General features: G+C 33.2%; 22 protein-coding genes across 25 annotated transcripts; 10 read left to right on the forward strand and 12 right to left on the reverse strand.

Annotated features, from left to right (window-relative positions):
• Positions 1–719: 719 nt before the first annotated feature.
• LOC122585331 (protein MHF1 homolog) lies at positions 720–3,526 on the forward strand. Its single transcript, XM_043757462.1, has 3 exons — positions 720–1,093; positions 1,203–1,274; positions 3,222–3,526. Exons 1-3 carry the CDS (start codon positions 967–969, stop codon positions 3,332–3,334), a joined length of 312 nt encoding a protein of 103 aa, XP_043613397.1. The 5' UTR covers positions 720–966; the 3' UTR covers positions 3,335–3,526.
• Positions 3,527–5,150: 1,624 nt separating this feature from the next.
• On the reverse strand, positions 5,151–7,899 carry LOC122595540 (1-(5-phosphoribosyl)-5-[(5-phosphoribosylamino)methylideneamino] imidazole-4-carboxamide isomerase, chloroplastic-like). The gene is made up of 6 exons (XM_043767920.1): positions 7,848–7,899; positions 6,830–6,846; positions 6,578–6,785; positions 5,976–6,061; positions 5,597–5,672; positions 5,151–5,512 (listed from the first exon to the last, which is right to left on the reverse strand). The coding sequence occupies exons 1-5, from the start codon at positions 7,897–7,899 to the stop codon at positions 5,634–5,636; spliced, it is 402 nt and encodes a 133-aa protein (XP_043623855.1). The 3' UTR covers positions 5,151–5,512; positions 5,597–5,633.
• Positions 7,900–11,238: 3,339 nt separating this feature from the next.
• On the reverse strand, positions 11,239–12,519 carry LOC122583229 (GATA transcription factor 2-like). Its single transcript, XM_043755656.1, has 2 exons — positions 12,346–12,519; positions 11,239–11,954 (listed from the first exon to the last, which is right to left on the reverse strand). The coding sequence occupies exons 1-2, from the start codon at positions 12,451–12,453 to the stop codon at positions 11,397–11,399; spliced, it is 666 nt and encodes a 221-aa protein (XP_043611591.1). The 5' UTR covers positions 12,454–12,519; the 3' UTR covers positions 11,239–11,396.
• A 6,735-nt stretch (positions 12,520–19,254) lies between these two features.
• On the reverse strand, positions 19,255–23,120 carry LOC122578511. The gene is made up of 7 exons (XM_043750489.1): positions 22,698–23,120; positions 21,762–21,816; positions 21,584–21,658; positions 21,385–21,476; positions 20,927–21,008; positions 20,713–20,796; positions 19,255–19,595 (listed from the first exon to the last, which is right to left on the reverse strand). The coding sequence occupies exons 1-7, from the start codon at positions 23,009–23,011 to the stop codon at positions 19,476–19,478; spliced, it is 822 nt and encodes a 273-aa protein (XP_043606424.1). The 5' UTR covers positions 23,012–23,120; the 3' UTR covers positions 19,255–19,475.
• Positions 23,121–23,638: 518 nt separating this feature from the next.
• LOC122578225 (NADPH-dependent aldehyde reductase-like protein, chloroplastic) lies at positions 23,639–24,674 on the reverse strand. The gene has a single exon (XM_043750136.1). The coding sequence runs from the start codon at positions 24,584–24,586 to the stop codon at positions 23,798–23,800; it is 789 nt and encodes a 262-aa protein (XP_043606071.1). The 5' UTR covers positions 24,587–24,674; the 3' UTR covers positions 23,639–23,797.
• Positions 24,675–24,749: 75 nt separating this feature from the next.
• LOC122578214 (NADPH-dependent aldehyde reductase-like protein, chloroplastic) lies at positions 24,750–25,830 on the reverse strand. The gene has a single exon (XM_043750127.1). It carries the CDS (start codon positions 25,764–25,766, stop codon positions 24,954–24,956), a length of 813 nt encoding a protein of 270 aa, XP_043606062.1. The 5' UTR covers positions 25,767–25,830; the 3' UTR covers positions 24,750–24,953.
• Positions 25,831–30,307: 4,477 nt separating this feature from the next.
• LOC122609925 (NADPH-dependent aldehyde reductase-like protein, chloroplastic) lies at positions 30,308–31,636 on the reverse strand. Its single transcript, XM_043782876.1, has 2 exons — positions 31,341–31,636; positions 30,308–31,126 (listed from the first exon to the last, which is right to left on the reverse strand). The coding sequence occupies exons 1-2, from the start codon at positions 31,579–31,581 to the stop codon at positions 30,531–30,533; spliced, it is 837 nt and encodes a 278-aa protein (XP_043638811.1). The 5' UTR covers positions 31,582–31,636; the 3' UTR covers positions 30,308–30,530.
• Positions 31,637–32,329: 693 nt separating this feature from the next.
• LOC122609898 (cellulose synthase-like protein D4) lies at positions 32,330–36,746 on the reverse strand. Of its 2 annotated transcripts, XM_043782857.1 has the most exons (4): positions 36,113–36,746; positions 34,106–36,043; positions 33,380–33,565; positions 32,906–33,227 (listed from the first exon to the last, which is right to left on the reverse strand). In XM_043782857.1, the coding sequence occupies exons 1-4, from the start codon at positions 36,550–36,552 to the stop codon at positions 32,996–32,998; spliced, it is 2,796 nt and encodes a 931-aa protein (XP_043638792.1). In that variant the 5' UTR covers positions 36,553–36,746; the 3' UTR covers positions 32,906–32,995. The 2 variants fall into 2 exon arrangements, with proteins under 2 accessions (XP_043638786.1, XP_043638792.1); XM_043782851.1 differs by having other exon boundaries at positions 32,330–33,565.
• Positions 36,747–36,891: 145 nt separating this feature from the next.
• LOC122609916 (protein NDH-DEPENDENT CYCLIC ELECTRON FLOW 5) lies at positions 36,892–38,818 on the reverse strand. The gene is made up of 3 exons (XM_043782866.1): positions 38,266–38,818; positions 37,389–37,874; positions 36,892–37,176 (listed from the first exon to the last, which is right to left on the reverse strand). The coding sequence occupies exons 1-3, from the start codon at positions 38,785–38,787 to the stop codon at positions 36,982–36,984; spliced, it is 1,203 nt and encodes a 400-aa protein (XP_043638801.1). The 5' UTR covers positions 38,788–38,818; the 3' UTR covers positions 36,892–36,981.
• Positions 38,819–49,120: 10,302 nt separating this feature from the next.
• LOC122602654 (photosynthetic NDH subunit of subcomplex B 2, chloroplastic) lies at positions 49,121–50,965 on the reverse strand. The gene is made up of 3 exons (XM_043775254.1): positions 50,510–50,965; positions 49,649–50,092; positions 49,121–49,484 (listed from the first exon to the last, which is right to left on the reverse strand). Exons 1-3 carry the CDS (start codon positions 50,930–50,932, stop codon positions 49,290–49,292), a joined length of 1,062 nt encoding a protein of 353 aa, XP_043631189.1. The 5' UTR covers positions 50,933–50,965; the 3' UTR covers positions 49,121–49,289.
• Positions 50,966–51,574: 609 nt separating this feature from the next.
• On the forward strand, positions 51,575–58,549 carry LOC122604501 (casein kinase 1-like protein HD16). Its single transcript, XM_043777390.1, has 17 exons — positions 51,575–51,843; positions 52,420–52,899; positions 53,358–53,483; positions 53,574–53,647; positions 53,723–53,792; positions 53,878–53,933; positions 54,014–54,085; positions 54,169–54,263; positions 54,398–54,464; positions 54,549–54,678; positions 54,753–54,971; positions 55,059–55,189; positions 55,847–56,021; positions 56,101–56,191; positions 56,942–57,099; positions 57,246–57,434; positions 58,085–58,549. The coding sequence occupies exons 2-17, from the start codon at positions 52,483–52,485 to the stop codon at positions 58,142–58,144; spliced, it is 2,130 nt and encodes a 709-aa protein (XP_043633325.1). The 5' UTR covers positions 51,575–51,843; positions 52,420–52,482; the 3' UTR covers positions 58,145–58,549.
• A 4,818-nt stretch (positions 58,550–63,367) lies between these two features.
• LOC122585055 (glutamate dehydrogenase 1-like) lies at positions 63,368–66,309 on the reverse strand. The gene is made up of 9 exons (XM_043757154.1): positions 66,199–66,309; positions 65,792–65,905; positions 65,414–65,635; positions 65,241–65,315; positions 65,030–65,146; positions 64,689–64,939; positions 63,819–63,894; positions 63,644–63,730; positions 63,368–63,551 (listed from the first exon to the last, which is right to left on the reverse strand). Exons 1-9 carry the CDS (start codon positions 66,304–66,306, stop codon positions 63,369–63,371), a joined length of 1,233 nt encoding a protein of 410 aa, XP_043613089.1. The 5' UTR covers positions 66,307–66,309; the 3' UTR covers position 63,368.
• A 7,223-nt stretch (positions 66,310–73,532) lies between these two features.
• LOC122585313 lies at positions 73,533–74,184 on the forward strand. The gene is made up of 2 exons (XM_043757441.1): positions 73,533–73,808; positions 73,925–74,184. Exons 1-2 carry the CDS (start codon positions 73,650–73,652, stop codon positions 74,027–74,029), a joined length of 264 nt encoding a protein of 87 aa, XP_043613376.1. The 5' UTR covers positions 73,533–73,649; the 3' UTR covers positions 74,030–74,184.
• A 943-nt stretch (positions 74,185–75,127) lies between these two features.
• LOC122586133 (dnaJ homolog subfamily C member 18) lies at positions 75,128–82,554 on the reverse strand. Its single transcript, XM_043758240.1, has 3 exons — positions 82,215–82,554; positions 76,173–76,241; positions 75,128–75,874 (listed from the first exon to the last, which is right to left on the reverse strand). The coding sequence occupies exons 1-3, from the start codon at positions 82,464–82,466 to the stop codon at positions 75,263–75,265; spliced, it is 933 nt and encodes a 310-aa protein (XP_043614175.1). The 5' UTR covers positions 82,467–82,554; the 3' UTR covers positions 75,128–75,262.
• Positions 82,555–84,436: 1,882 nt separating this feature from the next.
• LOC122579797 (adenylyl-sulfate kinase 3) lies at positions 84,437–88,173 on the forward strand. 3 transcript variants are annotated; one of them, XM_043752035.1, is made up of 8 exons: positions 84,438–84,657; positions 84,769–84,783; positions 84,868–85,035; positions 85,801–85,950; positions 86,259–86,377; positions 86,462–86,546; positions 87,670–87,725; positions 87,819–88,173. In XM_043752035.1, exons 3-8 carry the CDS (start codon positions 84,912–84,914, stop codon positions 87,915–87,917), a joined length of 633 nt encoding a protein of 210 aa, XP_043607970.1. In that variant the 5' UTR covers positions 84,438–84,657; positions 84,769–84,783; positions 84,868–84,911; the 3' UTR covers positions 87,918–88,173. The 3 variants fall into 3 exon arrangements, with proteins under 3 accessions (XP_043607977.1, XP_043607970.1, XP_043607984.1); XM_043752049.1 differs by having other exon boundaries at positions 84,441–84,657; positions 87,679–87,725; XM_043752042.1 differs by lacking the exon at positions 84,769–84,783 and having other exon boundaries at positions 84,437–84,657.
• A 4,707-nt stretch (positions 88,174–92,880) lies between these two features.
• On the forward strand, positions 92,881–93,715 carry LOC122585497 (norbelladine synthase-like). The gene is made up of 2 exons (XM_043757625.1): positions 92,881–93,132; positions 93,214–93,715. Exons 1-2 carry the CDS (start codon positions 92,958–92,960, stop codon positions 93,510–93,512), a joined length of 474 nt encoding a protein of 157 aa, XP_043613560.1. The 5' UTR covers positions 92,881–92,957; the 3' UTR covers positions 93,513–93,715.
• A 618-nt stretch (positions 93,716–94,333) lies between these two features.
• Positions 94,334–95,113, forward strand: LOC122595549 (norbelladine synthase-like). Its single transcript, XM_043767932.1, has 2 exons — positions 94,334–94,508; positions 94,812–95,113. The coding sequence occupies exons 1-2, from the start codon at positions 94,334–94,336 to the stop codon at positions 95,111–95,113; spliced, it is 477 nt and encodes a 158-aa protein (XP_043623867.1).
• Positions 95,114–95,571: 458 nt separating this feature from the next.
• Positions 95,572–96,718, forward strand: LOC122585624 (norbelladine synthase-like). Its single transcript, XM_043757749.1, has 2 exons — positions 95,572–95,866; positions 96,221–96,718. Exons 1-2 carry the CDS (start codon positions 95,692–95,694, stop codon positions 96,529–96,531), a joined length of 486 nt encoding a protein of 161 aa, XP_043613684.1. The 5' UTR covers positions 95,572–95,691; the 3' UTR covers positions 96,532–96,718.
• A 1,609-nt stretch (positions 96,719–98,327) lies between these two features.
• LOC122583044 (norbelladine synthase-like) lies at positions 98,328–99,326 on the forward strand. The gene is made up of 2 exons (XM_043755488.1): positions 98,328–98,546; positions 98,918–99,326. The coding sequence occupies exons 1-2, from the start codon at positions 98,372–98,374 to the stop codon at positions 99,202–99,204; spliced, it is 462 nt and encodes a 153-aa protein (XP_043611423.1). The 5' UTR covers positions 98,328–98,371; the 3' UTR covers positions 99,205–99,326.
• A 1,668-nt stretch (positions 99,327–100,994) lies between these two features.
• LOC122595559 (norbelladine synthase-like) lies at positions 100,995–101,680 on the forward strand. The gene is made up of 2 exons (XM_043767943.1): positions 100,995–101,169; positions 101,394–101,680. The coding sequence occupies exons 1-2, from the start codon at positions 100,995–100,997 to the stop codon at positions 101,678–101,680; spliced, it is 462 nt and encodes a 153-aa protein (XP_043623878.1).
• A 552-nt stretch (positions 101,681–102,232) lies between these two features.
• LOC122607179 (ribosome biogenesis protein NSA2 homolog) lies at positions 102,233–105,742 on the reverse strand. The gene is made up of 10 exons (XM_043780108.1): positions 105,622–105,742; positions 105,097–105,159; positions 104,805–104,924; positions 104,585–104,652; positions 103,864–103,972; positions 103,703–103,771; positions 103,519–103,576; positions 102,687–102,922; positions 102,550–102,601; positions 102,233–102,459 (listed from the first exon to the last, which is right to left on the reverse strand). The coding sequence occupies exons 2-10, from the start codon at positions 105,097–105,099 to the stop codon at positions 102,392–102,394; spliced, it is 783 nt and encodes a 260-aa protein (XP_043636043.1). The 5' UTR covers positions 105,100–105,159; positions 105,622–105,742; the 3' UTR covers positions 102,233–102,391.
• Positions 105,743–108,381: 2,639 nt separating this feature from the next.
• On the forward strand, positions 108,382–112,456 carry LOC122582441. Its single transcript, XM_043754834.1, has 12 exons — positions 108,382–108,699; positions 108,788–108,853; positions 108,929–109,015; positions 109,974–110,072; positions 110,204–110,299; positions 110,394–110,459; positions 110,548–110,638; positions 110,887–110,954; positions 111,386–111,451; positions 111,683–111,733; positions 112,108–112,172; positions 112,257–112,456. Exons 1-12 carry the CDS (start codon positions 108,466–108,468, stop codon positions 112,312–112,314), a joined length of 1,047 nt encoding a protein of 348 aa, XP_043610769.1. The 5' UTR covers positions 108,382–108,465; the 3' UTR covers positions 112,315–112,456.
• Positions 112,457–118,910: the final 6,454 nt, after the last annotated feature.

The following is a 118,910-nucleotide window of genomic DNA, read 5'->3' on the forward strand; positions in this document are numbered from 1 at the left end:
GTTTATGTAATATTTAAAGCGTTCATATAACGCATAATAATATTTACCAATTTTTATTTCTCCCTAAGGTTTCTATCTTTTAACTTTTGTCTCACATCAAAGTTTTCGTTTCATTTCTTGACACTTAACTTTGGGTTCTCATGTTTTTATCAAACAACTTTTACACAGTTACGGTTCTACCTTTAAACATTTGATTTTTTATATTTTCATCCGTCTTTATATATATAATACATTCATGTAACATTTAAAACATTAATATAATTATTGTTTATATTTTTATATATCTTATTATTAATTTTTAAATTTTTTTTATTGTTATTGCTATATATTTAGTTGTCATTTTTAAATTTTGGTTTAAATATTTGACATAAATTCGGGTCTAAAATATTGTCGTGTAAAAGTGTATCCCGCAGTAACGCGCGGGTTAAAAAACTAGTAAAATTATGTTTATCAATTTACTTTTACTGTTTTTCATATCACAATATAATATAGTTCTCTATGCCTATGTTTCAACTTTCAACGATAAACATTCATTTGCAAACTCTTTTTTTTTTTTAAATCAAAAAACTAATCCTAGCCATTCATCCATCATGATCTATGGTCCAGATTGAAAGGTGATCCCTACATACAATTTTAGACACGGAGGGGTATATCCGTCTTTTTACCATGTGAACAAAACCCCAAACACATTCCCTGCTTCTCATTCTTGCAGATCTAAATTCCTTTCAACCTAAATTCTCTCCCTCGCTCTCTTTCCTCTCCTCCCTCCCTTTCTTCTCCGGCTTTCTTCTTTTCTCCGGTTGCCGTCTATTATCTCGCTGAATTCGCGCTTAATAATGTTTAATCGTTTCTTATCTCCGGCCGCCGTTTCTTTTCACGCAAAATCCACTATTTCAATCAAATCAAAACCTAGGGTTTACTATCACATTTCTTAGAACCCTAAAATATCAGCAAAAATTGAATCGAATGAATCCAATCGAAGACAGCGGTTACATTGGAAGCGAATACGACAGAGCAGAAGAAGATGAAGAAACCACTAATCATCTCCGTGGTCGTTTTCGCCTTTCCACTATCTCTATTGCTCAATCTGAAGGTATGTATATATATAGTATATTATTTTGTTTATATTTAGTTGAATACATTTTGTTTATCTTTGAATAAAGTAATGATTACTAATTGTGCGTGTGTGTGCTTGGATACAGCTAAACAAAATAGCATGGCAATATCACAATCGGTTTTCGTTTGCGTATCGGATTTAGCCTTCAAGTATGCCGGTATTGCTTCCTTTCGATCTTTTTTGTTTAATCAGACGCGTTACTTGTTGAAATGAGTTTGTATGAGCTATCATTAGTTATGTGAAATGCAGTTTGTATGCATAGTTAGGAACAAAACTGTTTAGTGTTGTTATTGTAATAACTATATTAATTTGAGGTTGATCGGTGATGGATTTAGTGGCAATTGTTAATGCTAATTGATCATTTCTTTGAAGATCAGAAATAGTATTAAATTAGTGGAATTTGGGGGTTATCAGTTTTGGAAGCTGCAAGAGAAATGAACATGTCAAATAATTATACTTTGCTCATTTTTTTGTACATATGTTGGTTGATTTGTAATGAGGTTTTAAAAAAAATGAGATGACTCATAAAAACTGAAAATAGATATCTGCCAAGTTATCCTTTTTTAGTGACTTAATTGTCTTCTTTCTGTAGCAGTACTACTTTATAGCATTAGCAGTGTAGTTTCAGTTCGACTAATGAAGTATGAACAATCAATCATGGATATGGAATAACTGTCATTCATGAACACTCTCCGATAGTCTACTCATGACCAGAACTTGTTTCTAAATTTAGTTGTCAGGTTAATTAGTGTGTGGCAACAACTACTAAATCATACAGTAGTCGGTTTACTCTTTCTCAATGTAAATTGATAACTTGTCGACTTGGCTGCTGGATATAAAACCTTTTTGTTTTTGTTTTCTTTTGTATTGTACTCTCTGTCAGGATCAACAGAACTCCATGACTTTTATAAGGATTTTTTTTTAATGTGTTCTGTTTATTTATTGTTTTTCTTCTTATTAATATTTTAGTACCAACTTAAATTTGGGGAAATGAGAACCTAAGACTAGTTATTCTCAACCTTTTTAAATAGCATAAAATTATTGAAACAAACGAAATGATAAGATGAAGAATAATTTTTTGAACATAAGTAGTAGTCTCATGACCACACAGGTAACAAAAAAGTACATGTCCATTTTGGTATTTTTTGAAAACCAACAAACTTAAATGATTTTGGTACAGGAGTAGTTTAATGACCATATAGTGATATAGGTAACAAAATGCGCATTGCTCATTTCAATAGCTTTTGAAAACTAAGTTCCTATTTAAAAGTTAATGAAATTGTAGCTTATCAGGTGATGGTGCAAACATTTTTCAAAGAAATAGCATTAAGTCCTAGGATCAAACCCGTGCATCCTTAATTTCTTATAGCCACAACAATTAAGTGATCGAGTTCAAGTATGGTTCCTTACAGCCACAACTATTAAGCGATCGAGTTCACGTATGACCCCATTAATAGACAGCTGATTGTGGTCCGGTTAGGATTGTCATCTATCAACCTTTTTGCCTCAAAACTTACCCCTGTTTGATGGCTTAATTAAAGCTATTTCTATACTTATGGTTTGACTTATGACTTATGAGCTAGACCTATGGTTTTTAGGTAGAATATGTTTTTCCACAGTTGGTATTGTAATATATATGATAAGTCCTTTTTTCATCATCAGTTTATAATCATCAAGTTCTTGAAGGTTTACATTACTTTGAGAAGGACGAAAACATTGTCATCTTTAGGGAGTAATGACCAGAAAAGTAAGTTTTATAGTTGATGTGATGATGTCAGATTTTTTACAAACAAGTACAAAAAATTAGCTTTACACATCTATTTGCTACAAGCCTACAATCCTTCAAAAGTATCATGCTCACAAATACATTTTAGATAATCTAAATGGAGCCGTGGTTAGAAAAATCTATAGAGCCGAGAACCAAACCCGATATAGCTTGTACCAGTTCGTTTTAAGCTCAATCTCGGGTCAACTTAGTTTGTTGTTTTAGACTACTTTTGCCACTCCCCCGTACTTCAAATTATAGTTTGGTTGTGCTACTTCTGTAGTTTAAGCTGGAAACATAGAACAGATCTAATTTTTTTTATTATTTAAAATTTTGCAGTTACTTATGCAGGGGATGGGTCAAGACAACCATCTGAGCTCGAGTTGCAGCAAGCTTTCCATCAGGGTAAGCATATTGCTGCCGTCGCCAAGAAACTCAAGGGAAGCCCGTGATGTCCATTTAACTTACTGAAACAATGTCAAGATAGATACAATTAGGTTACCTATTACTAACTTGTGGTTGTATGGAAACACATTGTTTTGATATATAGTACGGTGATTTAGAAAATTGTTGGATTTCATGGTTTTAAATTGGTTGTTTGCAGATTTTCTAGTAATGGATACTTTCTTTAAGTTTTTCTTTCATATGTCAACTTCTGCCTCATTAGCAATACTACTGGAAACTGCAGCACAATGTGTTTTCGATTTGAAGCATCTTGTGTATGGCCATTTATGAATTCTCGAAACCAAAACACAATGTGTTTTGGACTTAAAGCATCTTGTGTATGGCCATTTATGAATTCTCGAAAGCAAAACACAATGTGTTTTCGATTTGAAGCATCTTGTGTATGGCCATTTATGAATTCTCGAAACCAAAACACAATGTGTTTTGGACTTGAAGCATCTTGTGTATGGCCATTGCAGGAACCCTGAACCAAAACACAATGTGTTTTTAAACTTGAAACATCTTGTGTATGGCCAATGAAGGAACTACCTGAACTGAAACACAATGTGTTTCGTATTAAAAACACCTTGCGTATTAATTGGGCCTTTGGCCCATATATTTTAGCATTTAGGATTTTAGAATGCAACTTTCCCCTCGTGTTTTACTGGGTAGCTTAGGGTTTAGGGTTTGAAGCTGTAGGGTAACCCTACAGCTTCAAACCCTAAACCCTTAAGTATACCGTATACATCTGTCCCCGTCCTGTAGGCTTTTAGCATTTTAGGGTTTAGATTTTAGGGTTTTAGAATGCCCTCGGGTTTTACTGGGTAGCTTAGGGTTTAGGGTTTGAAACTGTTTCAAACCCTAAACCCTTAAGCGTACCGTATACATCCGTCCCCCTCCTGTAGGCTTTTAGCATTTTAGGGTTTAGATTTTAGGGTTTTAGAATGCCCTCAGGTTTTACTGGTAGCTTAGGGTTTAGGGTTTGAAGCTGTAAGGTTAGCCGCTTCAAACCCTAAACCCTTAAGCGTACCGTATACATTTGTCCCCCTCCTGTAGGCTTTTAGCATATTAGGGTTTAGATTTTAGGGTTTTAGAATGCCCTCGGGTTTGGGTAACTTAGGGTTTAGGGTTTGAAGCTAACCCTACGGCTTCAAACCCTAAACCCCTAAGCGTACCGTATACATCTGTCCCCCTCCTGTAGGCTTTTAGCATATTAGGGTTTATATTTTAGGGTTTTAGAATGCCTCGAGTTTTACTGGGTAGCTTAGGTTTTAGAATGCCCTCGGGTTTTACTGGGTAGCTTAGGTTTTGAGGGTTTGAAGCTGTAGGGTTTAGGCTAACCTTCGGGCTTCAAACCCTAAACCCTAGAGCGGGAACCCTCATTCTTTTTAGGTTTTTAGAATGCAGCCTTCCGCTCGGATTAGCAATTAAGCTTTATTGTATGGCCATTTTATGAATTCTCGAAACCAAAACACAATGTGTTTTGTATTTGAAACATCTTGTGTATGGCCATTTGATGAATTCTCAAAACCAGAACACAATGTGTTTTGAATTTAAAACATCTTGTGTATGACCATTTTATGAATTCTCAAAACCAAAAACAATGTGTTTTGGATTTGAAACATCTTGCGTGTGACCATTTTATGAATTCTAGAAACCAAAACTTTAGTGGCTGCCCAGCCACCCTACCATCAACTGATATGTACACTTGGACAGCTGCACAACCACTTTCGAAAAAGACTTAAGCCTATCATGTCTATCTAGTAGAAATGTTGTGTAACTTGCGATTTAAACAAAGATAATAAGTAAACTAGATATTTCATGTACTTCAAAAATCAACAATCAAAATACTTTTTCATATGAAAAGGTGCAATGCACATAGATCCAACATAATAAGCCTAACCAAACTATAAGCTTCACCAAAAACTAAAGTTTACATAGATACATCTTTTAAGGACATGGAATTGACTCAATATAGAGACCAATAATATATTTTAAACTTTCATTGAAGATATCTCATCGAGCAAGAACTTGGATTCTGCTGCAAAATCAACTGGAGCAACAGATTTGACTGTAATCCTTTGTTTCTTCTCGTTATTGTATTCTCGTGGTGCAACCATTACACGAAAAAGATGAGGCACCCATGTTGCCTTTTTAAGTTGTGTTTGGAATTTTGTCAAGTCATTCTGCAAGTACCAAAGAAACAATAAGTCTTAAAATTTATCAAAAGTTTCTGGGTATAATTTGTGTATGCAGATTATGGTTTTTACCTGTGACTTCAACTTTTGAGAATCCGGGGAATCTGGATTAAGTTCTACAATACTTTTTTTCAAGCAAGTCTAACACCTGCCCTTGAAATTCAATAGATCAAATTAAATTAAAATATTACTCATAGATAAAGCTAACACATGTCACAAATTAATGTGTTACATAAGTTTTAAAAACAGATATAAACAAAGGAATTTGTGAAGTTTGATTAATTACCATTTTACATATAGCTATATAATTCATGATCCAGTCTCCAAGAGAAGAGGCAGATCATTTTAGTAGTGAAAAAGGACATACAACTCAATATTTAGTGGCTCCTTGTCAAAGAATCTGATATACATATGTAAAAAGGATATGGAGAGAAAAAAAAAATGAACATACTGATGTGATAATGACATGGCTAGCTCCTTCTTCAATGTAACTCACAGCGTTTGGTGAATTAATACCACCTCCAACTTGCAGACCACCTAAATGATATGGTCCTCGCAGTAAGTTCAACGAAGGAAAATTTCTGTAAGTTCATACTATCAAAAATCAAAGATGGACAACTATGTGATACACAATATGTTTGCGATCACTTTTAACCGAAAGTAAGATATTAGTGATACAGCTTAGGAGTCTCCATTAACTGAAAAGGTACCAGAGAAAAATATCACCTAGTTCATTATCTTTAAAGTTCAAAATTATGTGAGACTTAATAGAGGCAATGACACAATTAGGTTGGTGTCAAACCAGAAACTACTAAACAATCTTTAAAGTTCAAAATTATGTGAGACTTAATAGAGGCAATGACACTATTAGGTTGGTGTCAAACCAGAAACTACTAAACAAAACACTCAAACATACCAAAAATTGGGACAAGAAAATAGACTATACCCAGCCATCTTTGCTTATTAAAAATATGTATCACTTGAACTATTTTTCCTCAAGATTCTGTTTATAAACAAAAAAGAGAGAACTTGGTAATGTAAACAAAAGCCTACCAGGATAAGCATGCAGGGCGCCGATTGCAGATTTGTTACTTAAAGGATCCGCTCCAAGCATGATAACATGACCACCTACAAGACCATCTTCTTTATACATAGTGGCATACTCTGCAGCCGATTTATCAGACTCAAAATTTGTCACAAGGGTTGACCCACTTTCCTTTATATCCGAAAGGGTAGATCCAACAATCTGCTTTACTTTCCCCTGAAAGACAAAAACGACTTCATATCTCCAAAATAGTTTCCTACCTCTTCCAACCTTACCCCTGAAATGGTTTACATTATTGTTGTGTTTAACACAAACATTGATCGGGGTGTTTGCATTTGAGCTAGCATAAGCGCATATTCAAAATGAAGGTCTTCACAAAAAGTTGTACTTTTTCTCGAATAAAACATAGCTAATAGTAAGTTTTATACTATAATATATTTCCACACACTCAAACATAGTCTTAAGACTATTTCATGTTATTGGGGCCAATTGAATTTTTCAAAAAGCCAGTAAGCTCATATTTTCGCTCGTACAGCCTTATCAACTTGACTGTTCCAACTCAAACATGTAATAAACTAAATTCAATAAACCATAAGTCGGCCGTAAAAATACCCTATCGACTTTCTAAAACTTCAATTACCCGAAAAGCCAAAAGAATGAACTATTCCAAAACAGAAAAACGAACCTTATGTATATCAATACAGGGGCAAAACTTAACTCCACATCTAATTGATAAACCTTGAGACCCTTTCACGTTAAATTAATTTCAAGATTCATTTTCTTTACTAAATCACAATCTTTTTAAGTTTCTTTAAGGTACACTGCGCACTTTGTAATAACCTAGTTTCTATAATACCAAGAAATATATTCATTATTCATAAATGATTTTGGATCAACTGGATCCAATCCGATCAATTACAAACCTACAACTTATTTTCTCTCAGGCATTTGATCAAACAGTTCATGAGCAACCACGGATTAAGCAATTAAATACGATTTTTAAGCAATAATATTGCGATTCCATACAATCCTACTATCAATCCTACCTTCAACGAATAAGTTAAGCTACGCAAACACCTTGTGTTTCACATTCTAAGCATGTTGATTATCAACTAGTTTGATTCAAACCTAACAATAATAACCTGATTCCATAAAATCCAACTATCATTAAGCAATGGAAACACCTACTGATTCAGATTAATCAACAATTATGTGACTGTAACCTTAAACACCTTGTGTTTTAGATGAATTGTTTGTTGTAGTTTTAGATTCACATACCTTTTATTATTTGTTCGATTTCTTCATCGATCATCACATCTTCTTCCTCCATTGATTAACAATACGAAATCAATTACTGTTTTAATTCACGGCGGCGATGTTAATTAAAGTTGAATTCCGGCAGCGATGAACAAGACGAATCGGACAAAATAGATCGAAGGAAGATGAAGATGACGGCGGGGAGAGTGTTTGACGTTGATTACCGACTGCGAGGAACAGATTTGGATGATGAAGAGGATTACCGGCGGTGGTTTGTGGCGGTCTAGGGTTTTGGATCGCCGGAGGAAACGGGAATGAAGGAGGAGGACGTGTGTTTTTTCAGTTTATATAGTTCGTGCATAATTATCATTTTGCCCCTCCGTGTTTTTTTTTTAAATGATCCTGACCTTAGATTAGATCTGATCCAACGGTTCAGATTTGTTTTCTGGTTTTCAGAAAAAACCTTGTTTTTTAATGAATACATCTCATGTTTCAACTTTATATCCGAATACTTTGATTTATATTAGTAGACTCGTAGTTATCAAAAGGAAAGTGATATTCGTATCAAAATAATTAATAATCTTATCACATGTGTTTTACTGATTTGTATTGTATGTTATAAAAGTTGTACAGTGTAGTAAATAAGTCACTATCTGTGGTACTAATATCACTTCCCAAAAAATAACGGTATTTGGCCTTTTGACAAGGGAAATGATATCCGTATAACAACAAATGATAAATCTATCACATATACGCATTCCTGGCTTATACTGTGTATTGTAAAACTTGTACATTGTGATAAGTTAATTAAAATTAGTACTAATGTTATCATTTCCCATTTTGAAAACTTCTCTGTGCAATTGTTATGTCTTCTGTGCTTTTGATATCTGTAATGATGGTCTCAACACTCAAGTTTTTACCAACATCCTTTTCTTTAGCTATTGTACACTATGCAATCAGTGATTGTACAGTAGGTATATGCTTGCATGAGTCATTAATTATTTATATGGTACATGTCGTACTATCGTGTAAACAATTTTGTATATAATTTCACAATAGCTTTTAATCAAATTAATTGAAAACCGAATATCCAATGCAAAACGTTGATACTGTTAGAAATTTGATTTTGTAAATGCAGAAAATTAGAAAAACAACATATAAATAAACAAACGTGATAATCACTATTCTTAAGGAATATTAGCCTCCACTATAAAAATACTTGTGTATTCACACTAGTTTCCTCTCAGGATTCACCCCAAAACAGAAAGATTAAACAACGTTTTTTAATCTATCTCTATGAACACTGTGTTTTATCAGAGAAAAAAAAAGATATAAGAAAAGAAGATAAATAAATGCACGTCTATCCTTCTTATTATATAGACTTTTCACAGTTTTAAAATTGTCAAAAGAACCCGTCCAAAACTGTTTTTGGATAACCACCAAAAACATAAAATAAATTTATATATATACAAAATATAAAAACGGGTATTTTATATACAAATCAAAAGATGTAAAGGTGCAAAGTGCTAAGTCAAGAACTCAAGATTATATATATTTTAAAAACGAGTTTTTAAAACGAATTTATGTATATACAAAATATACAAACAGATACTTTAAGTTTGACTATATCTCATCAAATCGAACATGAGAGAGTTTTCAAGGTTTAAATTTGAATTTGGAGAAGTACACTATAGAGGGAGGGTGACACATTCAACTTATATATGCTAGAAAAGAAATCTACTTTTAAATTTGAAAAGTTAATCATAAGCTTTTTGTTATTCTCACAATCTCACATTACATTACAAGAATATATCATGCCTTAATTTGTGGGGGCAATTTTTGTCTAAAGAAAAAGATGAAAGCAACGATTCACTTGTTTGTTCTTTAACAATACAAGTCGTTTTCCTACTATTTCATTGTTTTTTTCAAAAGGTTTAGATTAATTTACACAAAAGTGAGCTATATTGGATTTTACTTTAACAATCGAATAAGTAAAATAGTCAAACTTACCTAAAGATATCAAATGAACATAAAACACACCGAAATTCGAATGTACAAACTATTGTGGCCACATATGCTTTTCCGCGCATAACCTATAGTATTCACAATTAACATATGAATAAGAGTAATACATTTCTAATATGTTTTTCTTAACGACAATAGAATATATTTATTAAAATTAAACAAAATTTCAAGCAAGAAGCTAGAATAAAATACAAATACAAAGTACAACATATAAGAGATTTATCTAGATAGAAAATCAACAAGTACATATTCTAGAACTTAGTCGGGTTCTTTAACTCTAAAGAGTAAAGTGATAAGAAAAACTCATGGCACTTATAAAAACTGGACATGAAAAAAAAAATCTCCACCAAAAAAGATCGCATCACGAGCTTTCATTTTATGGTGTTTTTGATGTAATCTCATACAAGACTCAAGGCATCCAAAAACAAAGACTTAAATATGAACAGCAATACAACCTCAACCATCAATGGGTTCACGATCTATTTTTAACAAGTTACAAATTTGCTTTTTCCCGTATAAAATATATAAACAGTTAATTTAAGCTCGCTTATGAATTAAACAAGTAACTTTTGTGGTTCTGTAGTTTTTATTTATTTATGTTCTATTCGAGTCTTGATAGGTTATGTCGACAACCTTTTTGTTGTTTCATAATTAATATATGATTTTGTTATTTTGTCTCTACTCTACATGTCGACCTATACATATGTGCTTTGGACCCGCCAAAATCACACACGATATTGACACTTCACTCAAACTTCACATAAGCAGATTACAGATTTATAGGTGCCTTGACATTTTGATATACGCATAACGCATGTTTTCTTATATAATTTTTTGTTTCTGAAAGAAAATTATGTACTAAAACAACGTTGAATGTTATTAACCCGAGATTTTACCTTTAAAGTGATTGGAATGACAATTCTATAGCAATTAAAGATAAAAATGACAATTCTATAGCAATTAAAGATAAAAAATCGTTAAACTAAAAGTAAAGTAATTCACAATATCGTTTCTCACGAGTTATGAGTTCTAATACCATATTTAACGTTGTATGAGAGATATTAAGATGTAAACATTAAACAAGCTTAACCTTATTTATGGAAAAAAGACTATTTCTGATTATACCTAAAATACAAAACTAGAAAACGAACTTCTGGCTTTGCAATAAGTAAAATTCAAACTTTTGACTTATGTTTTTAAAGACAATGATGTTAAATAAGGAAAAACATTGTGGATAATAATGGGTTGGGATCGTTTGAAATGAACTTTATAGATAAAGTTGAGAATTTTAATAGCTGAATTAAAATCAATAGTCAAGATTAAAAAGTCACTTTTAAATTTTAACCTTTAGCTTTAGAGAATCTCCATCAAATCATAATTAAGATAATTTTGAAGAAAAATCAAGTAATTACTAATCCCATTAACTAAAGAAATTAATACTTCTAAAACATAAATCCCATCAACGCTAATTTGTACATATGGTTTAAGATGGAACAAAAATACTACTATTGTACTAACGAACTAGCATAAAGTAGAATTACTACATTATAGGATAATAGACATTCTCATTTCCAACACTTTCTTGTGAGAATTAGAATGTTTATGATTCACAAAGGTAGGACTTTTGGCTGGTCTATATTCGGGCAGCAGCCTGCCCGACTTATATCTCACTCCACATGCATTACACAATGTTTTTGGTCCTTTTGGCCCTGCCCTCCACTGTGGGGTTCTTTGTGAGAGACAATGTGTACATTTCCTTCCTTGCCCCTGCCCGGAACTACTACTACTAGTGCCAAATCCAATGCTGTTATGAGTTGTACATTTTTTTGGGTCACTTTCAGCTAACCAATAATGTTGATGCAGCATTTTGGGCTTAGACCAACATTTTGGGCTTCTTTTTATTTTGCTCCTTGCCTTGCTAGGTACAACTATTTTAAGCATCGAATTAGTTTCTTTTACTTTTGCTTGTTCTGGTGTGGTACCTTCTGCTTTAAAAGTTGTACTCTGGGGGGGTTTTAGTGGTGGCGGGATACAATTTCCACTGCTTGATAAACAATCTTCCACAAATATTGATAGCCATTCCATGTTAACATCAACTTCTTCCTATATTCAGAATACAACATTAGATGTAGGATGTACAAGTCACTATTGCATAGGATAAATTAAAATGTGAAACTAAAATCAAAGATACGTGAGGATTTTCCGCAAGTTGGGTGACAACCCATTCTCACTTTTCTCTAATTAAATTGTAATTTACAATTATTTAATTAGGTTTAAGTTTTGCCGTTGGCTAGATGTACAAAAGTACGAGTCCAAAAAGAACTTTCACATTTCATATAAAAGAAAAAACACACATGACACAAAATAAGAATTCTTAAGAAGATGATTTTAAGAATTGCAATATTATTTGTATGGTTATCGTATATGTAAGGAAAAGGGGATATAAAAACTTGTATTTAAAAAGGTACTAGTGCAAGAAGCACAAGAAGTGTACCACGGAATGGCCGGAAAGGAGGTCATCAAGGCTGCAAAGAACATGTTGCTCCGGCGGATAGTTGGCCGGAAGACTGCCGGAAAGAGAGATATTGTGGCAGAAAGCCATAAAGCTAGGTACTCTTGGAAACAAAGAAAAGGAGTTGAGAAATATACACACTATAGCAAAAACTGTAACACGAATATGTTATTTATGGAGAGACATTTGAAGCAAAGTCACCTTTTTAATTTTATTTTTACTTTTATGTGTCGGCAGATAAAATACAAAAAGAAATTTAAATTGGTTGAACCCCACATGATGTCTCTCTCTGCCTCTCACATGCATGCGCATACATACACACATTGATATACATATTACATACATATATTTCGTGTTGTATAATACATCATCAAATTTTGACATGTAAAGAATAAACACTGTGTTTTCGGACTGTTATTCTTTGGATTCTATTGCATTGTAATGTAAGGTTATCTTTAATCCTTGATTATCCTTTTTTTTCCTTGTAAAGTGTGTTTAGGTATTCGTGTAATGCTTTATACTTGCATGGTATTTGTACAACGCTGTGGTGTTCGTGACGGCAACAATGTGGTGGTGGGGGATGACTGTTGGTGGTAATGCGATGTCATGTGTGTAGATGTGTAGATAATTAATGTAAAAGTAATTGATATAAAACGTTAATGAAGATATTTTAAACAAATAAAGGACCGATAGTTTAATGTAATCATTAAGGGTATTTTAGATATTTCCTCCCATGTGACTTTCAACATAGGGGTTATTCTTTTTATAAGATAGTATAGATTAAATAAGGATGTGTAAGGATGTTTGTATAATTGAAAGTAAATTTAAAGAATATTAAGGATTATTATTTGACAATTAAAAGACGTTTAAAAACGTAGTTAGCATTGGAGATAGCCTAATTATATTGTCTTCCTACCAATAACCTCTCCGTCTAAATAGCTAGAGACTTAGAATTGAGATATAATTTCAACAAATTATTAAATTAAGGTTAAAAATCTTGGTTACTAGGTAATAAATTCATAACATAATTTTGTCATATACAACAAATACAAATAACTTACTGTTTAAAGCAAAAATTGTTGTAAATGATAAAAATATGTTGTAGATTTATCATTTACCCACAATTTTACACGAAAAAATTAAGATTTTATGTCATTAAGGTGAATTAAATTGTATTTTTATTATAAGTTCAGGGTCAAGGGTGACCTTTATTATGAAAAATACAATTTTGTTATGCATACTAGCAACGGATCTTAACGTTGTAGTTAGTATTTTTGTTTTTCTTTCCGTGTAAGTTGAGAAGAGAAAATCAAGTCATGTAATGACACGACTATGACATTCCAAAGATTAGTACGACATATTTTAGTGACAACATACACATAAATAAGCCAAACATGTTTATATGTGTAAAAAATTTGTATACAAACTTTAGACATGACTACATAAAGGCATAAAGCTTCAATACAAGCTTTGAAGTCTAGACTCTAGACACAAGTTTTACTCTTAATCTTGGAATATAGATAAAGGACTAGAAAAGGCAATTTCAAGGATGGTTTTCGGTACCGAACCGTACCGAAACCGAAAACAACCAAAAGTGAGAACCGAATACCGTATCGATTACATAGGTGCGGTACTGGTACCGGTTTTTCAGTATCAAAACCGAGTGGTACCGAAAGTAAAAAAAAACATTGACAAAAATGGTGTTGAATGTGTCAATGATTAGAGAACCATAACTAGCGAAATCTTAACTAGATTTATGAATGTAACTCACAAACAAAATATTGTTTACCCCACAATTTTTTATATGTTAGTGATAAGAGAATCAAGGTAAGCAAAATCGTTCATACTACTGTATATTATTTCTACCAAAATAGGTTATTACAACCTACAAAAGAGAAGCAAGCAAGAAAAAAAATATTAGCAATTTAATTAACAAGATAACGTATATGAACAAAAGGCAATCACGATTTCTCATATGACATTAATGGCAAGATAACACACTTAAGTTCATTTCTCCAATCTTGTTTCTTAGGATTATTAGGTATAGTCTAAGGGCGTTGGCATCGGACGCAATATGAATACATGGTGAATGTGGCACCACCACTCAACATCGTCGCCGACATACGAAAAATAAGTGGTGGTATGAAATGCGTGGTGTGACCATGCGGTCGACCATCCATTTGAGCAATGATTGATTCTTTGTGATATACCCTTTTCTATTTATTTTAAGTTTATTTTTTTTTAAATAGTAGTGAATAATGAAGTGAGTGGTCGGATGCCAACAAAATTTATATGAGTGGTGACTGGTGAGTGAGTGGTGTAGTTGAGGTGAAATAAAGTGATTGATTATAAGTAAGTGGTGAAAAAGAAAATGGGAGATGGGATGCCCTTTAAGTATACCCAAATTACATATTTTACCTCTGAATACTTAAGTAACGCATATATCCTAACTACTCGTACAAATTTAGCTCTAAACACTTAACATTACTCATTAATTGAAAAATATGATACAAATGTATCGTATGGAGTATGTATACAACTGATTTGATACCTTATAAAAACTTTTTATACATTTTTCAAAAATCGGTTTCCTTGTTCGGTTTACCGGTACTGAAACGAACAATACCGCAACCAAAATCGTCCCAAATCAAGAAACGATACCGAAACCAAATCCTTGTCGGTACCGATATCCGGTATCGGTACAGAAGCCGATACCAATTCGGTTTCGGTTTTTTAGGATTTTTGCTCATGGCTAGGCAACTCCATAATATAAACTTCAATACAAGCTTTGAAGTCTAGACTTTAGACGGTAAAAAGTTTACCATCAATGATCGATGATGATGATCAATGGAATGAATTTTCTCTTCTTTAATGTTATATATTTGTTAAGTTAGTTTTATTTGTATGGTTTTTACTAGCATCTTGTTAGTTTATTAATGAAATATCACCTCTCTAAAGAATAGAAAGAAAAAAAAAAGGCAACTCTATAATATGAAATTTTGTTTTGGAGCGGTGGAACCACAATTAATATGAAATTACTCAATATGCGGAAAAATTCAAAGGTATGCAGCAGAAATTCAAACCCATCAGATTTTCTTGATTTCAACAAAAGTTCAAACTATGTTTTTTTCCCTCCTGTATAGTCCATGTCAATACTATGCAGTAATAAGTTAGTATACGGTTGATAAACACTTACGTTTGGTTGTGAAATGTCTCACTACTTTGATTTCTTAAACCATAAAAACACAAGGGGTCAATCATTTATATATATAAATATATATATATAGAGAAGGAGAGAAAAAAAATGATTATGGGGCTATTATGCATCTAACTTGGGTGGAAAACCCCTACATACCAATATTTTAAGGGAAAATGATTTATGATGTTAACATCATATATTTTTAGACGATGTTGCTCTCACAAACTTACTTAAATCAATTTCTACATATGTCAAAAAGCCCCCCATGATTTTAATGGTTTGTGAGAGCAACATCATCCAACCAAAATAATGTTAACATCATCCAAGTTATCCCCATATTTTAATATTTTGAATAAATGTTTGGCCCCCCATGATTTTTATAGTTTAAAAAAGGTATGTAAGGGGTTTTTCCACTCAACTTAGGTGCCTAACATCCTCATATTTCCCCTATATATATATGGGAAATGAATGTGTGGGACAACACCACCCAACTTGGGTGAAAACCTCTCACATCTTATTTTTTATTCCATAAAAATTAGGGGGCCCATCATTTATTCATTAATATTAAAATGTTAATATGTAAGAGATTTTTTACCCAACTTAAGTGTGTGACAACCAAACACTCACTTTTTCCATATATATATATAGTGAAGGGATCAGATGAGAACCAACATATATGGTGAGAACCGTAAGAAACATTGAAAAATCATCTCTAAGGGCTACGCCCGTACCGTAACAACCGTCAACATCTCTTGGATCACCGCCCATAAAATTCATACCATTCCCATATGTGTTCGGTGACAACCCCTTTAGAATGCATGTAGGCCAACGCCCGTATCCATTCGTTTTTTCCTAACACGTAACCCATAATTTTTTACAAAAATATTTTCATTATTTTTTTTGAATGGGTTTTTGTTAAAAGAAAATAAAAAACAAAAAAGAAATTCAAAAAATGAAAAAAATAAAATAAAAAAACCACACAAAAAAAAAAGAAAGAGGGAGGGAAAGTAGTGGTTCTCACGGTTCTCTTCATACTTGTGGTTCTCACATTAACCCTACCATATATATATATATATATATATATGGGGGAAGTAAGTATAGAGTTGTCCCTCATATAAGCTTAGATGAGGAACCCTTCACAATTTGGTTTTTTAATCCATAAATATCATGGGGGCCCCATCTAAGCTTAGATGGGGAACAACCCCCTACTCACTTTTCCCTATATATATATATATATATATATGAGAAAAGTGAATATGGGGTTGTTCCCCATCTAAGCTTAGATAGGAAATAGATGGGGAACACATCACAATCAAATATTTTAATATTTTTTTTGTAATTTAAACAAATGATGGGGCCCCCATGAATTTTATAATTAAAAAAAAATCAAATGTGAGGTGTTCTCCATCTAAGCTTAGATGAGGGCAACCCCATACTCACTCCCCTATATATATATATATATATATATATAAGTTTTAGGTAAAACAAAACAACTATTAAAGTAAAACAAATAAAACAATATGTTTTTCTTCAGTGATAATCACCGTGCATCATGAAAATCATCGTACATCAATTGTTTCGTGAATCTTCATGCATCAATTGTTTCGTGAATCTTCATGCATCAATTTAACCATGATCTAAGAGTCAAGATCTTGTGTTATTTGTTTTACTTTAATACTTGTTTTACAATACCCAATCCCTATATATATATATAAATTAGTATGTGAAAGGTACATCCACCTACTCAATTTTTTCATATGGATAATATAATAGTAGTGGCGGCCCTGAGAAATCAAATGCTCAGTTCGAACCGAGAAAAAAATGCCTCTAACTCTAAGGAATCCAACTATATAAGCAAAATTTTTTTATATAATTGAGACATTATAACATTAACAAAATGATAGACATTATAATATTATACTTTTACATATATTGTTTATTTGTTTTACTCTAATAGTTGTTTTATTTTACCTAAAACCTTTACATATATAATATAATATATAAAATTTTTAAAATTTTTGTGCACTCAAAATTATGCCCCAAACAAATGTCTTGCTTGCACCCCTCCGGACCTCCCATGTTAATAATACCCCGCAATTACAATATAGTTTCGCCTTTAGGGTTCTTGTCAAAATTTGATATAGTGCTTGAGGCAATAATGATTAAATTTAAAACTCATCAAATCAATTCAACTCAACGCTACTAGGCCAATATAGATATTAGCTTTTCTCGAAAAAATTTGGTCTTTACTCATTTGAAAATGTATATTTTGCAATACCATATCTTTTAACATATTTAAATGATTTATCATAGATAAAGGAATCTTTTGGTTTTGATAAATGTAGAAAGTAAGAAAAAAAAGTGTGTTTGGGAAATATATTTTTGAAATTTAAGTAGTACATTTTTTTTTTTTTTGCTCCTTAAAAATAATTGCAACGGGACAGACTTTCTTCGACTGTTACTTCCAGCAATAATTGCTTTTGATGAAGGAAAGTGGAAGGCCAAATGATAATTAAATTCACTATTCAAATTCTTCTTTTTGCATGTACTGTATTAAATTTTGTAGTCGTAATTCATATGTTGTACATGCTGATAATTCTGTTTCTAGCACTGGAAATCACATTTATGATGCAACAACTCGTAAGTTATGCATTAAACTTGTAAAGTGTACTACTAAATGCTAGTTGATTGATGTATATGATAACTAATTCTTTGTTAGCGGTGTCAACCCGTAGTGAACCTTTTCGACAATTCCGTTCCCTAAGGATTTAAATTAAGGACATTCATGTTAGATATATATGTGGATCATCAGATCAAAATTGTATTAACAACTTCAACTCACTTATATTTTATGGTTGTGTCGTGTTGAGTTTTGTTTAAAGCCAAATGATTCCAGCCGGTGAAAAGAAAATGAAAAAAATAGATTAAAAGGAAACAACATGTCAAATGGAAACCGTGACAAAAGTAGTGTTTTTCTGACTTTTTCGTAAATATGAGTTGTGCAAAATGTGTTTTAGTTTTTCATTTTAAATTTTTACAAAATGAAAAGACTTCGTAATTTCTAAAACCAAATGAAAATTTTTCTAAAAAATTATTTTCAAATTTTCTAAAATATATATATATATATAATATATATATATATTTTAATAGTTTTCTTGGAAAACTATTATTGAAAGGTGTCTATTTTTTTTTATGTTTCTTAAAAAATTAAACTGAAAAATAAAAAACGTTTTTCACAACCAAATGCATTCTTAAGTTTCATCTTAAGAGTATTGTTTTTGTAATCATGTTTAAGGTATGGGGAAATATGTAATTGATTTTGGCTTATAGTTTTAGGTTTTCTTTCATCTTTTGAGTTAACTTTTTGAAGCAAGATCTATACCTAGCTTAGACCATTTTTAAAGGTAAGTTATAGTGGGTTATAGAGGTATAAATTTAAGTAAATATGAGGTTTAATTTGAAGGTGATGGTAGAGTAGAGGGGTTAAGTGATAAAAAAAAGAAAAGAAAAGTGGGGATTGGTTTATGTCAATCGGTATCAATTACGAAAACTTAAATTGGACAAAGAAAGTGATTGTGAAGGCAACCAGTTTTTGCCCCTAACTTAAAATTAGATGTTTGTTCCCGTGTCCCGGCCATTTTGCTACCCATCAAGATGTTGGTATCGATGTAAATTTCAAGGTAAAGTAGTCATAATAAAAAAGCATATACATACATTCGTTTATTAACATGCGGTTTGAGTTATACAAATGTCGATAGATATGTAAGTTTAATATTATACTAGATAATATACATAGCATATAAGATTTAAGTTCATATATACACAATACAAAATATACAATGAAATTATTTATTGAAGATGCTTTATGGTTTGGTTGAATCATGAACATATACAAATTACAACCAAACTGATGTCAAGGAGATGGGCCTCCCAAGTACTGAAGCCACTCTTCAGGGGTCCCCTTTCGCATTTTCAACATCTTTATGGCGTTGTTTGTTAAGGGTATGGCAATTATATCATAGTCTTTAGGAGCCTGCAAGAAGACCAAAGTAATAACATATCATTACTATTTGGGTGGATAATAAAGAGATGACATCAAAGATATCTAAATGCCCAATTTTGTTAAAAAGTTGCATAAAACATAACAATGACACTTGGCTATGTGATCATACAAACCCAATGACAATGTGAACGTAAAATACAGAGAATATAGAACACACATGATATCGAAGTTCATATCAGCACTAATGAGTCTTATATAAGGATATACAATTACTTTGTAGCAACAACTCGACTAAGGGGGACCAATTAGCCACCACAGCTTAACACAACTACCCAATGAACAAATGTAATTGCAATGAAAATTCTGACTCATTTTCAGGGAACTTCTTATCGGGTCGAAAGGGATAAAGGGAAAAATGCAGAAGATAGTAACTTTTTTTAGAACTTAATGAAAAAAGAAGTGTTTGAAATCAATTTAACCTAACTGTGCCCATTATAACTTCTACCAGAAATTTGTTTTATGTGTGACCCATTCCAACTCGCTAGACCAGCCCATGTTATCACCCCTAACATAAGTTTAACATGCAAATACAATTGCTAGAGAACAACCAAGTGGCGGGACTTGAGCATATGATTTGGGGGGGCCAAAAAATTAAAAAAATGTGAATGTGCATCTTTATATATGAAGCACCATTAATGTAATTATGTTATACGAAATAAAACTAGTTTAATACAATCTAATATAATGTTCTCTGATCAATTCCATTAGTTATAGCATCTATTCTAATAGATATTGCGACTTTAAAGATTTATGTATGAAATCTTTAAAGGGTAACGCTGACAGTAACATGTCTCAGTCCATAACCAATATTCTTGTCCTATCAGACCAGCCAATCCAGCACTAAGCATATTCAGCAATTTCCTTCATAATATATATAACGACTAACAGTTCAGACTTTTGGGGGCCACAACCCCTCCTTGCCCCAACTAAGTTTCGCAAGTAAAGTCATTATAAGGATTGGTAGTTTAACGGGCTGCTTTGCTAGCCTAATAGAATGTGGGCTAAGTTGGTGACAAGTGACAACCTATGGATAAGTGAATTCGTGTGCATTTGAACAGAAGGCTGTAGTAAGGATACAAGAGACTACCTTCGGTGCCTTATGCAGCTTCATATTTGCTTCCTCGGGAGTTTTCTGACCTTTCTTAGAGTTGCAACTTAAACAAGCAGTCACCTTTTAAGAAGAACAACTACATTATCTTTTGTCGGTAGAATTTTTTTTTCAGATAACAATTAGCATAGAACACAATATGAGTTTGGTGTTGTATCGTATGAAGATTAGGTAACGAGTCTTAATGTCTTACCAGATTTTCCCAATTCCATTCTCCACCTCGTGACATAGGTAAAACGTGGTCAATAGTTAAGTTCGTGGTTGAAGAACAGTACCTGTTGATATTATAAATAAGTTGTAAGAGCAGTAGAGCGCATTGTAACTATATTTGCTAGCCACAAACCACAGCCGATACCTATCTAGAGCTTCCTCATAGAAATGAAAGACATTCACTTGGTAAACAAACCACATAAATGACACGGTTTTTTTTAGACCTGTAATGTGGAATTTTGTTACTTTGTAACAAGGAAGGTTGGGTCAATTATTCGATTAAAAGTTTTGTAGTTAAAAATGCTTGGTATTAAACTTAATTAGTCAAGTTATATAACATTAACCATCCAATCTCATATTTCCACTTCTCTCTTGACAACTTCAGGTGAAGAATTTACTAATACTATTTTATAACGTGTATATGTTTAGCAGGGTACTTACTGGCAAGAGAAATTGTCACGGGCCAATATGTTTTTTCGACTAAGCAAACTAACATGTCTTCTTCTCTTGACAACTTGAAGCAAATGTTGAACCTGGAAGACAGTTGAAACATTCAGACATTCCTCAAGTTAGATAGATGAAGGTATTTATCAAAAGTATCACTAAAGTAATACAATAATTAGTATTAATAATGCATTACCCTCAAAACGGCAGGTATATAGAAAGAACCGCTAGGAGAGTTCACAGTTTGATCATAATATTCCAAAACATCAGCCTGCATAACAGATGTTTCAAAATAATTAAAATTCATGAACTGCTGATCCAGAAGCCTAACTGAAGTAACTGCATACATAATTGACGTCAATAAAAACTTTAACCTTTTCCATAAATTCCAAACAAATCGCACGTTTCCAGCAGACTACATTTATAGGCCTATCACAATAATCACAATCAGATCCTGAGATTGCCATCACTATACAGAATGAAGCTAATCATTTCATGAAAAAAGAACACCTTAAACTCCAATCACAAATTTATTGGTGGTAACTCTAGCAAATAGATAGCTGAAAAAAAGTCAGCCCTAAATCAGGAAGGCCCCGCCCCGTAGATGATACATATATGGTAAACAGTAAACAAAACTTACATTAGTTAATTGCTTAGAACACAACACTTTTACATGTTTTTACTGACTATATCCCTATAGGTAATGCAAGATGACATTTATCAATAATTTTGTTACTAACAATAGTGACATGACGTTTAAACTGTGGCTATGCTAACACAATTAATATATTGGTGAAACAATGCAAGGACGGTATTGTTGATGGTAACTTTCATAGTAAGTTGGTAACACCTGGGCGAATCCATCCCATGTCAGGAGAGATCTCATAAAGAAGTCCTGGCCTTACCTGACATGATGCATTTTGGGTCACAAGCACAACAAACCCGTAAATGTGCTTTGGTTACCACCTAGTCGCTATTTTAAGCAGTTAACCTGAACTTAAACAACAATAACAAGGCACTAACAGATATGTAAACTGTAAACTAACGATAAACAAAAAAAAAAAAACTTATAACACCAATTTGGGCTATATATTGTGGAGGATTTGTGCTTTAACGAGCATATACATCTTAACCTATTTTCGATTCTAACTATTTTATGTTGTTAAATTTAAAACCTATCCTAAAATACTTACTTTTTACACATGATAGAAAAAGTCTGATTCGACCCGATAGTGGCTCCGCCAATGATGGGTTTCCAAAATATATACAATTAACATAGTATTTATAGTACATAACTTCGAACAACAAACCTGTAAGATATATCCAAAACTAAACCTCGAAAACAAGACAGATCATCAGTTTCATAATCAGGATCTCCCAACAACTCATCATAAATAGCTTCTTGATCAACAACCATGTTCGTGTCCTCCCCGTTGATTCGCATAGACTTACTTCCTGATGCAAAAACTCTAGTATTCCTAGTACTAGGATCATAATTGTAACTGCTTAACCTCGCGATCTTACGTTTATCACTTATTCTAAATCCTTTTGGGTCGAATCCTAACGACATTTCGTCGGCAACGAATACGGGTTTCAAGGGACGGAGGGCGGTGAACTCTGCCATTAATTGATGAAAGTGGTGGTAAAATTGTGTTTGATTGATTTATTGATCAAAGGATGAATAGAAAAAGAGTTGTGGAAGTTATGTTTAAATCATTTTTGGAGGAAAAATCTGTTACCACATATTTTGTGTATTACCAGCCTACAAATATCTTTCTTTTCTTTGTGTTTTGGAAGTTGTGAAAGTTACTATTTTGTCCCTGGCTTCGAGTGTACAAAATGAACACGTGACGTGGTGAATTATTCTACCATCTCAGGGGTTATAAACTTATAATTCTTGCAAACTTATATAGTAATAAAATTGGAGTAGGTGATCTAAGTAAAAACATCAAATAATATAGTAGCTATGCAGTATGCAATATGAAAGTAAGTTTTATGAATCATGGTCGAATCTGATGGATGTTCATTGAATTACCATGGTCATGTCTGCAACTATTGTACACTCTTCAATACATTCATATGAATCATAATTTTTGACAACTATTTTCTTGAATTGAAATTTTGAAAAAGACAGAATATAACTAATCCTCTTGTCAATTAACTTAATTGTCTCTTAAACAACTTGATTGAAAATTAAAATAATGCCTAATTATTAGCACAAGCTTTTCAAAGCAGGCCATAGTTATAAATATACATAAACATAACATATGATATTGGCAGTTTATAAGTACATACAGTAATATTTATATTGAAATGAAAACAATAGTTTAGGCGACATTCCCATGTAAATCATTTAACTTGAAAACTGATATGAAATGTTGAGATCTATAGTTTAAATGAGATTTTCATGTCAAACAACATAACCACCATTGACACGAATGATCTGACCGTTAATCCATTCACCTGAATCACTAGCCAAGAACCCGATCACAGGAGCCACATCTTCGGGCTGTCCAAGCCTATTCAAAGGATTTAAATTTATGACACCGTTGACCATCTCCTCTGTCTTTCCAGCAAAAAACATCTTGGTCGCAATGGGACCAGGAGCAACACAATTTGCAGTGATCCCGGTCCCTTTTAACTCCTTGGCCAATATTTTTACCATAACTTCCACAGCGGCTTTAGACATAGTGTATGGACCATATCCTGGACTAGGTAAGCCCACTTGGGACGATGTTACACATATTATCCTCCCTCCACTTCCACGTCTCATCCGGTTTGCTGCTTCCCTGCAGCATAGAAATGATCCATTTGTGTTTGTAGACATTACGTGATCAAATATTTCAAGAGAAGTGGTTGAGATTGTAGCAAAAGTAGGATCAGATACACCGGCGCAATTGACTAAAATATGAGGTGGCGTGTTGAAAGTTGTCTCTGCGAAATCAAAGAGTGCTTTGACTTGGGCTGGGTCGGATATATCAGCTTTGAAGACGACGGCTCCTGTTGATGAGAGAGCAGGGGTGAGTTGAGACGTAACTAGGTCTGAAATTACGAGCTTGGCTCCAAGAGAAGCAAGATGTGTGACAACCGCTTGGCCAATACCACCAAAGCCCCCGGTGACAATTGCCACCCGGTCCTTGAGTTGTATGGATGACGACCGGGTAGCAAGTATTGAGGAAGCTGTGATTCCATCAGCCATTAGGATTGGATATTGTGGAATATGAGAGTAGTGGTTGTATAAATCAATAATCTAGGTTGGATGTTTCTTTGTTGTCATATTCGTTGTTATATAGTGTCTTGTAAGTTTTAATATCAATTGTTTAGTGAATAAATACAGAAAAATGTACATTAGCCCATCACTATTGATACACAAAGCTACAAATTTTGAGCTCAATTATATCCTTAAAGTAAAGGATCAAAAGATCAAATCCAGTTATTTTCAACCGAATTGCAAAACATGAAGAAGAAAAAAAAGTATATGACTAAAATGATACAATTATTGTATGGATATGTGATAGGTAAAACACAGCTGCATTCTGAGTTTCTGACCCAACCCCCTGTTTGTATCACACATATCCACCATTAACCCGGATAATCTGACCATTAACCCATTCACCCGCATCACTAGCCAAGAACCCGACCAGCGGAGCAACATCCTCGGGCACCCCGAGCCTACCCAACGGGCTCTCGTCCACTGACCTCTTCACCATCTCCTCACTTTTCCCTTCAAAAAACATATCAGTCGCAATCGGCCCAGGTGCTACACAATTAGCCGTAATCCCAGTCCCTTTCAGTTCTTTCGCCAGAATCTTGATCATAGCTTCAACCGCCGCTTTCGATGCCGCATACGAACCAAACCCGGGTCTCAACGCCACCGCCATCGATGACGTCACACAGATTATCCTCCCTCCGCCCCCTTTTTTCAACCTGTTTGCTGCTTCCTTGCAGCACAAATAAGACCCCCTAGTGTTCACACTAAATGTCTTGTCGAATTCTTCTAAGGAAGAATTCGGTATCGACGAATACGAGGAATCCAAGATTCCTGCGGCGTTAACTAATATGTGTAATGGGGAACCGAAAGCGGTTTCCGCTGCGTCGAATAATGCTTTCACTTGTGCTGGATCAGAAACGTCTGCTTTTACGGATATAGCTTTTCCTATGGAATTGGAATTGATTTGGGAAGTGAGTTGGTCAGCTAGAGTGGAATTGGAATTGTAATTGATGACGACCTTTGCGCCCAGAGATGCCAGGTGAAGGGCGATGGCTTTTCCGATGCCGCGAGAGGCGCCGGTGACGATTGCCACACGGTCTTGGAGTGAAAAAGATTGGGTGGTGGTTTGTGGTGCTGTGACGGTGCTGGTGGCAGTTCCTGTGGCCATTTGGTGTGATGTTTACCCTTGGAATTTGGGTGTTTGGATTATGTGATCTTATTTTAGGATTTTTATATTTTTTCCCGAAGTATTCTAGTAATAGTGAAGCGTTGGGTTTATGACGTCATAATAGAATGACATATCATCATTGCTTAAGTCATATATATAGGAATCGATAAAGATATATAAATAGGAATCGATATAAACTAGAACCCGATACGCACGGGTTTTACTTGAATTATCTAAGTATTTCATTTTTTTATTTGGTCTTTCTTATCTTTTTGGTTAAATATTTTTTTTTAGCTTTTATGAAAAATGGTTCATTTGCACCTAGTGTTTTCTTTTTATTGACATCGATCATAATTTTATTCGTCCACACTTTACCTACTACTTAAGGGGGTGCTTGGTTGAAGGTATTATGGGGTGAGTAATAAAAATGACTGCTATTAATGATGCTTGATTTATTGTACATTGAGTAATCATTACCCATTATTGGGTAGTACACCATTATCTAGTAATTTGGGGGTAATAAGACTAAGTAATGAATAACCCATTAATTAGCCATTTTCATGTAGCTTCCGAAAATTTTTACAGCCTTTTCGTTCAGTTATATACACATATCTTTGATCCATTTCAAATGTTATCTTCTACAAAGCACATCGAATATTTTATAACTTAAATTATAATATACATTTCTCCCGACCAAAATTGCATTCTTAATTTTTATTTTTTTTTAAAATATGTATGGAATATATACTTTGGATATAATATAGTTAGTTATAGTCATAATTAATTAAATATGTTTACTATGATGTCCAAACATTTACGTTAATATTCATAAATTCATAAACACTTTCTTTTAATTTTTTTCAAAAAAACCTTAAATATATTTATATAATCAAGAAAGTATATATATACACCAACATTTCATATATCTTTTTTAATAAAAAAGAAAAGTTAATTTATCTACATTTAATTGATATTTTTATGAACCAAGCACCATCAATGATAAAAGAAATACTATTATATTCCTTAGTATTCCCTTTACCTTACCCATTATCATTGTTTGACATGAACCAAGCACACCCTAAATCACAGACTCACAAGTTATATCTCTAAGTCCTGTTTGATACATATATAATCGTGGCAGCGTCTATTGTACGAGGTTTGATGCGTTTTTTTTTTCTCTCAAAGAATTTTATGATTTAAGTTGTTTTTATTGACCCAAAACAAACTTAGAGTACGTATAGTCAAAAGTATGTCCCTTTAATATAGACCTTTAAGTTGTGAGTAGATAATTTACCTATGCATTAGTCAAAACTATATCCCTTTAGTATACAGTTGTGAGTTGGTTTGTATTTAAACTTTTTTTTATCTACGTTTATAATTAATAGCTAAATAATTTAACGCACTAATTGATGAGTTTTTACGGCTTTAATTAAAAGTCAATTTGATCTAATGGACGACATTTAATCAAAAGTAGACTAACTGCCAACTAATAAATTAATAGCTATATATTATACTTTTTGATGAAGCAAATAATATTAGTTACATGATGATACAACCAATAAAATAAGTTTTTCTTCCATGTAGATTCACAAAATGGACCGTTCTAGTGCTAAAGTAAAGACTCAAGATAGAAGTTTACTTCTTGTAAAAAGTTCATGAAATTTAAAGTTTTAGAATCATATTTTGAGGAATATTATTTAATTTATGGACCGGTAATACTTGCTACAAAGATGACGATGATGACAATTTATTGTATCAATCTATGCATTCTCCTATTAATTTGTTGATCAATTTTTACATCAAGTTAAATTATCGAATATTCATTGAAAGTTATTAGTTAAATAAATTGAACAAAACATGTGTATAAATGTAAGTCTTTATATAATAACAAACACTTGTTAATTGTTAAAATTCACTATTATGAGCCTACAATATACAAAGACAGATAAAAGCTAATCTGCACCATATACATAAACCCTCCAATTTCTCATAACTTCGCCAAAATTAATTTACATAATGCAATGATCTTGAACTACAACTCTACAAGCAACAATAGGTAGCTACTAGATTGCATGAGCATAAAATAAGAAAATGATCTTGAACTACAACTCTACAAGCAACAATAGGTAGCTACTAGCTAGCATGAGCATAAAATAAGAAAAGACATATCAGTTGTGCAAACATCCAAAGAATCACCAATTCACCATAAGTCGTACTATGAGTCGTACAAGCTATTAGCACAAAAACGAACTGGCATATCGATCAATTGTGCTTCATGGAATCATATAATATACAGACTTGTTCTATAACACCGCCAAAATCATATGCTATCAAAGAGCATAAAACTCATACGAAAACCATTAACTGCGAAACAAAATCAAAAACGACTTTTTGCTCCAAACTTTGTATAATTTTTTTAGCAGATACAAGTGTTTGTCGGAATTAGCCTTGGGGCAATCTCTTATTTCATTTTCGGAACGATTTACGTCACATTATATTGCATTGCTAAATTATCTATCCGTTCCTTCAAAGTTTCAGAAAACCGACCCGCCTACTTATTCACTATACCTTGGATGGTGACATAGCATTTGATACATTAGTTGACGATATAACATTTGATTTGTTGGTTGAAGACATTTTTCTTTGCATAGTATTTTGGTGAAAGCTTATGATATAATGGGTAAAATTTTACAAATGAATGTGACATGTATGTGTTTATATATAATGCTACGGTGGTGATCGATCAAATATAATGGATATGAATCTTTTTAGCATATGCAGTTATATATTTATGTAACAAACTAAAGGATAAATATACAGAATTATACAGAATTAAGACAGCTGACTTACATGTTTTTATTAGCACATGCTTTTTTTAAAAAAAAATAACAAACATAAAGATGAAGTCCACTTTAACAGGTATAATTTAAGTGGTCATGATGAAATGAAATTTCAATCGGATGGCTGTGTTTTACTTTCAAGTGTAAGCACTGGAAACAATATATATATATATATATATATAAAATAGGGTTAAGTATCTGGAAGTGTAAATAACTTTTATATTTTTTTAATTGTGTGAATGTAACTTTCATTTGGTTCATTGTATGCAACTAACCCGCTAAATTTGAACGATTAATGTAAAACTTTAAGGTTGACCAATCAAAAACTTCTACATGGCAGCTCATATGGCGTGCCACGTATACACTTTTACATTAATTGTTCAATTTGGCGGGTTGATTACATACAATGAACCAAATGAAAGTTACATTCACACAATAGAAAAAATGTAAAAGTTACTTACATCCCTAGATACTAAACCGTATAAAATACCATGACTTTTGATAACTTTATCATTTTTAGGTTTTTTTCTTGGGTATTACTAATAGTGAAGTATTGAGTTTATGACGTCATAATGAAATGATATATCATCACTGCTTAAGTCATACAAATAGGAATTGATAAGAATATTGTTAGGGGTGTTTATCGGTTCGGTTTTCGGTTATTTGGTCTATTTGGTTTGGATTTTTTATTTTTATTTTTCAAAACCAAAACCGAACCAAAACCTAATTCAAAATATGAAAACCAAACCGAAAACCAAATTAAAACTCGTTTCGGTTTAAAAACGAAAAAACCAAATATGAAAAACACAAATATACCATTTCTTTTTGTCTAAGTTGTGATCAACCAAAATAGGTTTATAATTTCAATTTTCACCAAACTAGTAAATTTAAACCATATGGATAAACAAATAACATAAGTACTGAAACAACTAAACTCTTGTTTGTCATCATTATTAAAAATTATTCATCAAAATTGAATTTATCTAATTTCATAAAAAAGTTAATATGATTAACAAATAGACATATAAAGTAAAAAATACATTAATAATTGTCCATAAAAAAAAGATACGAATTAAATATTTAGTAATACATAATTGTAATATAAGTTATTCGGTTTAACCAAATTAATTATCCTTTGCCCATAACCAAACCAAAATCCGAATATATAATTCGGTTTCGGTTACAAACCAAACCCAAAACCAAATTCAAAAACGGTTTGGTTTTATTCGGTTTTTTAAACGGTTCGGCTTACAGTTTAACCGGGTAAAAACGAAACCGTGAACACCCCTAATAATGGTAGATACTTTTAATAAGTTCTCTTAAAAATCTTGTTAATTAGGTGATTATAACATTTGATAAAATCAAATAATTGAACTAGGAAAAAAATAAATAAATTACACTTGTCATGTTCTAAAATTTTTAAAAAGAATTACGAAGTATTAGACTATATTTTAAAAATATATATTATTTCCCTGTTAATAAAATACCATGACTTTTGATAACTTTATCATTTTTGTGCACTACATTCTTACATGAGATGTGATACCCTTTCAAAACATTGATAATCTTGTTATATCTAACAGTTTATATCAAGTTTTAGATAAACTAACTTTTATTTGATAGATCTTTGTAAGACTCTCAAAAGCCGTCCAATAATCCACTCCTATGTTAGCAAGGATACTCATTGTGATGAGACTTTGATTGGAAACGAAAGATTACGCATTCTAATTAAGTTTTCATTGATCTTTTAATGGAAGTTGGTTCCAACATTGATGTACTGCATTTTTATCATATCTTTCACCTATTATTTGTACAATACTCATACATTGTCAAAAGGAAAATTGAGAAAGGTAAATCTTTTCGGAACACACTCTATAACCATAGGTACGTAATGTGGTGACGAAAAAGAAAACGGGCTTGATTTTTATACCATCCCACCGTTGACCCGAACAATCTGACCGTTAACCCATTCACCGGCATCACTCGCCAAGAACCCAACCAACGGAGCAACATCCTCCGGCTGCCCAAGTCTACCCAATGGAATCTGATCCACTGACATTTTCACCATTGCGTCGGTTTTCCCTTCAAAAAACATGTCAGTTGCTATAGGCCCTGGAGCAACACAGTTAGCGGTGATCTTGGTCCCTTTAAGCTCTTTTGCCAGAATCTTCACCATAGCTTCAACCGCAGCTTTGGACGCTGTATATGCCCCATACCCTGGTCTCAAAGACGCCACTAAAGACGTGGTCAGACAAATGATCCTCCCTCCACCTCCTTGTTTCAGCCGGTTTGCAGCCTCCTTGCAACATAAATAAGCGCCTCTGGTGTTCACTGCAAAGATCCTATCGAATTCGTCTAGAGAAGAGTTGGGGAGTGAGTTGTAGCTAGCGTCCATAACCCCCGCGGCATTCACAAGGACATGTAAAGGAGAGTCAAATGCGGATTCAGCAGCATCAAATAGCCCTTTCACTTGCATCGGGTCAGAAACATCCGCTTTGACCGCAATAGCACGCTGTTGTCCTAATTTTTTATTCGATCAGTAAAACAATAACAAACGATAAGTACGAAGCTTAAAGTTGGTTGTTAAAATCTTGAACACATATAAACTACATTAGGGAAAATAAGTGTATAAATTTGCTATTTTATTTTGATCTCAGCGACTACTGGAAGTATGTCAGTTCTGTTAGCTAGCATAAACATTAACAAGAAAACAAATACTGTATTAGTTGAATACCTGGTTGTTTCCCTTGGCAAAGGGACATAGAATTGATTTCTGAGACGACAAGATCGGCTTGAGTGGAATTGGAATTGTAATTAATGACTAACTTGGCTCCAAGGGATGCGAGGTGAAGTGATATAGCTTTGCCAATGCCTCGAGATCCCCCGGTGACGATGGCAACCCGGTCTTGGAGTTGGAGGGGCTGCTGAGGTTGCGCGGTGTGGAATGATGAAACACTGCTGACTTCGCTTGCCATTGATTAAGATGATTCTACGTTGATGTGAGTGTTATTATCAGAGGTAGAGTATATCTATAGGCGTGTTGTATTTATAATCGGCGTTAGGTCCATATGGTGAGTGGATCACCTTGAGAAATCTTCGTCACTGCTTAAGTCACAATTGAGTTTTATATGTTCATTTTCTTAATTATTTGTGTGTAAGTCTACGTGTCATAGAAAAAGAACTCCGTTAATCACTTGATTAACGTTAACAGTCAACGGCAACTAATTCTAAACTCATCAGACAAAACCATCAAATCTATTAATTCATCATATCTATATAAAATACAATTAGAAAATGCTACTTGAGACTTCATTTAACTTGCATAAAAAGATCATATATTTTCATATTAAAAACGCACCCCTGAATTTTATGGTAAATGTACAACTATCTAATGTATCTTAACAAAATCCATTAAGGCTTCATTTAGCAAAACCCAATACAATTTCAACCTGATAAATAATCTTTCATTGAAACGTTTACATTTATGCTTATCATTACTCATAACTTATTTATGATGTGTTACATTGTTGGATAAGAGAACAGTTACTGTACATATGATTTTAGATGTAAATTAATTAAAAGAAAAATAGGTGGAATCATAAGTGACACATCATATGGATTCTATTTATTCTTTTTCCTCATCTTACCTTTGATCAAGAAATTTTGTTAGGAAAATTAATCATTTTCCAAATTAAAAATCTAACTATATCTAAGATAAAATAATTCTACTGCAATTTCCTTTCATACAACTATCACGAACCACCATACAAAATCGATGGTTGGCAAAATGCCTGTCACCCTATCCACTCTGGAAACACTGAAACATATTCGTTGTGGTGCATCACAAGTAAATTTCTAGTGTTTGCTTACACTAAACTATTAAACCAAAAACAAAAACCTTTGAACTACACATAATTTGAGAAAACTTCGAAAGGCTCTACCTGTAAGAAGCCGAAGGCCAGGCTATAACTTTACAAACAAACATGTTATTCTTTTTAAGGAAACTTAAAATTAGAACCTCCGGCAGCAGCATCACTCGGTCCTGTGCTAGGGTTAATAGCTACCCACAACAATGAAAGTGTGATAGCAATAAGCCCAGACCATACAAATACAATCGTCGGTGTCTTCCCTCTCCTCCCCATCAACCCTTTGAAAAACGGATACAAATGTGCCAAAACCCAAAAACTGAAAAACGCACCACCGATGAACTTGCCCCACTGTGGGTTTATGCTGTAAATCGTCCGGGAGAAAGCAACCACCATCGCGAGAACGTTAAGCATTGCTATAACAATAGGTGGAATCATAAGTGACGTCCATTTCACTAGATATAACTCGGCGTAAACATCATCACTGTCTTCAACGGCTTTTGAGGTTAAAGTAAATGATATCTCAATCCCTGCAATCACCTTCAATAGTCCTTGAACCACGGCTGCTAAATGTGAGCTTGTGCCGGAAATTAGCCAAAACTGCTCGTTCCGCCACCAATCTTCTAAAGACACTTCGGACCATCGCACTTCCAGCACCGCAAGTCCAATCAAGCATAATGTCATCAATAAGAGGTAGATTAAGAAGGTGGCATTGAGATTTTTGACTATGAAATGACCGGATAATAGTGAGAGTGCTGGGAGAAAACAATAAACGATGAGAAAAAGAGATGTGAATGGGTAGAGACCAACATTTAGGTAAGCTAAACGTTGTAGCCATTTGAGGCGTTTGGAAGCTAGAAAAGCATTGTTTCTTGAGAAGAAAATTTCGACGGAACCAGTGGCCCACCTGAGCACTTGGTGGAGTCTATCAGTGAGATTAATAGGTGCAGAGCCACGGAAAGCATCTCGTTTTGTGAGACAGTAGATGGACCGCCACCCACGGTTGTGCATTCGATACCCCGTTACCACATCTTCTGTCACTGATCCATAAATCCATCCCACTCGATCACCCCATTCTGTTTTGTCCTCATACCTGTGTTTAAACCAACATCAACAACAAAATGAGTCTATTGCATTATAGTTCACTGTTAGCAAGTAGCAATATATATGATACGGATCAGGAAGTGGCAGAAGGTTGGGCTGGGCTGGGCTCTTATTAATAAATTACGGTTTATTATTAATGTGTTCTCCAAGTTAGGGTTAGGGTTATGTCCTATTTAAATAAGGCTTGTAGCCACCGTGTTTTAGGTCATTGGAGATTATCATTGTTTTAGTTTACTGTCTTTATCATTCGGAGTTGCTGAGGCTCGAAACTCAGTATCTATCCTTCTTATCTATTAACAGCCAACTCTATTCGGCTTTACTATCTTCTGTTCTTTTAAATATAGTATTGTTGTTGGTTGCTTTACTGGTTGATTCATATCAATATACATATAAAACTAGCATGAAGTTTAGTCAATAAAAATCAAAACTTATTTATGTTTAGTAGAAAACTTTATTTTATTTTCATGTGTTACTGGGTTCATCATGATTGACCCAATGACCATTTTTAATGTCACAAAGTAGGAATTACCAACAAGAGATGACAGAAACAGCTTCAGCAACTGTGGTAGCATCAAGTTGTTCTCGAACATTCCGAAGGATACCAGGAGGTCGACCATACTTGACCGCTGGGTGGTCAGCAATAGGTCGACCTTGAAACTCAGCCACAGGTATCGAATTCGCCAAAAGGGTCGAATTTCCAAATCGTTTTGGTAGTTCATTAACATCAAGATCTGGGTCGAAATCAGTTGCCTTCAATTTTTGTGTCTCGGTGGCTGATTCAGTACCATCACCGCCCTTCTTTTCATGTGCCAGTATCTCAGCTTTTGGTGGGTCAAACCCATACAATGCAAATCGTCTAAACATACACCCTGTTCCCACATAAAAAGGCCCTTGCACTCCATCAAGTGCACGCATGTTCCCATCAAAGAACACCGTATTGTGATTGGCATAACGATCTGAAGGATCAATTCCTTCAAACCGTTGTGGAAATTGAATGTAACAAATATCTTCACCACCACGGTCCATCATAAAACAAATTCCTTCTCGAACCGCCATACGATTGTAAACATAATGATCACAGTCTAAGTTTAAGATGAATGGCCCATTGGACAGGACCGCTGATGAACGCACAAGTGCGTTCATGGCCCCAGCTTTCTTGTTATGGTCATAACCAGGCCGCTTTTCTCGTGACATATACACAAACATCGGTAATCTTATATCGACATCTGAATAGTCAACAAGACTATCTTCCCCCGACCCTTGTAAGGGGTCAGGGGATGGAGGCTTCAACATTACTTGTAAGATACCAGCATGATCACCTTTGGCATGATCAGGGCTCGGGTTAGCCCAAGTACCAGGCCAATGAGTGCCATCGGCCATCCAAGTGGCCCGTTTTACCTTTATTGGCTCAGTCGGGTCAATACCACTCTCCCGAATGGATTTTATAACCTTCATCTCCTCCCTAGCATTAAATGCATCGGATCTTCTCCTTATTGAATCTGGCAAGTTATTTATCCTCACTTTGAATTCATCATATTCCCGTTTCACCCTCCTCCGGTCCTTAACAAAATCCAACCGTTTCTTGTTCTTGGTTGGATCACCTTTTAATGAGAAATATGTATCAGGATTTCGTGGTTCGATGTCGTGTTTCCGGCAAAAAGGTACCCACAAATCAGCAAAGCTGCAAGCTTCCGCCATCGCCTCAAAGGTCAATAATGCACCACCATCATCAGATATGTAGCAAGCAATCTTCTCAACTGGATACTCAACGGCCAGGATAGAGAGGATGGTGTTGGCGGTGACAAGTGGAGGCTCCTTTTCAGGGTCAGCGGTTGAAACAAAGAAATCAACACCAGGGAGATCTGATCGACCCTTGGGATTATTGGTTTTGTCAGCTGTATCAAACTTATCATGAAGCAGTTGGAGATCTACAGACCGATTTATCGGACAAAGTTTTGGTACCTGATCGAGGATCCAAGAAAATGCGAACCAGATCTCGCAGACAATAGACATGAACCACAGCCAAATTGCATCGTTATTCGGGTGTGAAACTCTCCACGTTAAAAAGAAACACAAAACAATAAAACGAACCGCTATCAATAATCTATAAGGACTAATGATACTCGTTGAAATTGGAATTCTCCGTGTGAGTGGTCGCCATGGTTTGTCAGCTGGGTCTCCAAGACCACCACCACCATTCTTCCCATCACTACCATCCGGTGGCCAATACGCATTTCCAACTCCATAAGTACCCGATGTCTCATTAAACAGCCATTTGTTCTGATCGAATTCCCCATTCTGGTTCCTCTTCATCAGCGATGTACGTTTACCATCCTGCCCACGAAGTGACAATGTTCCCATGGGTGAGTCGTCATCACCATCATTTGTTCTATAAGGTTCTTTACATCCCGGACATAATCCAGTCTCTTTTTGTGCATCTAGAAAACAATCTCTACAAATCTTAAACCTGTAAAAGGAACCAAAGAAGGAATTATTGTACTGTTCTAATTACGGAAGTCGTAATACAAAAACGAACCTGCATTCACAAGGATCAATATCAACTCCTCGTTCATCCTTCATGACCTTGCCATCACAAGCCGGCATGGCACATGATGAGCCTTTGGATCCAGCCATTTGCGGATGGCTTACCTCCGAATCAATCACCTTGTCCATGAGATGGGCTCGTGTAACGCTATTGAAACCTCCAGTAAAAAGCGAATTAGAAACGTATTGTTCTTCAGCTTTTGTAGCCACTGATGTCTCTGTTGGTTGATTGTCAGGGGTTGGCGGAATATGAACCGTGTAGTTTGTGTAATCCCCAGATTGCTCATCTGATGTCTGAACATCATCTTTTGATAAGCTGACATAACGTCCACTTGAAGTTCGCCGGGCAAATTTTACAGACTGGCCTGAGGATACACCACTGTTTCCTCCAGTGCTCTTTATTGCCTTCTTAGATGGTTGGGAACTTGCCATTCCCTCACCACCTAGTCTGATCAGATTTCATTTTTATGCCATGTGAATGTTCTCTCTATTTGGTTTTCTCCAGTATTGTCTAGTTTGGTGAATTAATCCGGTAATTGCTACTCAAACAAAGAATGGAAGGGTATTGAGCCCTCGAAATAATAGGAGAAAGTAGTTACTTATTGTTACTTTCCAAAAGAAAAAGTTAATTATATTTTCTATAAATAGTAACTTTCAAGACAAATGTTTTACTCATTCAAACCTAAACTGAAACTTTTTAGGAGCTAAAACGAATGGTTGGAAACATGTCATGATATCTTAAACATATATGCAAAGTTAAGGTAGTGCCAATGATGATCAAAACCAAGTAACTATTCATTTTTGATCATTCATGGTCATAGAAATTTCAAATAACTGACATCAACAAAAATTTACATACAATTAAAGATTTGGGTTGTGCAAGTGTTGCACGCCTCTCCATTCGGATTTGGGACCTATGGTTACTGGTTTGAGCAATGCAGCTTGACCGATACATAGATATGAGTACTTGCCATATGGTTTATGACTTGAACCGGGGCTGAAAAGGTATAACTCGTTAAAGCCTTCTCTACCCACAACAACTGAGTTCCGCTTACCCTGTATGGGACAGTGCATATGAACTAGTTAATAGCTGGGAAATATTCCTATTTAGAAGTATGCTGGTTATTTAAAATGAATTTAACAATTTATATAAGTCGGGTGCCACTCAAAGATTTAACCTATTGATCAGTGAGTCATAGTTCCATAACGGTTAGTCAAACAGTATATGCAAAGACCATAACATTTATAGCATAGTAAATTCAACATACCCTATCCATGATGGTGAAACTTCTCGGAGCACTGGTGTAGATCATGCTCATATTCTCAGTTAAATGCTTATAGTTATCCTCTTCTTCGCCTTCAATCTCTTCATCTTCTTCTTGCCCATATTTTGCAGTTCCATCATTAGAGCCATCATTCGGGATTCCAAGTCCCCAGGCCGATAGCAGTTGCTTGAACCCCACTTGACCCCATGGGCTTCTAACACCCGAATCATTATTGCTGAAATCAGGAGGAACGATACTAAAGTTTGAGAAAACCGGTGGCTTAACAAAGTAATTTGAGCTCTCTAGGCCAACAGCATAAGATGCTTCGGGAGTGCTTACGGCTAAATGCCCAATGATTGATCCCATTAGTTGTAGTGATGAAGATCTCAAGTTGGTGATCACAACCTCTGAGCTGATGGCGTCTTGTTGCAGAGTCACGATGTGTTTGATTTCAATTTTTGCTTCTGAATTGCTACTGATCAGTTCAACCTGGAATATGATCAATCTTGTTAGCTCATTTACATGAGAATATGTCAATTAATTGTAACTCATTTACAAAGCCAAAATAGCCGGAATAGAGAAGTGGCAATTCCACAACTACTTTAAATTGTGTGCTAGATCAAACGGGTCATATTAAGAAGTTCAATGGAAAGTCACCCAAAGCCTTTTCTATACATGCATAAATCTTCCTAATTCTTCATATTCAACGATTTAGATTATCGATTCTCATCATAGTGTTTCTGCTATTACTATTTATTAAGCTCATGGATCGTTTGTTATTTGCTTATATGTTTTTTTTATATATATAAAATACAAATAATAATCAGCCCCAAACACCCCCTAAATTGAAATTCAGACATAGAGAAAGAAACAAACAAACCTGAATAGAGTCATCAGGACTTCCACCAACATTTAAAAGATTCCAAACACTAGGAGACCACTCACTCCCACCATTTTCATCAACAAATTTAAAAACCAATGAAACACCGCCACGTATGACGGCACCTTCACCATCATCATCGTCAGAAACTGAGGTGTGTAACAGCTCAAGCAACCCACCATGCCACATAGGCGCCTTGTATGAGGTAATAAGTCCACTTGGCAGCATTAGGGTTGATACACTTCCATTGTTTAAACTCATCCTTACCACACAGCTTTCACCTAGCGGTGTGAATGACACTCCATGGCCACTGAATTCTGTTTCAAGATAGTTTACATTGATTGGTGGTTGGTATGGGATTGATGATGAAGAATAGACTTTGGGCGGTTGGAGGGTTTTGGGTTTGGGTTTGAAAGTGGTGTGTTTGGTGATTGGATTTGGATTTGGGTTTGGGTTGGGTTGAGGTTGGAAACAGGTGATGGAGTTTGATGAGAAGATGGAAGTGGATACAGCAATAGCCATTGTGTTTCTCTCTCTAGAGTATTTTTTGTTTCTCGAGTTTTTTTTTTAGGAAAAATATCATATTTGCCATTGAAGAGTTTACAAATATCATATTTGCCTGGCTAAACTTCAAAATATCAAAAAAACCATTATTAAATATTTAAAATATCAAAAATACTTAAATTCTTAAATTTAATATTAAAAGCTTTTAAAATTATAAATACTATTATCAATTTACAAATATATCCTTTACTACTAACCTAATTAGATTAGATCTATTCCAGATGATATACGAGTATCTATTATAATTTTCACTCTCCCCAATTTACATTCCCGCCTTCTTCCTCTAATAGATAGATAGGCAGTAGATGATCATGAAATTAGCCCTAATCATAGTGAGCCACTCTAATCGGGTAAATCTATAATTTCTCTCTTTTTTTTTCTTTATTTTTTTTTCAAGATAGATTTCCATATCCATTTATTATATATTATTGTATACTTCAAGTTTTGATCATAATTTGTTTCTTTAACACAGATTCATTATTTTTGATTATTGATCTCCTTGATTCCATTAGAGAAAAGCTCATGAAACGATTTGATAAGAAAAGAAGAATTGTGAAGAAGTGGAACGACACTTTAGTTCCTAAGGCAAAAAAGTATCTCAATAATATCTCCAAGGCAAGTATTTTGATCTGTAACTATTATATCAATTTATACTCTCACAATATACATGTATCTCACTAATGTTTATATTTCTTTTTTCTGTGTAGAACTTGGGTGAATGTGAAGTTTCAAGAACTAGCGATACTCAAGCTGAAGCGACATATAAGACAAAACGTTGGGAGGTTAACCTACTTGAGAGAAAATGCAGTTGTCGGGTTTGGCAAGTTAAGGGTATCCCTTGTGTTCATGCAACGGCTTTCATTGCTTTTACAAGGGATACCAACTGGGACAAATATGTTGATCCATATTTCACTATAGAGAAATTCATAGAAGCATATGCTTTAGAAATTGGTACAATATCCGGGAAGGATCAATGGGTGCATATAGATACAGGAGAGAAGTGTAACACCCGTCGTTTAAAAATAAGGATTTTCAAAAACTTTTGCCTAACGGCGTTAAAAGAAGCGGAATTAACTTTAAAAGTCCAAACCCGTAAAATCTGTTTGGTTTATTCATTAAATGGTGTTACTAGCCATATCATCAAAATAAGTCTAAATGGAAATCCATCGGTTGCCCAACATTAAACAACCGAGTACATTATCAATACAAGTCATTAATATTTAAACATAAAGCAAATGTCTAAAGCGAGCAGCCACTATGGGTAAACTATAGATAGCTTCAAGATCATCTACCCATGCCTCACATCTTCTCACATCTACCTGCTCACTATTGTTGGACCTGAGGGCACAACACATTTAAAAGAGCAAGTGTTAGCTAATGAATTAGCTAAGTAAGATAACACATAAATTATAAAATGTTTGTCCATTTAAAACCTTATATAAAAGTCATATTAAGTCAATAAGGCACATATCCTCAAACATATCATCACACTTACATATCATATCATCAACATCATTCATATTAGGATGGAAAATCCTAAATGTGCCTAGTCATCTTTTGCATCATCACATATCACATTTGAACATCTTTATAATTGTGACAAAAGTCACGAATCTCATATAACATATGCATCTCGTTAAGTGTGACATAAGTCGCACCCGACTAGATGAACCACCATTCAGTAGTACATCAATGTCGTTAAGGAATGACAAGCCAATCCAGGAGTAATCCGTATGTTCAATGACAATGGGGTTGGTAAGACCTCCCGTATTACTCTTCACGTTGTACCATGTTGCAAGGAGCCACCCAAGCAACCACATCAACGCACTTAACCGGGCTAGGGCAAGTACGGGTTAAGCTTAACACTTTCACATCAAATTTACGAGCTCGATTTCACATCACATATAGTTTAGGTGTTTACACAACCTAAACAACCATCACATATACATCTTTTACGTTTGGGCCCTTAAACGTGCACGTGTCATGGCAACTTAATAAGTCTAGTGAACTAGATGAACAAGCCATGTAATCATGCACATTTCACATATCATCATCATACATCACATTTCATAGCGTTTCATTTCATATCATCACATCGCATACATTGTTACATCACGTACATCGTCATATATCATTGCATATCGTATATCATTACAACATTGCATAACATTTATCATCTTAGATCATACATCATTTCATATCATATCATCTATTAAGCATACATAACATCTCATAGCAATACGTATCATTGGGGTAGCATTTCAGGCTTTTATATGCATCTACATAGCCCATATTACCTCCCGTATAATCCCGAATACCCATAAGCAAACAAGATACCATTTGGGATATTATTATATGAAAACCATCTTTTGTTGAACCCTCAGTATGTCAAAGTAGTGTATCTTACCTCGTAGAAGCACACAACAAATGATAACGTAAGTTACCGATCTTTGCAAGTATTCCCGACTACCTATAATCATTAAACGACATAATGAGCTAATAAATACCCACTCACTTATGGTCATGACTCACGTCTAAATACCTATAAACATGACTCATGACAATGCTTGATGCATCGGACATTCGATTAATACTTTAAAGCTTACATAACTCGACGAAACTCGGGATACACTCACTAAATTAACCTTTCTGGAAACTTGACATTACAATCATCTTTCAAAAACATTTCCATTAGAAAGTAGACTCTCTCACGATTCCGTGGATATCTTATTTGTCAAAAACGGAGTTACGGTTCAAAAGTTATGGCCATTTGAAAATTCCGTCACTATTGCGTCGCAACTACCAAGTTGCGTCGCAGCTATGTGTCACTGTTTCCAGTTGCGCCGCAGCTTAGTAGCTGCTCCGCAGCTAGTCCCGGTTCTGCACAAAACTCATTGTTTAACCTCCAAAACTTAACCAAACACACCCCAAACCTTATGAACGACTTTTGTACCTCAAAATTCACCATTTTAAGACGATAATGATGCAATGAAATCATTGATTAATCCTTACTTGATTTGCATCACATAATTAAACGTTTTAGGTTACCGAATCGATCAAAACACACGTTTTTGACATCAATTGATCTTCTAATAACCTAGACCAGTTATGGATCTGATTATATGATTGAAATGACATAAAATCAATGTTATTATACCTTGAATACCTGGAGATTACAAAGAGGATACAAAAACTTGATCAAAACACTCTCGAATCAACCAAACGAAGATGAAATCGAACAAGGAATTGATTATGGCAATGGGGAATGGTTAGGGCTCAAAGAGAAAAGGATATTAGAAGCTAAAGACCTGCTCTTTGACCCTAATCCCGTTTTTGACTTTCACCCTATGTCAAAACTCGTCCCTAAGCTTCCAAACGTCACATTATTAGCCCTAAACACCTATATGAACTATATACAACTCAATAAACACTTTGAACACCTCTAAAGGCATATAACTACATCTTGAACACATTACTACGTCAATCAATAAGACATTCAAGTCTCACAGGCATAACACATTAACTACATATAAGCTCTAAATTTAACATGGACGTAACGGACACGTTACGTTGACTTAACGACTTAAGTCAACCGTTAAATAAAAAGTTTGGGATGTTACACGTGTCATGGCAACTTAATAAGTCTAGTGAACTAGATGAACAAGCCATGTAATCATGCACATTTCACATATCATCATCATACATCACATTTCATAGCGTTTCATTTCATATCATCACATCGCATACATTGTTACATCACGTACATCGTCATATATCATTGCATATCGTATATCATTACAACATTGCATAACATTTATCATCTTAGATCATACATCATTTCATATCATATCATCTATTAAGCATACATAACATCTCATAGCAATACGTATCATTGGGGTAGCATTTCAGGCTTTTATATGCATCTACATAGCCCATATTACCTCCCGTATAATCCCGAATACCCATAAGCAAACAAGATACCATTTGGGATGTTATTATATGAAAACTATGTTTATGTTGAACCCTCAACGTGTCAAAGTAGTGTATCTTACCTCGTAGAAGCACACAACAAATGATAACGTAAGTTACCGAGCTTTGCAAGTATTCCCGACTACCTATAATCATTAAACGACATAATGAGCTATCAATTACCCACTATTTATGGTCATGACTCAAGCCTAGATACCTATAAATATCACCCATGACAAGACTTGATACATCGGAGGTTCGTTTAATACTTTAGAGCTTACATAACTCGACGGAACATGGAAATCACGCACTAAATTAACCTTTCTGTAAACTTGACATCATCCTAAACTTTAAAAAGCATTACCATTAGAAAGTAGACTCTCTCACGATTCCGTGGATAGCTTATTCCTCAAAAACGGAGTTACAGTTCAAAAGTTATGGTCGTTTAAAAATGTTAACAAAATCAGTCCCTAACGGGAGTTACGAATATTTGTAACGGGAGTTACGCACCTAACGGGAGTTATGAAAATTTGTAACAGGAGTTACCGTGGAGGTGTTATCGCAATTACCCAGCTAACGGGAGTTACACAACCGTAACGGGAGTTACGACGACCAGACGTGAAAAACAACTCCAAAACCTAACCAAACACATCCCAAACGACCCCAGACCTTATGAACGACTCTTGTACCTCAAAATTCGTCATTTTAAGATCATAATGATGCAATGAAATCATTGATTAACCTTTAATTGATTTGCATCACAATAACAAACGTTTTAGGTTACCGAATCGATCAAAACACTTGTTTAAGACATTTATTGATCCTCTAATGACCTAGATCAGTTACGGATCTGATTATATAATATAAATGATATACAATCAATTTTGTTATACCTTTACTACCTGTAGATTAAAAGAAGGATGCAAAAGGCTTGATCAAACACACCCGAAATCACACGTTTTGAAGGCTTTTGCAAAGGAATCGAATGTAGAGGAGGGGGAACAGTTTGGAGAGGCCAACAACTGATACTTTTGTTTATGATTAGGGCTAAAGGAACCCTAATCAGCTGGACCAAACTTTCTAAAGCTTACACTTAAGCCCCTCAACTTTACATCTTCACATCTAAGGCTTAAACGACTTAACGGGAATACTTACTAACACTTTAATCACATTTAATCATCTTAAACACATTAACACATGAATCATTAAGGCTTTAAAACCATACACATAATGCACATTAATCACATATAAACATTAAATCTCTTAGAGACTTAACGAACACGTTGTGTTGACTTAACGACTCAAGTCAACTGTTAATTAAAAGTTCGGGATCTTACAAGAAGATACATCCACCGATTATTAAACGTCCTCCTGGAAGACCAAGAAAAAATAGAATTATATCACTGGACAAACCCAAAAGAAGATGACATAAGTGTTCACGATGTGGTCAGTTTGGACACCGTGAAAAAATATGCAATAACTTACCATTTCAAGGGTCTGATCAATATGAAACATCTCAAGCAAGTTCCAATAAAAGGTTACAAAGTATTCTATTACCTTTGTTTTTACATTCTTTTTTATATATAAAAAAATCCTTGTGGTTATATAATGCTAAGAATTGTTCTTTTATTTTAGGAGAAGAGGAAAGACTACGAATGCTCATGAAAGTGGTGCAGTTTCGAGGTTGATATGAAAAGCTCGTGAATACAGTTTGGGTTTTTAGAAGCAATTTTGTTAGTTCTACCTTGTGTTAGATGTATTGTTTGTTGGTTCATTTGGTAAAATGATTTCCTTTCTTTGACATACTTAGTTCGTTTAATTGCTTAAACAGTGGCTTTAAATAAGTGAATGTTCAACTTTTTTATGTTGATCGTTTCATGAAGTCTTTTATATGGGTTTCTCTTATAATTATACTTATAAGCATTTTGATGTTTGCATGTCGTTGTACTTCACATCACTATGTCAATTGATAAGTGATTACTTTATAACCATTAAGGCTTTTGCTGTTATTTATGAACTGTATTTTTCATCGTGTAAGTAGGGATAAAATATAAGAGGGTATAATTGTAATTTGATAATGTTATCTATAAATTTTAGGGATTTTAATGTTTAATATTGATTAATTTTATGCATTTGGGTATTTTTGATATTTTTCATGTTTAATAATGGCTTTTTTGATATAATGAAGTTTAGTTGGGCAAATATGATATTTACAAGCTTTTTAATGGCAAATATGAAATTTTCCCTTTTTTTATGAGTGTTTTGTTACGGATTTGTTTAGCTCAATTTTCGTCCCTCTTTGAGAATGATTTTTAAGAATTTGATACGTGGATTCCACTAACTATTTTTTCTAATTTCTGATTTTTCACATGTCATCATCTTACTATTAGGCATATCTTTAAGCACAACAATTTAGGTTGATTTATCATTATCCTTTCTAAATCCCTTTTTCTTTTTCTTCGGTTTTCATACATAAACATTGTTAAACTACTTATCTTTTTATATCTATTGTATATATGTATATTTTCATAAAGAAGATAAAACACTAGGAAAGGTAAACGAAATAAATATATGATTTGCTGGCTTAGAGCATTGTTAAGGGAAAAGTAGAAAAAAAAAAGTTGAAGAGAGTGAATTGTTAAGACAGATAACTAAAATAGATAGGTGAAGAAAGGTAGGTGAATTAGTTTACCTAGGTAAAAAGATGATAGTAAGGTCCTTTGATTTGTATTTTATTTTGAACAGTTATTTCACCATATAATGGTGAAGCTCTGCATGTACTCTAGACTACGAGATGTAGACCATAACCGTTACAGATGATTCAAAAGAAAAACCCCTAAGACATGTCACTCTAGAGAATCAAACCTATAACATGAGGTAAAACCATAGATGACTCCAGGCAGTTGATACTGTAAAATATTATAAGATAAGATAGGGTATTAAATACATAATTCATGTACGTTAATTGATACACAAAATCACAATATATTGTCTCATTGATCTCTTATTTCAAAGTATAAGTAAGATCTCTTTACATGCCTCCTAATGTAAGCAAACCTAATTAGTTGCATTATCTGATCCTCAACTTTAGATTTGAAATTATCTCTATAATCTTAATTTAATGTCGTACTAGCTAATGAATTCAGATTTAACCCGGGTATTTTTATTAAAACTATAAACAAAAATTTGTTAAAAATATAGTAATGTGTAATTTTTGTTAATGATACATCATAACTTGAAAATGGAAATAGTGAATAAACCAACATAATAATTTACAAAATAGGAATTAATATAGCATTAAAAATTTTTCATATTTATTAGCTATTTTTGTTTGAAAGTATTACAAAGTTTGATTTTCAGCATTAAAATTTTTTCATATTTACAAAGTTCTAAAATTTGATTTTCTGGCCATATTGATAGATTTTCATGCGACAGGAACATTAAGTCCAGGTTGTGGCTCCATTTTCATTGCCCTAATCCCAAAGAAGACATCGGTTCAATCTCTCACCGATTACCGCCCCATTACCTTAATCGGTTGTATTAGGAAGGTCATCTCAAAGGTTCTAGCTAATCGCCTCAAGTCAAAAATATCCAAGATCATCTCTCAATCCCAGTCGGCGTTTCTAAGTGATCGAAACATCTTGGATGGTCCCTTGATGTTTAATGAGATAATTAATTGGCTGAAAAAAACAAAGCAAGAGGCTTACTGTTTAAAGATCGACATTGAGAAAGCTTTTGATTCAGTTAACTGGGACTTTCTCATCTCTATCAAGAATCAAATGGGTTTCCCATCCCGGTGGCTAAGTTGGATCAGAGGTATATTACTTTCATTCAGACCTTCGGTTCTCATTAATGGCTGTCCCACTCAGGAATTCAGCTGCGAAAAAGGTGTTCCTCAGGGTGACCCACTATCACCTTTCCTGTTTATTATTACCATGGAAGCTTTCTCAAACATTTGGCAGCACGCTACTACAATGGGATTGATAGCTGGCATTAAATTACCAAACCAAGGACCTCTCATCAGCCATCTTTTATATGCTGACAAAGCCATTCTCATAGGGAGATGGTCCCAAACCTATTTTCTGAATATCTCAAGAATCTTGAGAGTGTTCTATCTTGTTTCTGGGCTGCAAATAAATTATCAAAAGTCTCTTTTCTTTGGCCTTAACCTTGAGGCTGACAACTGCACTAGATCGTGCAATACCCTAATGTGCAAACCCGGATCTTTCCCTATCAGTAATTTGGGCATCACGGTGGGTGCAAACATGAACCAAATTTAAAAACTAGTCACCAGTCATCAAAACCTTCGAAACTCGATTAGCCTTATGGAAAGCCTCAACTCTCTCCATTAGTGGTCGAATTACCCTAATCCGATCGGTGCTTGACAGTCTACCATCTTATTTCTTCTCTATGTACAAGGCCCCGGTAAGTGTTCTTTCCAAGCTTGGATCAATTCGCAGGTTATTTTTTATTTTATTTTTTTTGGGGGGGGGGGGGTTTCCATAAATAAAAAAAAATCCCCTGGGTGTCTTGGGACCGTGTTATAGCCTCGATTGAATCGGGAGGGCTGGGTTTGGGTGACCTCCACACAAAAAACATTTCCCTCTTGGTTAAATGGTGGTGGCGGTTCCAAAAAGAACCTAATAATCTTTGGTGTCTTACTATTAAGTCGATTCACTTTACACCTAGGAATTGTTCCTCGTTGCCTTTAAAAAGCAATCTGCCAGGAACATGGAAGACCATTACGGGACTAGGGCCACATTTAGAACAATTTGATGTTGCATTGGATAGCTTGATTACAGGTTCCTTAGGTAGCGGCACAACTTTCAGATTTTGGATAGATACGTGGCTTGAAGACAAACCCTTCTACCTACTATTCCCAGATTTGTTCAAGCTTGAGAGTTATAAAGGGTGTTTTGTCAAAGATCGTTGCACTGGTGGAGGACAGTTCTCACAATGGGAATGGTCTTGGATTCGTCCTCCATCAACCCCAATGGAAATACAACAACTTTTAACAATGCTCACCAAAATTCAAAACGTCACCCTCTCAAATCAAGATGACTCTTGGAGATGGAATACAGACTCTTCTTCTTGCTTCACAGTGAAATCAATGCGAATTCGATTGCAAAATGCTTCATATGGCCCCACACATTGGGTGTTCCCATGGAACAAGATTGCTCCCCACAAAGTCAATGTGCTTGGATGGCGAATAGAGATGAATCGGATCGCAACGGCGGACCAACTAGCAAAGAGAAACATTTCAACCACGTCGTCCTTATGTCCAATCTGCAAAGCACAAAATGAAACCGCGGAACACCTCTTTCTCTTATGCCCATTCGCAGATTATCTATGGAGCTTCATTCTTTCATGGTGCCGGGTATCTACTCAGAAACCTTGTAATCTCAAAGACCTAATGGAGGTGCATCAAAAAGCCAACCTCAACCATCGGACTCAAAAGCTCTTCCAACTTGTAATTTTGTCCTACATTTGGGTGATTTGGAAAACTAGAAATGATTCTGTCTTCTTAGCGAAAAACCCTTCTCTGCGACATGCTATTAAAGATCTTAAAGGAACAAGTTTCTTTTGGCTTGCAACCCGCTCGAATATCCCCGATCTTAACTGGGAAAAATGGTGCACCTTTAGTTTCTAAATTTCCCTGTAATACATTATTCTCATTCTTGGTTTTGTTGTTTTTCCTAAGATATAAACTATGTAACTTTTCTCTAGCATCATGCTAGTTTTTAAGTTAATAAAATCCTTGTTGTTGTTCGAAAAAAAAAAATTATAAAGTTTATGACATCATAGTTAAAAGAAACTATTTGTAGAAATAAATTTAGACTTGCCAATTCTTTCCAAAAATATCTTGAAAACACAATTCTTCTTTATTTATTACGAGATGGGTACCCGTGCAATGCGACGGTTGTGGCGTCAAAGGGTGATGGTGGTGGTGGTGATGGTAAGGATGTGGTTATTAATCTAAAAGTAATTGATTTAAATGGTATTGTAATTATTTTATGGTTAAGGGATGTATCTTTTGTAAATAATTTTATTAAAAGTATTATAGGGATATGAGGTGAAAATATTTAAGTTAATGAATAAAAAAGAGAAAGATAGTTTAGATAAATATGGTTGGAAAATATTTTAGGGATATTTTGGGTAGAGATAGTGCGTGACATGAGAATGTGTTGAAAATTAAGGGGTTTTTTTTAGGTATTTTAAAGATAAAGAATTGGAAAAAAAAGGGATAGTTTGTTTTATAATAGAGAGTATATATAGAAATATAGATGAAGATTCATAGATAAAGATTCTCTTGCTACCATAGTTTCACAGGAAGCATGTGAAACACTTGATTTGTTTCAAAATATTCTATGTAAATACACTTGGTACATGTACATTAACAAAAGGGCCAAATGACTAATTAATGACAGATTATTCCCTTTGTTTAAATTAAGAACCAGCACATATATAAACAGTACGTGTCAGATATACATTTACAAATTATCATGCTCGATTACTTGTGCCCCTCTCCACTCTTCACCAGGTTCGATCCTGATGGGAGCCAACATTGAAGCAGGCCCTGTACATATAAAATAGTCCTTTCCGTATTTCTCTGCTAACGATCCAGGACTCGACAAGTATATCTCTTCGAACCCCATTCTTATTACCCTGAAGAACAATTCTCTTCCCTGAAAAGTTACCCATATTGCATTGTCTTGTTAAAACACGTACAATTACAGTTGTTTTAGATGTGCATTTAGCTAATAACATTCAAGAAAACTAGACGGTCGTTCAGTTAAATGTAATCTTCATAAAACGAATATAGAAGAATGTATTTGTAAAAATAAATTACCTGATCAAGAGTTTCATATTTTGAGGGAATAGTATTGTAGCACTCCTTTAATCTTTCCTCAAGAGGAGTACCATAAACTCTACTAAGTTTATGTTTTAAAATGGTGATGGGCACATCTTGCACACTCCAAACCCCTCCTTTCTTCTCTGGTTCATACCCGAATGAAAACCAACCTGGGTCCTCTGGTTTTACTGCTTCGGATGATGATAGGATCTCGAATTGAGAAGATAAAGGAGGGTGTGTGCAATATGAGCAACCTTTGAGGAGATCAATCGCGGTTCCTCCTCTTTTCTTGAACCTGAGATGACTAAGTATGGCGGTTTTTAAATCTACAGGTTTACGGCCATTGTTCTTGATTATAACTGCTGTTGCCATGCTTAGAGCGTAGAGAGAAATCACATAGGTTATGTCAAGTGTTCCACTTGTGGTGCAACTTAACTCGACCTGTATCATCAGTAATGAGTATATACTTAAATTTCTACATATTTTTCTATAAAACAATAAGTTCTTTTTTTCTCTCTTTGTATGTAATCATAAAGCAAACTTAAACCATACATTTTAGTTCCATTATCCAATCATATTTAGTTATTTACTACTGGCATATAATATAATGATATGAGAGGTGTGAATTTAATTGAAGTAATATTACTTGCATCTAAAATATTTAAACATAGGTGTGTATGTTTCTAAAACCTTTTTCATATATTTTACTGTCTAACGAAATGTCATAACATTATTATTGTTGTACAAAATTGCTTATTAAAACCACTTATCCGATCAATAGTCCTTGTATCACGATTGGTTTCAATGCTGTAACATATCAAAGCAAAACAAAAAAAGAGATTAATTTCAAGTACGAACCTGAACAGCATCAATAGAGTCAGAGTCAGCATCTTTGACAACCCAATTCGACAAATCAACACCTTTATTATTTTTCGCATCACCATCATTTACTACCAACCCAATCCCGCCTTTTGCATTACTAGTAGTGTACACTATCTCTTCACACCCATCATCTTTCCAGTACACTTTAGGCTTGTAAGAAGTGACATGGGCATTGTTTAAATGTATCTTCAATGAACTCCCATTTCTTACGCTTAGTTCGGCTATTTGAGTACCACCTTCTAACTCGATAAATTTGATGCCTTTTCGACCGAATTTTTGATCAAGTGTTTCGGTAGTCGTAACAGAAGGAGGAGTTGTGGTTAAGGAAGTTGTAGCTTTTGGAATGAGTATGTTTGGTTTAGGAAGGGAAAGGGATAGAAGAGAAGAAGCTGCAGCCATGAGATTTTTTTTTTAAGATAAAATGGAATGCAATTCTATTGCTTCATTTCTTTTGCTTATTTGTTTGGTTTCTTTCTTCTTATAAATTTTCCATATTGTCCCCTTGTAGTATTGGATATTGACATTTTACTTCCCTTCGATTATGTATCTCTTCTCTACTACTTTATAAAAATATCACACCCCTTCTCCTAACACTTTTTAACACTCTTTCTCATAAAAATGTCTCAATGTGAAATACCATTCTACCTTGGATGAATTAATTAATTTTCTCTTTTTATTCATTAATTTAAACATTCCACTTAACTCATCAACTTCTAAAATAACTACACGTCCCTTTTTACATCCATTTTTTTACAATAATAACAACATTACCACCACCACTATCAACCACCACCACCACAACGCCGCTAGCATCAGACCGTCGCTATTAGCACTAGCGTCGTATTACACGCGTAATGGGCTAGTTTTATTCTAATCAAAACAAACATTAATTTAAAATTAAAGTAAAAAGCCTCGAACACCAGACCGCAATATAGAAAAATAAAAAAAATAAAATAGATACACACACACCGATAGATATAGACATACATATACACATAGATATAAAAAACCGCTACAAGTTTGTACGTTTTTTTAAATTTCCAATCTCATTTCATCAGATAATAATAATAATCATCAAATTCATTAACCGTTTTATCCATCTCTAAATTACAAGAAAATTCATTTCATTTTTTCAACAAAAATTTTGAATTCTTTTTTTCTTTTTTCTTGTTAAGATAAGATATACAGTTACATCTTTTTGATCTTATGAATTTGAAGGATCCGATTACCGATCGAGTGATCAAATTAGGTTAAATTCGCCGATTGATCAAGCATTTGGTTTCGATCGTCTTGTTTTTGCAGCTCCTCTGGTATATATACGTATTATATATGTATTAAGACTATTGATTTGTTTTGTGTAATATATTGATTTTAATTTGAAATGTTTTTTTTTTAAAAATTATTTTGATAATGTTTATTAGTTAATGATTGGATAAAAGTAAGTATCTTCATATTGATACAACATTTTTGGTTGATGGATTACATGTAAATTGATTTGATTTTGTTAATAGATTTGAGTCCTTTTGTGTGTGTGTGTATATATTATGTATATATGCATATGTATATGTGTATATGTATGTACGTTACGTATGGTGTTGGATTAAAATATTCTATTTTGCTTATAAAGATTTGATTTTGAAGTAGATTGAAAAATCTACATAATTATCTATCTAATAACTTTTTTTTTTGCTAAAAGTAGTATAATTTTGACATCTATATTATTAAGCAGTTTTTTTTTTCCTTTTTTGTTTGTCTTTATTTGGCGGTGCTAGTGGATTTAGACGACAATTTTACTGCTACATTGTTTAGAATATTTAGTTTGGATTTTTGAAAACTAATTAGGCATGAAAGTTTGTATTAAGTTTGTTTGTTTCATTTTTATGTAGATAATTGGAGGGTTAAACGGGATAATTAGGGTTATGAATTGGATATAAATTGCATGGGTGACGATGCCACAACTGCGAAGTGGAGCACGGAGATCAAAACGGCTTGGTGATCTTCAGCTTGCCACAGAACCAATTGATCAAGCTGAAAACGTCGTTACAACTCAAAACAGAACCAGAAGGAAAACTGGTGGGGGTAGGGGAAGAGGTGATGCTGCAGGTGTATTGAAAGGGAGACAAGCGGCTGGTGGTGGAAGAGGAAGAGGCGTTAGAGTGATTGATTTGGACCAGGAACCACCCCTTGTGACTGTTCCTAGGAATCCTCCTGTGCCTGTGGCTCTTGGAGTTTCTAAGCCACTTGGTACGCCGGTTCTGAATTTTATAGACGTGGTTGCAGATAAAGATATTGCCATGGAAGGTGGAAGTGGTGATAAATTATTGGGGGTTGAAGAAGAAGGAAACACAACCCCCGTGCCCGAGAAGGTATATTCTTCCTTTGAGAATGATTTTTCCTTTTTATGCCAACATCTTATATTTTTAGCATAAGGTGATATTAAATCATTGGAATCGCATAGTCATTTGTATTAGCTTTGAATATGCATTTGAAAGCGAGATCAACTGATCATGTGATATCGAATAGTCAGAATAAGTTGTATAGGTGTAATAAAACAGGTTGTAGAAAGTGTTTGGATGTGCTTTAGCTGTTTGAAGTTGTGATAATTAGATAACCAGTGTTTAATAATGACTGTTTTGATCTTTAAATGAATCTATTTATAGATAAAGTGACAAGTTTTATGACTTGAAATGAAACTAGGGTACAGGGACAAATAAATAATATCCCATTCACTTAATTGCGATAATCAGATATTCAATGTCAGCACGGAAATAGAAACGTCCCTCAGCTTGTGTTTTAGCTAAGGAACGTCCTTACTTTGATGCAGGTACAAGTGGGTAGTTCACCGACCTATATCACGGAAAGAAAGTTGGGGAAGGGTGGTTTTGGGCAGGTTTATGTTGGTAGGAGGCTAAGTGGTGGTATCGGAAGAACGGGCCCAGATGCAGTCGAGGTACGTGGTAACAATAAAATAATAATTGATGGTGAGCTGTAACAGCTAGTTTGTGCCATTTTAAGTTTGATTTTATAATATTTTTTACAGGTAGCATTGAAATTTGAGCACCGTAATAGTAAAGGTTGCAATTATGGCCCTCCATACGAGTGGCAAGTTTACAGGTATATATTATTTCCAGAATTGCAATAGGCAAGCTATTACTTTATGTTGTAACACATCTGCTTTCTGTACAAAAGCACATTGAATGGATGTTATGGGGTGCCTGGGGTTCACTACAAGGGCCGGCAAGGTGATTTTTACATTTTGGTGAGTTGTGACTTTGAAGGATGTTTGAATTGGCAACACGAAACACGTATATGGTAGTACAATAACTATGTAAATTTTGCAACAGGTTATGGACATACTTGGACCTAGTCTTTGGGATGTGTGGAATTCTCTAGGCCAATCGTAAGATGATTGTTTATCTATTGCCTATAATTTTTTTATTCCCATTGTTTAACTAACAATTTAATGTATTTTGTTCTAAGGATGTCACCGAGTATGGTGGCTTGCATTGCGGTCGAGTCGATATCAATCCTTGAAAAGCTTCACTCGAAGGGGTAAGGTGTATCTGCATATTTTGGTGCCAGTTAAGATTTTTTGTGGTTGGTCGTTTTATTGACCCCTCTGTCTTTATTTTAAGATTTGTACATGGAGATGTGAAGCCAGAAAATTTTCTACTTGGTCAACCAGGATCCGTGGATGAAAAGAAGTTATATCTTATTGATCTTGGTTTGGGTATACTTTCTTTCTGTATGCTATGCATTTTTGTGAAGTCATGAATTTTCTCTGTAATATTTTTTATTTTATAGTACTTTGTTTCATGAATTTCGATGATAGTGTCATTAACATGTGGAGTGTTTCTGTTTCAGCATCAAAATGGAAAGATTCATCATCCAGTCAGCATGTTGAATATGATCAACGGCCAGATATATTTAGGTTTGTGTATATTGGGTGTATTCTAATGATCCACTACATGCTGTTTGATATGAATATTCATAAAATAGTTTACTTTTTGGGCAGAGGCACAATAAGGTATGCCAGTGTGCATGCACATTTAGGTCGTACAGGAAGTAGAAGGGATGACCTTGAGTCGCTTGCATACACATTGATATTTCTTATCAAGGGAAGGTTACCATGGCAAGGGTACCAGGTTAGTTTCCTTTTTAACTCGGCTTGATTTCTTTTTCGTTTTTTTTTTCTTGACTTTTATATTGAATGTTGCAGGGAGACAACAAAAGTTTTCTTGTTTGTAAAAAGAAAATGGCAACCTCACCTGAGATGATGTGTTGCTTTTGTCCCGCCCCATTTAAAAATTTTCTTGAAGCAGTAACAAATATGAAGTTTGACGAGGAGCCTAATTATCCAAAGCTTATATCTTTATTCGAGAGTCTTATTGAACCCGTTACATCACTAAGACCAATCAGAATTGATGGTGCACTTAAGGTTCTTGCATCTCAATATTTTTCTTTTTCTTCTACAAGGGGTGTTTGAGATGAACTTTCTTTTTGATGCATAGTTTTGTCTTGTCAGGTTGGACAGAAACGCGGTAGGTTGCTAATAAATTTGGAAGAAGATGAACAACCGAAAAAGAAAGTACGCTTAGGTAGTCCTGCTACACAGTGGATTTCTGTATATAACGCTCGTCGGCCAATGAAGCAAAGGTGGGTTGGGTCATTATACTTTACGGATGCACAAAACGATATGTTGATTGGAACACAGAAACTGAACAATAGTTGGTACAATTTGAATACCATAAATGGTTAATAAAGTCATTTATGCTCGATATCCTTGTATATGTGTGCTTCAGTAATAGCCAAAAAGGGTTGATGTTTATGGTAAATTGGTAATGTTAAGAAATTTCCAAATTCAACCTTAATGACTATATAAGGACCATCCCCTTGATTGTACTTATTTTTGAACTAATAGAAAGTAGACTTGATGAAAGATTGTCAGTGATTATTTAGTTAAATGACTCCTAGCATTTATCCTTTAGTTCTTCAATTCTTATAAAATTGCAAGTGCATGGATATATTGAAGTAAGGTTTTGTGACTACAAACTTATTAATGTAACATGTTATCAAACAGTTTACATGCATGCTGATATGATAAGATTTCCCCCTATAAAAGGTTAAATTATTTACCACTATTCCATAGTATTTATTGATTAATGGTATGCTGATATGTTAAATGGTTAACATTAGCATTAATTATTTCAAGTTTTTAGTATCATGCTTCATGTTTACTTACTTACTTGTATGTGTCTTTCTGCATAGTTCTATAAGAAATATTAACACATTTGTTTTTTACTTCATTTGCAGATATCATTATAACGTTGCAGATGCAAGACTTCGTCAGCATGTAGAGAAGGGTAATGAAGACGGTTTATACATCAGCTGTGTGGCATCATCGTCGAATCTTTGGGCCTTAATTATGGATGCAGGCACTGGATTTTGTGCGCAAGTTTATGAAATTTCACCTATTTTCCTTCACAAGGTTAGTTTAATTGTGGTGTGTCTAGCTGTTTAAGTTATATATTTTTCATTGATCAATAATAACAATATATGAATATCAGGACTGGATTATGGAACAGTGGGAAAAGAATTTTTACATTAGCTCAATAGCTGGTGCAGCCAATGGAAGCTCGTTGGTTGTTATGTCTAAAGGTTAGATATGCTTTTACTAGTTAAATATCAGCTTTACCCATTAGACTTATATGCTACAATTGAAGCACATTTTTTTGTTGCCATGAAAATTAATATGCTTCTATTGTAGTATATAAGTATGATGGGTTGAGCCGTTGAGTAGGTAAAATTTATTAATGTCACTAAAAGTGAAACTTGTCAAGCGGTTCAAAAGTTGCCCAAAGTCCACTACCTATTAAACTGCTTTGTGAAATTTAGAATAATTATAGCTGTAAACATATACAGTGGATGTTTGGATGTGTGTGTTTTGGAAATGTTTGTGTAAGATTGAATAATCGGAATAAGATAAAGCGGACTTTAGAACATGGTGTTTGGATTGCTACTGCAGTTTGAACTTTGAAAGTGTAATAATCAGATACTCAAATGTGTTGGGATTGGTAAATTCTGATAGTTTAAGAAATTGATTGATAAAATGGATTAAAACGAAAATTTACCAAATATATAGAAGTGTCTCAAGTTAGGGTTAAAAGAAGGGGTAGTTAAGTGACTTATTCTACATTGGATTATCCGTTATGTTGCAGTTGTATGAAATTGATTATCAAAAACTGTATATATTTTTGGAAGCCGGATATGGTTCATAAATTGCTAATGTGATTTGTAACTTCACGTTACGGTAACAAAATAATAAGTTTTAAAATGGAAATCCAAACACCCCCTGGAGATTATTGTTGTCTATGTTCCAATTTTTTCTTTTCTTTTGTCCATCTCCAGGAACACCTTACACTCAACAATCTTACAAAGTGAGTGAATCGTTTCCATTTAAGTGGATTAGCAAAAAGTGGAAAGAAGGATTTCACGTCACTTCCATGACTACTGCTGGCAGTCGATGGGGTGTTGTGATGTCAAGAAACGCAGGCTTCTCTGAACAGGTGTTATTATTTTTTTAGATATTGGTATTTATTGTTGTGGTTATGTTTATTATCATCTGTCAAGATTTCATTTTTATATCTGTTATTAATTGTCTACGTCATCAAGTGTTTGAGATATTGACCGTAGGCTGTGCCACTACCTTTAGGTTGTAGAACTTGATTTTCTTTACCCAAGTGAAGGAATACATCGTAGATGGGAAAGTGGATACAGAATAACCTCGATGGCAGCTACAGCAGATCAAGCTGCTTTCATACTGAGTATCCCAAGGCGCAAAATGATGGACGAGACCCAAGAAACTTTAAGAACGTCTGCCTTTCCAAGCACCCATGTGAAGGTAAAAATAAAGCATTTTTTTCTTTCATCAGTTCTCTACCAGTCCCCGTCGAGAACTATAATCATACTAAGGCAAACAATGTGGTTTAATTCTTAAATGATTTATCAGTAAATCCTATTAAAATAAAGCCAAAGGAAATGATAAGAAAATGTTGATTCATTTATCGGCGAAGGAATTGATTTTTTTTTTTTTTTTTTTTGTGTGTGTGTCTCAAGTGGATCAAACTAACAAACATAGCAAGAAAGGAGCTGGCCGAACTACTTATATGGGTTAAAGTTCACCAAAAGCTTGTTTTTTTATGCATAGGACCTCTTAAGTTGTTTTGATCATTGTAATGGTATTTGCTTTTGTGATCATTAATACCACATTATTTATCATACAAATGGACAATAAAGTGCTAGCTAGTCAGTAGTCAAACAACTCGGTTCATCTTGAACTTAAAATGGCATGTTTCAATTGAACGTGTTTTGGTACACTACCCATCGCATCTGATCCGTCAATCTTTCCACCTTTAGAACTGATTTCAGTTTGGGATATTAGTTTTTTTTCATTTTTTTTTTATCGATTAATGCCAACATAAGGTGTTCATCTTTTTTGCATATTTTAAAAGCACAGTTTTTCCTGAAGGATTTGTCTGTATATATTTACAGGAGAAGTGGTCGAAAAATCTGTATATTGCATCAATGTGTTATGGTCGAACCGTTTGCTGACTCATGCTGGTAACCGCTGCTATATATTGCTGAAAAACGACCAGGCTTCATCTATACTTTTAGAATCTGGGATCATGTGAGCATATAGTTGCGGGTATGTAAAGATTGTCATGCTATGTTGCTGTAAAATCAAAATAGAAGTGATAAGAAAAACAGAGGGAACTTTGAGAGATAGAAGAACAAAGAGAAATGTGTGTCAAATTTGAGTTTAAGTTAAGGTGCAGATGAATGAGAACATCTGGTTTGTTGTCGGTCTCCATTCTAACTGTTGTACCTTTTTCAAGATTTTATCAGTTGGGAAAATGAAATCTCTATGTATCTATCTGTATGAAGTAATCCATTAAAGTCGAGTATAACTGTTATGTGATTTTGCTGGCATATATACACATTTGATTTTATTTATTATTGTAGATGATCAATATATCATCTTGTCGTCTGAATGCTTCGTAATGAAATTTGTCAAAGCATTGTTGATTTTTAGCTGAGGTTATTTTTTTCTTACGAAAGGCTTTATTAATATTTTCCATAAAGATAATGATATATTTTCGTTTTTGGGTTTTGCTAAACAAAGCAAAACCCAAGTTTAATATGGAAATATACAACCTTTTTATGTGCATTAATTAGTTGTACACTTACTATAAAATTCAGGGGCTGATATTTAATATGGAAATATACAACCTTTTTATGCGTGATAACCTAAGGGCTTCTTTTAGCATTTTTCTTTTTTGATTCATCAACATAAAAATTCTCCAAATGACATTTGATAATTTAAATGCTAAGGTTAAGTAAAGGATTTTTTTAAGTTAATCTTTGAGAGAATTTATTACGAGTATTTCCCTTTAGAAAATGATTGAACGCAACTTTAACAGCTCTTTCCCAATCTACACCCAGTTTTGCTTCCCATTTACTTAGAAATCGATATCAGTTTAGATACATTATTCAAGTTCAATAAATAGACAAATTTACCTATACACCAATATGCTACCGTTTCTTTATCTACAAATAAGAAATTTAAAACATATATGTACATAAATATGGAATGATAAAAATGGGTTATGGTTTCGTGTTTCGTGTTGATCTGAGTAACTGTATATTAGTGTGTACTTAGTGGTTTATTTTCTACCTACAATATATCCTTGTAAATGGAGTCTTTATCTTCTTGGCTCAAAAGACGTGTTCTTATCTAATACATCTCTATGTGATATTATGTTATCTAAATCTAGATGGATAGATATATTATTTGGATGTTCACTAACAGATATACATTTATTATTATATAAAAGGTTATGATGTCTAAATTTTCTTATTAAATTAAATTTTTTTTATCAGACAATCTGTATTTTGAGTTTTGACTCTCGATAATAAGGTTTTATTTCAATTCTTTTATTGTTTTATTGATGATGATTATACGTGACATCAACCATCAAATAGGCAGCTGTGTCAAAAGTTTCACTTACATGCATCCTACAAATCTTGATTTTGAATGTTGTCGATTTAATAAGTTTTTTTGGTTTCTTAGACTTTTTTCTTTGACAATTAACCATGAATGCCTTAGCTGCAAGTCTGCAACCTTCAGAAACTAATAAGAGTTTGCTCATTCCTTTCTGAAATGATTTTACTAAAAACTGATAAGATACATAGAACATCCATATTTCCAATTGATAAAATCTTAAAAAGGTACAATAGTTAGAAAAGAGACCTGCCAAACCTTAGCTTAAACTCATATGTGACACTCTTTGCTCTTAGTTTTATGTCCATTTTGTTATGATAAGTAATATGGTATTATGATCACAAAATCAATATGATTACAACGAATATACAAATTAGAAAACAAAAGCAATTTAGGATGTTTCTTTTTTGGAACGGCATAATATTCTAGTCCTACTCTTAAATTACACGAATGTTTGGAATGGAGCCCATGACTCTTGCAAAACCCCTTATTAATCCACCACTACGAATGTGGTAAGTGGGATTTGAATCCAGATGGATCCTTACAAAGCTTACTAATGGGCCACCAACCCCTTCGGCGCAATTTATGATGTTTTATTCATGAAAAACAGGCTCTTGGTGAGATTTAGCCCATTTCAGCTGTTTGGCTGGCTCCCTTTGCTATGATTTTTATTTTACCCGTTTGAGACTTAATGAAACCCAACTTAACTTTTCCATATAAATGAGTCAACATTTTCTCCTTTGGCTCTATTTCAGTAGGATTTACTGATCTACCATAAGTAAAGCATTTAACCTTTAACACATGTTTATTCATGTTTGCATAAAGTTCTTGATAGAGCCACGGAAGAATACTAGAAAAACTGATCAAGAAAAGGATGCATTTTTTACTAATGCAATATTGCAATGTGCATGAATGATGAATCCTAGTCTTTACTCTTTAGAAACATATATAATGATAAAAAGGATTGTTATATATGGGTGTATGTTTTATCTTTCGTGTTTAGCTAAGTAGTATATAATTAATTTTAATTTAAAAGCAAAATCTAAAATATTCAACTGAATGACTTGGCTCATACTAGTCATTCGTTATTTTAGTACTAATTTTTCATATAAAGTGTCCTTATTTGATTACAACTCTATGTGATATTATGTAATTTAAATTTAGATGGATAAATGTAAGATTTGGATGTTTACTAACAGATATATATTTATGATATAACATTATAATGCCTTAATTTTCTCATAAAATTAACTTTTTCTTATCAGACAGTCTGTATTCTGAGTTCTGACTATATTCTTTTTCTTTCTTTGAGCTCTTTTACTGTTCTTTTATGACAATTGTTCATAATATCAGCCATCAAATAGCCAGGTGTGTCAAGAGTTCTATTTACATGCATCTTACGGGTCTTGATTTTGAATATTATTCGATTTAAATTAAGATTCTTTGGTTTATCAGGTTTATTTATTTTATTTTATTTTTGACAATAAATCATGAATGCCTTGGTTGGATTAACAGAAACTTCCAGCAGGCAGCTCGGTTATTTGAAATTGAGTCCAAACTTGAGAAGAGTTTGCTCATTAACTTCAGAGAATGAGTTTACTAAAAACTGATAAGATACATAGAGAGATTTCGTATTTGACACACATTTCTCTTGTTCTTCCGTCTTTCAAACTTGTACTATCTCCCCCCCCCCCCCCCCCTTCTCGTTTCTACTTTGAATTTACAGCAACATAACGTGACAATATTCACATACGCGCAACCTTTTTCTCTCATGATCCTAGATTTTAGAAATATCTGACCGTTGTTTCACCGAAATGTACATGCGGTTATCTGCATGATCAGTCAGCAAACAGTTTGGCCATAAGACTTGGACACAATATACAGAGTTTTTTGGCCTTTTTTCCCTACCTTATTAATAATATAATCAAGAGAATTCTGTTTTGAAAGCACAGCTTTTCCTGAAGGCTTTAAATGACTTTAACCATATAATGCCAGAAATTTTCAAGTGCATAATCTGTTTTCTGGTTAGGATATAATCCACTGTTAAGATGATTATTATGCTTGGGTTTTCTCCTCAATAGATCGATGTAGCAACGATCCATTAGCTACCTAGCCACCCAGGTTATTTGTATAGTATAAGATTAGAAAAAAAAATGAATGTGTTCGTGTTTCTTTCTCGATAGATGTGGCAGCGACCCGTAAGGCCGTAACTACTCGGGTTATTTTTTTTATCTTTTACAAGTCATTCGGGTAAAATGAACATATTTGTTGAAAAGGAAATGGGTCAAATGGGTAAAAGTTTACACTCTTCCACTTGCAGGTAGGTAATGATCATCATATTACATCGCTGAAAAATCAAAAAGTTCCGGTTTTACTGTTCATGATTTTGGTGATGAGATGAGCGATTGCCAAAATTTATATTGGAACAATTTGGTACGTACGTATTATAGACCAGTAAACAATTTAGAGTTTTCATTGAAGGTATGCAATGCATGTTCAAAAACAATATACGTAATTTACTTTCCTAATGTACATCCTGCTATATAGAGTTTAAAACCAAATAAGGTATTATCATTCTTTTTCTTCATTCTTTGTTTCTTAGATTAGATTACTCTAGTCTATATATTTAGAAATGGATTTGCTAAATACAACTCTATATATTTAGAAATTGTTTTGCTAAATACTGGTTGTATTCAACGTGTTTATAATAGTTGTACCATAAAATCAAAGGGTGGACTTTTGATGTGAAAAAAGTACAATATTTTTATAAACTTTAGATACATCCGTCAAAGTTGTATTTAACATTTTCCACTTAGAAATTGTTTTTGAACGACTGTATTTTGTTAAAAATCTAAAAAGTTGCACTTATATTAGACATTTCGATCGTTACCTAGAATGAGTTTAACTTAATATGCTAAGGTTATTGATTTGCATTTATATTTGGAGAAACTGTTGTTGTCCATAGTCGAAAGTTATATACAGATACAGTTCATTCCTGGATGCAATTTTTCTACATTGACAGATAAGCAAGATTTGTAAAACCGCTTCAAATAATAAAGTAACTTCATCTGCTTCTGGGTCAGTTGGATGACTAGCTGCCTCAACTATCAACTTGGCTTTATTGGATGCCATTTTCATTATGCCATCATCCCTCAATTTGTATGGTCATATATATATAGGAGTCTTGAATATAAATGAAGAGTGTATTGCATTAACTATGTATAGTTTTATAAATAATAAGGCTGTATTTATCATTTCACAATTTAATATGGCCGGGTTACCATAGTATTTTCAGAAGAATCATTCAACAGCAACAAACATCTCACCTATAGAATTAATAATGAAACATAATTAATCTTAACTGATTCAAAAAATACTCTATGTACGTATAGAACAACAACTTTCCATACAATACTTGATCTTTACCAAAAACAACCTTTTTGTGATATATTGGATTTTGCATGTAGGAAAAATATATAATACAAAACCATGTTTTTAACATAGTTTTTAATAGCCAAGTGATGTGACTTGCCTTAAACATACATGACGGGCGAAGAACACAAACAGTTTCAACACATAAGGGTTCTAAAACTCGATCTTGACACAAATATGGTGAACAACGAAACAAAGTTTTTAACACTCAACATTCTCAGACTTCACATAAACATAAGACTGAAAGAAACAGCATGTTGGAGTACCTAACTCCCATCTTAATTATGTGGCCACAACTAACAAACAAACCAAGTTTAAGATAGGATACTCTTTGCCTGCTGCTTATTCCCAACCCCTGATGAGAGTGGCCTTTGCAACACGGTTCAATCCCAATGTAAACGCTCCCATACGCAATTCACAGTTGTGGGTCCTGCACATACTTTTCATGTCTTTGAAACCTTGACCGACATACCTCTTCAGTTCAGTATTCACTTTCTCTTTGTCCCACTGAAAACCTTGAATATTCTACATGCCGGAAAAACCAACTATAAATATTCAAGTTATATATACATCAAGAAGATTGACTAAAAGTAATTAAGGTTTGGTTAATTACGTACCTGAACCCACTCGAAGTAGCTAACTGTCACCCCACCAGAGTTTGCAAATATGTCAGGAAGGATAACAACTCCTTTCTTCTTTAAAATCTGCACAAGAGAATGAAAAAATAACGTCGACGAATATTTGTAATCATTTAAGGAATTAGCTAAGAATTTGATGAAAAATGGGACTGACCTCATCAGCTTCTGGATCAGTTGGATGGTTAGCTGCCTCAACTATAAACTTGGCTTGGATGTCATTTGCATTTTCCCTAAATTTGTATTGTCACAATATAGCAAGCGTTTACACCAACATATATATACAGGTCATGAATACAAATGATGATTGTGTGTGCCTATTATGTTCCTATTATGCATTTGTTACTTTATAAAGTAACAGATGAGTTAACACAATGTGTATGACCAACAGTTATTGTTATAGTTACAGTTGTAAGAGAGATCTTTCGAAAGCAACAAACATCTCATTTACAATGGATAGTTTGTTTGCAATTCCACAACTAGGAGGACGACGATGAACTCATTTACTTGAAAAGTTAAGATTAAAAGAGCATAAATTAAACTTGCCAATTAATGATTCAACGTTCACTACCAGAAAAAACAAGATTTTAAGATGGGACATTTCAAAACGATATATTGTCATTGCTCTAGGGTCGCTGACGACAAAACATTGTTGGCTTTGTGACCTTTTGCGACCACAATGTCATCACTGAAGTACTATTAGTACTTCATTTTATATAGAGGTCAATTGATCATTGTATTTAGTACGAGTATAAATTTTGTATCAAGATTTGATACTATTATTAGCTAGGTCAGTAGTAAGCCTCACCCAGCCTGTCTTGACCTCATGGCCCCATAACCTAATTTGACCGTTAGCCAACTCATCGAGTTGCCTATTTTGCCACCTCTATGCTACATTAAATAAAAACGACAGATTTGGACTGGGGTATCCATGCATGTATAAAAAAGACAACAGAAACTAGATCATCAAGTACTCATTCAAACAGCAAATTAAGCACCATATATCAAGTTAAAGTTTGAGAAAAACCTGTTGATTACACCGCCTAGTGCTGCTGGGATGAGAATATCACATTCTTCAACTAGAACAGAATTGGGATCAATCTGGTCTGCCCCTTCAAAACCTTTAACTCCCTTATGTGCTTCAACATATTTGATCAAGCGCGGAATATCAAGTCCATTGCTGTCTTTTATCGCTCCACTTACATCGCTCACTGCTATAACTTTTCCGCCATTTTCGTGTATGAGTTTTGCAGCCCAAGTTCCAACATTTCCGAAACCCTGTCCAAAAATACGACCATCACTAACAAGTATTTTCTTTTAAGATAAAGAAGCAAAAGCTTTGAAATTTACAAAAGTGCATGTACATACTTGTATGACAACTCGCTGTCCAGCGATGGTTTTTCCAAAGTCATTGAGAAGCGCCTCTGTTGCAAAAAGTACTCCACGGCCCGTTGCAGCATCTCTACCTAGTGATCCACCAAGATCCTGAATTTTCCAACAATAATCAAGATTTAGTATTTCAAATTAAGTTAGTGAGCTTAGTAGAATTATGACATTTGGTGTTTGCATGCATACTTACAGTAGGCTTCCCGGTAACCGCAGGTGGCGAGTAGCCATGAAACTTTGAGTATTCATCAAGTATCCATGCCATTGTCTATTCCATAACATTAATTACAAAAGATCGAAGGAAAAGAAAAAAGTTTGAATTAATGAATAAAACTTATATATATAATTGTTTATTATTGATGAAACCTGAGGATTGGTTCCCATATCGGGAGCTGGCACATCGGCATGGATTCCAATCAAATCATGAATCTTTTGAGTGAAAACTCGAGTGAGTCGTTCTAACTCGGATATGGTCATTTCACTTGGGTCACATCCTATCCCTCCTTTAGCACCACCATAAGGTATGTTTGCAACTGCAGTCTTCCAAGTCATCAATTGAGCTAAAGCATTCACTTCATCAGGTTCAACCTGCATGCATATATATGTATATATCTAGTTAAAAATGAGCAAAGAAATTACTCTATAAAGAGTACAATATTGATACAACAATTCGTGATCTGGATGTAACAAATACAAAAAACAATTTTTTTTTTTTTTTAAAAATTTAAGAATTGCTAAAACAACCTCTGAGTGATATCGAATTCCTCCTTTCATCGGTCCTCTTGAATTGTCATGTTGAATCCGGAAGCCGATGAAAGAAGCCAATGTGCCGTCATCTTTTGGTATTGTACATTCAACCTGCATGTGCCAAAATTCAACCAGTGGACAAGATACCAAAATTAGAAAAAGGTCTTCTTTGACCGTAAATATTTTTATTTATATTATATAACGTACTTCATATAAAATACATGAATAAATTGGGTTTTAAATGAACTTTTTAATGATATAACTTTTGTCAAGTATTATATAATACAAGCAAAAGTATTTACGGTAAGAAGTGAAATAAAAAGACTCAAAAAGTCAAATGAAGACACTTAAAATGAGACGGGGAATTGAAGTGTATATATATCGGAATGACAACAATTTATTACCTTGATTTCTCTAAAAGGAATGAGCAAACTCTTCTCAAGTTTGGAATCTATTCCCAACAACCGAGCTGCTCGCGTGAAGTTCCTGTTGGTTGCTGCTAAGGCATTCATGGTTTTTTTTTTTTTTTTGTCAAAAAAAACCCAAAGAATTGAAGCTTAGTTTTAAGTCAACAATATATATTCAAAATCAGGATCCTTTAAATCGATCTGATAACAATCATGGCACTCTGATGGTTGCATGTCATGAACCATTATAATAAAAAGAAGAGCATGAATAAAAACAAAATACTTCTACAGAGTATATTTTAAAATTAAATATTTAAAAATATATGACGAAATAATATATAATATTTTCCCTTTAGCTAAAAATTCAAATAACATATAATTCTATCTATCTGAGTATCAGATATTCTTTTCTTGTAATAAGTTGATATCTATAAATGAACATTCCCGATACATTTTAGTAAAATGGCGATTGCAGTTATAATTTACAAACAGTAGTAGTAGATCTTCAAAGTCATATAGACGTTGGAGTGAATTTCATATATAACTAAACCTCTAAATGTCATGTAATCGGATAACAACACAACATAAAAATTAATATATTTAATTTTATAAAATTAAGTTTTGTAAGTTATACGTAGGTATGTTTGGCAAAAGTAGTTGTAGCTATTAGTTGGAGCTGTAAGCTGTAGCTTTTAAGCAAAAAGTTGTTAACTAGAGCTTTTACTTTTTAAAATTGTTTGGTATGGTAGCTGTAGCTGCAGCTTTAAGATGAATTTGTGTACTTTTAATGACAAAAAGTTTCATCGAAAAGCTAAAGCTCCTGAAACGCTACTTCAAGAAAGCTAAAGCTAGTTGTATCCAAACAAAGCTTTTAACACAAGATGAACTTTTTGTTCAAAATTAAAAGTTAAAGCTCCCCAAAAGCTCTTGAAAAGCTCTTGCCAAACATAGCCGTAATACGAGTATAAACTTTTCTGAAACAAAAAATATATATATATATAAACAAAATTAATGTATAAACAAAATTAATTGTATGAAAAAAATCACACTTATAAGTGTGAAAAAATTAATAAAGTCATACTTTTTTCACGAGTATAAATGTATAAACAAAATGTTCACACTTAAAAGTGTGAAAAAATGTCAAACATTTTCACACTTAAAAGTGTGAGAGTTAATTTGTCACACTCAAATTCATCGCACTTCTTTTTGTGTGAGGAAATTTAATGTCACAAATTATTTCCACACTTTTAACTTTTAAGTGTGAAGAATTATATATTTTTACACACTTGAAAATGTGAACTTTTTTTGTTTCTACATATATGATTGTAAAAAAATTTTGATCCATTAACTCATTCACACTTTTAAATGTGAGTTCTTTTTCACACATTTATAAATGTAAACAAATTAACAATTTTTTTTAACATTTTTAAAAAATGAAAAGAAATAAATGTTAAGAAGTAACATATTTATTGTAGTGTTACTATTATTTTCAACACAAAATATTTTATTATTAATAATATCATCATATTTCAACATGTGTTATGTATAACTATTAATTATGTATATTTATTCCGCGTATTATGCGAGAAATAATCTAGTAATAAATATAAATGGTAAAATAAATACATTAAATTGATAAATAGTAGTGTAACAGTATATACGTGACCATTGATATATGTTAGGAAAAAATATTTAATGTATTTAAGCAAAAATACATTTAAACTTCTATAGGTAAACAGTAAAGGTGTGTTTGGTTGTCTAAAATGTTTTCTAATTTTCTAGAAAAATAAAGGGGTTTTTGTTTTCTAGAAAACAAATAAAATTTTTGAAAACGCGTTCTAATTAGAAAACTAAAGAACATGTTAGAGATGTGAGGGGAGGGGTGGAATGAAATGGAAAATGAAAATAGAAAATTGAAAACAAGAAAAAAGTGTTTTCAAGTATTCTATGGAAAAATGGAAACCTTGTTTTTTGTATTCTTAGAAAACATTCTTAGAAAAAACTATAATTAGAATGCGTTTTCTGTTTTTCATGTTTTTTCTTGAAAAACGAAAATGGAAAACAATGGGTGTTTTCTACAACCAAACGCCTCCTAAACTTCTCATTTCATATATATGATACAAACTAAAAATGAAAGGAAGAACGTTTATATTCCGTGAAGAAATGAAGCACATAAATAATAGATACACGATTTACCGAACTTGATGTTAGAAAGAAACTAGTTATTGTACCCGCGGGTTGCCGCGAGGTACGCTTTCTACACGAAAAAATTTTGGACCCAAATTTATGTCAAATATTCGAACTCAACAATTAAACATGTAGTAATAACAATAAAAAAAATATAAAAGAGTTATAAGATGTATAAAAACATAAACAATAACTACATTAATGCTTTAAATATAATATGAACGTAAGACGTAATAACGGTAAAAGTTATTATATATTAAAAACGTTATTTTTATAAATAAACAGATGAAAGTAATCAAAATCAAATGTTTAAAAGTAAATGCGTAACTGTACGAAAGTTATTTGATGAAAATCCAAAAGTTTAGTGTCACGAAAATGAAAATTTGATGTAGGGCAAAAGTTAAAAGATATAAAATATTTGGTAAAAATCATTATATATGCTATAAGAACTTGTACATTTTAGGCATAAAGCACTTGTAAATTTGTATAGACATTTTTGTATAAAAACAAAAACAATAACTATATTAATGTTTTAAATGTTAAATGAGCGTAAGACATAACGATAATAAAAGTTATTATATACGAGTATTAAAAACGTTATATATATATATATATATATATATATAGTCAAAACCAAATATTTAAAAGTAAATCCGTAACTGTGTGTGAAAGTTGTCTGACGAAAATCCAAAAATTTAGTATCACAAAAATGAAGACTTTGATATAAGGCAAAAGTTAAAAGATAAAAACTTTAAGGGTTAAAATGAAAATTGATAAAAAAAAAATATTATATGCTATAAGAACTTGTACATTTCAGGTATAAAGGACTTGTAAATTTGTATAGACTTTTTGTATAAAAACATAAATAATAACTATATTAATGTTTTAAATGTTACATGAACCTAATATGTAACATGAAAGTTATGATATATTAAAAACGTTATATATATATATAAAGAGGGATAAAAATATTCATAACCAAATATTTAAGAAGTAAAATCGTAACCATGTGAAAGTTATTTGATGAAAACATAAGATACAAAAAATTCAGTGTGTAGAAAATAAAAACAAAAACTTTGATGTGGGGTAAATTTAAAAACGTTATATATATATATATATATATAAAACAATGGATAAAAATAGTCAGAAATATGCTTAAAAAAAATCGTAACCATGTGAAAGTTATTTGATGAAAACATGAGAACTCAAAAATTTAGTGTCAAGAAAATAAAAACGAAAACTTTGATGTGGAACAAATTTAAAAACGTTATATATATATAAAAAGACAAATAAAAATAGTCAAAACCAAATGTTTAAAAGTAAAATCGTTACCATGTGAAAATTATTTGATGAAAACATGAAAACCCAAAAATTTAGTGTCAACAAAATAAATTAAAAAAACTTTGATTTGAGGCAAAAGTTAAAAGCTAAAAAGTTTAGAGAGTTAAAATGAAAAATGGTAAAAATTATTATGTGTTATAAAAACTTATACATTCCACACATAAAATATTTATAAATTCATATACTTTTTAGTATAGTATAAATAACACAACTCGGACAAGAAACTACATTTAATTTGGGTGGGAAAAAAGATTATAATATCCAAAGAGAAATTGTCAATATCTATATTGTTCTTTGAAAGAACCAAACCATGGATGCAGATAAGAATGAGATTAATGATATGAGAGAAATAATTATTACTTTCTGGGTTATCAAATGCGTAGCAACATGAGTATGTAATATAATTACATTGATATCCAAAATATTAGTATAAGATTACACATTACATATTGTATTATACAACTATCATTCATTATAATATTAAGGATACTGATCTGTACACCATCTAATTTTGACTGTACAACACCAAATATGTTTCACGATATTTATACAGTACAACATTATTATAAAACATATATGATGGTGTACTGTTAAAATACGTGGTGCACATATCATCTGTCTAAGATTAATTGCATGTTATGATGAAGATTACTTGTTAAAAATAAAATAAAATTATATGTTACATTTAAGCGTGCAAGTTTCAAAAACTTAACAAAAATGGAAACGGCTCAAAAGAGGGTTCAATTGGCTTTACGCAAATAGGATAAACTCATAAACATACAACAATTCGAGCTCACTGGAGTACAGGGGTAAATTTGTGTATATCAAATTTGTAATACATCAAATGAAATGAAAAGTGGGACGTCATCCCGATTCCCGACTCTCACTGGAGTACAGGGGTAAATTTGTGTATATCAAAACTTAAGGAGTCTATAATGTAACCTTTGAATTTACAATATTGTGTTTCTGTCTTTGTGTAATTTTGTGCATTATTTGTGCTACATTTAAGTTGGGCTTCGCTAGAGCTCTGAAATTCTTTTCTGAATTTGCGGCCCATTATTACACAATGAATCCAATTTTTTTGCAAGAGAACTACACATAGAAGCCCCATAATCATTTTAGAGTCTAATTCTAGCATTAAATTCGATAAAATGTTTTTGTCTCTATACTTTTAATTAAATTGTAAGTAATTTGGCATAGATGATTATGTTTTGATTAGTTATTAAACAAATTAGTTGAAACATCTTAAAATGAAGAAATGAAGAACAAATTGGAAAGAATTTATCACATGTCCACATGTTGATTTTTATACACCTTCATCATTCTTCACACAACCAAGTTTCACCCAACGCGCTTATGTCAACAAATTTAGGCTGAATTCCTCATTTTAGAGACAATCACTCGAGCAGTTCTCTAAATTCCAAATAAGCCTTAACTTGCTGGATTTACTACTACTTTTAATACTAGCTTTCTCACTTCTAACTAGAGATGAGTACCTGAAAACCCGCAACCTAGCCCTGACCTGTCCAACAGGGTAACGGACCGAGTAACAGGTTTGATTTTGTTGCTCCGCCGGATATCGGGCCAGGTTTTGACCTTTGCACCCGCCCGACACTAGCTACACAATTATTAGTTCACTTTGAGGACATGAATGAGACCATATTTCTCTGTTCACCATTAATCCCAATTAGAGAGCTTTTCTTCAAACATTCTGATCCCACACAGCTTTAAATTGAAGAACAAGTGTTTATGCGAGTCACTACACTCTTTGCATAGGGCCATCCCATGCTTAAATCCTTATTCCACACCATAATCTTATCTTGAGTGTGCAATTTTTGTTCAATAGCCATCCACAATATAACTGGGAATTTCTTGAGAAATCCGTACTAATTTGTTCCAATAGACATCAATATCATTTCACGTAATATCATCCCACACTCTTTTGACTGCAAATTCAACATATTAATTTTTCATTATTCATTCTCCAAACAAACTTTATTATCTCCATTTCCTATAAGAATAGCCAGGAATGATTTTTGAAGAAAAGTTCATATTGATTAGTGGTAGGTTTGTTAATATTTAATTTCTTTTACTTAGTAAACTATTAAGATACTACATGTGTTTACCTGTTTGTATATTAATCTTGACTCTTTGCTATAGAGCTGATTTATATATTTATTCATGTTTATAATTAGGAGTTGTCATAAGAAGAAGTCTCATTTACAAACATACTACATACAAAATTTATATATTACTGTATTTTTAGGAGTTATCATAAGGAAGAAGTCTCGTTGACTAACATACATACATACAACAGACCTATACAATTTTGACTTTTTGTCACAACGAATATTAAAAAAAATCTTAAAATTCAACCATCGTGACCTGGTTTTCACCTAAAATTAATTTGACATGGTGGTACAGTTTGGAATTCGTCAATATATACATCTTCAACCATCAAGGCATCAACGTATCATTCATATAATTGAGTAATTGTTAATCGAACATTCCAAGCCCGTATTGGCACAACGTGCGTGTTAAAGGATAAGACAGCAGCAGTCAGACATATATAAATATTTCTTTGAGATGGTCATGAGACGCACTCTTGGTTGAACTTCTTTAAAAACAAAGTTATGTAAACTTTCTAGATAATGGGTTTCTTCTAACATATACTTCGGAATTCTCTACCTTAAAATACGATACAAACTACCGGCGGTGAGATGTCGGGGTGATAGGTCATTAATTATGATAGATAATAGGGGTGATAGGTTATAGAGTGTGATAGTCAAATGCCTTAGCCGTCCCGGCTCCGCCTTCGAATTTAAAAATTCGTTAAAAGTATATCGAATGATATCTCTAATTTTTATATTTTATTGATGTACGGTTTTTGAGATAAAAGATTTTGAATGAATTAAAAGAATAAAATGATTTATGGATGAGAGGGGAAAGTAAGTGGTTGAGATTTGAGGAGAGAAAAAAAATTGGTGGTTGAGATTTTTTTAAAGGTATTATATGAATGTTAAATATTGAATAGTTAAAAGTTAAAAATGAATTTTTATAGATATTATTGACTTTTCGATCTTTGTAAGATAAATTTTATTATATATAAAAGAAGTTAAAGAATAAATTATGAATCCACTTTATTCATTAAAATACAAGCCATGTGACAAACTTTTGAAAATAATACATTCCATGTCTATTTTCCTGTGTGGCTGTGTAAAAATGTACCAAATGTTCACAAAATTAGTTCATTCATTAAAAATAGAAACTAATTTTTTGACAAAAACGAAGGCTTATGTAGATAAAATTAGTTTATTTGTTAAAATTTAAAAACAGAAACTTTTTTTTTTTTTGGAAAATACTAAATGAAGCCCTTTAGGCTTCACTTAACGTCCATAAAAATATTATACGTTTCCATATCAAAAAGTTCACCCTTGATTTTTATGGTAAGTATATAACTATTTAATTCACCTTAACATTCTTTGTTTAGCAAAACTTTTTTTTTTAATTTTATTTTTAATTTGAGATAGAATAGAATGTTAAATATTGCCAAAATAAAGAGAAACAATGATTTGGAATTAAAGTTTGATACGACTTAAGTCATGTTAAAAATATATTTAATTAAAGCATCACCCATTTGGATTTGAAAACTTATAGAGTATTAAACGAAAAAGAAAATGAGAATAGTACACCTTTATCAAAGATAGCAGGTATAGCCACCTTTGACTTTGTAAAACCGAAACCACCACACATACAAGTGGGACATACGCGTTTGTTGAACAATATATTATGCACCAAAAAGAAAAAAATTAACCAATACCTTTATTTTCCCCGCCTGTTATCTCCCTCCCTATTCATCTCCAGAAACATCAAACACAGAAAGAAATCACCTTATTTATAAAATAAACTAAAATTACAACATGTGTCCAATGAGATTCCTGTTGGTGTTTTTCTCAGCTATTTTAGCTGGTTACATGGCCTGGAAATCGGTTCGGACCACTTCGGAAACCGAAGACAACAGTTTCGAAGACGATTCATCGGTTGTTGACAAACAACAATCACAATCCAGCATCATCAAGGTAAAGAATGAATGGTCCATGCTTCCTTTTTAGAAAATTTGATATTCTCTCCTTGTAAATTCTTCAAATTTGTATACAGTTTAATTAAAAGTATTCTTTAATGGTATTTGTTTCAGATAGCTCAAAATGGATTTTGGGGAATTGTTGACATGGCTAGTGGAAAGTATCTATGGAGGAACTTAAACCAGATTAAGCAAGATAGAAAAGTCAAGAGTTCTTAGCCAAGATTTCTTGGGTTTTTTGTGTTCTAATTATATTGGGTTAGACTTAAAGTCAAACCTCCCAGTTTTTCATGTCATGAGAAAGTGAAACCACTATGCGTGTGGTGTTTCTTCTGTATAATCAATGTATAAAAATTTTCATTTTCTATTGTTAATTATATTACTGTGAACATAATGCTGAAAGCCATCTCAAAACCGGACTTTTATCTGGTGGCTTTTAAACCGGACTGACCGGTAGAATCTAAACCGACCAAGAACGGGTTTTCAAATTGAAAACTTCCATTATTATTTACAGGTAACTTCGAAACTGGCAAGCCTATATTTTTTCCGGCCAAAATGAACCCACAACAAGAGTCAAAAACTTCATTTTATGCGACAACATTCAAAAACTTCAGCTCATGTTTATCAACAACTTATTTCATAACTGGTGATGACGATATAAATGGTATGATTCTAATATTGTTCATTATAGTAAGATAACTATGAGATTTAAATAGATTTTTCTACATAGCAATTCTTTTTAGACCAATGGACACCGCCTTTTAATAACTTCTATATTCAGTAAAGCTCTGAATCTTCACCATAGATGCAGATTTCAGCCCATTTCTCTACAACTTAAGCTATGATTAAGTTGATTTGAGCTAATACTAATTCGAAACGAATCAAATCACAAGAACAAGCTAACAAACTGGGTTAATAGTAAACACAAGTCACAAGTGTAATATAATCTTCTAATATAAGAAACTCATACATATTTGACGTAATCATATTTAAAACATTAATTATTTCAAAGATGGACAAAGTGAACCAAGGATATGTGTGCTTGCCTTCCCAGCTAGACCCAAACCGTCTAGACCACATCAAAGCACCTTGTTTCAACTCGAATCAATTTGGTCCATTACCTTACCCTCCCAACCGCCCAAATTTGCCACTCTAGTTCATGGTCTTTATTCTATGCACGTGCGCGCGCGCACACACACACACACACACATACCAGCTTCTATGAATCGAGCAAGTGACCTTAAAGTCAAGGAAGTAACCTTATGGGTTGGTTCAGGAATCATCCTCACCCCTAAAAAGTTTCTATCAAGACTAGCATAACTAGAACATTTAGTTGATACACTTGCAGATGTACTACTATTTACAAATAGAACTTGTTATGTGAAAATAATCACTAATAATTTAAAAAAGAAAAAAAGAGAGAGAACAAGATGTAGCAACTATGATGTAGGTTCAGTTGAGATCAGCCTGGAGTTTAATTGACATGTATATTAGAGTAAGAAGGGCACCTTGTGGAAGTGGAGCAAACCTTGCAAGATTTGAGCCCACCCACATAGACACGACCACAAGTGCCACAACATTGCTGCTTGTTTTTCCACAAACCCAACTCGCAAACGAGAGACATAAAGTAAGCACAATTCCACTTTTGCCTCCTAACATCCATGCAACCACGTAACCTGCCTTATATCCTTGGTCCAACTCTGGGTCAAGCAGAGCCATCAAGCTGCTAAAAGTTAAAGACAGTTTTGCCCCTATAGTTTTCAGCAAGAATATGGAAAGAAAGGTAGATTTCAGAACTTCAATAAAAGAGCCTCTTTCATCATTGGCACCATTATCCTCCTGAGATTCATCATCTACTTCATCATCAAAAGAATAGTATTTCTCTTTCGAATCGCGCCATTCATAATAATTCTGGTAGCCCATTTTCTGCCTCAGATCAGACCACCTGTGTATCTTTATTTCATTTTCAAAGTTGATGTCATAAGTCCTCCATGGAGGACTGGTATTTGGTTTAAATTGGAGTGATCTATCATACTGGTTTCTTGCGGTGTTATTAGATAGCACCTGCCAGAGATTATGATATAATCAGAATGTCACACATAGCCCGTTCATGTTTTTGTCTAGTGTGTTAAAAATAATGGAACTGAAAAGGATTGTCATGCTGATATCGTTCAAGTTTATGATGGAATCTTTCTTGTTTGTGAGAATTAAAATCATTAAACTTCTCAACATAAGTGGAGTCAATAAAACTTGTCATACCGTTATAGGTTAATGATAATGCATTTAGCTTATTCCATTATCTTTTCAGACTAAGCGTACTTGTTACAAATACTGAAAACCCAAAAAATACATAACTTCTGACCTCATATGCAAGACGGATGCCTTTGAACACCTCGCCAGCTTGTGAATCCTTGTTAACATCTGGATGATACTGACAGGAGTAAATTATCATCAATAAAGAAAATTGTCGTATTTACCATCATACAAGTCCTATAAGACTATATAAAAAAGTCAAATGAAGAGTGTGAAGAGGCAAATGGTTGAAGAGATAGATAGAGAAACTTTGAAGCTACATGCTTCTGTCCAGCAAAGATTGTTCTCATAACAAAAGTAATAGCATAAAGCTTATATGAAGTTCATTTGCAGATTCAGAAAATCCCTTATTCAGTGAAATCAAGATCATGAAAATATTTATCCATAAAAAAAAACACGAGTATCATAATGGTTATTAACTGTTACGTATCATATAGCTTAATGTCAAGATCAACTATTTCTAAGCCAGGAATTGCGTATCAACTTTCTAAACTTGAATATACTTATCTGAACCTCGAGATATTGAAGTGGAATACAAAGTTAAATAGAGAAACTAGCTATCTAGGAGAAGGTCGAGGGATTTGACTGTAGGAAATTCCTAAAGTAACTTGAAGAAGCTTCAGGGTTTGGTGCATATATGTTCAAATTGCATCCAGGCTATGAGAACATTGAAGAGCTTAAGCATCCATGAGCTTGCAGAAGTTATAGTTTTGATTAACTAGCAACAAATCACAACATTTTACTTTTACCAAATAAGAAAAGGAAAATCACTACAGTTTATCAAGTTTACTCTCTCTTTAATAGTTTAATTTTTGGGAGTAGAATCTGACAATTATTGATTCTATTGTGCCGGATTTCTTTTAGTCACTTGTGTCTAGGTTCATAGAGTTGACGTCATATTTCACATGTTTCAGCATCTTAATACAAGGAAAAGGAGAATACCAAGTTTACTCGCTTTCATTATTTATCGAGTAGAATCTGACAATTATTTATTCTAGTGGTGTGCCAGAGTTTCCTTTTGTCACTTATGTCTAGGTTCATAGAGCTAATGATGTAAGCTTTAATATGTTTCAGCATCTTAATACAAGCAACGGAAGACTAGCGTATTACGGAGTAATAAAGCATTTGTTGCACCCTAAGGTCATAAATTTTTTTAATGTGTAACTTCAAAAATGCTTGTACCAAAGATAGAGATGCTCTTCAGACTTTTGGCATCTTTCAGTTATTGCTTTGCTCGTTATCTTAAAGTCTTTTTTGTATTTAATTTTTTAAAATTAATTTAGATATCTCATTAAATAAAGCCCAAAAGCACAACACAACAATATAAATCACTTTTAGAGTACTGACTAATGAAAATTGGTACATTTTTCTAAGACAATTGGTAGTACGGTTACATTCTTATACAAATTTTTTTTTCTTTTTCTTTTTTTTTTTTTTTTGAAAACAAAGTATCCACACATGTCCACAAATATTTACAAATTGTCCATAATCAACTATGTTAGGAACAACCCTTAGCTTTAGCACGGCGGAAGCAATTAAACAAGAAGATAAAACAAGAAAATAGATAAACGACACACGAGATTTAACGTGGTTCGGCCCCAGTGGGGGGCTAGTTCACCGGCTGCAACTAGGTTATATTTATTAAGCTTCTAAATTACAATTACAATTGATAGATATATATACATAGGAGAACAACTAGGGTTTCTTGCTTGTTGAACAAGGAAACCAATGGGCTTCCTAATCAATAGACAAAACCACCCGTAAGGCCTTCACAAACCCAACAATCTCCCACTTGAAGGCCTTGCGATAAGTTTTAGCCCACTATTCAAGCAAACAATATCCCGGTCAAATAGTAACTCCAGAAAACTTCATATAAGCGAAATCCTCCAAGTCTTCGGTTCCAAGAACAAACTTAAACTTCAAAACAAAAGTTTCCCAAGTCTTCAATTCTCCATGAACAAGCTAAGATTTCAATAAAAACAGATAGGAACAGAAGTCTTCACAGGTCCCGTTCCCAAGAACAAACCAAACTTCAATCCATTCATCCAATGTATATACCTAGTTGCAGCGGCCCTTTTCATCAGTCACCTGAAAGGCCCAATGAAGTTGTAAACCGCTCCAATATAGTCAGACACAACTGACTCAGTCATGGCAAAGTCCACCAATGACTCATCCTCAATCTCAACCGGCTCCTACTGATTTCAAATACCGGCTCCAGAGACTCCAGAGTAATAACAACACCTCCACTAGGGGTAGCATCACAGGAGAGATTTCATTCGAAACCGTGGTCTTCAGAACCTAACGTCGATTTCAACATATGTCAACACATTCCTCATGCTCCCACTGTTACAAAATCCCGTCAAAGTTCAAACCTCCGAATACGCTCGAACAGATTACTTGAAAGTCCCGGAGTCTTCTACCGCACACCAGACTCGTATAACCCTCGAATCCGCAAGCCAAGACTTTTCTTTGAAAGTTGATTCAATTCTTCCAGTAGTGCAGTAATTTGCACACTCCAAAAGTCTAAACAACAGATGAGTGCTTCACTATAGTAGGTAACATTAAATGAAGCAAACCAAAATCTGTAACAAGAGTCTTCACTGCCTTCCAATGAGTCCCAATGCATCAACCCAGACACATTCTCATAAACAGAATTTTATCAACCTCAGACGACTCTAAAATCCCGAGCACCTCATGCAACCCCACAAGTCAACTACGCACAGCTCCCACTGTCCCTATTATTCCAACTTATGCTAAACTAGACTTCATGAGACGAACCTCCACTCATATTCAACCAGCGAAAACCTTCACCCAATACCAGTACAAAAATCCTCTCAAAAGTCAAAACATTGATCAAAACTGGACAAGGAATAACATCCATAGTTCCAGACCAGTTAATAGCAATCGATCAATAACAGCAGTAGAGAAAACAAGCGTTAGTTCCATGACTTGACTAACTTTTTCACTCGTGTCGACACTAGCAACCTGGAAGAGGAATACTTCTAACTCAAAGCACTCCAAACCAGCTAGTTCTATTTTCTTCATAAACGGTACCACATCCAACAGAAATCCAATCCAATCCAAAACACATGTATATACCCGGTCGAACAAAGGCTTAACCCTAATCAACCTAATACCTTGTTTCAATGGACTAACTTCAAACGATGGTACTTATCTTCTTTTCTTTTCTAACCGATCAAGGTAATATCGCATCAACAAACTTAGTAACAACAACCCGCAAAAAACCACACCCTAATCGTGAATCAAAATAACCTGAGATACAACTCAAACAATAAACTAAAGAGAGACAGCACCTCAACCTCTACCTCTGATGAATGACGAACAAGAATGTCACAGTGGTAACTAAGAACAGTAGCTAATACCTCTCGAACAAGAAAACCAAAACAGTGCTTTTATCATCTTCCAATTGATCAATAACAGCAAATAACCCCAAAAAAACAGAAACCCTAATAGAGTTCCAAGTGGTGGCGACCGACAACAGCAAAGACAGCTGCAACAGCAGCGGCGGCAGGCGGTTAACAGTGGTGAAACAGCGGCGGAACAGCAGCAAAACAGCTGCAAACCAGACCCAGAAAAGATCGAATCCGGAAGAAGACGACCAACAGCAGCAACATCATCTGATAACAGCTGCAAATAACAGCAGCAACAAGGCGCGAACAAGAGCCAAAAAAACCCTAATCGCTGGCAGCAGCAATTTCAGCAGCAAATAAGGACTGTAAGAAGACCAGCAAACAAGAGAAGCAAAAACCGACCCCCCTAATCGCTAAAAAACAGCAGCTGCAGGTGTCGGCAGCAGAACAGTTCCTTAATTGCGAAACACAGATCTGATCAGTAGCAGACAACAGCGAACAGCAGCAGTTGTTGGTGGCGGCTGCTCTGATGGTTGGCTGCAAAAGACGAACAAGGGAAAGAACCTTAATCGTGACAGCTAGCAAATGCAGACCCGAAACCGAGAACCTGGCTCTGGTACCACTTGTTAGGGACAACCCTTAGCTTTAGCACGGCGGAAGCAATTAAACAAGAAGATAAAACAAGAAAATAAATAAATGACACACGAGATTTAACGTGGTTCGGCCCCAGTGGGGGGCCTAGTCCACCGGCTGCAACTAGGTTATTTTTATTAAGCTCTGAACCATCTAAATTACAATTACAATTGATAGGTATATATATATATATATATATATAGGAGAACAACTAGGGTTTCTTGCTTGTTGAACAAGGAAACCAATTTGGGCTCCCATATCAATAGACAAAACCAGCAGGCCCGTAAAGCCTTCACAAACCCAACAAACTAGAGCGTAGAGCTAGAGCCCACATGCCACAACCTCTTTGTTAATACGTATTACCAATATTCCAGATATTTATGAAGCTTAAAGTAACCTACACCTTAAATTAATGTTATGATACGTTTTGGTTCAGAAAGATATTGTAAACTTAATAGCTTTCATCGATGATTCCTCAATGAGTTTAGGAGAGGTAAATGGGCACTTCTTTTGTTCCATCATAAAGCATATGAAGTCAGGGGATGATGCAAAACATACACAAAGCTAGAATTCAGAAACCATACAGAGACACAGTAGACTTTTTGTAGTAACAAAGGCGAATATTACTCTCTATTTTTGATCAAGTTATAATATATTGAACTATAACTACTCATGTCCAAACTAGTGTGAATGCATTCTGGTTAACTTGTAAATATATCATCAAGATAGTTGTGTAAATTAATGTGTAAATGAACAACTAACCAATCAAATTTCCAGCAAAAAAGTCAATTAATGTGTAAATTTGCTAACACCTGGTAATCTTAATTTTTCTTCAAAGACTCAAGGAATTCAATTAGGAAACAACCATGGAACATGAATCATAATTCCTGTTTTTCCCTATTTGGATGATGTTCTATATCTTAAGATTAAAACTTGTTAAAGAAAACTCTACAACAACAATTATAGCATATGCATGTTGCCTTTGATCACGTGAATATTTTGTTCACTTCATTTATACAACTGTAGCTGTTAGAAAACAATGGGCGTCACACTCGCACCTTCAGTTATGTCAATTTTGAAAATTTTGCTGACTACTCAGAACTAATGCATATTCATCGACTTCATAACATAATCTCTAATCCCTACTGTTAGTTAGTTAATAATCTGTATTTGGCAAGCAATAAACTAACATTAATGCTTAAATCCACCGTAGTTGAATAATGCAAAAATAGGCCTCATAATGCATCCTAGTTAGAAAGCAACCAGTCTATCATTTGGATAACTAACTACTACTAAAACGCTCTACTAACCAAGCACTTCAATTCAAATTTTGTCCTTTCCCTACATGTTGATCCGTATTATGTATTATCAAATCCAACTAAAAAGAGGGTAAAGGAGGGTACCCGGTCCGTGGAACCACATTGGATCCTCGTCACGACCTCCCCGTAAAGTTTTTGATGCCAGTGAAATATCTTCACTATATACCCACATAATATGGGCACCCCTAAGGATTGAACCCGCGTATCTCAGCTTCACATGTAGACCCAAGTTGCATTGGTAACGGATACTACTCCATTTGTTGATGGATTGGTTATCAAATCTAACTATTGTTATCCTAAAACTAGTAAATAGCAATACAATATCAAACTTAAATATATCTTTACTAAAAAGAATTCAAATGAACAGGACTGTCAGGCAAATGTTAGGTATTTATCACAAAATTCTCTTGTAACGTAAATTCAAACCATTCATCTACGCCTATTTCTCATTCTTCATGGAAAATCTAATAGACTAATAGTAGATGTTAATTAACGTAATACATATTCACAGTATGTTCAACATAAACTCAAAACCCAAACACACACAGTTACTATATACTTTTCGAGCAAATACACATGTGTGTCTAGTTGGGTATACATCACTAGTGTCCTCTTCTGTCTACAACTAAATTTAACACAAATCCAGCCATATTCAAATTTCAAACTGTTTACTGAATCATGTTTCCATTTTTTTGTGTAATCATAAAAAATGATATTAAATTCAGCCCTAAAATAACGCATAATCACAATATATATATGTATATATACCTTTCGAGCGAGTAAGCGATATGCTTTTTTGATATCAGAAGTTGACGCATCTGTAGACACGCCTAAAACCGAATAGTGATTTTGCTGCTTATTAGAAGAAACAGAGCATGTAACGTTGATCCGGCCGTGGTTGAGTGACGGAGCAGTGCCCATTATAAAAATGAGGTTTTGATTGGAGTTGCGACGGAGAGAGACGGTGGGGGAACCGGCGCCGTCGATAGAATTTGGCACCGGAAATAGACGAGACTTCATGGGTAAAATGTGAAAGCATTCGTAGCCGCAACCTGGTGAATACTGGTTGTGTGGATTTTGGGGCTCGGCTTGGATTAGAGAACGATGAGGTTTTGGTGACGTCACCTGCAAAACTGGATGGTGCGTTAAGGACTTGTACGATACAACTATATTTTATACAAATTCTATAGAATTCCCCTTCCAAATCCTTTCCCTTTTTTTCTCTTCTTCTCTTAAATAAAACTCAAGAACCCAAAGTTTTTTAAAATCTTTCACAATCTTTTCTTTTCCCTTCAAAACAAAACTCAAGAACATACCCTAAACAATTCATGATGCGTTGTGGCCAGGGGCGGTACTAAATTTTGTCATGTACTAAAGGGGGTTCAATGGCCCCCTCCAAATTTAAATTTTGTCATGTATTTTTAAATTTTTCATAAATTTTTAAAAAATTTCTATGAGTTTTTAACATTTTGCCCCCTTTTAGATTTATTTTTCATAAGTTTTCTAAGTTTGTCCCCTTTAGAATTTTTTCCGGGTACAGCCTCTGTTTGTGATGGTGAGATGGTGGGGTGATAGATCAAGTCGTTGCGGCTGTGAGATGATGAAGTGATAGATCAAGTCGTTGAGTGTGATAGCCAAATGCGTTAGCCGTATGGGATCAGATTTAAAAATTCGTCAAAATTATATCGGATGACATCTCTAATGAAAGAACATGGAATTTTAAGAACACCCATACAATTTTTATAATTTATCGACATACGGTTTTTTAGATAAAAGATTTTGAGAAATTAGAGAAATAAAATGATTTATGTATGAGATAGAAAAAAATGAGTGGTTGAGATTCGGGGAAAGAAAAAAAAATGAGTGGTTAAGATTTAAGGTTACTATAGGTATATTAGGTAGAAATGTTTAAACTAGTGAATAAAGAAAAAGGGTATCTTCGTCGGTTCAAATCATCTTTTCTTAATAAAAAAATGGTTCTCCTCCTTTATAATATAACGAGAGATAGTGCCTGCGCGTTACGGCGGTGAGATAGTGGGGATGATAGGTCAAGTCATAGAGTATGATAGCCAAATGTCTTAGTCGTACGAGCTCCGCCCTCGGATTTAAAAATTCTTCGAAGATATATCGAATGACATCTCTAATGAAATAACATAAAATTTTTAAGAACACCATACAATTTTTATAATTTATCAATATACGGTTTTTGAGAAAAAATTTTTTGAATGAATTAGAGGAATAAAATGATTCATGGATGAGAGAAAAAAAATGAGTGGTTAAGATTTGAGTAGATAGAAAATTATAAGTGGTTGAAATTTAAAGTTATTATATGTATATTAGATATAGATGTTTAAATTAGTAAATAAAGAATATGAATATTTTGGTTAGTTCAAATCATCTTTTCTTTATAAGATAGTATCTATCAATAAACTAAAACATGATTGCGGTTTTCTTCAAACGACATTTGGCATAATATTTAAATGACAGGTGTCCATATTAACATGTATAAATATTATTCCTAACAATAAATTAACTCCATACAAAAAATTAACCTATCGATTTTATTTATTAAGGGATTTGTTAGTGACAGACCTTAGGGTTGTCAGTAAAAACTAATTGGGTGCATTAAAATTTGTACCTTGCTGTTAGGAAAATCAGGGGCGGTTTTTAATATATAATATATAAGTTTTTAAGCATGTAATAAGTTGTTAATTTTCCATTTATTAATTAGGAAACTAATCTATATAACTATCGTATAACTACCGTACATTGTACGGATATTAGGACTAGTTAGATATAGATATAGATATAGATATAGATATAGATATAGATAATAACTAAAACTAATTTTTTAATTTTTGGATGGAAAAAAAAAGATGCATTATAAAAAAGGGGCGGAATTTACGAAACGCCAGCGCGCATTTATTATCAGGAGGTACAAAAAATCCAACTAAAAACACCGAAAGCCCAATGAAGTCAATAAAATCAATCTTAAAAAAGATCCGAAGTTTCCTAAAAATAACTAATTTTGGGATTCCAATCAATACCGCATTCAGAACTAATTCATAATAATACCTATAATAACGTCCATATTCATCCACCCAATAGTAATAATGATAATAATCACATAATAATACCTATAATAACGCCTACATAGCAAATTAATTCCACCACCATTTCGCATTCAAAGTCTTTGATATTGAATCCGCAGGTACAACCATTACTAATGATGCTTTCAGTCTTTTTAATGTATTTGAACTTTTTGATGTCTTAGTATTTTAACTTTTTGTTCATTTTCTTACAAATTGTTGTTGCTATGTAGGCCGGGTACCGGAAGGTAAGATATAAACAGACCATATACAACTATACATGTATATAGTGTAGTGTTTTAGGTGGTAATAACATTTTGTACTTGTTTTAGACTTTTAGGTATAGTAACTAGAAGTGAAAATAAAAGGTAGTGTGATGTCTGCTTTGGGCAATCCAACAAATGTTTTCTGGCACGATTGCGCAGTTGGGAAGGCGGAAAGGCAAAAACTGATTAACCAACAGGGATGTGTTGTTTGGATCACGGGTCTTAGTGGGTCAGGTAATTTGAACTTAAAAGTTTTTGTTTTCTATTGTGGATCGAGTAGCATCTTATAATTGTTTAACAAACCGAGTTACACTTGCTAGTTGCTACTTGTTGTGTTTGTAGAGGTGGTAAAATGGGCAGTTGGGTAACATGTGATAATGTTTTTGGGTCAAAAGAGGCTTGGCTGGGTTGGGCCGACCCACAAACATTTTCACTATGTTTTTTGCATTTGTTTTTCCTATAATTTTATCTCTTTTATATATGGGCTCTTTTTAGGATTATGATCATATAAACTTGGATTAAACCAACTGGGTTGGATTAGTGGTTGGAGCTCATGCCTATGGAAACAGAGGTCATGGTTCGATCCTCATGCCCAGTAAGGCTGGAGGTCCTATTCTACCTATGGTAGACCTCCCCCATACACCGTCGAAGACGGTATTGGGACCCAAAACCCATGGAAGACGGCATTGGGAGTTACTTTACTTTTTATCATATAAACTTGGAATCTGTTGTCATTGTCGTGTTGGACCAATCAAATGTGTCAAACATGATCAATGATCCATTATCAACTAAAATATGGGTGCTATTACAAAAAACTAAGTAATTTATGTGCGAAATATGATCACAAAAAGTATGTATCACTTCAGTTGGTTATGCTTTTATGCACTTAGATATCTCTTAAGTCTCAACTAGTTTGGCGTATTTGGTGTTTCCTTTTTAGTTAATCTGTAGCCTAATCCCAATTTGTGTATTGACGGTTTATCTAATGCCACTTTGTAGGCAAAAGTACACTTGCATGTTCATTGAATAGAGAACTGTACTCAAGGGGGAAGCTCTCATATGTTCTTGACGGTGACAATGTTAGACACGGGCTAAATAAAAATCTTGGGTTCTCACCTGAAGATAGAACTGAAAATATTCGTCGTGTTGGTGAGTATCTTTTTTCAATTTGAACTGATTTTGCCTCTGTTCAAGGGTTGTCTTTCTATATATATATATACTGAGTAAGTATGTGGATTTGTTGTTTTCCGTTCAAAAAAAAAAAGTTAAGTATGTGGATTTGTATATTTTAATTGATTATCTGATAAATTAGCTTTTTTTAAATAAAAAAAAAATTAGCTTCTGACCCTTTTTTTGTTAATTACTGATCTTAAAGGTTCAGATTTATGGTCAGCAAGTCGTTTGGGTTGTAATACTTTTTGTTGATCTGACTAGGAGTTTATCTATAATCATATTAGGAGAGGTAGCAAAGTTGTTTGCAGATACAGGCTTAATCTGTATAGCCAGCCTGATATCTCCTTATAGAAAGGATCGTGATGCATGCCGTGCAATGTTGGCAGATGCAAATTTTATAGAGGCAATGTTTCCTTCTGTGTGTTTATCCGTGAACAAGTGTGTGTGTTGAAAAAGAAGGTGAATTTAATTATTATAATTCTTGTAGGTTTTCATGAACATGCCTCTTGAATTGTGTGAAGGAAGAGACCCTAAAGGCCTTTACAAGCTCGCACGGGCTGGAAAGATTAGAGGTAGGTATTTTAACTGAATCTCTGCATAAATTGCTACTACAATGTTAACATTATACCCAAACAAGTATCAGTTTATTCATTATTTTAATTGAATCTCTGCATAAGTTGCTGATACAAATTAACATTAAACCCAAACAAGTAACATTTTCATGTGGTGGGTCAAATTGGAAGAAGAAAAATATGCCCAGTATGATTGCCCACTTGGTACGAGATCAAACAAATAAATACGAGAGACAACAAAATGAAGGAAACGGGAATAGACAAAAAAGTCTTAATTAGGTTGCATGATTGTGATGTGATATTTAGTCAATTTCCTTAGCCCATCCATTTTAGAGAGACCAAATTGGGTAATGTTATGTAACTGGTAAAATATACGTGTATATATATATATTGTGTCTCAAATATAATTGTAAGAACTGTATTAATTGAATAATTATAGATATGTTGTGTAAGCTATACTAAAAATACTTTATTAAGGGTAACTAAGTAACACATTGGTATTTTGCTAGCTGTAAAAAAGCACATGTTGGGCAACTTTTGACCCATATGAAATGTTTTTCATTTTTTAGTTTACTGATTTGACGCATTACAGCATTAGGGATGTACAAGTTTAACAAAAGTAAGCCGAATTGACCAATTCACCAATTTATATGTAAATAGTTTGAATTGTCACACTAATCTCTTCCATGGTCTCATATACACACCTCGTCATGGTAATTAGAAATGAAATGCCCCAAAACAAAATCGGCTATTTATATTCAATTTCGTTTTGGGGTATAGCTTTATGAATATGTTCCTTATTAGACACCGACTCCTTGAACCATATTACTTGGATTTTCATTTCAAACTATCTATCTTTCTTCTGCAAAAACGAATAAAAATGTATGCAAAGTTGAGCTACCACAAAGAAGCTATAGAGCTACAAGTAGAAAGATAAAAAAAAAAAACCCAATCTTTTAACTTCTTTTTTCTTTGTCATAACTGTTCGTTCCCACAATGTGTGGTGGCTATTCTGCATTTTTGCAAGAACGATAATATAATTGCAATTAGAAACATAATTCAACCATTAGGGTCATCATGGTAGTAAAATTATTTGTCACAATCTCATTCATATAATATCAAGGCACTGCAGGCTTTACTGGAATCAATGATCCTTATGAACCACCTCTGAACTGTGAGGTACATTTTCATTTCATTTCATTAACCTGTTTTCTTTTTCTTTCCAGTTTTATGCTTTTCCTACAAAAGAAACCTATCTATGCTGTTTTGCAGATCATGATCGAACAGAAGGATGGAATTTGTCCCACACCATGTGATATGACCTGGCAAGTAGTTTCTTACTTGGATGAACACGGCTTTCTTCATGCGTAAAAGCGATGTTAACTCTGAACTTGTGATTACTTGTTTACCTGTTGCTTAATGGTATGAACCCAGGCCCTTGGAAGTTCATTCACTGAACTTGAATTAGAAACAAAATTTTAGGATTAGTAAAAAGCGGTTCTATTGCACCTTTTTGTCTTTACAAATACATTGTGGACTGGTTAGGTAACTTATAACATTGGACAATAATTCTATGTTTTATATGTGGAAAAATGCATCTTTATGTTGATTTTAAAGGCCGGATTAATCAAACATAGCTAATGGTATAGCTTTATGAATATGTTCCTTATTAGACACCGACTCCTTGAACCATATTACTTGGATTTTCATTTCAAACTATCTATCTTTCTTCTGCAAAAACGAATAAAAATGTATATGTGGAAAATGTATATGTGGAAAAATGTATGTGGAATAAAGCTATACCCCAAAACGAAATTGAATATAAATAGCCGAAATTGAATAATTCTATGTTTTATATGTGGAAAAATGTATCATCTTTAAGTTGATTTTAAAGGCCGGATTAATCAAACATAGCTGATTAACGATCCAACTTTTTCACAACCTTTTTTTATATATATATATATTTAGTTTTTTTTCTTTGTTTAGGTATACGTAGCGCATCATACTACAGGTGACTTGTTATTTCTTTCACTTGGTAACCAAGTCTATCTCGCTTAAAGCATTAAAAGACGTTCTCCTTTATCGTAACTCTTCACTCCGGGGCGAAAGGATGAACCGTTTATAAGCTTACAACCGGTGATAAACTTTTGCTTGGTAACTAGTTAGGCATTACAACCAGTGATGAATTGGAATCAGATCGTATGACTTGCTATTTATTTCATCCGGTGGGTGTCGGTAAGTAATTACACGTGAGCATGCACAACCAAATATTTCAAATGATTATTCTTCATGTTGCCGAGTTTGTATGACATATGACATAACTACATAACCAAATATAGTGAAAGGTTATTTTGGTATAAATGAAATAATTTTTTACACATGGAAGAACAAATCTTTTATAACGTTGTCAAGATTCGAACCCAGCATAAGGCACCAAATTAAGTTGGGGGTGTTAGTCATTTATTCGTTTTGTTTTTAAAAAAAAAATAAGCAGATTTGTGAGAGTAGTTTTTCGTCATGAGAGTAGTTTTTCGTCATCAACGTCTGATCTTGTGGAGTATAATATTGTAAAATTTTTGCCTTTTCATAAAGATATATATTTTGTAACATTTTATTGATATTAATTAATTACACTTTTATATAAGCTTATATTAACAACTTGACTCAACTCGACCCTTATATGTGTGATGTCAACTATTATTGAGATGGTCTTCGAAGGACACCAAATTTCAACGATGTTGTATCATAAGTTCATAACTCATGCCCTAATAAGACTTTTAAGCCCTTCTGTGTTTTCAAGACTTTCCTGTTATCTTGCTGCATTGTTATGATGAACTTTGACCATTTTAAAACCTTTTGTCTATTCTTCTAGATATTTAAGGAGTACAACTTCTAGGAAAACTTATACCCTTATCTTCATAACCCGAACTTTGACCACTTCGATTTTATTTTACCCAAAAATTCATAATAACGAAAATAAAAACTAGTCTACATTCATAGATACTACTATTATCGTCACAAATTATATATCCACATTTTAACAATATATAATCTAAAAAATTAAATTATTGTATCATATTACGGAGATAATACACGCAGAATTTACATGTATCAATGTTCTTTAAAACGTCTAAAATTTTAACTTTGTGAAACTAATTACGAATATCCATACTATATTATAAAAGAAATAGTCTCTTTTATTTATGAAAGTGTTGAAATTTTCACTTTGCACCCCTTAAAATATTTTCACATACACTACCCCATAATATTAATGATTAATTTACACTACCAATCCTTTATTCTTTAATATATTTTCATTAACCATTTACATCAATTATCCATACCACTCGACGCCGTCTCCACCACCAACACTCGTCCCCCACTACAACGGCATTGTCACTACCACCGCCGCATTGCGCGGGTAACGTGCTAGTTATCATAAAACCATATGATACCTTTGAAGTTATATACTTTTGAAGTTATATACATTTTTGGGATAAGTTATAATAAGAGTGAAAATGTAGATATTTAATGATGAGTAGAACAATGTGTGTGCTGGGTTTGTAAATGGATTTGGTAATGAAATAATAAAAGAGAAAAAGAGAAAAATATGATTGTTTATAATGTTATATGGTTTATTAATTAGTGAGTTCTATGGGTTTTGCAAGTAAAAAATATATTTACTTATGAACATCAAGGATTAGTGATCAGATACACTCTGAATGATGGTGTATTTGAGATCGGTGTATGTCGTCGTTAATTATGTGGCTTTGCATCGCCATTTTAACATCTCTTAGGTTTATGTTTGCCATTATATTTGTGTGTGTGTGATAGAATAAAAAGAAAGAATAAGAAAATGAAAAAGAAAAGAAAGAGCAGAAGGTAGAAATGGAGAAAGAAAAAAGAAAAAAGAAGGAAAGAAAAGGTTGAGAATTAGACCATTAATGTGTAACGGTCATCTTATGCGAGAGGGCGCCGGTGACCATTGTCTCGATTTCGACAACCGACCAACCGGTATCGGTACCACGGGGTGGTGTAACCTCCAGTACCGGTGGCACTCCGTCTACCCTTATGATATAGAAGATTGGTGGTTAGTTGCCTTTCACAAAAATAAAAAATTGGTGGTATTAAGTAATTTGTTTTGTTTATAAGTAGGAATGGCAATGGGTTAGGTTCGGGGCGGGTAGTGTCGAACCCGAACCCGATAAAGAATATACAACCCGAACCCGACCCGATACCCATCGGGTACCTTATTGGGGACCCCGTCGAGGGACAAAATAATGCCCCAAAACCCAAAACCTGAAACCCGACCCGATAAGAATAGTTATTTTTCAATAATAATTACCAAAATCTTGTTTAATTTGAGAAATGATACTACATGCTCTTGATGTTTTGAGAATTGGATATGCAAGTGTGGAATGTAGATACAAATTAGTTGATATAAGTGTGAAACATTGTAATTACAAAGGTAAAATATAAATTCAAAACTAATCACTTATAAGTATATATATATATATATATAGTTATTGATATCGGGTCGGGTCGGGTTGGACATGCCCCACTCCCTGCCCCGAACCGGTTCTGATATCGGGTATTCTCGTCAGGTATTAGGTTTTCCCGTCGGGTCGGGGTTTTTTTGTCATCCCTATTTATAATAAGTTAGAATTATTATGTGTATAAAAATTATTTCTATTTTCTTTTCTTTTTAATGTAAATTCACGGAACAAATTCTTTTATATTACAAAATAACACTCTTTTTAGACATTTATATATCTATGTATATTAAATCAGTAGTCTTCTAAGCCAACCTCCTCAATTCAAAGTCATCCTTAAATATTGTCACATAAGAATTATATATCCTATTTGTCATCTACATGTTTTTTTTACAATATTTATCCCAATTATATATAAAAAACACATAAATATGTAGCAACAATATTGGGTCTTAACAATAAACATTAAATTAAATTAATTTAAAACTACCGTAATATACTTTTAAACTTTGGTAAATATTTACTTTTTATAATATATATATTATCAAATCTCTACTTCTAAATTAATATTTGTATTATATAATTAATATGTTATACTCTATATATCTTTTCATTTATTGCACCTAGCCGATTTAGTCTCAAATATAAAAAGACAATAAGTTAACAAGAATATTTGAAGGAGAAAAGAAAGTTGGAGCCTTGGTTGCATGAAAAAAAATGGTGATCACCTAAGTAAATAATAATTAAGGTGATTTAGTAAATTTACTACAGTAATAAAATGTCAAGAAAAGCCATGACACAAATGGCTATGAAAGCTTATATTTCTTTTAGGTCATCATTAAGGTAATCAAATTTTTATGTATTATAATTTTAATTTGTTTAACTTATGTTTCATATATATTGATGATAGAATGTAATGTAAATTATATCAAAATAATTGTGATAATTATATGCACATATTGCTGAAGGGATGTAATGTAATCCAAAATAATATTGATCCGGGAATAGATCGTGAGCTATATTATATGGATTTTTAAATAATAAATTTATTGAATAGTTTATTAATACGTTAAACAGTTATTGAGAACCTGTATATTATATATTTTTTTCCCGGAAAAACCTTATCTATGTATGTATTAAAAAACTTTTTAATTTTTCGCATATCATATCGCGCGAGTAAAAGAACTAATTTTATAATACTTTCGTAACATTCTTCTTTCTTCAAAGTTGTCATTTATAACATCATATTTAATAATGATATTGCAAGGTTGAATTATAGGTAAAAAAAAAAAAAAAAAAAACTTTAAACTTTGAATTCTCATTGGTCTTTAATTCTTTTTGTCAATAGAGTTGGGCAGTACGAGATATCATTTTACCTTTTTCTTGTTTTTAATGATTAATTTAAATTAATGACAAGAGTATACATCCTCGTGTCATCAGTGACACTACATGGTCGGCTTGGTGTACTACTGAATTAACCTAGATATTGAATCACTTTGGGAAATTAAGGTTATTAGCTAGAAAAGTTAATCCAACATTGGCTTTTTAGGAAACCAAAAATTATAATCAGTTTAATGTGTTTTAATTTGAATTTATACTTGGCAACTTGATTCTCGTGTAATTAAACTCAAGCTATGTAAGCAACGTATCAAAAAAACAGAAAAACTAAAATATTATTCCCTTAAATACTTTGTAAGTTTGTATGAATGAAATTTTAAAAGTCAAAGAAATATCTTAGTCAATTTCCAACAACGAGAAAAACAGAACCTCAAAAGACCGCCAAGCAATTAAATTTTTATAAAAAAAAAAAAAAGAAGAAGAAGAAACTATTCTATTCTATATTCTACTTAAACTTTGAAATCTATAAATTGAACATTTCATGTGCATGGGAAGTAAAGAATAAACCAACTGAATAAAAATGTTTGGGACTTTATCAGAAGAGAAAGAATTTAAGGTGCCATCAAGCAAAGCTTGGGAGCTCTTTAGCACCCTCGAGCTAGCAAAGGTCCTTACAGGAAAAGTATGTGAGGCGATTGACGTTGTTGAAGGCGATGGTGGCGTCGGCACCATCCTAAAGATCACCTTAAAGCCTGGTACGTACTTAACGTTCAAATGAAACAAATTGGTATTAATTAATTAATATCTACAATATTAATATTGTGATACATGTGCAGGGTTAGGCTTTGAGTATTACAAAGAAAAGTTCACTAAAGTTGACAAAGAGAATAAGATCAAGGAAGTAGAAGTGGTGGAAGGGGGATTTCTTGATCTCGGGTTTAACTTATACAGGATCAGGTTCGAGATCAAAGAGGATCCTAGCGATAAGACCGGGGGGTCATCATGTATCGTGAAAACAACCATCGAGTACGATGTTAAGGAAGAGTTTGCTGCCAATGCTTCCTTTGTGTCAACCGAGCCTTTGGCTGCTGTCCTCAGTATTACAAAGGAGCATCTTGAGAAATCTGCTAATTAATTAACACAAATAATAAACGGGTTATGTACGTCTATTTTATATATGGTCGATCTTCTTGAAATCGTTAGAATAATTAGTACTGCTTAAAGCAGCTGCATTATGACTAATTAATGAATAAACGTGTTTGATGTAAAACGCATTACTGTAATTTCGTTATTGTACGAATGTACGTTTATTTAAAATGTAACCAAAATGTTAAAGCATTCTTCGAATAACAAAACCTTAGGCTATAGGCGTGCTTGAGGTAGCTGTTACATCATATCCTTACAAATTTCTTATATATATTTTTATAAATCCTTCAAATAAATCTTATAATTTTATCTCCGACCATACAAATATTCTTAGATATCCTTACATATGTTTTTACCTCCAACTAAAAACAAAAAATATTAGGTAAGGACAAGTAAGGGCATCATTCAAAAAATCATTAGTTTTAGACAAGCTTTAACGGCAAAGGATATCCAAGGGCACTTAAGGGCGTCTAATGACACCCCATTGGAGATAACCTTACAAGTTTTTAATGTATACTAAAATTTTAAGAAGAAAAAAAAAAAAAAAGTGTAAGAAAATTTTATCATCGATATCATGACAATTGACAAGTTCCAACAACGTTAGAAAACAAACCCATGAAAAGCCGCCCGCTGAATGTCCGCTAAATGAGAAGAAAATGTCAAATATGGCAATTAGGATTATATGATTCTGGCGAAATCAAGGGATATATACGTACGTGAAACTATATTTTATATTATTCCCCATAAACTTTCGAGTCTATAAGTTGAAGCTTTTCTTATGCATTTCAAACAAACCAATTAAGAGTAAAAATGTTTGGAACTTTATCGGAAGAGAAAGAAGTTAAGGTGCCATCAAGCAAGGCTTGGGAGCTCTATGGCACCCTCGAGTTAGGAAAGGTGGTCGGGGGGAAAATATGTGAGGCGATCGACGTTGTTGAAGGCGATGGTGGCGTTGGTACCATTCTAAAGCTCACCTTAAAGCCTGGTTCGTATCGTCATCTACTATATATATATGGCGATCATTTTTTAATTATTAAATAGAGGGACTTGTTTCCTTTCTACTTGACTTAATAATTAAAAGTTTAATATATTAAGTCGATCGGATTTCACATTTTCTTTTTTACTTAATTAATAAACAAAATTAACTGTTCATTACCTATTTTTTACTTGATAAACATGAATATTATTTATGCATTCGGTCACTTAATACACTCAATAGCATTTAGTAATTTAAAAAAGAAACGGGTATGTGAAACTAGTCGATGATAAAATAATGTTACATGTGCAGGATCAGGCTTTACATATTACAATGAAAAGTTTACAAAGGTCGATAAAGAGAACAAGATCAAAGAAACCGAAGTGGTTGAAGGAGGATTTCTTGATGTCGGGTTTAACTTATACAGAATCAGGTTTGAGATCAAAGATAATCCTAATGATGATGTCATAGCAAGGTCATCCTGTCTTGTGAAAACAACCATAGAATATGACGTCAAGGACGAGTTTGCTGCAAATGCTTCTTTTGCGACCATTGAGCCTATGGTCGCTCTTATGAATGTCGCGAATGAGCATCTTGAGAAATCTAATAATTAGCACAAAAACTTATTATCCACGTGGTGTATATTTCATGGTTGCTCTAGCTTGTAACTTTTAAAATAAATACTCATAATGATATGAAGTTTGATTTCGAATTAATTAATTGGGTTCAAATAAAAAAAAATACTAAATACAGCTTTATGGTTGAACTTAACGTGCATAAAAATTTGTATCTTTAATATAAAAACTAATTTCTGAATTTTATGATAAGTATACAATTATTTAATGCATCTTAATTGCAGTTTGAAAGGTTCCTCATTTAACAAAAACCCTTAAATAAATAAGCATATGTATATGACTATAGCCTTCATTAAGTCAAATAAGCAGCAATTATAATGTTTTGGATTGTTATCCAAAGTGGCAGAATTGAAGAGGTCAAACAAGTGGTGAATAAGGGGGAAAATATATTTTTAACAAATCAATAGTTTATAGTTACGTATTTGTTATGCAACTATAAAGAAGTCAACAACTTAGCATTTACTGTAGAATTTAATTAAGCCCCCCACCCCACTCCACTGCACACGGATGATCATATATTTCATAAAAGCTAGCTAGCTAGCATCATTAGATTAAAAATGTTTGGAACGTTGTCGGAAGTAGCAGAAGTGATGGTGCCGGCAAGCAAAGCATGGGCGTTGTACGGCACCCTTGAGATTGCAAAGCTCGTCAGCGAAAACATCTTTGAAAACGTTCAAGTTATCGAAGGCGATGGTGGTACGGGTACCATTCTCAAGGTTACCTTAAAGCAGAGTAAGTATGAGCTATTACCCCTAAAAAAAAAATTTTTTTTGCTAAGATAGAAAAAAAAATTTAAATGAACATTTGTTTATGAGTATTGTTTTGATGCAAAAGAGTTACTTTAATTAAGCTTTTTTGCAATTCAAGTCAACAATTTTGGGAAAGTTTTGTGATATAATCATTTTTAAGTTGATCGTATATAGTGGGTCCTTTTTAATATTTTTTATCTCGATCGACTTTTAATGAATTAATCCATCTTCAGAACGTATTTGCCTATAAATATTTTCAGTATTTTGCTTTCAATTAATTGTTGTTCTCTTCAAATTAACTCTAAAATGTTCTTGTATAATATCATGGTACGTACAGACGCATCAGGATCAAACTCGAAAACTTTTATGGAAAAGTTTATTATGGTGGATGATGAGAACAAGGTCAAAGTAGTCGAAATTGTGGAAGGGGCATACCTTGATATAGGATTTACTTTATATAGGGTCAAGATAGAGATCAAAGAGAATCCAAAAGAGGACAATAAGATGACATGCTCATCATGTCTTGTGAAGATAACAATCGAATACAAGATTAAGGATGAGTTTGCTGCTAATGCTTCTCTTGTCGATACTAAGCGTATCGTTAACATTTTGACCCTGGCAAACGAGCATCTTCTTAAATCTAATTAATTAACCACAAGAGATAGATGCGTATTATATATCTTGTTTCGTGATGAATATGTCTGTGTAGTTGTTTTGGACTTTTGGTAGTATGGCAAATAGATATCTCTGTTGTAATCAATGGTCATTTGAGTACTATTATTGTGTGGTCATTAATTGGTTAAGTAATGTAAATAAAAAATGTGTATTTTGGTTATTACGAAGAAGTTATGTTGATAATATGGAAAAGGGTTATTGACCCGCTTGCTCAAATATGTGTAATTGAGTATTGGTCTAGTTGTACATATCTGATATGTTATTGTAGATAATTTCTCCCACATTTTGAAACTTCGGTAATAAGTTTTGAGGTGCGAAAATGGATCAAATACAAATTTTAGCATGGGGCCCAAATTTAGTACAAGCTTAACAAAGATTCCAAGGAAGCACTGTTTATGATCCACCTTAAATTTACGGCCAGGTCTAGTTTTTTTTTTTAATAAACCAACATTAACTTAATTTTATGTTTATTTGTCTATTTGTGAACCGTCAAATAGGACTTTTCCGCCTTCATTCGATTTCGCTCACGCTACCTTACTCATATTAAGGTGTGTTTATTTTCATTTTCCTTTAACTTTGATTAATGAAAGGGTATATTATGCTTACAAATTTACAAGTATTACATACACAACAAAAAAGTTATTGATTATAGATCAAGTAGCATCTTTATTCTTTATGGTAGATAAAACTTGATTGATATCATAAAATCTTGGGTTTCAATCTTACAGATCGAGATATATTTTTTTAAATATTAAATTAGTGACTTGTAGAGACGGTATTAGAAAAAAATTTCTGAGGGGGCAAAATTAAAAAATCCGTAAAATATAAATATAAAAGGGTCAAAATATTAAAAACCTATAAGAAATTTTTTAAAATCGATATAAAACTTGAAAATATATGACAAAATCTAAATTTTAAGGGGACATTTGCCTCCTTTACCCCAATGTGATACCCCCTGGTGAGTTGGTATTCATATATGATAAATGCTATCACTCATATCACGATGATATAGAAGTAATCTGTTTGTCATTCAATTTATAATGAGACTTAACCTTTTTTTTTCTTGATTTATTCTTAGGGTATAATTTGGCAAGAATAATTGTAACCTGTAATTGTAGTTGTAAGTTGTAACTTTCAAGCAAAGAAGTTAGCTAGACATTTTATTTTTTTTTATAGGTATTTGGTATGGTAGCTAAATCTGCGACTTCAAGAGGTATTTGTGTAATTTTTAAAAATTAAAAGTTTCATCCAAACTAAAAGCTCATGAAACACTACGTTATGTTTGGCAAGAGTTTTCAAGAGCTTTTTGGGAGTTTTAGCCTTTAATTTTGAATAATAAGGTCCTATCTTGTTTCGTTTTATTTTTTTACGAGTATTTTTCCTTTTTTAGAATAATAAGGTCCTATTTGGCTTTTTGAGTGCTTTAGCTTTTAATCTTGTTTCATTTTAGAGTTTTCATTTCAAAAAAAAACTAAAATTAGTTCCATCTAAATAAAACGTTTAACACAAATATGAGCTTATTATACGAAAATAAAAGCTAAAATTTCCAAAAAAAAACTCTTAAAATTCTTGTTATCATTTTTAATACGAAAGTAAGTGCCTTGCATAATTGCTAACGTTAGAAACAATAGATACTGCCAAGGCCAGCCAATAACGGCCAACGGGTGAATGTATAGAAGACAAAATAGACAAAAGAAAACAAAAGGGAATCTTTATGGAATGGAAAAATTCCAAAAGTACGGTTTATTATATTTATACGCAACTTTATGTATAATTAAGCCTCAGATGTGCATTTCGTTAATAACCAATAAAAATGTTTGGAACATTATCAGAAGAGACACAAGTGAAGGTGCCTGCTACCAAAGCTTGGGCTCTATATGGCACCCTCGAGCTTGGAAAGGTCGCCTCTGGAACAATCCTCGAGTCCGTGGATCTCGTTGAAGGCGACGGTGCCGTTGGTACCATCCTTAAGCTCACCTTAAAGCCGGGTACGTTTCATAATAATCGATATGTCAATCACTCTGATCTTTACATATACAGAAATATAGTAGTTATTAAAGGATAGATGAAATAGTTATCGGCTTTTGGGCTGCAATAATGTTTCATTAGAATAGTGGCGTACAAGATTTTCATTCTGGGCCGACGAATACTAGAAGTGTAAATTAAACTACAAAATTAGATTACATCAGTCTGTCATTATCAATTACCTTTAAAACTAAATAAATACATAAAAATAGTGCTAGAGATGCATGTAAAGTTATAAACATTAATTGTAAGATTATCATGATAGCTCCGCCAGTGGTTTCATATGATGAGTTAATCAATGACACGAGAATATTAATATTAATTATATGTGCAGGTTTAGGCTTGACGTATTACAAAGAAAAGTTTACAAAAATCGATCACGAGAATAAGATCAAGGAAACTGAAGTGGTGGAAGGGGGGTTTCTTGATCTAGGATTTAACCTATATAGGTTCAGGATTGAAATCAAAGAGATTCCGAATGATGACACGTCGTGTAGAGTGATATGTACGATCGAATTTGAGGTTAAGGAAGAGTTTGCTGCTAATGCTTCTTTTGTGACCGCCGAGCCTATGATTGCCCTTATGAGCGTCGCAAATGAGCATCTTTTGCAATCTAATTAGCGCGCTCAAACAACGTTTGTGATTCTTTCTTAATGGTGTTAATGTAATGTTAAAATAATATAAATGTTGTTTTCTCTGGTCAATGTTATCATAAGGGTAATTAGACGAGATTCTGAGGTTAATCTTTCTTTGCACATGACTACTTTGTTTGTAGGATGGTGTTAAGAAGTTCCATGTTTCAACTTCATTGCGGTACCAATAATTTAGGGTTTATGATTTACTGCTTAGACCCTCATGTTAGCTAGTGAGAAAATTGTTTTCTTCAAGTTCATCGTGTGAACTTGTTTTATGAGTAGTCTATTCACCTTTTATCTTTCAAAAATGGTTTTCTTCATGCTTAATACATTAAACCTTTTGATTTGATTTTGACCTCTTGGTTTTAGGATCCGCAGCAGGCTGGGATTGCAACGGGCCGGGTATTGGTAATCCCGGACCCGTTTAAAATTCCCAAACCCAGACTCGGACCCAACGGTTCTCCGTTTACTTACTAACCATTTAACCATTGGGTAACGGGTTTTTCCACAGGTAATCGGGGATTCGTTAATTATTTTTTTAAATTTTGGTTTTGTGATTTTGTTTATGAGATACAATCAAGTAATTTCATGTGAATATTCCACTTGTTTAAGAATGATTACCCACGCTAGCAAACGACCTTCTGTAAATGAGTTTCATATTTGTTATAATTGATTTATTATACTCATAATTAATGCATATCTGTAAGTTACAAAAACATTTTTAACCAAAATAGATGAAACAGATGCAATGATAAATTAATTAAAACTACAACATTTAAAAACTATTAAGAATTTGAGTTCATGTCTTGTACGGGTCTAAATACTATATGTCGGGTATATGGGTTCGGGTCGAGTTTCGGGTATACGTACCGGGTATGCGAGTTTTCATTTAAAACCATCCCCAGACCCAGACCCGCTAAAAAATATATAACCATCCCCAAACCCGGCCCTAAACCCGCTTACCCAGACACGGCCCAAAAATGTCGGGTTTCAGATTTCTTCATCGGGTACGAGTTTTTTTTGCCATCCCTAGCAGCAGGATACTTGGAAAGTTCATCGTGTGAACTTGTCTCGCAAACAAAATATTAGAAAAGCACCAGCATGATAGCTAATGTGATATTTTGCTACTGACCTACTGTTTGTTACAGAGCTATATGAAGGTGAATGGTGGCCGTGGTGTGCCGACAAAGTTTATAAAACTTTATATTTTGGCTAAGTTCAATCCAAAGTTACTTGGTCAACTTTTTTTTAGAAAGAAATGGTCAACTGAGCCGAAGATCGCCAAAAGTATAATCTTAATGCATACAACCTCCATTGAATTGGATGGTAAGCTTGGCCCTATTGGTCCACCAGTGTCAGACCCCACGCTCTATCGGATAAATTACTAAAATTTGTATGAAAACGCAATGCCAAAAGAGATGAGCTGAAAAGAGGGGTTCCTGAGCAGTATGAAATTCAGAAGGATAATTCTGTTTCTACTATTCAACTAATATTTTCGAAGAATACCCAGACTACCTATTATATAATTCATACAAAATCACATTTTATGCCTTTGAAAATTGATATCCTAAAACCTATATTGTCTCAAAAATGACTTCAATGGAAAAGTAAACGGTTCAAACAAGTCAAATTGGTTGAGAAACTAAACATTGTGCCACATCAGAGAGAAAAAAGACAAAACAAAACAATTTGGAATCTTCTGAAAACGAAAATACTATATGCGACTCTATGTTTATAATTCAGCCTCCGATGTGCACATTTCATTAACCAACAAAAATGTTCGGAACATTATCAGAAGAGACACAAGTGAAGGTGCCTGTTAGCAAAGCTTGGGCACTCTACGGCAGCCTCGAGCTTGGAAAGATCGCTTCAGGAAAAATCCTAGAGTGTGTTGATCTCGTTGAAGGAAATGGTGGCGTCGGTACCATCCTTAAGCTCACCTTAAAGCCCGGTACATGTCATACTAATAAATAAGTTGATAGTACATTTATTAATAAAGGAAATAATTATCAGCTTTTGGACTAGCAATAGCAGTATTGAGTTCAATGTGTTATAAGGATCCGTGAACCAAGTGGTTATAGTCCCGTATGGGAAAAAGGTTTTGTGTAGTTTCAATTATAAAAAGAAAAAAAAAAGGTATATGAATTCCTGACTGGTACAATCTTATATGTGCAGGTTTAGGCTTTGTGCATTGCAAAGAAAAGTTTACAAAGATTGATAACAAGAATAAGATCAAGGAAATTGAAGCAGTGGAAGGGGGATATCTTGATCTAGGATTTGATCTATATAGGTTCAGGATCGAGATCAAAGAGATTCCAACTGATGTCACGTCGTCTAGAGTCAAATGTACGATTGAATATGAAGTCAAGGAAGAGTTTGCTGCTAATGCTTCTTTTGTGACAGCTGAATCTATGACTACCCTTATGAGCTTCGCAAATGAGCATCTTTTGCAATCTAATTAGCGCAAATACTATAGGATCCTTTTCGATGGTGTTATTGTAATGTTAAAATAAATATTGAATGAAGTTGCTTTCTTTAGTCTATGTTACATAAAGGACATGAAGTGATGTAAGCTCCGGTTGGCCGAGATTGTGAGGTTAATCTTTACACATGAATACTTAGTTCGTAAAAGTTAAAACTGTGTAATCATGTTTGAAATATTGTATAATACTTATACTTAATTTAAGAACACTTATTTAATTAATCGAAACTTAATTAAAGCTTAAATTCTGAAAAACTCCTGAAAAGGGGACAGTAAACAAACTTTAAAAAAATGTTTATGAAAAGTTTTGATTGAGATAATACAAGTATATAACTACTTTTTTTAGTTGAAGGGAGCCCGCCCTTTATATGTTACAAAAGTTTACGAGAGTTGAAAACATGCATTTCTTGCTTGATATGAAAAAAAAGTATTTTCATGATACATCTTTTGAAACATGTATCATAAATTCATAACTATTGATTATTGCCAACGTTCAAAACCATCTTCAACTGAAGAGGTGGTTAGCCAGCAATTATTTTCTAACAAACTGCATTAGAATCATAATCATTACTGTCATAAGTCTTGCATACATTAACAGCCAAATTCAAAATCCCATATGTGTTACGAAAGATAAACATTAGAATGCTTACAAAATTCTCAAAACCAGAAAAAAAAGCATGTGGTTGAACATCTACACAAGCAGAACTGCATTAATACACCCATCATTTTCCGGATTGTTGGTCACTTGAGCATATTTCCCTACATCCAACAAATTCCATAGCGAATAAGCCTATGCACCATCCCATCATATATAGAATCGAAACAACAATAACAATGAAGTGATCTTACCCCATACAACTTTCCCAGCAGGTGTTACAAGACCTAGTTCACTCACATTCACCTAGTATATACAAAAACAGACAGGTCAACAGATGTGGTCCCAGCATACAGTTGCTCAAATCTTTAGCTAGTTGAGAGAAATATACCTCGATGATAGTTCCCTTGGTGATAACACCTAAAGATGTATACATTGTGCCATTAGGATTTTTCTTCACCCCGATTATCTCAAGATTGAACGTGCACTTAAGCTCAGGGTGTGTCACGTGGGCTTTGTTAAACCTTAAACCAGTTGGACGAATAAACCGCTCATACTTTGGAGGTTTTCTCGTGAAACCCTGGCCAACAAATGTCACTTTTGTGATCATTCTCTTCCACTGCTTAGCTGCAAACAAGCAATCAACATTTGCTATGAGCATACTGGTCAATGTCTCAATATTCAAAACAAAAAATGTAAAATAAAAGAGAATAGCTAGTATCTGGCACTAAACTTGAAAGTGATTATCAGATTACAAACCTTTAAGCCAAACATAATCAGTTTACAATGCCTCAGTAATGTGAAACTGGTTCCGATTATTAGATTATTTTAAAGTAAAACTTAGCTAGAGGTATGCAACAAAACCGCTTTTGATTGACCCCATTTTTAAGTACTTTAATATGTAAAGCCTGTAACTCATTATCAGTACTTCAAAGAGCGAAAAAGCATCTAACCACTATCCCTGCCACCCTTTATGTAACAAATACCTTCTAATCCGCAATGCCTAACACAGCCTAGTTCGACTAAACTTCTATTTTAGAAGGCAACTAAGTAAAACCAGACTAAAACTCCACATATTTCTACAAATTGTCCACCATGGGACTTGAACCCACAACCTATAGCTTGATGGGTCATCACATATACCACAAGAGCCAAAAACCAACGGTTAGTTCAACTACACTTCTAACATAGCCTGACACGGTACGAGCACATGAAATACTTACTTTTCCTTGGACCAGTTCTGACCACTTTGAACATCTCTTCTTCAGCCACGGGTCTCACCTGAAAGATTCAAAAGACGTCATCATTAACATCAAAACATGACAAGTCAACAACCTTGATAAGCAACACATGCTATACGAATCAAGCCATGTAACAAGTGCACAATGAATATAAATTATTCCAAACCTTGGGTAGAGGCACATCCCACTTTCCAGCTTTCTCTTTCCTTTTTTGTTTTACTGTGTTGCTAAGAACCTTCCATACAGAATGTGGATGTAAGTATCATTAAATATACTCCCAACAATTATTCATGTAGTCTATCAACAGCAAGATTTTAAGCAACAAACCTTTGCACGTGTTGTAGCATCACGGTCAAGAAGATAAGCAGGTACAGCACCGTCTTGAACATCATCATCGACCTTGCGTCTGTGTGATGATTCTTCATGCATAGCCAGTCTACAAAACACATTGACATCAAACCATCAAACCAAAGATTGAACTGGCAATGAAGTGTAACCATAATCAATAAAATAACAGATTAAGCTATGCAGAGCAACATATAAAAGAACAATAAACATATATATGTGTGTGTGTGCCGAAAAAATGGGTGGCAACTTCAATAGGCTTACTTGTTTTAGATATGGCAATTAAACCCATTCAATTAAAAACAGGTCTCTGAGGATTACTTTTATTCAATAACAGGTCAAAAAGGGTCAAAGAACTGGACTTAGGAGAAACACTCCATACAAATCAATTTGCTTTCGTCTACACGCTCAATTTTATTCTCATTTTTATTTTATATATGTGAAACCTCCTAAATTATTAATTGAAGAAACTATACTATCTTTCAAGCAATAAAATACTAGTAATCACATTTCATACACCTACTTATTAAAAGTAAGAAACAAAAATTGGCAACAAAATGTTTCCAGCCAACGCACCACCCCATTCATTGACACAATATACTTACCATTACCAAACCAATCAGACCCGCCAAACTTGAAAGCTTTACCCTACTGTCCAGTATAGAAAAAAATGAAAGATACAAATTGAAAATAATATACTAACGTCTTTTTCATTAAAGCCTTTTCTGCATATCGCTTCTTGGCAAACTGTTTACCCTTGATACCTAAGGCCTGAAATAACGACAAATAAAGAAAAAACATATTCAGTCTCACATGCCTTACTGGTAAAAATAAACAAGATCTAGAAACATAAAATTGCATCAAATAGGGGAAGAAGAAAAAAATAGTGAAAAATGTTGAAAGAGATAGAATGGGAACAGAACCGTTTGTGCAGTTTTGGAGCGTTTGTGAACTTCACGAGCTTCCTTCTTCCTCTTCCGATCAAAGTGATCAAGGCGATACCCATTTCGCTTCCTGTGAAGCTCTATGTAATCTCCTTGAGGCTTTTAACAGAAGAAAATAAATAAGCACCAAATACAGTCACGGGTAACTTAATATAGCAATGAAGTTTTGAAAACAACAAACTTATCGCTATAAACTGATTGATAAAAAAATAGTTGTTACAAGTAAAATTAAACCTTTGAACTGAAAAAAAAAAGAAGAATCAAAACTAACCATGATTAATGTCGATGAAGCAGATTCAAAGTTTTAATGTGATCAACGTCTAAAGTCTGGAATCTGAAAAATACAAACAGACTGTTTAGTAAGCTACTACCAGCATAAATATAATAATAAGAAAATACAATGTTAATGTTTCACAAAGAATTTTTAAGCTGAAACAAGATAATTACAACGCGGCACCACGCTACGCTTAAACGGATGTTGCTAGGGTTAAGAGTTTCAATACATATCGCAAGAAAGTCAACTAATTTTGCTATTCATTATGTTTCTTGTACAAAAAGTATACCGACATGGATTATAACATTTTGATAACACATACAAATATATGTAAGTTTTATAGCCAAAATACCTGTAATACCAATTCTGGGAAGCGGAAGTTTTTTTACAACTATTGTTATTGTTATTAAACTACATAAAAATAAAAGACCTTAAACCCTAACAATCAAATACAGGTATAGAACTGATAAATAAAATTAATAACAAAAGAATAAAGAATAATTATGTGACATGTAACGTTACAGGTTAACGATGAAGATACAGATAGACGAGTAAATAGCGGCAGAATGGATAAAATGGGGAGTTGAGGCGGTGAAGCTGAGTTTTTTAGGGCTCGGGTGAAGCCGCTGATTTTTAGGTTTTGGGTTTTCTCTTTATATTTTGTCTCCAGAATTTGGAAATTGGGTATGGACTAATGGGCCGAATGTTAACGGTTAAACTAAAAAACGACGTATTTGTGTTTTTTTTTAAAAACTAAAGACATCTCCAACATCTCATTGTCTAAAAATAAGTATTTATTATTATATAGTTAATCAACCCGGATTCAACCCGGATTTTAAACAAAATTTGCTAATACTATCTATATTATTATAAAATTGATTCATTTGCATGATGTATTTATTTCTCAAATAAACACTAATACATAGATGCATCAACATAATTGTAGAAAAATTAAAGATTTATGAATTCGATGTAGATGCATTATTGGATGCATAAAACAAAATGTATGAGTTTTTAGTTTTGACAAATCAACGTATCGTTAAAATCCTATATAAAGAAAATAATTATAAATTTGTTTAATTTTATAGATTTATAATGCATCAAAATAAAGTTTTAAATGTTATAATCTTGTTCTTATTATAAAATAACGATACATAAATAAACTAAAAAAGATAGCAAATACACAATTTGTTTTTATAATTCTATAAAACAAAATTTAGTGGCGTTAAAAGCCAACAAACAAAAATATATTAATACCTAAGTTAAAAAATAAAAAAATAAAAATTAATTATGATGTCATCTTTTGTAAAACATGGTGTAGTAAAAGATCTCATGTTATCACATAGGAATTTTTAAAAAAAAAACCTTCTAGAAACAATTTTGTTTTATTATGTATAGAGATAGTATTAATATTTGGAAAAAAAAACATCTTTAATGATGGGTTAAAAAATACTTTCTTTTTAATGAAAAAGTTTTTTTTAAATTAATATCATTAGAGTAAATAGTTTTTTTTATGAATAGATCAACAATTCTTAACCATTTGATCAAAAGCTTTTTTTTGTTTAGAGATAAAAAAAAAAAACTTTGGAAACTTTCCATTAAAAGAAATGACTTTACGATAAATTAAAGATGATGGATTAATTAAAAAAAAAATAAAAAATTTGTTGGCTATCCATAATACTCTAACCATCTATGTTGTGATTTGAAAAGCATTGTGACATGACTTGAGTTTACCGAGTTTTGCCATTATGTTCTCTAAACTAGAATCATGTTAAAAAAGTGTTGGTAGTGGTGCAAAGTGGTGATAACGGTGGCGACCAGGTGGTGAGGGTGACCGGGAGGGGGGCAACAATAGTGAATGTAAAAATAATTGATGTTAAAGAGGGTAGTGTATAGTTAGTTAAAAGATTGGAGATTTTATATTGTAAAAATAATTGATGTTAAAGAGGATGACCGGGAGGGGGGCAACAATAGTGAATGTAAAAATAATTGATACCAAGCTCGAGCTCGAGCTCGATCGAACCTTATTGTCTTTGTTTGAGCGCGCTCGGCTCGCGATATGTTAAAAAAACTCGAGCTCGACTTGAGTTCGGCTCGTTTGACAACAAAAAGTCTACAAAATCGAGCTCGGTAGATTAACTAAGCTCGATTATCAAAAGTTCATGAAAAAACTCGTTAATCTATAATATATTAATTAATATGCATAAATTTTATTATATTATTATATTCTTGTTTAGGCTCGCAAGCTTATTCGGGTTATATATTCGAAGTTCGAGCTCGATTAATAAACGAGTGAATAGTTAAGCTCGAATTCAACTCGAGCTCGTTTAGGCTCGGCTCGAAACGAGCTTTTTTCAAATCAAATTTGAATAATTCGCGAGCAGGATTGACTCATTTACACCCCTACTTGGAACCGGCTTTTCATTCTCTATGGTTTCAGGTATTTACTTATTGAATGCGTAGACATATGTATTATGACTTCTATACTCCATTATAAAAAAAATTATCTCTCATTTCTTTTCAACTTTTCTATTTTTAAAAGACATAAAATACCCTTAATTTTCAATACTTTCTCAACTCACACACTAAATCTGCGCAAAATATCTTTAAAATATTTTTCAACCATATTTATCCAAACTATATCTCTTCTTTATTCATTAATTTAAATATTTCAATCTTATATCTTTATAATACTTTTAATAAAATTATTTAAAAAAGATAAATTATTTAACCATAAAATAACTACACTATCAGTTACTCATCGCCGCGGTATTACCAGTAACCATCTAAAAGTATGTGGATTTCAACTTCCGATCAATCTTCAAAAGTTAAAATAAAGTAAAATAAAATGAAATACATTAACACTCCATTCTTAAGTTTTTTTTAATGGGTTAAGAAAAGAAATGATAAGAAATTCTTTCAAATCTTCATTCTTGAGTTTATATTATAAAAGAAAGGATAGGGGATGATAGGAAAAAATAAATGTTTTAAGACTAAAAATTTTCTTGCCAATTTGACATGATTTAGCTAAAAAGGAATATATATATATATATATATAATTACAATTTCACCCTTCACTTCACTTCACATCTAATATTTCTTTTAAAAAGGCTATATTTATAAAATTATATTTTTTAAAAATTTTTTTTTTTAATAAAACTCAAGTTAACTCTTTCCTTTCTTTCTATTTCTATTTTTTTTTATGCATTGTAACTTTTTTTCCCACTCTTATCCAATTTTTATCGATTCTTTTCTATTGATTATAAACTCGAGAATGTAGTGAAAAAGGTAAAACTGACAAATAAAGCTTGGGTGGTGAAGAAGAAGTGTGAGAGAGGGGTGAAGAATAGAATTGGGGGAAAGAAGATGAAGACTTTAGTGGCACCTTCTTCAACTCTACTACTACAACTACGGACCTCCCATCATTTCAATCGTTTCTTGTTAATTAACCAAAAGCAAAATGCCCCTATTTATAGCAGCAGCAGCTGCACACTCACCCGCCATCTCAGATTCCACACCAATCCCAAACCCCCATGTATCACTTCCACCAATCGCCGCCATATCTCCGCCATGGCTTCATCCACTCAAACACCTTCCCAGGTTCCTCCTATTTTTTTTTTTTTTCAATCATTTTTGTTGTTAAACTTATATTAATTTTCTTTATATATAATTATAAAACATATTTTAGAGTGCTTCTCCATCTGGTGATGATACTGCTGCCGTTGATGTATTTCAAATCATCAAAACCCATCAGGTACTATAATCTTTGAAATACATACTACATATATACACCCATATAATTTTGTGTCTTTTTGTTTTGTGATTGTAGGAAAAGGCTGCTAGACTGCCTCCAATCGAAGAGGTCAAGACTCTCCTTAACTATAGCATTCGTGGCGTTCTTTCAACCTTCTCCCAGGTTCTTAGTTCCTTAATGTTTTGTGTGTGACAGTTTGTAGTAGTGGGTAGTTTGAATTTCCCTATATATATTTATACACACACTACTCCCTTGAAATTTAAATTTTGTCATGTATCTTTAAATTTTTCATAGATTTTTAAAATTTTCCTTTAGGTTTTTAACATTTTGGTAACGGGTGATCGTGGCGGTGGCAGTGTGGTTATTAATGTAAAAAGAATTGATGTGAAAAAAGGTGGTGTAGTTATTTAAGGAAGGGGGAGGGGTAGTTAAGGTAAATCAAGTTTTTTTTTTAAAAAATGGAAGGAAATCAAATTATTTACAAGGTAGTATAGATAAAGCAAATAGCCTTTGTTTAAAATTTAAAGTTTCAACATTTCATCAAAACTAATTACATCAATAACTTACACAACTCGCCACCACCAATCTCCGCCGCTACTGCCGCTCGCCACCACCACTGGTCACCGCCACCACCGCCGTTTCCATTACATCACCAGCACCTCCACTACCATCGCAACGCGCGGGTACCATTCTATATATATATATACACACACATATCTATCATGATATTTACTTTAGGAAACACGTAGCTTCAGCTTTCCCTCAAACTATATGATCCAACTCCGGACTTGGAACGAGCAGGCTAAAGTTACAGCCGTTAATCCACAAATACGAGGGTTAGTAGGGTGACAAGATTTCTCTGTTGTCGTAAACCTTTTGGCTTGAAGTCAATGTAATACGTCCCTTTATGGTCTTATGCGGTTATGACCACCTACAAGTGTTTGCAAATAACTAGCCTTTATGAGGCCATTTTATGGTCGCTTATTGATGTAGTTATATGAAATAGCATATGATACGGCACTTCTAACTATTTGCATGGTAGTCATGCTCTAGAGTTGAACGTGTTTTTATTTATTTAATTATTTTACTTATTACATTTACAGCTGTGTTTTCTTTGCAGAAGCACGATGGTTACCCATCAGGATCAATGGTTGATTTTGCATGTGATGCCAATGGATCTCCCATATTAGCAGTCAGCAGTTTGGCAGTTCATTCCAAGGTTTTAAAACATGAGTGCATTTTATAGTCATACAAATGTGTGTACATTATTATTCTGTTACGGCCTTGACCAATTAATGTTCTCACTTTACTCCTTTAGAGACTACCCTTAAAGTTGGCTGCTTTTTGCAGGACCTCCTAGCTAATCCTAAATGCTCATTGCTTGTTGCAAAAGACCCAGAGGATAGAACCGATTTAATTATAACTGTACATGGTGATGCTGTTCCTGTAAGCCCCTTCAGTACTTGAAATTTTAGTCAGAATTCCTTTAGCTCAAGTACTGACTTGATCATTGATTCATTTGTTTTGATCTATTTTAAAGGTTCCCAATCTGGATAGAGATGTTATACGTACTGCATACTTGGCTAAACATCCAGATGCATTTTGGGTAAAGCGTTTTATACCATAATTCCTTTTTTTGGAGGCTTAATAGTTTTTTTTTTCCTTCTTTTTATATGGCATCTTACATTTTGAAGGTTGACTTTGGCGACTTCCAATTTCTGCGCATTGAGCCTAAAGTTGTGCGATTTGTTTCTGGTGTTGCTACCGCTTTGTTGGGTTCAGGAGGTTTGTCTAAGTTCGTACTTTGAGCGTTTTATTTCTTTACTTTTGGCTATAATGCTTCTGGGAACCTGAGTTCTGCATCATTTCAACTTCATTGAGCTATGGAGTTGTTTACCATGGCTAAAAGTTTTTTATAATAAAGAAAGAATCAAGTTTCCAAAATTCTAGATACTTGTAGCAGTACCTAATTTCAAAGATACAATTTTCCTTATTTTTTCTCTCCTACTTGTAAAGTTTCTCACTGATATCAGAGTTTACGAAAGAGGAGTTTGCAGCAGCAAAGGTGGATCCGATTTATCAGTTCTCTAAGCCTGTAACGGTATGACTCCACCATTGGTCCAAATTTAGGTTGATTATGAGTTAAAAATGCCTAATTTGTTCATGCCCCATCATTTGTTGGGCCGGGCTGACTCACCAACATTCTGCCATATTATTTTATAACAATTATGATTACAATAGTTACACTATATAACTATATAAATGATGTTATAAAATGCTGATCAGCCCCCCTTGGGACTTGGGATAGTTTTGATTCGTTTCATTTTTATCCAATAGAGAATTTTATGAACCAAAATGATTCAGTTTTAGGTAAGTGGTCGGGAATGCCACCTCGAGGAGTCAAGGGGGAAGCATTTTAGACATTCACCCTCCTTTTGTGTTTTGTGCAATTTCAAAAACGTCTTATTATTCTTTATCTTCTGTACATTTTTGTTATGCTTTCTTTAGTCAACTTACTATGTGACCCTGCAGTCTCACATGAATAAAGACCATTCAGATGATACAAAACTCATGGTTCAGCATTCAACATCAATTCCGGTAATTCATGATCTTGAATTATTTTGCTGTACATGAGTTTCCCTTTTTACAGTAAATGAAACCCAAGTTTTTTTTATTTAATCTTGAGAGTTGTTTTCTCCCCAGTTTCTATAAAATTTATTATTTGTCTTTTGATATAGGATAGATATTACATATAGTTAGTCATGTTTCAAATATATAGACACCAGATTTTGGCAAGATAGCAACACTGATATGGTAACTTATTAACAGGTGGACTTTGCATACATGCTGGATCTGGATAGCCTTGGGTTCAATGTAAAGGTAATATTTACTCCGGTCGTGGAATCCAATCAATCTTCTAGAACTTAAATGATCATTTGTCTTAGCTGTATCAGTTATTCTGAAGTTATTTACAAATATTTATCCATGTGCATATGCTCAAATCTTGGTTCTAAACTTAAAAGTTGAGGTTATCATATGTCTTTTCATCAGAACCAATGTTTAAAATCAAGTAAAATATGAAACAAAAAGCTCAAATTGAATCTAAAACATATTTATGACCCAAACCAGAACCACTTTCAAGAACTATCAAACCATAAGGCCGAAGGGCTCGGTTCATACTGTCAGGCCAAGCAGCTCTTGGTTTCTCTTTTAGTTTATAGATTCTTCACCTTTTTTTTACAACTTTACTTTAGGCTGGCTACCAGGGGAGGAGCTTTAAGCTCCGGATTCCATTCCCTAGGCGTGCAGAAAACCGAAAGTGAGTCCTATATATGTTCTAAGATGCGTTGTGCCTAGTTCAATTCCTGTATTTTTATAGTCCCATGTTTTCCATCTTTTGCAGGGATGTCAAAACTCTCATAGTGGAAATGCTTCAAGCTGCCAGGTCTCCTGTCAGTTGATCTTAGCAACTAAATGGCATGTTCTAAACTATGCGCATTGCATTAAACCTTGATCCACTTTTACAAGTTCGTCATATACTTATCATGTGAATATGTGGGGATTTTATTTTTTTGATCAGCAATGAATATGTGGTATATGATATACTCCTCCGTCCCACTAAATGTGTCTACTTTTAAATTTTCAAAGTCATTTTTTTTTAAAACTTTGACCATAAATAACTTTATCTGTGTTGTATAATACTTGATGAAAGTTATATGGATTAATTGAGTCTTACATATGTTTATATCGGTATAACTTTCGTCAACTATTATCTAATACATACAAAGATATTCAAGGTCAAAGTTGTAAAAAATTGACTTTGAAAAATTAAAATTGGATACATTTAGTGGGACGGATGAGAAAAAAGATCTGATCATGTGTAACGCGTCCATACAGAAAGAAGGTGGATTCTTTAGAAGGTGAACTAAACAGACACACATAGGAACATATTGATGATTGCTTTTGTTCAATGTTATATCTGCCTACACCAAATTCACTTGTGCTCCCGAAGAAAATTATAAATATGGATATAACAACAAATGGTATCATATATTGATGATAGATAATTAGGGACTTCTAACTTGATTGTATCATTATTATAAACCAAGTTGTATTAATGGTTTGCTTTTCTTGTGTCTACATGTAAACTTTTGGGGATCAAAAAATACAAGCGCTGACAAGAGTGTTTGTTTATCATCGACCGCCTCCATTGTTATATGTCGTTGTCCCATAAATATCGTGACTTTTTTCATTGTTGAGTGGAAGGTATAACCGTATAACAGTATCATACTTTCTTAAGGGGGCGGAGTGGATGAACGGCATGAGGTAGGTTGGGCCCATACCGCCGGCTACACCACCGCCAATGCCAAATTTATGCCTTAACGGCTTGGTGACCAGGAATTATGCCCGCGGGTGGTAGATGGAGAGGGAAGAGAGAAGTGACCGTTTGGAGGGGGACCTCACATCTCAAGTATATAGATCTTCATTTTTTTTAAAGAAAAAAAGAAACTAAACCTGTGCAATATATATAGTGCTCTTAATATATTGCCGTTGTAAACAAAATGTATATATATATATATTAGTCCTAATACTTGTACGATATACGTCAGCTATATAGATTTTATCATAAACAAATTTGAATATGTCTCACACATGATTGGTGAGTGTGAAATAAATGGTTAAAGTTAACCGATGATCGAAACTAAATTATAATAAACATTAATGATAAATATAATTTTCGTATATGTTTAGTTAGAGTATTTTATTTACCTTAAATTTTTACAATCACATCAAACTTGTAAGAATAGTAGATGACTACAAATATCCTTGTGATTTCAGATTGTAAACTCAAGTTTTTGAAATCTTAAGTAATATAAGTAATATGAGTTGAAGAAATGAGAAAGAAAAATAGACAATTTTATTAATGAGAAAACAATCAATCAAATAAAGTTATGATGTGTTTTGTATCTATAACTCAAGAGTTAAAATTTAATTCTAAGTCTAATAAGAAAATTGAATCTATATATAATTAAAAAAGCTAACTTAATATAATAAATAAATTAAAATGACACGTGTCGATCAAAGATTACGTCGCGTGTCGTTTCAACAATATATCAATCCTGTTTTAGTTTATTGGTAGATATACATATCCGCGTACCACGCGGGATATAATCTAGTGTTTTAATATATTAAAAAATTAATATTTTGAGGTTGATTTTTAAAAAAAATTACTTTACGAAACAGATGAGGAATTGTAGAAGATCTAAGATTCATTATAAGTACTATATTTAATCCTAGCTAATCATATATGTTTCGTATACTACTCTATAAATAAATTAATAATAAACTTAGTTAAACTACAATATCTATCTATAATAATAAGTTTATTATTAATTTATATATACATTATAAAAAAATCTATTTAATTAATAATTTATTTTTAATCTCATCTATGTGAGTTAAACTACAATATCTATCTATAATAATCACATAGATGAGATTAAAAATAAATTATTAATTAAATAGATTTTTTTATAATGTATATATAAAATGGATACTTGGCGTTTTAATACAGCGCCACGTGTCGATCAAAGGATACTACAATCCTGTTTTAGTTTATTGGTAGATAGTGTTCATGCCCGTCTAATGGACGGGTAGTCTCAAAACATATTAATCAAAACTACAAAATTGGAATTCAAGTACATTAAATCTTTATGACTAATATCACAATTTAATCAATAAGAAAACTAAAAAATGAAATATATGAAAATTAACTCCATATAAAAAATGAAACTATAAATATTGTTATATCTAAACTTACTACAAACAGAAACAACATTTTTATACTAAGTGGTTTAGAGTTAAGCTCAACAAAAAGATAAACAAAAAGTGTACAGTATATAATTTGAAAAATACATACCAATTCATCAACAAAGACCATCTCGAATGTTTTGATTTTTTTCGAGTTGTTCCACTCCGAAACAGTCCATACATACACAACACGGAGTCGTAGATGATAGTTAACTTGTGTTGGCTTAAAATCTTCAAGATAAACTAATGTGGTCTTATTTTATTTTATTTTGTTAAAGAAGAAGCCAGAATGAACCCATAATGGACAACAAACTAAATTAAAAGAGATATAATAATAATAATAATAATAATAATAGTAATAATAATAATAATAATAGTAATAGTAATAATAATAATAATTTAAGTTCATAATATATTGAATTTTATAAAAGTGATGATCTTTAAAAATTAAAAACATGTTACCTGGTATAGGAAGAGGTCGAACCTTTTGGTAGTCGACTTTTTTTTTTGGTTTAGTCGTAGGTTTTTTATTTTCTGAGAATATTTGAGGGTTTTTTCCTATGTTGTATGTATATAGATATCTCTTATATAAATAAACAAAAATTTTATGACATCATTATTTTCAAAAGCAATGCACACTTGTCATTATTACAATTCTTTATATTAATGAGTTAATTTCATATATACTCATCCTAAAGCATTAAATATCATATTTATCCAAAACATGCTTTAAAACCATTGTACATCATGTATTGAAAACTTGTCAATTGGGTATATAGATTTTTATGGGGTTTAGGAAGGGGATATATATTTGCCCTATATTAATTATTTATTTTTTATTGTTTTGATCTATGACATCATCTTTATTTAAAGTTTAAGTCATTTTCTAATTAATTTATGATTCATAATTTATTTATTTTTCTAGCCTATGTCTCATGTAAATTAAAATTTGATTATTTATTTTATAATTTATTTCCCTTTTATTTTTTGTTATTTATGATGTCATTTCTTTAAAAAAAAGTTCTTATTTTTTGTAAAAAAAACTTTAATAACTTATACAAGGTCTTTTAAATTCCATCATCTACATATTTTTGTCATAACAGTTTTTAAATTATTATGCAGGTTAATAAACTAATTATATTTTATTGAAACATAAGGTATAATATTTTGAGGTTGAGTAATATATTCATTTTGTTGTTTACGCACACTAAATATACTTGATACAAAATTTTAAAGGTAGCTTTATGCATTTTGCTTATCAAAATTATAAAATAGTTTAGTTAATTATAACATAGATATCTATAATCTCTTATAAAACATATTGATTTTTTATTTTAGGAAATTAAACAATCTTTTCAATATCCTCATATTGCCCATAATTCACACATTACCTCTAATTATGTATGTCAAAATACAATCAAATAAACACCCTACCAAGATCTAACACGCAATCACTTCTTAATCTCCTTCCTATTTACACACACACATATCGATTCCTCCCTCACTATTACTATTTAACCGTCACAACTGGGAGACTTTTGAAAATAAAAAGATTGTTTTATTAATAATAAAGCCGGTCTTTAAATTTAATAATTAAAAAAATAAAGGATTAATTAGGAGGGAGTTATATCTTCTCTGTGTATGTATTCTGTGTGTGTCTATATGTTGAAGAAAGATGGAGCCGCCACTCATATTTTGTTGTTTACTAATATTGTTATTTTTCAAAACAAACCCTATAGTATTAGTTGTTTACAGGTTCTGTTAGTTTTTAGATTTAATGAAATAAGTTTGTTTTTTTTAGATAATTTGTTTAATTTAATTAATGTAATGATATGTTGCTAATAAATAGAAGAAAAAAAGTAGAGGGTTAAAAATTTATGAAGCACCAGTCAATTGAGTTGGAAGAGTTGGTTGAAATGGTTGAAAATTTAATTGAGTTGTAACCCGTCATGAAAGTATACTAGGAAAGACACTAATAATCCATAGAGTTATGGTTCTCTCTCTCTCTCTATATATATATATATATACCGTTATTTTGGATGCGGAAGACAAAGCTCTCCTTCCTTATGATGCACCCAAAATGATCCTTTTTTGAACGTTTATTTTTTTAAAAATTTCACTTAAATGTGTAAACAAACTAACGGGTTCGGCTTTATAGCCCATAAGTAAGGAAGTTCTTTTATAAGAGTTGGATTTGAGAAGATCTACGTTCGAGTTTAAAAGGACAAGGCTTTCTCCTAATATGTTGTCGGCCCATGTTGGTTTTTGTACGGTTTATTAATGAGTTTTTTTTCTCCTACTAGATATTGTGTGAGGGGGCTCTCTAGCGTGAATGTGGTTAAAACAACATAGTCTAGACTTTTATAATGATATTCGATACCCACATGTATAAAAGGGTAAAGAAACTCTTTTTTTTTTGGTTAGAAAGACATGATCAAAGTGAGTCTTTTGATATAGATAGGTAATCTTTGTGGTTTGTTTCTGATCATCTCAAGATGTTAACTAGGGAAATTTCAATGAATGTTAAGTTTATGTACCATCGGCCCATCTCGGTGATGGTAATCAATCTTATTACTTTCAAGTATCAATTCATAATTGAATATATTTGTAAAGCACGAGTAATTTTTTTTTAACTAACAAGTGCAGGGTCTTGAAAGTAATTTAGGTAATGTTATCAAAAATAATAATAACACGATTATATTAAAATATTACAAGGATGGTACTCACGCAATACAACGGCGGTGGTGGGGAAGACGGTATAGTGGTGTCGGTCATGGTACTATTGGTGGCAGAGTCAAGTAGTGTATGTTGATGTAATTATGATAGTTAAAATTTTAGAAGATGAAAGCTTAAAGTGTTAATTATAAAATAAATGTTTAGAGTGTAAATTAATTCATTAAGGACAAATTTAGTAATTTCGTATGTAACTTATGTGTAACTATTTCTAAAAATTGGGGTGGGTGGGGGGTGGGGGTGATGTTCAATATTTTATACCATTTTTCACGTGACTTTATAACCAATTATTCGTTATTTTTATAGTTTTACATCCAACTTTTGATGTTTTGAGATAGTGTTAAGTGTTTTCAGGTTGGAAAGTGATTAAGACGGATGAATTGGTTGATTTTGATGACATATGGAAGAAACGGGAGAAGGATTCAGTCGAAATCAAGTGAAAGACGAAGAAAACGGAATCTGGAAGGTGTAACTCCCGTTACGGATGTAACACCCGTTACAAGGAAAAATCCCAAAATCCTTGTAACGGGCCGTTATGCACATAACGGCCGTGAGGATTCTGAAGGAGTGTAACGACCTTTATTTTGGAAACGCCCATTAGGCTTTAAGCATGCATGTAACGACCTTGATGATGGTAATGGGCGTTACACGAGCTTTTTCTATATAAGGACGATTAGGGTTCTGCATTATGAACGAATTTTTGAAGCATAATTTTCTTTAGTTTCTCGTAATTTCTAGCACTTTGGAGCAAACGAGTTGTTAGGGTTTTCATCTTTTCAGCTTTGGATTGTAATCATTATTGCTACCAGATTCTCTGCAATTGATTGGTATAATATGATTTCTTCTCTATATGTTTGTTCTTGTGTTTTTAGTATGAGTGACTAATTCTCTTTGCACCTGTTTGGGTAGTGAGCATGTTATAGGGTCAATTTAATGTTACTTGCAATTGTTGAACAAGATTTTTATGTTTAATCGTAGATCCACATTTATTTGGGTTTAAATATTGTTTTATCTTTTACATCTATTGATTGATAATTGTAATTAGAAGTTCGGGAGAAATCTATGTCATTGTCAATTGATTTATGAAACGGTTAATTGGTCTTTAATTAACCTAAAGTCGTTGGAGTTCGGGAGAAACTAGCGATGAAGATTTTAAACAAATAAATTCATTTTGAGTGTGTAAACGCTTATGATAGAGTGATCTGATTAGGCGAATAAGCAGTTCGGGCTTTTAAAAATTAAATCATAAAATCAACTTAGGTTCTTAATGTTTAACAGTTTTAAGTATTAATTATTTGCGGGGGCAATAATTATATTTCGAGCAGTTAAAGTTTCAAGTATAACGGGAGTTCATCTTGACTACCTTTTAAGTTGTTTAACAAATGCAGGTTATGTTTAGACCCGATGATTTACATGTAAGCTGATCCAAGTAGGTGTGTCCTTTTAAATTATTGTTTACAATCAAGAACTCTCTCTTTTGCGATTAATCCTTCGGGATTACTAACCATTTTAC

This window comes from Erigeron canadensis, chromosome 1 (genome assembly GCF_010389155.1).
Source record: "Erigeron canadensis isolate Cc75 chromosome 1, C_canadensis_v1, whole genome shotgun sequence".
Lineage (NCBI taxonomy): Eukaryota > Viridiplantae > Streptophyta > Magnoliopsida > Asterales > Asteraceae > Erigeron > Erigeron canadensis.

Bases quoted from the DNA above. Each gene is read 5' to 3' on its own strand.
- LOC122585331 (XM_043757462.1), top strand. From the start codon at position 967: ATGAATCCAATCGAAGACAGCGGTTACATTGGAAGCGAATACGACAGA. The intron at 1,094-1,202 runs GTATGTATATAT...GCTTGGATACAG, and splicing joins CTCTATTGCTCAATCTGAAG to CTAAACAAAATAGCATGGCA. The intron at 1,275-3,221 runs GTATTGCTTCCT...AAAATTTTGCAG, and splicing joins TTTAGCCTTCAAGTATGCCG to TTACTTATGCAGGGGATGGG.
- LOC122595540 (XM_043767920.1), bottom strand. From the start codon at position 7,899: ATGGAGGAAGAAGATGTGATGATCGATGAAGAAATCGAACAAATAATA. The intron at 6,062-6,577 runs GTAGGCTTTTGT...CATATCATTTAG, and splicing joins CGCCCTGCATGCTTATCCTG to GTGGTCTGCAAGTTGGAGGT. The intron at 5,673-5,975 runs GTATGTTCATTT...TTTCAAGGGCAG, and splicing joins GCCATGTCATTATCACATCA to GTGTTAGACTTGCTTGAAAA.
- LOC122583229 (XM_043755656.1), bottom strand. From the start codon at position 12,453: ATGGCTTTCTGCCACAATATCTCTCTTTCCGGCAGTCTTCCGGCCAAC. The intron at 11,955-12,345 runs GTACACTTCTTG...TTCTGAATATAG, and splicing joins TCCTTTCCGGCCATTCCGTG to GAAGAAGTTGATGTTAACAT.
- LOC122578511 (XM_043750489.1), bottom strand. From the start codon at position 23,011: ATGGCAGAGTTCACCGCCCTCCGTCCCTTGAAACCCGTATTCGTTGCC. The intron at 21,817-22,697 runs GTTTGTTGTTCG...TTATTGTGATAG, and splicing joins GTTTTGGATATATCTTACAG to GCCTATAAATGTAGTCTGCT. The intron at 21,477-21,583 runs GTAATGCATTAT...ACTGTCTTCCAG, and splicing joins ATATACCTGCCGTTTTGAGG to GTTCAACATTTGCTTCAAGT.
- LOC122578225 (XM_043750136.1), bottom strand. From the start codon at position 24,586: ATGGCTGATGGAATCACAGCTTCCTCAATACTTGCTACCCGGTCGTCA.
- LOC122578214 (XM_043750127.1), bottom strand. From the start codon at position 25,766: ATGGCCACAGGAACTGCCACCAGCACCGTCACAGCACCACAAACCACC.
- LOC122609925 (XM_043782876.1), bottom strand. From the start codon at position 31,581: ATGGCAAGCGAAGTCAGCAGTGTTTCATCATTCCACACCGCGCAACCT. The intron at 31,127-31,340 runs GTATTCAACTAA...ATAAAAAATTAG, and splicing joins TTGCCAAGGGAAACAACCAG to GACAACAGCGTGCTATTGCG.
- LOC122609898 (XM_043782851.1), bottom strand. From the start codon at position 36,552: ATGGCAAGTTCCCAACCATCTAAGAAGGCAATAAAGAGCACTGGAGGA. The intron at 36,044-36,112 runs GTTCGTTTTTGT...TTCCTTTTACAG, and splicing joins ATTGATCCTTGTGAATGCAG to GTTTAAGATTTGTAGAGATT. The intron at 33,566-34,105 runs GTAATTCCTACT...GTTTAAACACAG, and splicing joins GTTTCTGTCATCTCTTGTTG to GTATGAGGACAAAACAGAAT.
- LOC122609916 (XM_043782866.1), bottom strand. From the start codon at position 38,787: ATGGCTATTGCTGTATCCACTTCCATCTTCTCATCAAACTCCATCACC. The intron at 37,875-38,265 runs GTTTGTTTGTTT...ATCATATTCCAG, and splicing joins GTCCTGATGACTCTATTCAG to GTTGAACTGATCAGTAGCAA. The intron at 37,177-37,388 runs GTATGTTGAATT...TGTCCCATACAG, and splicing joins GTTTCACCATCATGGATAGG to GGTAAGCGGAACTCAGTTGT.
- LOC122602654 (XM_043775254.1), bottom strand. From the start codon at position 50,932: ATGGCTGCAGCTTCTTCTCTTCTATCCCTTTCCCTTCCTAAACCAAAC. The intron at 50,093-50,509 runs GTTCGTACTTGA...CTGATGATACAG, and splicing joins ACTCTATTGATGCTGTTCAG to GTCGAGTTAAGTTGCACCAC. The intron at 49,485-49,648 runs GTAATTTATTTT...GTAACTTTTCAG, and splicing joins AATATGAAACTCTTGATCAG to GGAAGAGAATTGTTCTTCAG.
- LOC122604501 (XM_043777390.1), top strand. From the start codon at position 52,483: ATGCCACAACTGCGAAGTGGAGCACGGAGATCAAAACGGCTTGGTGAT. The intron at 53,648-53,722 runs GTATATATTATT...TCTGTACAAAAG, and splicing joins TACGAGTGGCAAGTTTACAG to CACATTGAATGGATGTTATG. The intron at 56,022-56,100 runs GTTAGTTTAATT...TATGAATATCAG, and splicing joins CACCTATTTTCCTTCACAAG to GACTGGATTATGGAACAGTG.
- LOC122585055 (XM_043757154.1), bottom strand. From the start codon at position 66,306: ATGAATGCCTTAGCAGCAACCAACAGGAACTTCACGCGAGCAGCTCGG. The intron at 65,906-66,198 runs GTAATAAATTGT...TGGCACATGCAG, and splicing joins TTCCTTTTAGAGAAATCAAG to GTTGAATGTACAATACCAAA. The intron at 63,895-64,688 runs GTTTTTCTCAAA...ATACAAATTTAG, and splicing joins CTAGGCGGTGTAATCAACAG to GGAAAATGCAAATGACATCC.
- LOC122585313 (XM_043757441.1), top strand. From the start codon at position 73,650: ATGTGTCCAATGAGATTCCTGTTGGTGTTTTTCTCAGCTATTTTAGCT. The intron at 73,809-73,924 runs GTAAAGAATGAA...TATTTGTTTCAG, and splicing joins CACAATCCAGCATCATCAAG to ATAGCTCAAAATGGATTTTG.
- LOC122586133 (XM_043758240.1), bottom strand. From the start codon at position 82,466: ATGAAGTCTCGTCTATTTCCGGTGCCAAATTCTATCGACGGCGCCGGT. The intron at 76,242-82,214 runs GTATATATACAT...TACTCCTGTCAG, and splicing joins ATCGCTTACTCGCTCGAAAG to TATCATCCAGATGTTAACAA. The intron at 75,875-76,172 runs GTCAGAAGTTAT...AATCTCTGGCAG, and splicing joins GCATCCGTCTTGCATATGAG to GTGCTATCTAATAACACCGC.
- LOC122579797 (XM_043752042.1), top strand. From the start codon at position 84,912: ATGTCTGCTTTGGGCAATCCAACAAATGTTTTCTGGCACGATTGCGCA. The intron at 86,378-86,461 runs GCAATGTTTCCT...TAATTCTTGTAG, and splicing joins CAGATGCAAATTTTATAGAG to GTTTTCATGAACATGCCTCT. The intron at 86,547-87,669 runs GTAGGTATTTTA...TATAATATCAAG, and splicing joins ACGGGCTGGAAAGATTAGAG to GCACTGCAGGCTTTACTGGA.
- LOC122585497 (XM_043757625.1), top strand. From the start codon at position 92,958: ATGTTTGGGACTTTATCAGAAGAGAAAGAATTTAAGGTGCCATCAAGC. The intron at 93,133-93,213 runs GTACGTACTTAA...ATACATGTGCAG, and splicing joins AAAGATCACCTTAAAGCCTG to GGTTAGGCTTTGAGTATTAC.
- LOC122595549 (XM_043767932.1), top strand. From the start codon at position 94,334: ATGTTTGGAACTTTATCGGAAGAGAAAGAAGTTAAGGTGCCATCAAGC. The intron at 94,509-94,811 runs GTTCGTATCGTC...TTACATGTGCAG, and splicing joins AAAGCTCACCTTAAAGCCTG to GATCAGGCTTTACATATTAC.
- LOC122585624 (XM_043757749.1), top strand. From the start codon at position 95,692: ATGTTTGGAACGTTGTCGGAAGTAGCAGAAGTGATGGTGCCGGCAAGC. The intron at 95,867-96,220 runs GTAAGTATGAGC...TGGTACGTACAG, and splicing joins CAAGGTTACCTTAAAGCAGA to ACGCATCAGGATCAAACTCG.
- LOC122583044 (XM_043755488.1), top strand. From the start codon at position 98,372: ATGTTTGGAACATTATCAGAAGAGACACAAGTGAAGGTGCCTGCTACC. The intron at 98,547-98,917 runs GTACGTTTCATA...TTATATGTGCAG, and splicing joins TAAGCTCACCTTAAAGCCGG to GTTTAGGCTTGACGTATTAC.
- LOC122595559 (XM_043767943.1), top strand. From the start codon at position 100,995: ATGTTCGGAACATTATCAGAAGAGACACAAGTGAAGGTGCCTGTTAGC. The intron at 101,170-101,393 runs GTACATGTCATA...TTATATGTGCAG, and splicing joins TAAGCTCACCTTAAAGCCCG to GTTTAGGCTTTGTGCATTGC.
- LOC122607179 (XM_043780108.1), bottom strand. The intron at 103,973-104,584 runs GTTAGTATATTA...TGTGTTTTGTAG, and splicing joins AAGGCTTTAATGAAAAAGAC to ACTGGCTATGCATGAAGAAT. The intron at 103,772-103,863 runs GTTTGTTGCTTA...TCTGTATGGAAG, and splicing joins ATGCTACAACACGTGCAAAG to GTTCTTAGCAACACAGTAAA.
- LOC122582441 (XM_043754834.1), top strand. From the start codon at position 108,466: ATGAAGACTTTAGTGGCACCTTCTTCAACTCTACTACTACAACTACGG. The intron at 108,700-108,787 runs GTTCCTCCTATT...AACATATTTTAG, and splicing joins CCACTCAAACACCTTCCCAG to AGTGCTTCTCCATCTGGTGA. The intron at 110,955-111,385 runs GTATGACTCCAC...GTGACCCTGCAG, and splicing joins AGTTCTCTAAGCCTGTAACG to TCTCACATGAATAAAGACCA.